The sequence below is a fragment of the Myxine glutinosa genome, chromosome 5, assembly GCF_964187855.1.
Source record: "Myxine glutinosa chromosome 5, kmMyxGlut1.1, whole genome shotgun sequence".
NCBI lineage: Eukaryota > Metazoa > Chordata > Myxini > Myxiniformes > Myxinidae > Myxine > Myxine glutinosa.
In genome coordinates, this window is record NC_136265.1 from 174,879,437 (window position 1) to 175,023,615 (window position 144,179).

General features: G+C 46.2%; 2 protein-coding genes across 4 annotated transcripts; both read left to right on the forward strand.

Moving 5' to 3' along the window:
* Nucleotides 1-22,351: 22,351 nt before the first annotated feature.
* On the forward strand, nt 22,352-69,625 carry LOC137426706 (vascular endothelial growth factor A). Of its 3 annotated transcripts, none has more exons than XM_078779107.1 (8): nt 22,352-22,707; nt 29,314-29,446; nt 31,813-32,012; nt 38,401-38,477; nt 54,252-54,275; nt 58,209-58,283; nt 64,847-64,987; nt 69,105-69,625. In XM_078779107.1, the coding sequence occupies exons 1-8, from the start codon at nt 22,639-22,641 to the stop codon at nt 69,124-69,126; spliced, it is 741 nt and encodes a 246-aa protein (XP_078635233.1). In that variant the 5' UTR covers nt 22,352-22,638; the 3' UTR covers nt 69,127-69,625. The 3 variants fall into 3 exon arrangements, with proteins under 3 accessions (XP_078635233.1, XP_067971598.2, XP_067971601.2); XM_068115497.2 differs by having other exon boundaries at nt 22,358-22,707; nt 38,383-38,477; XM_068115500.2 differs by lacking the exon at nt 22,352-22,707 and adding an exon at nt 23,089-23,164 and having other exon boundaries at nt 38,383-38,477.
* A 15,717-nt stretch (nt 69,626-85,342) lies between these two features.
* CIPC (CLOCK interacting pacemaker) lies at nt 85,343-99,733 on the forward strand. Its single transcript, XM_068115496.2, has 4 exons — nt 85,343-85,543; nt 89,464-89,553; nt 90,138-90,346; nt 95,562-99,733. Exons 2-4 carry the CDS (start codon nt 89,466-89,468, stop codon nt 96,513-96,515), a joined length of 1,251 nt encoding a protein of 416 aa, XP_067971597.2. The 5' UTR covers nt 85,343-85,543; nt 89,464-89,465; the 3' UTR covers nt 96,516-99,733.
* The last annotated feature ends 44,446 nt before the right edge of the window (nt 99,734-144,179 follow it).

Below are 144,179 nucleotides of genomic sequence, written 5' to 3' on the forward strand. Positions count from 1 at the left end.
AAGGGTATAAAACAATTTATGGAGTGTTGAAAGTTCCAAAGAGCACAGTGACCTCCATCATTTGGAAATGTAAAGAATATGGAACTACCCAGACTCTTTCTATAGCTGGCCGTCTGACCAAACTGAGCAACCGGGTAAGAAGGATATTGGTCAGGGAGGTGACCAAGAACACAATAACCACTGACAGAACTACAGAGTTCCTTGGCTGAGATGGGAGAACCTGCCGTAAGGACAACAGTCTCTGCAGCACTTCCCAAATCTAGGCTTTATGGGAAAGTGGCCAGATGGAAGCCACTCCTGTGAAAAAGGCACATGACAGCATGCCTAGAGTTTGCAAAAATGCATGTGAAAGACTTTGAGAGCATGAGGCAAAATATTAGATGAAAATTTATCTCTTTGTCCTGAATGCCAAGCCCTACGTTTGGCGGAAACTGAGCACAGCTCATCACACATCTCACACCATCCCTACCGTGGAGTATGTTGGGGATGCTACAGGGATGCTTTTCAGCGGCAGAAACTTGGAGACCTGTAAGAATAGAGGGAACAACAAATGGTGCCAAATACAGGCAAATCATTGAGGAGAACCTGCTTCAGAATCCAAAAGAACTTAGACTGCGGCAACATTTTACGCTCCAACAGGACAATGAACTCAAGCATTCAGGCAAAGCAACACTGGAATGGCTTCAGACCAAGAACGTGAAAGTCCTTCAGTGGCCCAGCCAATGTCCAGACTTGAATCCCATTGAGAATCTGTAGAAAGACTTGAAGATTGCTGTTCACAGACACTCCCCATCCAACTTAACAGAGCTTGATCAAATCTGCAAGGAGGAATGGGAGAAACTCCCCAAATCCAGATGTGCGACGCTGATACAAACATACCCAGGAAGATTCGAAGGTGTAGTCAATATCAAAGGTGCCTTCTATGAAGTATTGATTCAGGGGGCTGAATCTACAATATAAGAGAGCCGTTGGTGTGTGTGTGGCCATTTTTCTTAGATGGCTGAATGAATCTTCGTCAAACTTTCAGAGGTACATCAGTGAGTGCTTGGGAGTGCTTTAGGCCAAAAAAAAATAAAAAGAAATTGAAAAAAAAAGTTCAATCTTTTTCGATTTTTTTTTTAAATCGCTCTGTAGAGCCTAAGACTTTTTGATTAATGACAGTTATATACAAGTACACATTCGCATAAATAAATACAAAACAATCACACAAATAATCAAAAAATTCCAGAAGCGGTCGAAGTTGGTGGTAGGCTTCTTCTTCTTCCTGAAAGTCATCATACTTAACTCAGAAACGTGATGAACGGCACATTCACAGCATATGTTCAACGAAAAGGTAAAATGATGATTTGACATTTGTGATGGATTCTGATTTGGATGTAATTGCTTTTCCATTATATTTGCCCTCATTTCAAATATGTTAATGTTTCTTTTTTGCTTGAGCAACGCTGGGTACTCCAGTTATAAACACTTATATGCTTTACTCAGTGTACAAATACAAATACACTTTTGTCTGGGGGGTAACATAGGCTATGTGGCCGTGGCCTCATTCGGGAGTGTGGGGGACAAGGAGAGGGGCGTACATTCTCTATTTAAATGTGTACCGTGTAGCGCCACCTGGTGATTATGTCAGAGGATATTACAATTTCCTTTTTAACTCAACTGGACTACCGTCCAGTTGAGTTCATAAAATACTGAACCCTCCGGCATCCGTCGTCTGTCGTCGTCGTCTGTCGTCCATTAACTTGTCCAGTCAGTTCAGTTGAGTTCTGCTTCCCTGGAAGCTCTAGTTTACCTGTGCAACACTGAGGTTAAAGCACTCTTTGCATGGGTAAATTTTTCCTCCTTCCCTTCCCCCCCCCCCTCCATCCCCCGAAACGGAGGGGCCTGTCAAAGCCACCACTTCCCACCACCACCCCCCCCAAAACATGTATGTGTCGTATATCTTTCCCCTACCTCTCCCCTCCCCTTCCACTCCCCCCCATTCCCTTCCTCACCCTCCCTCTCCTGCCCACCCCCCGACCCCCCGGTACTCCTGCTAGTACTTTTATAAATTAGATATTTCTGTATTTCATTTTTAGTTGTTTTGTAAAGTTTTTTCTCAAACAAAATTATACTTTGACATTATGGGGTATTATGTGGAGATTAGTGACAAAATTCTCAATTTAATCTATTTTAAATTCAGGCTGTAACACAACAAAATGGGAAAAAATTCAAGGGGTGTGAATACTTTCTGAAGGCCCTGTACGTTGTTGTGCCTTTGGGTATACAGCTGTTCTGATATGCGTTTTTTACATCCCAATTGGAGGTGACTCGTACTTTCTGTTTCTACTTGCAGAACCTACACTTGTCCGATTCACTCAGTCCTGCCATCTTCTGAAAGCCATTCCCATATTCCACAGCTGTATTGGAACACTGGTACTGTTAGTTGGCTATGACTAATTTTGTTCCTTTGGAGAAAGGTATGTTTTCATGAAGGGCTCGTTCTACGCATGTATTCTATGGTAATTGTTTTGCGCATTTGTTTGTCACATATTTGGTGGCCCTCTTCTTGGCATTAGTAAGATGCTTCGTTTTCTGGCTCCTGGATTGTTGTATTGAGGTCGATTTTTGTTTTCCGTTTTTGTTGCTTTACCTTGTATGAATGTGCACTTGGCACATTTGTCTAGGTCAAATTACATTTGAATGTCGTCAGAGTACCGTTGCACTAATTTCAGTTGTTTCATTGTTCGGTGCAAAGAGTTCTAAACCATCCTTGTACAGTAGGTGTGTCACCTTTTTGGTTTCTTTTGGACGACCTTTCGGTCATCTAATCTCGATCTCGAAGAGATGAACTTATGAAATGGGTCGTTATGTCTGGATGTCCGTCCATCTGTTCTTCCGTCTGGTGATCTGTTAACTTTTTGCGAATTTGCTACTCCTCCCTTATCACCCGGCAAATTGTTCTGAAACTTGACACATGAATACAAGACAGGAGCCTCCAAAATCGCTCAGGCTTCGATTTTTCAATTGTGGATCATGGGGGCTACCAGAGGGGGTTACCCCCTGAAACTTTGGATGCATGGCTTTCTCAATCAGCTTGATTATTTGGGGATTTATCATACATTTGCATGCACTTTATCATCCACGAATGTGGGGCACTGCCAAAAGCTTTTTTTTATAGTCTATCCAGGCTGTGGACAGTTTGGTTCTTCTCATTTTTCATTGTTTGAGTTTGGCTTTGTTTAGTAGTAGGTGGTCTATTGATCCGTAACATCCTCTTTTACGTTCCTTATGTTTTGCCTCTTGGCCTTCTTGTTGTGTTAAGGGGTGGTACATCATTTGTGTGATGATTCCTTTTAAAAGTTCGTACATTGTTCAAGGGCATGTTACTGGCTGATATTTCTGAGGTAGTAACATGGTGTTGACTTAGTGGTTAGGGTGCCTGCTTGGGATCCTAGGATCCTGGGTTCGAATCCCGGTCGATCGCTGAATTAACACCAGGGGGGTTGACTCAGCCTGTCATCCCTCCGAGGTCGGAAAATTGAGTACCAGTTCACTAGTAATTCCCTGTGTTGCAAGAGGTGACTAACAGGGTGGGCGACAGGAAGGGCATCCGGCCATAAAACATTGCTTCAAAAAGGGGGCCACGGTGCCCGAAAAAGGCCAACCACTGCTCTGCGGGGAAAAATGGCCTCTAAAGGTGGTTCATTTCTGAGTTCGTTGGGTTTCTCAGGATTTTTGGATGAGGAAAAATGTGTGTTTGTGTCACGCTGGAATAATAAAAATGGTATCATTGGAAAGCTAATATTCGATTTACTTGTAACAAAAATTTGTGTCTGTTTAATCCGAGGCATTCCTGTTTTAAAAGCCTGTTTGCAGATGAGGAAGACAAAGCATGACCTAAAGCTTCAATGTCGCATTTTCTGCTATCATAGAAATATATGAATATTCCCGATGGAAAGCTAATCAGCAATTTACTTGTTTGGAAATGAATAATACCTTGTTTAAAAGCCACTTTTTCCATGAATGAGGAAGACGGCTGGGAATGGGTGCTTCGTGTATCAGTTTCAACGGTAACATTTATTATTCTACGACTGCAGGAACCTTTAGATTTTAGAAAGACACGGGAGTATAACGCAAAAATCATATAAAGTAATACTTGTCAAAGCAAAATATATGTGTTTTTAAGTGTATCGAAGGAGCACTCAAACAACAACCACAGCCACAACAGCAACTACGTGTTATAAAAGATCATATTTAGTGTGTTTTACCTCATTTTACATCGTCATTGATACTCTCAGATAGACATGCAATATTGTTACAGCGCTCCTGTCATCCCAGTGGTCTGGTACAAATCCTGGAAAACTGCGTCAAAGCGGCAGCAACGGCCAATTGATTCAGTCGCCCCGGGCCGGATAATCGGTCTATCCACCCCGATACCATACCGAGTAGTACAACCGATTCAGTCAATGCGCTACACTCATCGGTACCATGTGCCTGATTCCAATTAATGACCGAGCAGAGCCTGTGAGCACACGGCACAGTCTTGTTACGGGTGCTGCTCACCCATATTTAATTTAGTCCTTTAACGGATGTGCCAATTCCAACAGTGATCACAACCACTCGATTCACCCCGAGACCAAGTCAGTTTAATAATGAATGGCACACGGGGGCAGGAATACAAATAAGCAATAACACAATTAATGGTAATAATAAGCCCTTACCCTCTACCGAATACACGCACCCTAGGAAACAATTAACATACAGAGATTGGGTAAATAGCTATGTCTTAACGGGCACACTCATTCCATATGAGATAGACAAGAGCGAGGGATAGAGAAGACAAGAAAATACTTGGCTGTGTCCGGCGAGATGCAACAGGAACCGGTGAAGAGCAACTCAGTCGAACCCTTGCTACAGGTAAATGATCGCTGTGCTGCAGCTCAGAGCAAGAGGAGAAAAGTGGGCATGGCTGGCTGAGTGGGGTGTGTCGCAGCGGGCAGCTTGAGCAGACCCCAAGTGGCTCCACCAGAGATTGGCTGCAGGCATCTGCTCCGTGCCCCTCTCTGCGCTCGCTTTTATAACAATCGGCCACACAGCCGCCGTGATGTACTTTTCCCCTCCCCTCTCTGCCACTATTGGCCAAAAGGCCATGTTTGTTGGCCCAGATGACCCCTTCCCCCTCGACCTGTCACATGAACAGTCCTTTCCCTTTCCTTGGGCAGAATGGATTGCGTCGTTAGTGCCTAAACTAAACGTAAAAGGCAGATTACAAAGGTAAGACCATTAAATAGGTGTTTGAAAGGATGTCGGTTTTTAGACACATGTTGGGAAGGGTGAATTATGTCTATTGTCTATCTATACATAAAACAACGCATATCTAATATCACAATTACATTACCTCATGCTTATTGCATTACATTCACCATGGAAATAACTAAACTATTCCATGCAATACCAATCCTTGGAAGTCATTTCCACAACAATGTATTTGTGAAGTACACCATGTTCTTTTGATTAAACCTGCGAACTAACGGAGGCATGCCCAGTATCGATAGATTGCATGACCATAATAATTAATCTCCCCTCAAATTGATGGCACACATGGATATAAACATAGCAACATTCGTCATCCCAGAGGTCACCAGCCGGAATATTTCTCATGGTTGTTTTGTCAGATGGCCTTGTGGTCAAGGAGAACAGGAGTTGCTTATGAATTGTTGCAAAAGACACATGGTTAGTGATTAAGAAGGCTCGAATCGAGCAGTGTAAAGAACAAAAGGACGAGGAGGGAATGGCAGGAAACTTAATGGAAGTGATGATGGGAAAACACCTGGCCGCCTATGCACCTGTTCAGACATGAATCATACGGCAACAGGAAGCTGACTGCCTGCATTGTTCAGTCGTGAAGGCCAAGGCTGCATAGAGCTGAAGTGGGAATGCCATGTGTAAAGACCAACAGGAAGTTTGTCTCCTGTCGTTGGTGGGACCTTGTGGCAGGCAGACTTCATTGGCAAGTGTTCGTTGAAATGCCAGGGCCTGTTTTTCTGCAGCCTTGGGCTACTCTCATAGCTGCAACGACTCTCAAAGACTGCTCTCACGTGCAGTCTAGTAGTACAAGTAGTAGTAGAAGTACTATTACTATTATCAGTACTATTACTACTGCTACTATAATGTGCTTGTACCAGCACATTATAGTCAGGTACAAGTTGAGGAAAACTAATTTTAAAACACATTGCTATGGATGGTTTAAGGGGAAATCTATTTATTATGTACTGTTACGGATTCGTCACTTCCGTTGTTGTGGTTTTCATCCACTGTAAACATTTTTGATTCCATGTACTATTATTGTTGTCGTTTAAGGGAAATAGATATTACTCATTTCAAAAGGTAAAAAAGTTAATATTTTAAATGAAACCGGAACCGGACGACGACGAAGAAAAAGAGGAAGAGAAGGCGGAGCGAGTGAGTCGGGGAAGAAGCCTAGCTGCTTTGAGGTCTGCAGCGAACGATTGGTGAACGAGAGTCACAAGTGAACTTTGGGTTTCCCAGGAAAGGGATTCCTGCGACAGAGTTGTTATCGCTGTGACAGATCAACCTGCGTGTCAGGTTTTGCGGTTGATTCCGAAGAGAATCATCGTAGTGCCGTTACGCCTCGAGAAGGGCCGTCGGCCATTTTAACTCTCGCGCTTTGCGCTTCGCTCAAGGTTTTTCACTTCGCTTTAACCATTTTCACCGCATTCGGACGTTAATCTGGTGTGTGTGTGTGTGTAACGTGGCTTTTGGAGTGCGAAATCTGCGGTTTGCCGATTGAGAGCCGTCAAACGTCCATACCTAAAGGTGTGATTTCCCCGTCGCTTCTCGAGGACACCTTCGCCCATCTTTGGCAGTGTAACTGTCAACCCAACGGGATTCTGGTCTCGATACGACATCGTACGGACGATCACTGGAGTGGATCGACTTTGGCTTGATGCCGGAATACGACTTTGGCTTGATGCCGGAATACGACTTTGGCTTGATGTGGGAATAGAGACTTTGGGAATGTTCTTCTTTTCGCTCACTTGGAGCACAGTGAGTTTTATTGTACGAACCTGATGGTACCATCATAGGAAATATATATTGGTTGTACAATTGATTACTATTGTTGTTGTACTGTTATTCTTGTGTGATCTTAATACAATATTTGTTTGTTGGTAACAATTGGTGTGGTTTCACCATTGACCTTTGACACAGAATAACACATCTTTCTGCTGTGACTCCTCTCGGGGCTCGGCGGTACACCGTGACCAGGGGGTTTGGGGAGGAGCACGTAACACGTACGCATGGGTTTTGTAAACTGGTAATTAGAAAGGAAATGAAAAGAGGAAAATAAGAGAGAAATGAGGGTAGGAGGGAGTGTGGAGGTTGTGGGGAGAGGAGATAATAGGGATTGGGAGAAATGGGATAAAAGTAAAAGAAGGAAAGGGGCATATTGCAGGGGACAAGGGGTCAAAAATTCAACGTGCTTGCTATTCATTCCAATCTACAGTTTCCTCCATTGTCAGATTGTTGTTGTATGTATAAGTTAATTTCAAACCTGATTGTCTCAGCTTATCGTTTGTTGTGGTGTTGGTGTTTCTCAGGAGAACAAAAGAAGGAGGAGGAGGGGGGGAATGACTAGTTCGGACTAAAATTGGGTCATTTAGCACTCTAAACATCTAATAGGGGAGTAAATGTCGGCATACATCTGACTCAATGTGTTGTGCCTCCACGTCAAGATAATGTCTTGACAAGTACTGTGCCACATCTTGTTCAGAGCAACTAATACCACTACTACTACTACTACTAGTACTACTACTATTACCAGAACTACTTACTACTACTAGTACTACTACAACTACCAGCACTACTTACTACTACTAGTACTACTACTATTACCAGCACTACTTACTACTACTAGTACTACTATTACCAGCACTACTACTACTACTACTATCACTACTTACCACTACTAGTACCACTACCAGCACTACTACTACTACTACCATCACTACTTACTACTACTAGTAGTATTACTACTATCAGCACTACTACTACTACTACCAGCACTACTTACTACTACTACTACAACCAGCACTACTACTATTACCAGCACTACTTACTACTATTATCAGTACTATTACTACTACTGCTAGAACTACTACTATTACCAGCACTTCTACTACTACTCTCTCACTACTACCAGCATTACTACTGCTACTACCACTACTACTATTACCAGCACTACTACTACTACCACCCACTGCTATTAGCACTACTACTAGTACCAGCATTAATACTACTACTGCTCCCACTACTACCACCACTAGTACGATCACTACTACCACTACTGCTACTATTACAACTACCACTGCTACTACCACCACCACTACTATTACCACCACTCGTACTACCAATACTACTGCAGTGACATCATTTTGCCGTGGTTTTTATAATATATAAATATGCTTGCGCCCTGCTTTATCGTGGGATTTCCGGTCCGGGTTTTGGCCAAAAGAATTGGACGAGACGATTGAATGAAATAAATTGACTCAGAATCTGAACGTGTCAGGCGTCTTTTCCGCTACGCTAAACGACTACTTATTTTTCACGTCGTGAGGTAGCGAAGAGCAGGCAGACATTGAGAGGAAGATAAGAACGTGGTGAGGTAGCGATCACGTCGTGAGGTAGCGAAGCGCAGGCAGACATTGAGAGGAAGATAAGCACGTGGTGAGGTAGCGATCACGTGGTGAGGTAGCGAAGAGCAGGCAGACATTGAGAGGAAGATAAGAACGTGGTGAGGTGGGAATCACGTCGTGAGGTAGCGAAGAGCAGGGAGACATTGAGAGGGAGGGAAGCACGTGGTGAGGTGGGGATCACGTCGTGAGGTAGCGAAGAGCAGGGAGACATTGAGAGGGAGGGCAGAACGTGGTGAGGCGGGGCTCACGTCGTGAGGTAGCGAAGAGCAGGGAGACATTGAGAGGAAGAGAAGAACGTGGTGAGGTGGGGATCACGTCGTGAGGTAGCGAAGAGCAGGGAGACATTGAGAGGGAGAGAAGAACGTGGTGAGGTGGGGATCACGTCGTGAGGTAGCGAAGAGCAGGGAGACATTGAGAGGGAGAGAAGAACGTGGTGAGGTGGGGATCACGCCGTGAGGTAGCGAAGAGCAGGGAGACATTGAGAGGAAGAGAAGAACGTGGTGAGGTGGGGATCACGTCGTGAGGTACCGAAGAGCAGGGAGACATTGAGAGGGGGAGAAGAACGTGGTGAGGTAGCGATCACGTGGTGAGGTAGCGAAGCACATGGTGAGCTGGATAAGCACGTGATGATATAGCGAGGCACGTGATGATTTAGAGAAGCACGTGATGATTTAGAGAAGCACGTGGTGATTTAGAGAAGCACGTGGTGAGGTAGCGATCACGTGGGGAGGCAGCGAAGGGCAGTTATTGAGGAAGAGAAGCACGTGGTGAGGTAGAGATCACGTGGTGAGGTAGAAAAGAGCAGATATTGAGGAAGTGAAGGACGTGGTGAGGTAGAGATCACGTGGTGAGGTAGAAAAGAGCAGATATTGAGGAAGAGAAGCACGTGGTGAGGAAGGAGAACCACGTGGTGAGGTAGAGATCACGTGGTGAGGTAGAAAGAGCAGATATTGAGGAAGAGAAGCACGTGGTGAGGAAGGAGAACCACGTGGTGAGGTAGAAAAGAGCAGATATTGAGGAAAAGAAGCACGTGGTGAGGTGGAGATCACGTGATGTGGTAGAAAAGAGCAGATATTGATGAAGAGAAGCACGTGGTGAGGTAGAGATCACGTGGTGAGGTAGAAAAGAGCAGATATTGAGGAAGAAAAGCACGTGGTGAGGTAGAAAAGAGCAGATATTGAGGAAGAAAAGCACGTGGTGAACTGGATAAGCACGTGATGGTATAGCGAAGCACGTGGTGAGCTGGATAAGCACGTGATGGTATAGCGAAGCACGTGGTGAGCTGGATAAGCACGTGATGGTATAGCGAAGCACGTGGTGAGCTGGATAAGCACGTGTTCACTCAAGTCAGGCAGATAAATGAACACGGGAGTCGCCCGGATCACCCTGAGGGTTTGTTTTTGTAAATCCGGGCAGCATGGCGGGTGGGCGCTGGTTCGCGTCCACATATTGTTTGGAGGGTCTGCGCAGGGGGAACGTGCGTTGGGATGAAGACGAGCTCGTCGCTCGTTTAGCAAAGCGGTGGATAATGTCGTAATGAGGCGACTGGAGAGCGGCGTGTGTGGCAAGTGGGCCCTGGGACCGCCCGACGGGTCGCTTTGGTCCTGCCCCATTGACCCGGATCTCTGCACTTTGCGGAGTTTAGGGAGCAGATCCGCAAACTCTTACAGATAAGCCTCCATTGCCGACATCTCTCATTCCACGACCACGAACAGGCGATGTTTATCCGACAGAGCTGGTTATGTTCACGAGAATGTTAAATGATAATAAAATAGCTGCTGTGTAACTAACATGGTGCTGTTCTTGCATCCATTTCGGAAGGTTATTGACTTCAAGCCGAGAAGCTGACGGTCCAGAGAGAGAGGCGAGGGGTGCCGGGGGCGATGCCCTTCAATTCCAGGCAAAGATCAATGGGAGGCGGAGGAGGGCAAGGGTTCAAAGGTGAACAGGCGCAACGCTGACCCCCGTGCAGAGGCAATCCCCATCGTGGTACAAGCCGAACTGCACTCCAAGTGTCCAACCTCCTCCCCTAACCTCACCCATACCCCTCCCCTACTCCTTCCCCTACTCCTTCCCCTACTCCTTCCCCTACTCCTTCCCCTACTCTCTCCCCTCCCCTCTCCTCTCCCCTCTCCCCTCTCAACCCTCTCCCCTCCCCTACTCTCTCCCCTCTCCCGTCTCTTACTCCCTCCTTTACTTCCTCCCCACTCCCCAACCCATAGCAGGAACATGCGACAGGCAGCTGAGTCAATACGTAAGCAAAGGGTTCCATTCCCGCGGGTCCTTTTCATCCGCAGTTGGTCCATGCCACCCATTGTTGGCTCCCTGCTTTGCCATTCATCCGCAGGAGGTTATATGTCCAATCGCCTCAACACTTTTCATTTTAATCTGCAACTTTATCCCTGCGTCTCCACCTTCATTCCCTCTGATGCTCTCAAATCATCATCACTCGACGCCGTCAATGCCCCGTTCCCGTGATCCATGATGCAGTGCAGTACCTACTACTCCCATCCATTAATTCCCATTCCTATCATCCTCTCCTTCGCTCTTAATCTCCTTGTATTCTCCCAATCCACACTCGTCGGAGAATCGGAGCCTCATCTTGCATCGTGTGGCGTCGGCACCGAGATGAGTTCAATTTGTGCGTCGAAATTCGAGAACAGTTGTCGCTCTCCTCGAATACCATACTACAGCATGTTTTACCGAGTGCTAGAAGGACATCTATTTATTCCATATGCATACCGGGGCGGTGGGGTAGTTGGAGGTGCATACAAAACTGTCATTTAAAATTAATACTTAACGCTGTATTTTCTCGAATCATTTTGGGAACCTTAACACCAACACATATTTAAATTTCCTTTAGAACATTAAATACACTAGAGGTACCGTTTCCTACGGAAGCTGCCATGGGGGTCCTGTTATTTTATTATCGCGTTCCTGGTGATTAAAATCTTTCCAAGGAACGGATAGCCGAACAAGCTGTTACTCCAATATTTAAAATGAACAAAAATAACATGTTTATTCAAAGAAATGCCGGTACAAAATAATACACGGCGAAACTAAATTTCCTATATGGAGCGCTCCCGCAACAGACCCAAACACGGACACAGGGGAAGACAACGATGTATAAAATAACGGTGTGTGGTGATTTCGTGCAGTTAGCTCTGAGCACTGGTGGGGGTCTCGTCAAGAATCGTCGGCCCCGAGCACACAGTCCGGACCTGGCTCCGTTCTTGACGGAAAGAAGGCCGCCGTTCGCGCGCTGCTTGTCCTCACCGAGCGTCCTCTCACTCCTGGCCTCACCGAGCGCGACACAAACATGAGTTGTCGCACAGGTCCTCGTTCCCAGCTCTTGGTTCGCAACTCGGCCTCATCACAATCCCCAGCAAGGTCTCGGCACACTGTCGCCCGCACCGAGGTCCAGAACGTGAAGAAAAGGGGAGAATCGTCAGCGCACAAATGTCTCCAGCAAAGTCCGGACCCAAGAGAGAAAATGTCTACCGTGCTAGTATTTTGTCTGAACCGCTCTCACCTCATCCGCCCTCTTCACCAATCAGCCAGTCCCATCTTTTCAATCCTCCCTGTCACTCAATGCCTCGACCAATCACGGCTCTCTAGGGCGTGGCCTTCAGCCTGCCTGTCCTTGCGGTGATGTAGCGGCTTCCGCACCAGCGGTATTGTTCATGCCTGGCTTCCGGTTGTTTTATCATTAATTGGTGCCATTGAATGCGCGATTCTAACAAGTGTCTAATGCGGTACCATGAGACAAAGGGATCATCACAGAGGGACCGACATACAAGGGATAATTTACCTTTATTCCCTAAGCTAGTTAACATGCCCTGCCCCCTCGCGATGGGGACAAATATACAAGCTTAATCCGAACACATGGTCTACACAAGTACTTGTTACATCAAGGTTTCCACACGACATTCGGAGCACCTACCTATACAAAACTACCTGGACTAAAGTATCCCTACCCCCACAAACGTAACAATATCTTTATGATGATTAATATTTAATACCATAGCTGAGTACCCACCATAGTATGGATGATCTTGTTCCAAGCGTAAAACACGCCGCTTTATTTTGGGCGGTGTATAGGCAACAGACCGCTGCCTCGATTACTCCCGAAAATAAAATTAACCCGGATTACTAAGGAAGATAAAACGTGTACTAGTAGAGGAAACGAAAGTGAAAAAGTGGCTTAGAAATTGATTTGAAAATCATTTCATGTTAGAGACAGGCATCCAGTGGGAAGAGTTAGGGCATGGGGTGGTGCATTGGGAAAGGGTGGATGCCAGCTGAGATTTTTCCAAAAAGGGTCATTTTAACCCCTTTTTTGCCAAATTGTTATTTTTCAAATCAAGGAATTTGAAGATGATCTACTGCAAAGGCCTCAGTTCAAATTTTGGGTCAATTACATGGATATGGTCTCCATCTTGCTAAACTTCATACGAGCAGAGAGAGAGGGCAACTGGGAACTACATTTGACGTCATTTTCCAGGATGCTCCCATGGTTTGCTGTGTTCAACCACACAAATTATGCAAGATGGGGCCCAGTCTACTTGGCTGACATGCACTCAGCTCCCTCCAGCAATCCATCATCTCTTTGTTGGGGGAAACTTCACTGTCAAGAGGACGAAGAAGAAGTTTTGCCGGGTTTCAGTTGACCAAGCACTGGAGCATGTCAACAAAGTATCCAAAATTAGCGGTGGAATAATCGGCATCACTAGGAGGAATGCAGCACGTGACAAGTGGTGTCTGACCTATAATGAGAAATCGCGTTTAGCTGAGGCAACGTACAAGATGTTTGGAATAGATGTTGACAGGGACCTGGATGCTGAATGGTGTTATCAGGAGGTTGGGCCCACGAGACTGAGGAGGGATGCAGAGGACCTGCACAAAATCATGAAAGAATTCCAGAGGCTGGACGTCTTCATCGATTCCGAGGACCATGTTGAAGACCTGGTGTGCCTTGGCACAAAGGACGTCGTCCCAGACTCCATCAAAGAAGAAGTCCTCAAGGCTGGTGAAACAGGAGCATCCCTAGTTGAAACATTTGTCTCCACTCGCCTTATTGAGAAGTCAACAGACTTTCATGCTACATTATCTAGGAACAAAACACCATCAATAAGCAGGATGTACAAAGTAAGCATTCAACCAAGTGGAGCTGGCAAACAGAAAGAGATCAAAGCTGACAGGAATCTAATCCAAAGACTGTTTGTGGCAGCACAGGGAGGGAGAGATGTAGACCTGAATAACATCCTGAGGCATGAGCTTTCATCAGTCCCACGTGCGCTAGCAGACACCAATGGGAAACTCCATTCTACCGACAAGTCCCAGCTTCAGGAAATGCTGACCAACGACATAGAAGTGTCAAAAAACCTTCCCAAGAGTACAGCAATAACCTGCTTGATCATTGACGGCCCTGCACCGATACAAGCAATTGGCAAGCCTGAGAAATCAGAGACTTTTGGAGATCTGAGCAATGTATTCTGTACCAGTGTCTTAAACCGCTTTGGTCCCATGTACTCCAGGGTTGATGTTGTGTTCGATCGGTATCAGGAGGTCTCCATCAAGTCTGGCACAAGGGAAAAAAGAGCCGGCAAAACCCGCCCAATCAGACGTGTCATCAGTTCAAAGGATGTGAAGCTCCCCTCCAACTTCAACTCATTCCTCAGGCTCTCTGCCAACAAGGCTGACTTGGCAGCATTTCTTTCCGGATCTCTCATAGAGATGGCGGAGAAGGACCTACAGCCAACATATGAATTAGTTGTTGCCGGCGGGTTTGAGGATTTGATGAGGGTATGGATTTCTACCGGCAGGAGCACCAACTCCATGAACGCAAACCATGAAGAGGCGGACACCAGGATTATCCTGCATGCCAGGGATGCGACACTACAGGGCTACCACAGATGTGTCCTTCAATGCCGAGACACAGACGTCCTGGTTGTGGCACTGGGCCTGCGAGATCACCTATCTCCAGAGGTGTGGTTCAGTTCAGGATTGAAATCCAAACGTCCCTTCATCCCCATCCATCAGATCTCACTACCAGAAGACCAAATTCAGACAATTATTGCATTCCATGCACTAACAGGTTGTGACACATTCAGCCAGTTCGCCGGTATAGGGAAGAAGACTGCGTTGAAAGTGTTCACTGAAGAGTCAGCATGCCTCCAGAAGATGGGGTCTAAAAACATCAGTGACCAATTGATCCAAGACGCTGAGAAGTTTGTGTGCAAACTGTACCTAAAAACCACCCCTCTTACGGCAATTGATCAAGTTCGCCGAGAAATGTTCCTTCAAGGAAAGCGTTCGCTTGATGCTCTTTCCCCCTCCAAGGATGCACTGGAAATGCATATTCGTCGAGCAAACTACCAATGCCTTGTCTGGAAGGAGTCACTAAGCCCAGTGCAAGATCTGCCTGAGCCAACAACCAGTGGATGGAAGAATGATAGTCGTGGAAACCTCGTTCCCAATTTGATGACCCTGAGCCCTCTTCCAAAAGCTTGCAAGGAGCTTGTGAGCTGCTTTTGCACACCTGGTTGTGGAAAAAGATGTGGCTGTTTCCATGCAGGACAAAAGACCTGCATTAGTGCTTGCCCTTGTAGGGGATCATGCACCGATTCACAGGATGATGATGAAGATGTGTAGGTAGTCGGAGCCCCGGTTCAAACTATGTTATCCGTAGGTTGTTGGCAAACAGAATAAAGTCTCAAACAATACTCGGAATCTTGACCATGGTGGTTTGGAGACATTTTCCAATGCATACTGTATGCTATAACATCACACTTAACAATTCCATGTACCGGTAAATACAAAACAGAGGTTTTTTTCACAATTTCTATGTATTTTTGAAGACAAGGTTAATTTTCACCCTTCACTAATTGCCCACAGAGGGGTATTACATCAATCTTCCCTCACTAAAACTGCTCTTCTATGTGAGGATTGATAGATAAAAGCAATTAGAACCAGTAAATTTAGTTTTATATGGCATTTTGCATATCTATTAGAAAGTGTGAGAAAATTACATATTTTTGCCGTAGGTTGACCTTTGACCCCCACTGTAACCATGGTAACCCCTTAGTTATATATTTTTTAAAGAAATACTGAGATGCATTTTGTAGGCAATATCATCAGCAACAAAATGATGTATAAAAACCCCATGTGGAGTAAAATGGCTGAGAAAATAAATGGGATATTGTTACAAACATCTCTTCTCTTTTTCAACACTTCGGAAATACTGATTTAGCAAAAAATGGGTTAAAAATGACCCTTTTCGGGAAAATCTCAGCTGGCATCCACGCTCCCCCGATGCACCACCCCATGCCCTACCTGTTTCCAGTGGATGCCTGCTTTTAACATGAAATGATTTTCAAAATGAATTTTTCAGGCTCATTTCCTCTACTATACTGCTTATGCGAAAACTTGCACATGCACAACTACAAGGTCGTATAACTTGTTTATGTCGTATAAGAATGAATAATAGTTTGTGTCAGTTTTTTCATAGTTTGAGTTTGCTAAATAAAAAATTTTTAAAGCTGAGGGCGAAGGCCCAATTGCCCAGATTGGCAATTATTCTTCTTAAAGCACCTTATAACCTGCATGTTTAAAGGATTACTCTGATATAGTAAAATAAAGGGTATACTCTCACTTATTTCCTTTTCTTTTTTTTTTTAAAGAGAAAGACTTGAACTTTCGCTCGGAAAATGAAAACTCACAATGAAACATTTGCACTATCTTTTCGTTTTGGTAATGTAAAGGTAATTTAAGGTCTTGGGTTCATACCCAAAAAATAAAGTGATAACCTCTCCATTACTATTGAACCTTCCAATAACCCTGTTACGTTTATTTGGGGGGGGGGGGGAGGGGGGAGGGGTTTAGAGATTACCTTAGAAGAGATATAACTGTATTGAATAGTATGGTCCGTGTGCGAGTAGGTAGCCAATCTCGATGTGATAAGCAGGTAATCCCATAGCAATCTGCCCCGTTCTTCTCTGCTTTTAGAACTCTGTCACCTGTGCATCTGGTAGATGTTTACAGGGAGGTTTGTATGCACATTTATTTTACTTAATCCCTCACTATCTTTTACAAAGCATCACCCTCCATTTTGTGCACATTCAAACAGACCATCCTTAAGCTGACGTGTCCCTACTTCCTTGCATTAAGATTTGGTTCTTACTCACACACGGACCATGCTACTCTATACAGTTCTAGCTCTTATAAGGTATTCTCTGACACCCTCCCCTCCCCCGAATAAACATAACAATACATATACATGGAATCAAAGGAAACTTGCACATGCACAATACATATACATGTACATATACATAGTTACATAGACTTGCTCCATTAAATATAGATGTAAATATGGAAACAAATTGGTGTTTAATCTGCGAGCGTTATTCGGGGCACCATAGAGCTATTGTATGTGTATGAAGATGGAACCTGGAGCCTTGGCCGTGCAGGGCATGCCTTTATTATGAGAAGGAGATTGTTTTCACCGGGACAAGGCCATTAGTAGACACCAGCGTACATTTAGATAAATCATTAGGACAGGGGGGGTAATATACACTCTGTTAATTCCCCAAACTGTTGAATTCACTGTTGTACAAGACACAGCACCAATAAGGATCAGGGATGTTTTAGCTCCTGCGGAAGATTGCAACAATTAACATTCCATACAAAATATTGAATACGATGCAAACATCGATATGGACAAAACAAGCAAAGAGAGAAGCGTAGGCAAATGTGTCGATAGCAACCATTGTTGTGATGTGTCTATGATGTCACAGTCAGTGAAGTAACTAAAGCCTTGGATCCTAAGCATGGCTTTATTCAACTGAATGAAACGGTGCTGAAACAACGGAAACTAAAGCATGGAATTACAAAATGAAGGATGAGAGCAAGATGAGTTATAACCTTGAAACCGAGATATGGGATAACAAGCTCTCATTGAATGTCTCGTAAGAGTTCGTATTGCAAATGTACCATATCTACGACAGTCAGGTTTACACAATGACGATGTAACAATTAACAGTTTGGGGAATTTATCAAAAGGAGGCGCAAAGCACCCCTCCCTTTATATAAGGGATCGTTTCTCTGTATGCAGCTTTAACAAGGGGTGGGGGGTGGAGGGAGGGAGGGGGAGAGGGGGGGATGGGGAGGGAGGGGGGATGGGAGTGCAGGGGTGGAGAGGGGGAAGGGGGAGAGGTGGGGTGGGAAGGGGAGGGGGCGGCAGGAGAGGAAGGGGGGTTCATATATATGCTGGTGGGTGAATGTGGCGTTCATCACGTTTCTGAGTTAAGTGTGATGCCGATCAGAAAGAGAAGAAGCCGAACATTGAAAATGACAAGTTCAAATCGCATTTTTACTTTTGGACGGTGGATGACACTTTTGGACCCGACCAACCTGCAACTAACTACCTGCACTTGAGGTAAGCACCTTGAGGCTTCGTACTTTTGTAAGCTTGAGGCTTTGTACTGTCCCAGGGTTTAGTACTTGCTCATTTAAATTGGGACATGAGTAATTTGGAATGGGGGGTGGGTGAGAGTGATGGCATGATCGGTGAAGGGATTGGTGTGTGTGCCACAAAGTGTCTTGTGGGTGGCGTTTGTTTATGTGTAAAAGGTTCTTGTGTTTGTATGTGGTCGTGAGGATGGAAATTGAGTGGTTATTATTGAAATGTGTTTGGAAATTTAAATTGTGAATGGGGACTTCACATGTAAGCTGGCAGCATCTTTTTGTGACATCTTTTTATTGGAAATATGTGGTTGAGAATTGAATGGCAGCGGGGGAGGAAATGTTTTTGTGGATTTTGTAGGTGGGGAAGGTGTGTGTATCCGCAGGTACGGATCAAGCTCTGGAGGAGCTTTGGATCAAGCTTTGCGGCCTTCTCTGCAGTAATTGCCCCTGGCAGCCAGTGGTGTCTGGAAATTGGGTGCCCGTCGGTGGTGGGGTCTGTTTGGGCACCCTGTGGTGTTAGGGTATGTGGAGACCCTTGGCGACGCTTGAGGCTGTGTGAAAGCCTGAGGCGACGGAGCCTGGTGTGGAGACCTCCCTGGCGGGATGACAGCTAGTTTAAGTTAAAGTTAAAAGGGGAAGGGGGCAAGGTGAAAAAATCGTAAGTCGGGCGACTTGTTTTTGGACCGTGGGCACCACAGCCTGAAGCGCCCCCACCATCTTGCTTGTACGGTACCTCCCCACTGCCTAGTAGAAACACACACACACATGTGAAATTACATCTAGGCCATGGTCTTGCAGGGGGGTAAAATTCGTGCTTTGATGATTTTTGAAATGTGTATGAATGGTGGGATTTGTGTGAATGAATGTGGGCGAAATCCACCGAGCCATGTCACTCACCTGTAACACCGGGGCAGGGCCCGTGAAAATTTTGGGTGCATTGGGATGTCTCCGCAGGTAACGTTGGGTAACATGGCATCCACCGGGGGATGTGGTCTGCAGGAAAGGGTTGTATAAATGTTTTATTGAATTTTGTTGCATTTTGGGGTAAGGCTTCATGGTTAAGATAGTTTTTGTGTGCTTTGACATTTTTCTTCCTGCCCCAGGAGTTAGGAGCAAGGACTTCAAGTTTTGTAAATATCTATCTATAATTCCAGTAATCTCTGTACGTTTGTACGTCTGTTTGTCTGTGACCGCTGTTTCTCGACAACCACGGGTCCGATATACTTTTAACTTGCCAGGTATATTGCTGGGGACCCGAGGATGTGCCTTTTCAAGGTTTCATATTAATCGGACAATTACTTACCGAGCTATGTCCAAAAAACGATTCAACCAATCAGAGAGCAGCGAACGATCGCGTGTGCCGAACGTGGAGGACACACTCTGCCTCGGATGGCACATTTGAGAGCGTATTCATTTATTTCACGTTTGCAAACTATGTTGGCGTTAAACTATGTTTTAAAACTAATAAAACCGAATTTGCGATTCATTCGCTTTCCTGCGCGTTTGTGCACGCGATGGCGATTTCTTTACCAAACTCCGGAAGCCGTTCGCTTTGGACCAAACCATTGCATGTAAATAGAGGGGGGGGATTGTCACCGTACTCGCAAGCCGTTCGCTTTGGACCAAACCATTTCATGTAAATAGAGGGGGGGGATATAATTTTAGATATAGATATAGTACGGGCAATGCCCTAGTATTTGAAATGTGAATTGTTGCTTAAGGGGGTAGAACGTTAAGGATAATAGGTAAGTAGCTACGGCTCGCTTCCCATAGCCCTCCTGATTTTTTTCATAGGCTAATTAAGTGTGAGTTGGTATGTGTTAAGACTGGAATGGTAGCGCCTGCAGTGAACCTTGCGGGGGCTACGGTTCCGGGGGTGGGGGGGCTGTGTTACGTTTGTGGGGGGCAGACAATGATTACTTTAGAGCCAGGTAGAGTGTATTGATTCGTGTGTGCTGACTGTCGTGAAGAAGAAACAACCTTGAAGTGTAATAAGTAGGAAATTTGTGTGGACCGTATGTCGTGGAAAACCTTGTATCTTCATCCCCATGAGAGGGGTGGGGTTTGTTAATTATCGAGGGATTATTGGTAAATTAATCCGCTGTATGTAATTGCCTCTGTAAACCTTTCCTGTGTTCCTTATGACACCGCACTATACATCATTTCTGTTTGAAAGAAAATCAAACGGAAGACCAGATACTGCATTGGAGGAACCCGAATAAGCAAAGATGGAGTCATCAGGAGAAACCCGAATAAGCAAAGATGGAGTCATCAGGAGGAACCCGAATAAGGAAAGATGGAGTCACCAGCAGGAACCCGAATAAGTAAAGATGGAGTCATGAGGAGGAACCTGAATAAGCAAAGATGGAGTCGTCAGGAGAAACCTGAATAAGCAAAGATGGAATTATCAGGAGGAACCCGAATAAGCAAAGAAGGAGTCATGAGGAAGAACCCAAATAAGCAAAGTTGGAGTCATCAGGAGGAACCCGAATAAGCAAATATGGAGTCATCAGGAGGAACCCAAATAAGCAAATATGGAGTTATCAGGAGGAACCAGAATAAGCAACGATGGAGTCATGGGGAGCAACCAGAATAAGCAAGATTTGGAGAGATGAGGAAGAACCTGAATAAGCAAAGATGGAGTCATCAGGAGGAGCCCGAATAAGCAGAGATGGAGTCTTTAGGAGGAACCCGAATAAGCAAAGATGGAGTCATCAGGAGGAGCCCGAATAAGCAATGATGGAGTCATGAGGAAGAACCAGAATATGTAAAGATGGAGTCATCAGGAGGAACCCGAATAAGCAAAGATGAGGTCATCAGGAGGAACCTGAATAAGCAAAGATAGAACAATCAAGAGGAACCCGAATGAGTAAAGATTGAGTTATCAGGAGGAATCCGAAAAAGCAAATATGGAGTCACCAGGAGGAACCCAAATAAGCAAAGATGGAGTTATCAGGAGGAACCAGAGTAAGCAACGATGGAGTCATGAGGAGGAACCAGAATAAGCAAGATTGGAGTCATGAGGAAGAACCTGAATGAGGAAAGATTGAGTCATCAGGAGGAACCCGAATAAGCAAAGATTGAGTCATCAGGAGGAACCCGAATAAGTAAAGATGGAGTCATCAGGAGTAACCCGAATAAGCAAAGATGAAGTAATCAGGAGGAACCCGAATAAGTAAAGATTGAGTTATCAGGAGGAATCCGAATAAGTAAAGATGGAGTTATCAGGAGGAACCCGAATAAGTAAAGATGGAGTCATCAGGAGGAACCCGAATAAGTAAAGATGGAGTCATCAGGAGGAACCCGAATAAGTAAGATAACCTGAATAGGATTCGGGTTACGTGGGTCTCCACGGTTCAGCTCTTTCATGGTCTCTGAATTCCATATAAATATCATGGCCTAATGGTTAGGGCGACGGGCTTGGGATCCTAAGGTCCTGAGTTTGAATCCCGTTCAGCAGTTGAATTAATACCAGGTAGGGTTGACCCAGCCTGTCATCCTTCCGAGGTCGGGGAAATGACTACCACGGTGCTGGGTCCTCTCTCAAGGAGGTTGGTGGCAGGATTTGCACTCCGGCTGCAGTAAAAACACCTCATTCTGTAGCACATACGTTGGTGTGTGCGGGATGGTGCTAACAGTGCTGAGGAGTCGTCCAAGGACGCAGTGACGTGCTGATCCAGCGTACGCTCCCACATGTATATGTACATATACATGTATATGTATATCCCACATGTATATCATCCCGCAGCCATTGGTGGTCTAACAATGGAATTCACTCTTACTACTCTCTCCTATACACCACGTTGTTAACGGTCCCAATAATTCCCACCTCGTGAGGATGACCATTGACCAGTGAAAGTCTTTGGCCCAAGTGGGATCGGCTGAGTTTGTTAAGGGTTCCAGTGATAGGTCGCCTACTCTTTGCGAAAGACCCCCAACAAATATCCCAATTTTTGTAACTGCGGCGGCCACGCTTCCCAGTCCGGGGGTCCTCATCAGGGAGGTTGACACGCGCAAGGGGCCACCAAATGAGAGCATACATGGATGGCGTGTATGGAAGAGCGAGAGATCCAGGAGGCGGTCCGGCTCGGGTCAGGCCCAATGCACGGCTAGGTGCTTCTGACGTGCCCGCGGCCGGACGCGCTCCGGGGGCTGAGCCAATAGCCCCGCCGTGCGCCACCAGGGACCTACGGGCGCTTTAAGGCCCGCGAGGCGCTCCGATCGACCCACAAGCAAAACGTGCGGCACGTTCGGCGGAGGAGAAGCTGCGACGAGGGTCGCCATCGAGGACAAAGGAATTGCGCGTGAGCCGCGACTCCCGCCCGCAGGGCGCCCTGTGCACGGCGTGACGACCCGAGCGGTGGATCATTTCCCGACATGCGAAGCTGCGCGAGGAAGCGGCTCTTTTTGCGGTAGTGGAGGCTGCTGGGTGCTGCGGGGAAGCCGGACGGCGCGGGAGGCTCGGCCGTTGGGCGCGATGCGCTGCCCCCACGCCGCGCTGTGCGCATTGAGCGCGATTCGCCTTCTGCTCGCCGCCGCCACCGAGGTAGGCGACCAACTTTTCGGGATTGGAGGGAAGAGCAGCATCGGGGGTCGCAGGGGGGACTGTCTTCCAAATGCTCAATTTCACATCGGCTCCAGCCTCCAGCTGCGCCCGTGATGATCCGGCTTTTCTGCGTCTTCCGAGCTCAGCGCTCGTCCTCTGTTTTAGCGCCAAACCGCAAAGTCAAATGGAAAGTCGAGCGAGTGATCGCAGCACGTGCTTTATTTTCCCACGCGCGCGGACCTGGCATCGCCTGTCGTGGTGTTCCTTGTGACGCTTGTGCTGCGCCCGGGGGTCACCTCGATGTCGGTGTGCTTTGCGTGGGGTGGTGAGGGTCGCGAGGGGTACGAGTAGAGGGCCTGGGGAGCGAGTCGCCGGATGCCGCTGCGGTCTGCAGGCGGCGCCGCGTGTCTGAGCTCAGGCACCCCACCTCGTCGCCTCGTTCTCCTCCACTGCCATGGTAACGGCGAACGCCGTTCGCTGCGAGGAAAGTTAAAACGCGCGGGTTTTTCTTGTAACTCCATGTTAAACACATGTCGAGCTCCGGGAATGCGCGTGCGTGTGACGTTCGTCCACCAAACTACCTTTTAGAGTGTTTCCTTGCACGCGTATCTGCACTTTCGTGTCAAATCTTCGACGTCACACTTTAAAAGTGACGCAATTTTTGAAGTGTCATAACCTTTGAGACAATTGCACTGTTTCTTTCGGACGCAAAAATCGCTATCAAAATGCTTTACCTGTATGTACGTGACGTGTGTAGGAGTATATCGGCAGGTAACATGGAGCTGTCGAGCCTGGGTTCGATTCCCGTATGGCTAAACCAACTGTCAGGTATTGGTGTTTCACAGGGAGGGCGTGGCATCAGGAGGTGTGTCGTCCCTCGGATGGAGGTTAACCCGGGTATCCCCAATTCCCACTCTCGCCTGTCAGCATTATAGTTGATGGACGTTCATCTCATGGTGCATTCCTGAAGGAGTATGCGAGTAATCGCCGGCAACCTCTCTGCTTCCCCAGCATCCTGCCCCTCTCTGCTTCCCCCAGCATCCTGCCCCTCTCTGCTTCCCCCAGCGTCCTGCCCCTCTCTGCTTCCCCAGCATCCTGCCCCTCTCTGCTTCCCCAGCATCCTTCCCCTCTCTGCTTCCCCAGCATCTTGCCCCTCTCTGCTTCCCCAGCATCCTGCTCCTCTCTGCTTCCCCAGCATCCTGCTCCTCTCTGCTTCCCCAGCATCCTGCCCCTCTATCCTTCCCCAGCGTCCTGCCCCTCTATGCTTCCCAGCGTCCTGCCCCTCTATGCTTCCCCAGCGTCCTGCCCCTCTATCCTTCCCCAGCGTCCTGCCCCTCTATGCTTCCCAGCGTCCTGCCCCTCTATGCTTCCCCAGCGTCCTGCCCCTCTATGCTTCCCCAGCGTCCTGCCCCTCTATGCTTCCCCAGCGTCCTGCCCCTATATGCTTCCCCAGCGTCCTGCCCCTCTATGCTTCCCCAGCGTCCTGCCCCTCTATGCTTCCCCAGCGTCCTGCTCCTCTATGCTTCCCCAGCGCCCTGCCCCTCTATGCTTCCCCAGCGTCCTGCCCCTCTATGCTTCCCCAGCGTCCTGCCCCTCTCTGCTTCCCCAGCGTCCTGCCCCTCTATTCTTCCCCAGCGTCCTGCTCCTCTATGCTTCCCCAGCGTCCTGCTCCTCTCTGCTTCCACAGCGTCCTTCCCCTCTATGCTTCCCCAGCGTCCTGCCCCTATATGCTTCCCCAGCGTCCTGCCCCTCTATGCTTCCCCAGCGTCCTGCTCCTCTATGCTTCCCCAGCGCCCTGCCCCTCTATGCTTCCCCAGCGTCCTGCCCCTCTCTGCTTCCCCAGCGTCCTGCCCCTCTATTCTTCCCCAGCGTCCTGCTCCTCTATGCTTCCCCAGCGTCCTGCTCCTCTCTGCTTCCACAGCATCCTGCCCCTCTCTGCTCCCCCAGCGTCCTGCCCCTCTATGCTTCCCCCAGCGTCCTGCCCCTCTATGCTTCCCAGCGTCCTGCCCCTCTATGCTTCCCCAGCGTCCTGCCCCTCTATGCTTCCCCAGCGTCCTGCCCCTCTCTGCCTCCCCAGCATCCTGCCCCCTCTATCATTCCCCAGCGTCCTGCTCCTCTATCCTTCCCCAGCATCCTGCTCCGCTATGCTTCCCCAGCGTCCTGCTTCTCTCTGCTTCCACAGCATCCTGCCCCTCTATGCTTCCCCAGCGTCCTGCCCCTTTATGCTTCCAAGCGTCCTGCTCCTCTATGTTTCCACAGCGTCCTGCCCCTCCATGCTTCCCCAGCATCCTGCCCCCTCTATCATTCCCCAGCGGCCTGCTCCTCTCTGCCTCCCCGGCGTCCTGCCCCTCTATGCTTCCCCAGTGTCCTACCCCGTCTCTGGTGCCCCAGTGTCCCACCCCGTCTCTGGTTCCCCAGTGTCCCACCCCGTCTCTGGTTCCCCAGTGTCCCACCCCGTCTCTGGTACCCCAGTGTCCCACCCGGTCTCTGGTTCCCCAGTGTCCCACCCCGTCTCTGGTTCCCCAGTGTCCCACCCCGTCTCTGGTTCCCCAGTGTCCCACCTCCTCTCTGTTTCCCCAGTGTCCCGCCTCCTTTCTGTTTCCCCAGTGTCCCACCCCGTCTCTGGTTCCCCAGTGTCCCACCCCATCTCTGGTTCCCCAGTGTCCCACCCGGTCTCTGGTTCCCCAGTGTCCCACCCTGTCTCTGGTTCCCCAGTGTTCCACCCTGTCTCTGGTTCCCCAGGGTCCCACCCCGTCTCTGGTTCCCCAGTGTCCCACCCCGTCTCTGGTTCCCCAGTGTCCCACCTCCTCTCTGGTTCCCCAGTGTCCCACCTCCTCTCTGGTTCCCCAGTGTCCCACCTCCTCTCTGTTTCCCCAGTGTCCCACCTCCTCTCTGTTTCCCCAGTGTCCCACCTCCTCTCTGGTTCCCCAGTGTCCCACCTCCTCTCTGTTTCCCCAGTATCCCACCTCCTCTCTGTTTCCCCAGTGTCCCACCTCCTCTCTGTTTCCCCAGTGTCCCACCTCCTCTCTGTTTCCCCAGTGTCCCACCTCCTCTCTGTTTCCCCAGTGTCCCACCTCCTCTCTGTTTCCCCAGTGTCCCACCTCCTCTCTGTTTCCCCAGTGTCCCACCTCCTCTCTGTTTCCCCAGTGTCCCACCTCCTCTCTGTTTCCCCAGTGTTCCACCTCCTCTCTTTTGCCCCAGTGTCCCACCTCCTCTCTGTTTCCCCAGTGTCCCACCTCCTCTCTGTTTCCCCAGTGTCCCACCTCCTCTCTGTTTCCCCAGTGTCCCACCTCCTCTCTGTTTCCCCAGTGTCCCACCTCCTCTCTGTTTCCCCAGTATCCCACCTCTCTCTGCTTCCCCATTGTCCTGCCCCTCCATGTTCACTCCATGCCCCATTCCGCATCCTCTCGCCTCCCCCTCCCCATGCTCCCCATATCCTCCTTTCTTTCCCTCTCCCTGCCAAAAATGCCTCATCCCCATCCCCAAGTCAATGGACCTCCAACATCTGAGGTCTTTGTTCCATATTTGACAGACCTCACAATCCAAGCTGCCACTGGTAAACCTGATATTCCTGTATCTGCCGAACAAAATGCTTCCTCCCACAGGATGACCCCGATTCCTCTGTCTCTTTTCCGGTTCTGGTTCAACAGGTCTGCACCCTGTTCAAGTGGCGCAGTTGTAGTTTATGTCGAGAACTCCATTTCCCACTGTCCATGTACTCCCCTTCCCCCTCTTAACCCCCATGAGTACATTTGACTGCGTGTGTGCTGTGCCGTCCTCCTAACAGGGACGACTCTATTCACATCTCATTCTCTACCAATATGGACCATCTTATAACCACCAATCCCAACTCTCCCTTCCTCATATGTGGTGATTTCAACTGTCCCCATGCAAGTTCTTCAACCAGCCTTGGCATTGCAGCAAAGGATTTCTGTGGCTCTATGGGCCTGACCCAATCAGTGAACTTACTGACCCGTATTTCTCCCAATGGCATGTCCCTTCTCTTCTGGACTTGGTAATTTTTCTACTAATGTCCCCAGTTCCTCTTGTGCTCTAATAGGTTCATCCGATCATGTGCTTGTGAGAGTCAACATCTCTCTGGCTATTGGCAGAGAGCTGCCGCAACTCCATAGAGTTTGGCAGTTCACTCAAGTGATTGATTGTCAGAGAGCAAGGGGCTGCAAGCTGCCCTCTCATGTCAAGACTGGTCCTTCATTCCCACCTCTCCTGATATCAATACTGCCTGGGAATCCTTCCACCCAAGATTGCTTTCCCTTATGTACAGATTTGTACTATCTCATCTGAAGATATCATGCCTATCTTCTTGCCCCAGGTACACTGGATCCTGTGATGAGACAGTTGCCTTCAAGCAACTTACCTTCTCTTCCTGGAAGGCAAATCCTCAGATCATTCCATAAATCCTGGAACAAGTGTGTATATACCCTCAAGAAAGCCAGAAAACAACATCTGGCCGATCTCAAGGCTGAACTCTCATACCTATCTCCCTCAAAGACCTGGTGGCACCTTGTAAAGTCGGTCTCTGGTGTGCGCTCCCCTGCCATCCCTTCCGTCAACTCAAATGGCACCACAGCTGACTCCTCTCGTGAGAAGGCCAAATGTCTCAATTCTGTGTTTGCTTCCAAATATTGTTTCCCCAACCCCTCACTCTTGGTACCACCCTACCCTCTCATACCCCAACTACTCATGGATACTGTGTCTTTCCCACTTGAGAATGTGGAGAGGTTTTTGGCAAACGTCGACTCCAATTCTGCAACTTGCTCTGCGACCGATGTGTTCTTAAAACCTGCTCTTCTGCTCTTGCTCATCTTCTTTCTGCTCTGTTCGCCCAATCATTCTCTGTGGGTCAGTTTCCATCTGCCTGGAAGTTATTTTGAGCATTTGATACAGTCTGGCATCTCGCCTCTTAAAACCTGCTCTGCTGCTCTTGCTCATCCTCTTTCTGCTCTTGCTCGTCCTCTTTCTGCTCTGTTCGCCCAATCATTCTCTGTGGGTCAGTTTCCATCTGCCTGGAAGTCATTTTGAGCATTTGATACAGTCTGGCATCTCGCCTTGATATCCAAACTCTGTTTATGGCATCCAAGGCCAACTCCACACATGGGTCACTGACCTCCTCCACTCCCGTGTTCAGTGTGTAGCTCTTAACGAGATCTTCTCATCTCCTCTCCCTGTCAAGGCTGGAGTTCCTCAAGGCAGTGTCTGGGGTCCAGTCTTGCACCTGATCTTCATCAATGACCTTTCTGATTCCTTGGAAAATCCTGCTTATCTCTTTGCTGATGATTCCACCCTGTGCAATATGATCTCTCGTCTTTTAGACAGGCAGGCAGCAGACTCTTCCCTCTGCAGTCTGGCAAACCCTTGCATCTACTTCCTAAACAAACCATTTGAAGAGGCTAAGTCACGCAAATGTTTGGGCCTCACTGAAACACATGATCTATCCTTTGGCATATTTTCAAGATGGCCTCCAATGCCGGCCTCCGACTGCACATCCTTTACCGTGCAAGGTCTTTCTTTGTCCAATCTGAACTTTTCACAACCTACAAGACCTTCATTTGTAGCTCGATTGAGTACTGCTCTCCCTTTTGGGTTGGTTCCCCTGCCTCACACCTCGCCCTTATTGATGGCTTAAAAAGCGAGGCTCTCAAAATCATTGAGATCGTCCGCGACGAAGCTGAGTGTCTCGGCCTGTGACTCGTACATCGTAGACAGACAGGTTGGTGGCCTCCGTATTCTACCGCCTCCTTTTTGGTCTTGCACCCTCTGTCCTCTCTTCGCCCTCCCATGTTTCTGCAGGGCACACATGGTCTGCTAGTAACCCTCTTCTTCCCAAAATTTAAACTCCCAAAATCTAGGCTCACTGCTCACTTCCACTAACTTATTCCTCTTTTCTCTCACCTGTGGAAACAACTTCCTCAGTCTGTCTCGTCCCATTCTTCTCCTTTCCCTAAGCTCTTTTTGTTTGTTAGTTGTCGATTGGTTTGTTCCTTTTCTGTTTCATCCCTTCTTTCCACTTCCTCTTCTTGCTGTTTCATTCATCAGCTTGCATGCAGCTTGTTCACCTCCATGTGTTCTCCAAACCCCCTTCCATACACCTCACTCTCAGAAATAGCCAACGCACTATCAACTCGACTCTGCTGTTGGTGTTCCCCCCTTTCCATTTTGTTTCATTCCATTCTGCTGTAGCTCTTCCACGAGCCTCGACCATGTAGACAAAAAAGAAAAACATGGAATAAATTACAAATTCCTGGCCAAATTACCTTCAGTCGAACATCACACCTGGCCGGCCGGTTCGTGAAAGGCTCGGGCGAAAAACCTTCCCCACCGATTCTTCAAGAAGGTTGACATAATTATGCTCGAAATATACGAGTCTGAACCAAAATCGTATAGGTCTCATTAAATAATGGATGAAATTAACAAGACGTTGGTTCAGGTTTGTTAACCGTCGTGGGAAGGAAGGGGATGCTGACGTTTCGGGCAATAACCCCCTTCTCTTTTCAACCGGCCGTCATCCTATTTGTCTGTGTTCCACTTGTCTCTCGGTGCTTGAGCTTGTTCCGCCGCTCTCTGTGCTCATCGTGCAAACGGCAGGTGGGAAGCAGCACGGAAGGAACGCCACGCCTAGGGGAGAGAACGCCACGCCCAGGGGAGAGAACGCCACGCCCAGGGGAGAGAACGCCACGCCCAGGGGAGGGAACGCCACGCCCTGGAAGCGGCCACACAGGTGAGCGCGTGAAGCACATAGACTCATGAACAGCAGGACATACAATAGTGGGAAAACGAGTTCCATTTTTGCAGGTGACATGATTTTCGTACGATTCTCACAGGTGTGCTTTAACATTTCGAAAGTTAACAAATTGCAACTGTGGATGAAGTTGAGTTTTCGATATAAATAAGTTGGTGAAAGATCTATTATTATGGGAGAAGGTGAACGTAAGGTGGAGGTGACCCCTCCATCCGTAGGTAATTATTATTGACCACCATCGAAAGGTTGTTGTTGTTGTTTGTGCATTCATTGGTCTCTGACATCGCTGTGGTTGCACTTGGAGGAAGCGGATGGCACCGCCCGCTCGCACCCTTTTGTTCACCCTATAAATACACAATTAGCTCACCCTTTTGGGTTTATATGTACGTGTGGGTGAGGGGGGTCGACCTCCTCCCGTGCGATTGCGACTGAAGGTCTTTGACGGTTGTTTGGAGTACTGTCGGCTCAGCAGGTGCTGTCCTAATTCATTCTTTTGATCATTCATGTCCGGTTCTGTGACCACGTGGAGCAAGTCACGGATGAAGTACAAACTATAATCGAGGCGACGTTGAAGGTTTCCCGATGGGACGTAATGGGACCTCTTGCGGGGGTTACAGACCAAGGACGGCCGCCACCTTTGATTTTTATTATTATTATTATTATTATTATTATTATTATTATTATTGATGAGATGAAAATTCCGAGTTCAATCGCTTAACCGAGTTATCGTCCCATTCCCACCCACAACTTGTCTTACGGGTTCTTGCTATAATTGGCGAACACTCAATATTAGGGTGAATCGTTCACATTGCGATACAACAGGGAAATTTGGCATTTATCATCTGATATAGATACTCTTTACATTCACTCGATTAGCCAAGTAGAAAATACTGCTCCGGTTCTCCCAGATTTGAAGGGTGCCTTCTCCCAACTGCTGTTTTCAGATCTCCCCACAGGTGTTCAATGGGATTTAGATCTGGACACATTGCTGGCCTCCTCAGAACAGTCCAGCGTTTTCTCTTGAACCATTCCTGGGCGCTTTTTGAAGTGTGTTTGGGGTCATTGTCCTGCTGCAAGACCCATGATATTTGATGGAGATCCAGCTTTCTGACACTGGGTTGAACATTGCGCTCCAAAATGCCTTGGTAATCTCCTGATTTCATGATGCCATGCACACAATCAAGGCACACAGAACCAGAGGCAGCACAGCAACCCAAAAACATCACTGAACCTCCTCCATGTTGACTGTAGGGAAGGTGTTCTTTTCTTTGAAGGCTTCATTTTGTTTTCTGTAAACATAGAGATGATGTGCTTCACCAAAAAGCGTGAAGTTGGTCTCATCTGTCCACAGGACATTCTCCCAGAAGGAGTTTGGCTTGTTCAGGTGTGTTTTGGCAAACTTCAGTCAGGCTTTCTTATGTCTCCCTCTCAGCAGTGGGGTCCTCCTGGGTCTCCTACCATAGAACCCCCTTTCATTGAGTCGGCGATGGATGGTGCGGGTTGAAACTGTCGTACCTTGTGTCTGAAGGTCAGCTTGAATCTTTTTGGCAGTTGATCGAGGTGGTTTCTCCACAATTCGAACAATCCTTCGCTGCAATCTTCGATCAAGTTTTCTCTTGTAGCCACGTCCAGGGAGGTTGGCTAGTGCCATGGGCCTGAAACTTCCTGATAACATTGCGTATGGTGTACACAGGAACATCAAGGTCTCTGGAGATGGACTTGTAGCCTTGAGATTGTCCATGCTTGGCGACAATCTTGTGTCTGACCTCCTCAGACAATTCTCTGGTTTTCTTTATTTTTTCCATTCTCATTGTGGTACACACAGTGACACAAAACTGCAGAATGAGTCCTCTTCTCTATTCAAACTGGTTGAATGAGTGATTTTTATATTGAAGGCACCTGCAACTCACCATAGGTGAGTTCATTTCCAAAGTAAAGGAGAATCACCTGCTTGATATCTAATTATTTCTCGCAACTTCTAAAAGGTGCCAATAATATTGTCCGGGCCATTTTAGGATTTCTGTGTGGAATAAGCTAAGATTTAGTATTTTTTTCAGCTTTTTTGTTTTGTTCCACTGAAAACCAAAGAAATACAAATGTGGATACCATTTTTTTTTCCAAACATTTTCTGTAAGAAATGGTGCATTATTTGAAAAAAGTGCAAGGGTGCCAATATTTTTGGCCACGACTGTATACTGACTATTTAATACAGCAATTACAATGCTTAAGTTCATAGGTCCCTACGAGGTAGTCAACGAGAACATGACACTGACAAAGCGCTGACAAAAAAGACCCAATTTGGAACTTGAGCAAATGTCTTCACGTTGACCAATATTCTCTTGCAGCCATACCATTTCAAGAAGTCTGGAAACGAAGCTACTGTCGCACCCTCGAGGTGCTGGTGCGGGTGTCACGTGAGGTGCCGAATGCTGCAAGAAAGGTCACCTTCCGACCATCTTGTGTTCCTCTCCTACGCTGCGCCGGTTGCTGCAATGACCAGACCTACGAGTGTGTTCCTACGTCATTCTTCAATACCACCATGCAGGTACTCATTGGTCACCCTAAAGCGTTTACAATGCACTAGGCAGGTCATACATATGAAGTATTCAGAAATTGAGAGGTTTTGGCCAATCCTCAGCACCTGTATGTTCCATACATTCCCTTTTCATTCCCCCCTCCTCCCGAACTTACCCTCACCCTCCTTTCTCTCCCATCCTCCCTTCTGTACTCCATTTTCAACCATATCCTACCCTTCTCCGATGCCAGAAATGGGTGATGCATCACAAAGCACGCTGTCATTAATTATACATTAATATGGCTGTCATGTCACTTAACCAACTGGTCCACCAAGTTTTGTCATAATTAATCGGTGCACAACTTTTTGAGATATAGTGCTCTATCTCTCAATGGTGAAGAATCACTTTTAAAAATTCTAGTATCTGGATCTGGATCTTCACCAACATCGAATCAATTAGTCGTTGGCACCCACCCAACCTGCCCACCAAGGTTCGCCTGAATCCGTCCATAACTTGTGGAGATATCCTGCACACAGACAGACAGACAGACAAAACATAAATCTCAGATAAAGATCCTGGGTAGAGATGGGGGGTGACATCAGACGGTGGTGCACCACTTGATTGAAGCTCTGTAGGGAAGAGTGCAATTTAACTATCTTTAGAATGTAGGTCCACTTATGGGATAAAAGAGGAACAAAGGAGTGGAGGTTCAGAATCGGCCTGGATTTTAGGAGTTTAACCAGGACGGAGTTACTCGAAGAACGCGGGCACTCTCGACGAGCTGGGGAGGGTCGGAGAACTGAGAGAGGTAGAACAACAAATCAGACCATTGACCTGTGTGACACATTAGAGTAACAAGCCTTCTGCTACGGCCTCATCTTGGGAGATTCCAATAATGTCGAAAGTTTTAAATTCCACAGAATCCAGAGAGAGACAGATGTGATCCCGGAGTGCCGGCCAATCGGGGAGAGCCGTTCTCCATTGAGATAAAGCCAAAGGCCTTGCAGGATGTGAGTTCTGAATGTTTCAAGCAATGACTTGGAACAACAAAGGACGTCCATTCTACGGTTGGATTTGGAGGTTAGCTTTGCTATATGGTCGGCCCCAGGAGAGGACCATAATTGATAGGATTGGGAATTAAGCTTACTGGTTGATGGGATCTGTTTTTGCACCCATTTTTGTGCATGTCTGAGGTTTGCTGACTTCATATGGGAGGCAGCCAATGAGGAGGGGATTGAGAGTAAGCAACGTGGCATCATGACTTTGAGGAACGAGTCTGATTTGAGATTTCAGCATTGCCAGTTGCAAAATAATGTTTTCTGCCTTTCATACTTGATGCACTTCTTGCGTACCGTTACCTTAGAGTAACCTGAGGTTGCCCTTAGTGTGGATAACCTTCCATGTGAAGAAAACAAGTTGCTTAAATGCAACTGCCTCACCATGGGATTCAGTGTACTAGAGGATGGATATGATAGCTGAAGTTGTGATAAACTGGAGAGAGATTGGGAGGGACGGGGAGGGACGGGGAGGGACTGGGACGGACTGGGACGGAGACAGAGAGAGAGAGAGAGAGAGAATCGGCTTTTGTGGAAGTATTCCCAAGAGGAATCAATATCAGATGCTGTGGAAATGTTAGCCCAATCCTTTTTTGAGACATCAGATTATCGTCCCTGCCAGTTGGCCTGTGCAAACAACCATATTCTGTTTGCACTGTTCTTAAGTTTACCCGCGTACACTAAATACCCAGAGACTTATGGGCTTTAACAATAACGTGCTGAGGGCAGAGGAGGGACGGGATTGGTTGGATGGAAAGTTGGTCATTGCCAGGCCAACAGGGGAGGAGGTACCAGCTGCAAACATCTGGGTGGGGAGTTTTTCAGCTTAGGCCAGAGCCACAGAATCGCAGAAGGCCTTTGCTGCAATTCCATGACTAGTTGTTGCAGAGCGAACACCCTGCCAACTGGCATGGTTACAGTTGAAGCCGCCGCCGCCGATGAGGAGATGTACAGATGAGGAAAATCTAGTTGGGATGGATGCTTACCGGTTGATCCATGTTAGCAGAAGTTGATTGTATATTGAGTCATCGTTGGGAGAACAGTTCACCACACATACAAATATTAGGTGGGCGTGGAGAGGTATACATAGCTAAAGGTATTCCAGTTGCCTCGGAGGTTTTTAGTGGGGACAGTGGATTGTGGACAATGGATTCATTTTTCATAGATGGAACCTATGAAAGAGCGAACATTAATCACACAAAAAGTCAAACCGTCACATAAAACATATAATGAAGGGAGCGGTAGACAAGATGGGGAGAGAGGGGGAAGGACACAAACACAACATTTGAGAGCAGAGACATCGAGAGATCTGTGGGAGGGAGAGGGCTTGGGGGGAGGTGGGAGAGGTATAAAGCACAAGGACACTGCTAGAACTTCCAGGAAAGAAGTTGGTATTTCAAAAAAGTGGATCTGGGGTGAATTAGCGGGGGTAGAAAAGATCAAGGTTTTGGATGGGGGAAGATAAGAGATGGTGGTGAACAGCTGTTTTAAAGACCTGGAGGGAGGAGTGGGATTGAAGGGAGTGGGGGAGTTTGTTCCAGAGGCGGGAGAAAAGAGGAATGAAAGTGAGCAGAGTGTCTTGATTTTGGCAGTTTAACCATAAGAGGGTTGCTGACAGATCTTGTGCGACCTGTAGGAATATATGGGAGACAGAGCACAGAGAGAGCTGGGGGAGCAAGGCCGGAGAGGAGTCAGTAGAAGACAGAAAAACCACCCACCTGCCTGCGGTGAGTGAGTGAAAGGCCCTTGGAGTTAGCTTCATCACGGGAGATTCCAATGATTCTTCATCACGGGAAAGCTTTGGTTTCAACAGCGTGAAGCCGAGCTAGGTGCGAGGCAGGAGCACCGGCCCATAGGGGAGAACAGTATTCCATTGAGCTGCGGATGAAAGCCTTGTATGTGGTGAGGAGCTCAGGTGTGCCAAGGAAGGACTTCGCACGATGGAGGATGCCCAGTCGGCGACTGGCTTTGGAGGTCAGTTTGGAAATGTGGTTTTCTCAGGAAAGATCATGGCAGATAGTGAGACCCAAAAGCTTGAGCGACAGAACTTCTTGGAGAGGATTGTGGAGTTATGATTAGGGAGTATGGTGGGGTGGAAGAGAGGTTTAGGGGGCGTCAGGGCTTGTGGGGGATGGAGATGGTGTGAGATACTGAAACGAACGGTGTAATGGCCATGAGCTGGCACTTGCCTCAGCCCAGTTGTCTCTGTCTGGATATCAAGTTCTACCAAACAAAGACTGGTATCATGACCACAGTGAAGGGCTGGGATATTGAAAGAACACAGGAAAACAGCACGACAGCATCGCACCGCAACAGATGTTTTCCTTTGTTCATGGGGCACGAGGCCTGGCTTTGCGAGCCAAACAGAAAGGGTCGTTATTTGCACGTACACATGCACAGTTATGGTTTACACACATGGTTGGCTTTGGTTTTACTTTGGCACGTTTATTTTGTTTTGCATGCTTGTGGGACCATCATTTGCTGTGTATTTTATGCACCCATGTTATTTTTATGTGTGTGTTACATATTGTGCACATGTTGTACTGTATATACACATGTTATGCGTGACATGTTGTACAGTGGTATGTTTGCACACGCGTCTTGTGCGTGACATATTGCACATATTTTGTGCGTGCGCGCGTGCACACAGACACACACACACAGACACACACACAGACACACACACAGACACACACACACACACACAGACAAACACACACAGACACACACACACACACAGACACACACACACAAACACACACACAGACACAGACACAGACACACACACACACACACACACAGACACACACACAGACACACACACAGACACACAGACACACACAGACACACAAACAGACACACACACAGACACACACAGACACGCACACAGACACACACAGACACACACACACACCCACAGACACACACACACAGACACAGACACAGACACAGACACACACACAGACACACAAATAGACACACACAGAGACACAGACACACACAGACACACACAGACACACACACAGACACACACACAGACACACACAGACACACACAGACACACACACACGCACACACACACAGACACACACACACAGACACACACACAGACACACACAGAGACAAACACACACACACACACACATACACACACAAAGACACACACAGACACACACAGACACACACACAGACACACACACAGACACACACAGACACACACACAGACACACACACACACACAGACACACACACACAGACACACACACACAGACACACACACACAGACACACACACAGACACACACACAGACACACAGACACACACACAGACACACACAAACACACACAGACAAACACACACAGACACACACACACAGACACACACACAGACACACACACAGACACAGGCACACACACAGATGCACACACACACACACACAGACACACACACAGACACACACACACAGACACACACACACACAGAGACACTCACAGACACACACACAGACACACACACAGACACACACACAGACACACACAGACACACACAGACACACACATACACACACTCAAAGGCACACAGACACACACACACAGACACCCACACACACACACACACACACACACACACACACAGACACACACAGAGACACACACACAGACACACACACAGACACACACACACACACACACACACACTCACAGGCACACACACACACACACACACACACATAGACACACACACAGACACACACACACACACACAGACACACACACACACACAGACACACACACACACACACACACACACATATAGACACACACAGACACACACACACACACAGACACACACACACACACACACAGACACACACATAGACACATGCTTGCATCCTCATTCTGAAATATCCAATCCTTATCTGGAAAATGTTTTTCTGGTATCACTTGGTCTTGCAATGGAATGAGAGGACATAAACCGTATACCAGCTAGCTGGACTTTACTTATGGGAAATGGGATTTCGTTGTACTGAATATTTCTCTTCCATTAGTTTGGATTCTAATCCATATGTGTCAGAGTTGCAGACATGCCAATTGGCGGATTTCAGCTTCTTTGGTCTTAAAATTGATTGATCTGGATAGTTTAATGATGCAACTCCTTTCCCCTAGCTGTTGTTATCATGACATCACCCAGATCTTTATAGGGTTGGCTTAACATGAATGGTCATTTTAACAATGACAATTCATGTGAAGCCAACCCTATAAACATTTTGTAACCCCATTCTGAGTAATATGTAATCTCTTAATATTTTATCGTTTTATTCTGAAAATGCGCACATGTTGATGTACTTTAATGTTTTCTGTTTTTTCCTTCTCATCCCAGTGGCATCTCTGCCAGTGTTGGTGTTCACATGACCAGTGTCGGAGATTTTAAGTTGTTCGAATGCAGGGGCGATCCACCTTTATCGCTTGGCCACCTTTCTCCAGCAAACATTCTAGAATGACACTCAGTTGAGCGCACACCTCCGCCAGGCTGAACAGTTTAGGTTTTTAGTATCCCACCGATAGGCCGGATCAGGATTCGGACCTGAAGCAAAATTGAATTGGCTTGTCCATGTCGCCGAACCAAATCATCCACCAAGTTTTGTCCGAATCCCTCCACAACGTTTTGAAATATTGTGCTATATATCGTTTTTGGCCCATCTCTCAATGGTGAAGAATCACTTTCCATTTTCTGGTATCCCGATCCGGATCTCCACCAACATCTAAATGTTTGCACCACCTTGTCACATACCCAACCTCTCCGCCAAATTCCGTACGGATCCGACCGCAACCTTTTGAGATATCTTGTTCACAGACAAACAGAGAGGGGGTGAAAACATAACCTCCATCCACCTTCATCGGCAGAGGTAATAATAAGTTGCATGAAGCTTCGCTTCTGTCCTCGTACAAAAAGTTTCAGGGTCTCGTCATCCAACGATGAATGACCATTTTATGAAGTACTTTGTCTCATTGTTTTTCATTGTTATACCTCTCTCTACTCTCCATCTATTCTGGGTTTTTTAACTTATTATTTCGCTTTTGCTACTTGTTTACTTCCCCTATATTTATTCCAATTGCTGCTTCTGAGAAGCACATAACCAGCTGATCTAGGCAAATAAAAAGGCCAAACTTGTAACAATCGAATTACTTTGGAGCAAAGGATGGGCTGTCATTGAACTTGGTGCTGAAAGAAGAGGTATCGAGATATTACATCTGCTTTGTCGTCGTTTTTGTGACCGAGCTTTCGTTGAACACGAGACAAAGAGCTCGGCACGTTAGCTTGACGTTTGCGCACATTTGTGCAGGTGTCCATCCTCCCACAGGTGATGCGGATCAGGCCCTTGCACGAGCATCACCTTCAGGAAATGACGTTTGTACAACATGGGATGTGCGAGTGCAGGTGAGGAAACACGTTACCTTGAAATCGACCGGTTACGGTTCTCGACGATAGATTATTTAAATAAACGTCGCCCTTTTGGCCTATGATTGCTGGTATTTGAGTTTTCCATCTGCCGTACACTTCCTGGTTTTTGTCCCCCGTCGCACCGCGGAGCGAAAGGGGGATTATGGTTTTCCCCTCCGTCCGTGTGTCCGTCCGTCCGTCCATGCGTGCGTGCGGGCGTGCGTACGTGCGTGTGCGTGCGTAAGCGAAGGACCGCATTCGAATTTGGTGTGTGGGTGCAACCCACGTCAAAATCCAAGATGGCCGCCGCCATGTATGTCTGATGCCATGTATGTCTGAATGTTGTGAGCGGAATATCTTGAAAAATAAGCGAAGTACCAACTTCTAATCTGGTGTGTGGGTGTATCTAGGCATAAGGAAGAACGCTATTGAAAATGCCACGTCAAAATCCAAGATGGCCGCCTCCATGTATGTCTGAACCTTGTGAGCGAAATATCATATCATAGCATGTTTTCTGCGTCTTTCACTTTGTCAACTCACATCACTTCCCCGACGGGGGACCTAGGCGTAACGCTTGTCTACGAGAATTCTTGCCACACAATAATTATTATTGTTCAAAAACAAAACAAAATAAACCTGTAAGTCCCTTGGTCGGCCATCCCCACTGTGCAATGCAAGGTTTTATTTTGAGTCGGATTGTGCTTCCATGTGTGATTCGAGGGAATGCAGAAGGGATGGCGAAAGAAGGAAAACAAAATTCTGCAATGTATGAGCAACGCCTGTTATCGACAATCTTACAAAAGAAGTTACCGCCACTGGACACATTTCTGGCCATCTTCACGCATTTTTCATGTCTGTACAGCCCGTTTGCAGCTTAGACATTGCATCATGGCCTGTTCATAGCAAACTATGGTTTAGAAGGAAAAAACAAAAATTGAAAACACTTGCTGGGTTTTGTGTTCTATTTATTTATTTATTAAATAACCAGGCTGAACAAAAACAAATACAGCTGGTTTTATTGAAATTTAGCAATAACGCATTTGAGGTTGAAATCCTGATATATCCTCCGTATGGTAGCCTATAGTAGGTATTTATTACATACATAGATTTTCCAGAAATTTTGAACCGGTTCAAAACCTCCTTCCCCTTTCGTACATAAAATGGACGGTCCCTTGTCGGGCTCTCCGCATTCCAAATGTACGTTGTATATCTACATGTGCAAGAATGTCAATTAGCGTCGGCGAAGTTTGTAAATGCCACAAGTTATCCCAATTATTTAGGTACTCGACTGCGAGGCGCCATCGTGCGCCAGTACTTTCTGCCGTTCCCTCAATGCAACGGGCAGCTACAGCATAGCGTGTCAAAGATCACGAGAGTGTAAACAAGAAGATAAGATATATGTGGACTGGTTTACTGCCAAAGGAATGCGAGGCCGGGATGCTTCAAGAGGCGCGGACAGGCCAGAGAATCCCAGCACAGCAAGCAGTCGGAAAGTGGTGGGAGGGCTCGTTGGGAGAGCCCTGAGAGCACATGGTGAAGTCTATCACCAAACTGAGAATTTTTGACCTTGTTTTTTTTTTTTTTAAGTTTTACTTCAGAAAAATGGTGGACCTTGCAGCAGCTTTTATTGTCTACAAATATTCTAATGTGCAGACGGACATCAAATCTCCACGCATGGTGGCGCTACGAGTAGCCTATTCTGTAGATCGGTGTTCTGAATACTTGGGTTGATGGTTTTAATTCTTGTTGACAGAAATTCTTGTCATGTGACCCTTCTAACCAACCTTTTTGGGATAAATCTCATAATTCATAAATCTCCAAATTATCCCTTTTGAATCCACCCAGCCGGACTGTATACCGAGACAAGAATGACAACACGCTTCATATCAAGGGATTTGTAAAATTTCCCAATTTCTCTTTTTTTTCCATAGTTTCTCATTTTCTTTTTCCTTTTCTTCTGTTGTGTCCTGATCCGTTCTGTGTTCCAGATCTTCCATGAGCTTTGACTTTGTATACAAAATAAATAAATAAATAAATAAAGAAAAGCCGATGTATCGATGCCTTGCAAAGAGGTTTCAGTTCAAAAATTTCAGTTGCCAACCTTCAAACAAATCGTTAATAATTAATTAACGTTATTCACCCTGTAACTCAATGTAAATATCCATCACGTGGGCCTTGTCCAGTCTGGTTTGTATTTTGATTGTATTTCTAGTCGTATTTCATTGCATTCACTAGATTTGAGATTTTTGACAACTCAAAGTTGGTTACTTCTGCTGTACTAGTACCTTTGCGATTTTTAATATATACTAGCCGAAAGCACCCGACGTTGCCCGGGTTCTTTTTGAATGAATGTATTACTATAATTCAGCTTTTACTCACGGCCGCAGAAGATTGACTACTATAATTCAGCTCCGCTTTTAATTGCAAAATGGGCCAGCCCAGCCGAACCTAGCCTATAACCTTCCCGGGATCTGTCCCGAAATTTTTAGTTATTTTTGAATGTATTTACTACTATAGTTCAGCTCAGCTTTTAATTGCAAAATGGGCCCAGCCTGGCCGAAGCGGCCTCGACCGGCCTTGCCACCTTGCCTGTAACCTTCCCGGGGCACGTCCCGACATTTTAAGTTTTTTTTGAAGGAATTTACTACTATAATTCAGCTTTTACCCACGGCCGTAGAAGATTGACTACTATAATTCAGCTCAGCTTTTAATTGCGAAATAGGCCCGGGCCGGCCGAAGGTTGCCACCTTGCCTGTAACCTTCCCGGGGCACGTCCTGACATTTTAAGGTTTTTTTTGAGTGAATTTACTACTATAATTCAGCTTTTACTCGCAGCCGTAGAAGATTGACTACTATAATTCAGCTCAGCTTTTAATTGCGAAATGGGCCCAGCCCGGCCGAAGCAGCCTCGACCTGCCTCGCCACCTAGCCTATAACCTTCCCGGGGGCCCGTCCCGACATTTTTAGTTCTTTTTGAATGAATTTACTACTATAATTCAGCTTTTACTCACGGCCGTAGAAGATTGACTACTATAGTTCAGCTCAGCTTTTAAATACGAAATGGGCCCAGCCCAGCTGAAGCGGCCTCGACCGGACTCGCCACCTAGCCTATAACCTTCCCGGGGCCCGTCCCGGCATTTTTTGTATTGCAGGTTTCCTCCTCTTTTTCACCGTCCAGGAGATTAGCGCGTGCAGACAAACAAACAAACAAAAACTATATAGATTAGTCTGGATGTTAAAAAAAAAATTTATGGAGAGGTGTGGGTGGCATTAGGTAAATAGGCAGCATTTTTAGCACCCATGCTTGATTGTCTGCACATGTACAATGCTTAGATCCCGACTCCAGTTACTAGATCCCGACTGCCTTCTCCTTGTCTCATTGTGCGAGATCTGTATCTGTGCGCTCGTTTTAATGAGGGTAAACACCATTGATACATATCACTGAGTGTACATTTCCTGTCTTGAACTTTCAACAAATTTATCCTCTAAAACATCATCTAATCGCTTCTCAAAATATGCTTTTGCTAACTCTTTGATGTCCTTTTGATTTTATAATTGAATACAGAAAATCTAAAGAAGAGAAAGTACAAATTGAGGATTTTGTGGTGCACCTTAAAATTATATACAAACATCTGTCTAACCACTCACTGACTCACTGATATAAAGGTTTTGTGCTATATATGTGAGTTTGAAGGCTGAAATTTGACAAACTGATGCAACTCGAAGCCACACAGTTCCAGAAAATTAAAAATTAAAACTTTTGAGGCTGGTAGTTTTTGTTTGAGGAATGTACATTAAAATGCTTATACATATTCCGGTTAAAGAAGAACATCACATTGATCTGTGCATTGTACAAACAAACATGATGTCGGTGGAAGTCAAAGTTAAGTTGTTATGCAAATATAACATTGCTGTGAAACGAGTGGACAAATTGGCAACAACGCTCGTCTGCAAATAAATACAGACAAGTTGACATTGGCACAACCATAAATGGTTGACCACCAGTGGCCTCGATATATGCTTGTGCACGTCTTCTCATTGGCCAAATCAGACGATCCATCTCTCATTGTTGGGTGTTCTGCCATTCCTCGACCAGTACCGCTTTCAGTTGATCCAGAGACTGCAGTACATGGACTTGTCGACCATAAAGATGCCTTTCGAGGATGTCCTCCAAACATGTTCATTCCAGAGATTGTGCAGGCCAGTTCTTATGAATGATGTTGTGGTGCGAAAGTGTAGCATTGACATGTACATCCGTTGGGCTAGAGTGGTGACTATTGACATAAGGATCCCTTCTGTAACTGACACCTGTTAAAGCACCCCTATGAATGATGACAAGATTACTTATTCAGCCATCTTGAATGCCATACTATCAGACTGCCCCAATCAAACCGATTGTGCTGCCTAATGGCAAAACTAGAACTGCACTCAGTAGAGCGCATACCTCCGCCAACCTGAACAGTTTTTGTTATGTATCCACTGGTAGGCCGGGTCTAGATCCGGACCTGAACCAAAGTCTAATCGGCTTATTCTTGTCACCTAACCAACTCTTCCATCATGTTTTTCATAACTCGTCCACACTTTTTGAGAAATTGTGCTAAAAAAAAATATATATCGTTTTTTGCCATATCTCTCAATGATGAAGAATCACTTACAATTATAGCATCCGGATATGGATTTGGATTTTCACCAAAATCTCGTCAATTCGTCCTGGTAACACACCCTACCTCTCCTCTAAATCCACCCACAACGTCTTCAGATAACCTGCTGACAGACAGAAAGACCGACAGACAGTTGTGAAAACACCACCTCTGTCCACCTTTGGTGGTGGAGGTCATTGGCAAATCGTTTCCCACCTCGCCTCTTTTATCCTGATTGTCCATGTTGAAGCCAGAATTTTCTAGACTTGTCTGTAAAATGATCATGGTTGCAACGGTTCACCCCCCAGTGATGTTGGCTTGCCCATCGGATGGGGTGCTGTAAATGGTGCTGTATGGGAGGCACTGCAGTGATCTTTTAGATGTCGTACCACTGGCAACTGTCTGAGTTCATACTTGATGGTCGTTCGATCTTTCCTGGTCATTCTGTGAGGAACGCCTTTTAATTTCAACCTGATATTGAAATTAAAATGCGTTCCTTTCAGCAAGGCTGACAATATAAAGATCCTCACAAGGAGTTGTAGCTCTTCTGTGACCTGAACAAAGTCTCTCCGTGAACCATCTAGTCTTGCGGTACCTTGTCACTACCCTATAAATGACGTGTCTGAGATGATCATTGTACGGGGAAGCTACAACAGTCAGAGTTGTACCCCTTCAAATCATCCCAGTCGCTTGTGCCAACTCATTTTGTATTAACGACACCTATCCATTCCTAAAATTACTTGGACATCATGAGTGGTCAATTTATCGAGGGTTATCGACCTAAGTTGTGTGCATACATGTATGCAGAGGAGGCGTGATTTACACATGGATTTTCAGGAACCTCGGTTCTACATGTTGTAGAACATTAAATGTTGCAATTCAATTATCTTGATTGAGTTTCTTTCTTCTGTAGCCATGCTTTGCCTAAACATTCAGTAATAAATTTCTGAACTGTGAAGCCACAGTTTATAAAGTTAGTATTTAATTGTTTTTTTTTGTGAAGAATATACATATACTACATGACCAAAAGTATGCAGACACCCCTTAGTGGATTCGGCTATTTCAGCCACACTCATTGCTGACAGGTATATATAATCAAGCACACAGCCATGCGATCTCCATAGACAAACATTGGCAGTAGAATGGGCCGTACTGAAGAGCTCAGTGACTTTCAACATGGCACCATCATAGGATTCCACCTTTCCAACAAGTCAGTTCGTCAAATTTCTGCCCCACTAGAGCTGCCCCAGTCAACTGTAAGTGCGGGTATTGTGAAGTGGAAACGTCTAGGAGCAACAACAGCTCAGCCACGAAGTGGTTGGCCACACAAGCTCACAGAATGGGACCGCCGAGTGCTGAAGTGTGTTGTGCATAAAAATCGTCTGTCCTCAGTTGCAATGCTCACTACCGAGTTCCAAACTGCCTCTGGAAGCAACGTCAGCACAACAACTATTTGTTGGGAGCTTCATGAAATGGGTTTCCATTGCCGAGCAGCCGCACACAAGCCTAAGATCACCATGCACAATGCCAAGCTTCGGCTGGAGTGGTGTAAAGCTCGCCGCCATTGGACTCTGGAGCAGTGGAAACGCTTTCTCTGGAGTGATGAATCATGCTTCACCATCTGGCAGTCCGACGGACGAATCTGGGTTTGGCGGATATCAGGAGAACTCTACCTGCCCAAATGCATAGTGCCAAATGTAAAGTTTGGTGGAGGAGGAATAATGGTCTGGGGCTGTTTTTCATGGCTTGGGCTGGGCCCCTTAGTTCCAGTGAAGGGAAATCTTAACGCTACAGCATACAATGACATTCTAGACGATTGTGTGCTTCCAACTTTGTGGCAACGGTTTGGGGAAGGCCCTTTCCTGTTTCAGCATGACATTTCTCCCATGCACAACGTGAGGTCCATGCAGAAATGGTTTGTCGAGATCAGTGTGGAAGAACTTGACTGGCCTGCACAGAGCCCTGACCTCAACCCCATCGAACACCTTTGGGATGAATTGGAACACCGACTGCGAGCCAGGCCCAATCGCCCAACATCAGTGCCCAGCCTCACTCATGCTCTTGTGGCTGAATGGAAGGAAATCCCCACAGAAATGTTCCAACATCTAGAGGAAAGCTTTCCCAGAAGAGCGGAGGCTGTGATAGCAGCAAATGGGACAACAACTCCATATTAATGCCGATGATTTTGGAATGAGATGTGCGATGTTCGGGTGTCCACATACATTTGATCATGTGGTGTACTTAAAATGAAATAAAAGAATGATTTAAAAGCTCGTTTAAAAAAAATCCAGAAGTTTAGTGCGTTTGAAGCCGTTTAGCGCTTTATCTTCAGAGATAAACCGTTCCTGGGTGCTTTTTGAAGTGTGTTTGGGGTCATTATTTCAGATGTCCAAGTCGTGCAAAACTGGTGGTTCTTGTAAGTGCAAAGAAGGTAATTTGTGTTCTGCAGTATTCAAGCATTTAATTAAATTTTAATAAAATAAGGATTTTAAACTTGTATAAAAAAAAAATACTTCTGGAAGTTTACCACTGTTTTACTGTCGTTGACGCAGTGTCTACTACACCGCCCTATCTATCACGTTACATCAGTCCTTGGTGCCTGTTGTTTGTGTCCTATAACATCCTTAAAAACAGTAAGTTTCCTGTTTGGAATGGTTTTCAATTTTGTTTGACTGCCAGACAGGCAGAGAGTAGAAATATTATCTCACTTCTCTCTGCACATGTGCGATCTGACGACTTCAGAGATAAAGTACTGTTAAACAGCAGGTTTGTTTTCCAATGCATATTCCGATTTGTGTTCAAAATATAACATTAAATTTAAATAAGTTGTTATTCCTGTATCATAAACTGATGTCTGTGGATAGACGGACAGAAATGAACCAATTCTGTCACCGCGTTTCCGCTTTGCGTGCGTGGGGTAATGATGAGATATATGGGTGGTTCAAATGTTTTGTCTGTATTTTCCTTTGTACTAGAAACATGTATGCTCTGGATTGGCCTGTTTTCTGTTCCCATCTGGCTCGTGATGCAGGGAACCTGTAGTTCAATTCCCATATACAAATTGTATTTGTCCATTGTCGACTGATGTTCTTGTAATTCGTGTTGATGTACTCCAATGTCTACTAATGCCTTTCTCCTTGTGATTTATGTACAAGCCTCTCCATGAGCCTTACATCAATGTTAGAAAATAAATAGAAAAAAGGCCAGGCCAAATTTGGATCACACTCATACAGTTGTGGCCAAAAACAATGGCACCCTTGCACTTTTTTCAAATAACTCACAATTTTCTCGAAAAATAAGTTGAAATTGACAAAAGTATTTGGTATCCACAATTCTTTATTTCACTGTTAATATTACAGAACCGTTGTTTTTGATTCAGAACTTAATATATCCTTTTAAATCAGAAAATAAAAAGAAATGGCATTGACAAAGTTATTGACACCCTCGACGTAATATTTGGTAGCACAGACTTTTGACAAAATAACTGCAGTCAAGCGCTTCCTCTAGCCATGAATGAGTTACCTACACCTCTCTACTGGCAGTTTGGCCCACTCTTGTGCGAACTGCTCCAGTTCTCCCAGATTTGAAGGGTGCCTTCTCCCTGCTGTTTTCAGATCTCCCCACAGGTGTTCAATGGGATTTAGATCTGGACTCATTGCTGGCCTCTTCAGAACAGTCCAGGGTTTTCTCTAGAACCATTCCTGGGTTATTTTTGAAGTGTTTGGGGTCATTGTCCTGCTGCAAGACCCATGACCTTCGACGGAGACCCAACTTTCTGACACTGGGTTCAACATTGCACTCCAAAATTCCTTGGTAATCTCCTGATTTCATGATGCCATGCACACATTCAAGGCACCCAGTGCCAAAGGCAGCACAGCAACCCCAAAATATCACTGAACCTCCTCCATGTTTGACTGTAGGGAAGGTGTTCTTTTCTTTGAAGGTTTCATTTTGTTTTCTGTAAACATAGAGATGATGTGCTTTACTAAAAAGCTCTAAGTTGGTCTCATCTGTCCACAGGACATTCTCCCAGAAGGATTTTGGCTTGTTCAGGTGTGTTTTGGAAAACTCCATCAGGCTTTCTCAGCAGTGGGGTCCTCCTGGGTCTCTTACCATAGAACCCCCTTTCATTGAGTCGGCGATGGATGGTGCGGGTTGAAACTGTCGTACCTTGTGTCGGTTTGTCAGTTGATCGAGGCACTTTCTCCACAATCCTTTGCTGCAATCTTCGATCAAGTTTTCTCTTGCGGCCATGTCCAGGGAGGTTGGATACAGGGCCATGGGCCTTAAATTTCCTGATAACATTGCGTACGGTGGACAGAGGAACATCAAGGTCTCTGTAGATGGACTTGTAGCATTGAGATTGTCCATGCTTGGCTACAATCTTGTGTCTGACCTCCTCAGACAATTCTCTGGTTTTCTTTATTTTCTCCATTCTCATTGTGGTACACACAGTGACACAAAACAGCAGAATGAGTCCTTTTCTCCATTCAAACTGGTTAAAAAAAAAAAACCACCTTTAGAGGCCATTTTTCCCCGCAAAGCGGGGGTTGGCCTTTTTCGGGAACCGTGGTTGTTGTTGTTTTTTGGTCCCCTTTTTGAAGCGATGTTTTACGGCCGGATGCCCTTCCTGACGCCAACCATTTTTGCCACCTTTTAACGACAAACAGGGAATTACCAGTGAACTGGTACTCAATTAGCCGACCTCGGAAGGATGACAGGCTGAGTCAACCCCCCTGGCGTTAATTCAGCGATCGACCGGGATTCGAACCCAGGATCCTAGGATCCTAAGCCGGCACCCTAGCCGCTAGCCCAACACCATTCAAACTGGTTGAATGAGTGATTTTTATATTGCAGGCACCTGTAACTCACCATAGGTGAGTTCATTTTCAAAGTAAAGGAGAATCACCTGCTTGAAATCTAATTATTTATAACCACTTCTAAAAGGTGCCAATAATATTGTCCAGGCCATTTTAGGATTTCTCTGTGGAATAACCTAAGATTTAGTATTTTTTCATCTTTTTTGTTTTGTTCCACTGCAAACCAAAGATATACATTTGTGGATACCAAAATATGTTTTTAATTTGAACAATTTTCTGTAAGAAATGGTGCATTATTTGAAAAAAGTGCAAGGGTGCCAATATTTTTGGCCACGACTGTATATGGTGTTTATCATTGATGTATATATTCATGAATTTCGGAGTGGTTCCAAAATACTGTTTTGTGAGAAACTGGCCTCCACAGGGGAAAGGGGACGATGCTATCAAGATTGGTCGAAGCTATTTGTGTGTAAACAAATTATAACAAGGAATAACAAGGAACCGAGATGCAAGAGGAGGCCATTCGGTCCATCATGCCTGCGCCACACCAATACCAGACCAAATATATCGGTCAAAACGATGTAATTTTATTGGGGGAATAAAGAGAGGAATAGGGCACACTCAAGGATATCCCAAGGGTGCTAAGATAAAAATGGGGAAATATATTTACTTTCATTTTAAACGTTTTTAGGTCATCTCATCTCGATTTCGAAGAGATGACCTTATAAAATGGGTCGTGATGTCCGTCTGTCTGTCTGGTCGTCTGTTAACTTTTTGCCTTCGATTTTTCGATTTCAAATCATGGTGGCTCCCAGGGAGGGTTACCCTTCCCCCTCCCCCCCCCCCCCAAACGTCGGATCCCTAATCGTCCCTTATTTACAACCGATTGCTCTGAAACTCGATGCAGGCCTTCTACTTGATGGTCCGCAGGATTGCTCCATATTGAAAGTTTCAATTTCGGATCAGGCGGCTTCCCAGGGGATCAGGGGTCTCCCAGTGGGGTCCCCCCAAATTAGCAGAGATCTGAACTATAACATCAAGAGATGATTTTTTTTTTGTATACAAGATCGAGGCTCGTTTAAGAGCCAGCATTAATCACACAAAAAAAAAACGGACACACAAAACATACAATAAAGGGAGCGGGAGATAAGATGGGGAGAGAGAGGGAAGCACACAAGTAAACAGCAGAGAACAGGGACATCGGGAGATCTGTGGGAGGGAAAGGGCTTGGGGGGAGGAGGCATGGGAAGGGGGTGAGGGTGGGTGAGGTATAAAACACATGGACACTGCTAGGACTTCCAGGAAAGAAGTCGGTATTTCAAAAAAGTTGATCTGTGGTGAATTACCGGTGAATTTGAACCTTTAACCGATTCAAACGTTTACCGGATTCGATTTTATTTTACCCGATTCAGTCCATTATTCGAACCATTGCCCTATTCGCTTCTTACATTATGTTTCTCAGGCCTTTACAGGATTCGAACCATTATCGGATTACCATCGTCCATAATTTACCCTATTTACGCATTCGCATCCGCCTTTTGTACAAAGAAATCCACAACACCACCCCTCCCTCCATTTTTGTAATGGTACAACCAACAACCCTAACTTTGAATCGGGTAAAAGGTAGAAGGTAGAGGGTGCTAACTTCACGGACATCTGTGCGAGGTGATAGAAATAGGAATTACGAAAAAAGTGAATTCGGATGGAAAGGAGTTTGTAAACATCAACCTGACACATTGTTTGTAAACATCAACGAGTTTAAACTGTAAAACGTGGTTCTGAAAGTTGCTCTCGTGATCTCACGAGTTTGTTGTACAATAATTTATATACAATACAACCAAATGGAGCATGAAAACGGTTCGTTGAAGGTGCAAAAGTGCAATGGCAACAATCCACTGCACGACTGGTCCTGGTACGGTTGCCCCCTCCGCCCCCCTCTACCCCCCATCACTACGCCACTGTTCACAGACATCACACTCCGCACCGATGTACACAACCACCCTGATCTATGCTAAAGCTACTTAAAAGTCCCACCAATATTCCAATACCCTTCTATCTTCAATGCTTCGAGATACCTGTCTAATTACAATTTAAACTCATCTCCTGTTTCCGCTGCCACGACCTTTCCAGGGATTACTCTGAGTGCATTAATTACTCTGAGTAAAAGACCCCGCCTGACTACCATCTTAACTCTTATCTTCTTTATTGTCTTCTCTTCTTTACTATGGCGCCTGGTCCTATCACTGTCTATTCTGATGAAGAACTCGTTTGCACTTATTTTGTCTCTACCCTTCATTATGTTAAACATCTCGACCAGATCACCTCGTAACCACATCATTTGTAATGTATTAGCAGGAGTACCCGGTATTGCCGGGTGAGGGAGGGAGGGTTGAGGAAGGGAGTGGGGTGAGTGAAAGGGCGTGGGGTGGGGAAGGGAGTGGGAGGGAAAAGACATACTACATATACATCTTTTTGGGGGGGAAGGGGAGGGGTCTTTGACACGGTTCCTCTGTTTTGGGAGAGGGGCGAAGGGAAGGAGGAAAAATTAACCCGTGCAAAGAGTGCTTTAACCTCAGTGTTGCCCAGGTAAAAAAGGAAGTTGTAATACCCTCTGCCACCATCACCAGGTGGCGCTACACCGTACATATTTACATAGAGAATTTACGCTCCTCTCCTGGTCCCCCACATCCCAGAATGAGGCCATGGCCACATAGCCTATGTTACCCCCCAGGCAAAGTTGTATTTGTATTTGTACACTGAGTAAAGTATATAAGCATTTATAACTGGAGTACCCAGCGTTGCTCAAGCAAAAAAGAAACATTAACATATTTGAAATTAGGGCAAATATAATGGAAAAGCAATTACATCCAAATCAGAATCCATCACAAATGTCAAATCATCATTTCACCTTTTTGTTGAATATATGCTCTGAATGTGCCGTTCATCACGTTTCTGAGAGTATGATGACTTTCAGGAAGAAGAAGAAGCTTTGATACCAACTTCGTACACTTCCAGAATTGTTTGATTTTTTGTGTTCAAATGTTTGTGTTTTGTATTTATATATGTGAATGTGTACTTGTATATAATTATAAGTGTCATTAATCAAAAAGGCTTCGGCACTATAGAGAGATTTTTTTTAAATCCAAAAAAAGAACTTTGTTTTTTTTTTCAAATATATATATATATTTTTTTAACCTAAAGCACTCCCAGGCACTCACTGATGAACCTCTGAAAGTTTGACGTAGATCTGTTCAGCCATCTCTTAGAAAAATGGCGATGCACACAGACAGACAGACAGACAGACCAACGGCTCTCTTATATAGTAGAAGATAAAGCCCTGTCTCCTGCAGCCGCTCCTCATAGCTGATTCTAGGTCGGCCCGGAATCAATCTAGTATCCCTTGACTAGCTAGGCCTGGAATCAATCTCGTAGCCATGCATTGAACCTTCTCTATGGCAGCTATGTCCTTCCTGAATTGTGGTGACTAAAACTGAACACAATATGCCAGATGGGCTTCACTAAATTCCGATACAGTGTTAAAGCACCTCTTTTGATTTCTAATGTATCCCCTTTATTTATAATAACCACCTGTTTTTTAAATTTATGCATTTATGTAATTTATTATATTAAACAGATGTGGAGAGGCCATTGAATGGCACAGACAGAGAGGTGAGCAATCAGGAATAGGTGGGAGAATGTGTCAATACCACCACAAGATACACTACTCACAATAAGTTAGGGATATTGTGGGAGTGAGTTTATTTGTTTTTATAGGGGTTAGGGTTATGGTATTGAAATCAAGAATGCTGTGTTTTTTCACACTCATTAATAACCATAGAATTAGGACCAACAACTTTTTTCAAAATAATTAATACACAAAATCAACCACACCGAAGAACCTGCCAATATCCCTAACTTATTGTGAGTAGTGTATGTCAAAACAGATCACTTTGATTATTGTCTGAAGTCTGGGTCCTCAACCTATGTTGCTATGAAGATAGAGGAGGAAAGTGTGACGATGAAAGCAACTGAGATGCCTTCCTGAAAACGATCAGACAACTGTAATGATTTGACTTTGATTATGGATTCATTCAACCTCTGATCATCAATCTGGTCTCCTTGTCTAATCCTATTGGCATTTTGAAGAAATCAGATTTTGTTGGGGCGAAAACACTTCACAACACCTACTAAGGAATGGGATCATTTAATAATACTGTTACGTTTGTGGGGGGTAGGTAAAAAGATCCCATAGGAAAGGTAGAACTGTATTGGATGTAGCTTGGGCCATGTGACGTATATGAGAAATCTCGATGTACTTAAGTATGGAAACTGTAACTTAAGGTAGTTTAAATGTTTTCATATGGGGGGTGAAGCAGTGCTAATTAGTTGCAGGGATTAAGGAACAATTTCCCCAGTGCGTGCTTTCCCTCTGTAATTTTCCCCTCACGTTTTTGCTGACAAGGCCGGCCATGCAAAATCTCTTTTAATCAACAACAATGGCCAACTGCAAGCAAACAGGTTCCTGGACTAAGCCCCACCCAAAGGACCTATTGGGCGAAAGCCCGCCTACGAGAGGCGGAGAAATGGGCGGTCAAGAAGGGCCCATGAGGCCACGCCCCGTGGGACGTGATTCGACTGTGGGACGTGGGCGGTGCAAAATAAGAGGCGAACGATACAATTGACTCTCAGGAGTGAAGAGGAGGAGTCTCTCGATCTTGCTCGGGCATTTTTTCTTGGTTGTGTTGGTGCGATTTCAGTGAAAACGTTGGGGGCTTTTTGCCTTTTGAGTTCACGGTGTCCTTCAAGGAGCAGCTACCTGTTTTTATGCATTTGTCGGTTTTGACTGCATTGCCACAACTGGAGAGGGATATCGTCTTCGGGACTCGCCTCCTGCATGTGGAGCCGAAAGTGCGAGTCGCTTTCAGGCCGTCGCCATTTTTGGAGCGCTCCCCGCGCGATTGGCTACATTGAGCTTCAACAGCCGCCAAGCTCCTAAAAGGACCTATTAGGACCAGCTATGTCCTGAAAGGGGATTTCTTTTTATTTCCATTAACTTTTCCCTGTGTGCGTGTTCGAGACCGTTGAGGTACCTCAGTTAGGAAATAAATTTACCTCAGCCTTTATTTCGATATTTTCATTCCTTCATTTTTTACATTAAAATCATTATTGTTGAATTTTCTTGGTCGTGTTTGCATGTTTTGTGGGTTCGGGAATAAGCCTGTGTGTTTTGTAAGATAAATGTTTCACATCCCGTCATTCCTGCACATGTAAAAATAACCACCATACATTCGGCTGCTTGCCTCAGGAGTAATAAAGCTGGTTCGGCTATTCATCCAAGGCTGATTTTAATCGCTATGGACAGGACAATGCCTTTCACATAGCTACAGAAGCTTAGGCACTATAGAGTGATTATAAAATTAAAATAAAGAATCCAACTTTTTTTAGCAAAATTTTCAGAAAAGGTTTTGCCTAAATTTTAGGCAAGTTTATTTATTTATTTATTTATTTATTTTTTTTTTTTTTTTTTCATTGGGGGAAAAAAAAGAAGAAAACAAGAAGGTTCATCCGTGAGCGCCCTAAAGTGTTTTAGGCCCACACAAAAAATGGGGGAAAAATCAATTTGTCAACATACATTGTCAATGTTCAGTTGATAGTCTCTAAAACACTCCCCGGCACTCATTGATGAACCTCCGGAAGTTTGATAAACATGTGTTCGGACATGTCTGAAAGAATGCCAACATACAGAGATGCACAGACAAATCTATTAGTGTGTGTGTGTGTGTGTGTGTGTGTGTGTGTGTGTGTGTGTGTGTGTGTGTTTGTGTGTGTGTGTGTGTGTGTGTGTGTGTGTGTGTGTGTGTGGGTGTATGTGTTCTTCCTCTCTTGCTCTGCCAATTGGCCAGATAATGCCTAAATATTAGCTTCCCTTGGCAGGTAACATACCTTGTCAACTGTCATTTGGTAAAACCTATCGTCCCAATAAATAACTCGTTTGAAAGACAAAGGGGAAACGCTGATTCAGCAGAGCAGGATTTGAGGTGTGGTACTTTGCTATGGAGTAATACCACGATGAGAGTAGAGTGAATCTGTCACAGGTGTGGTACTAGAGTGAATCTGTCAAAACATGATTAAAACCACCTGTTTAACAATGTGTCTCATGTTTCATTTTGTTTCATCTTCTTTTTTTAAATCCGGTAAAACGTTGCTGTGCGGACTTTTTGGATGCATTGTTTGTTCTGTAAGGGTGTTGTTGGTGGATTACTGCATTGCTTCTTGTTTAATAATTCCTCCCCAAACCCTTGTCATTACAGACAAAAGGCGATTGCAAACAAAACGTAAGAACACCTCCCACCCTCTCTATTGAAATTTGTTTAAAGTAATAGTACTGCTGTGTATTCTGAAAACCTCTCGTGGAAGCACATACACCTTACCAAAGGATGAAGTGGACTAAAAAGAAATCGAGCTTCAGGGTGGATGCAGAAAGAAAGTAGCACGGCACTCGGTAGAGCGCACACCTCCGCCAGGCTGAACAGTTTACGTTTTATATTCCACCGATGGGCCAGATCTGGATTCGGGCCTGAACCAAAATCGAATCGGCTTGTTCTTGTGACCAAACCAACTCATCCACCAAGTTTAGTTATAAATCCTTTCACAACTTTTTGAAATATCGTGCTCTGTATTGTTTTTGGCCCTTTCACTCAGTGGCGAAGAATCACTTTAAAATTCTCGTTTCCGGATCTGGATTCGAATCTTCACCAAAATTGAATCGATTCTTCCTGATCACACACCCAACCTGTCCACCAAGTTTCATCTGAATCCATTCACATCTTTTTCAGATATGCTGTTCACAATCACACACACAAGGGGGAAAACATAACCTCTGCCCACCTTCTGTGGCAGAGGTTATTTTTACCTTTTTTTGTATACAGAATCGAGGCTCGTGTAAGAGGTAACACATTGAACATGAAAACATGCACAGACACATACAACATGCAATGAAGGGAGTAGGAGACAAGAGGGGGAGAGAGGGAAGCACACAAGCACAAAAACAGAAGAGCACAGGGACGTCGGTAGATCTGTGGAAGGGGGAGGGCTGGGGGAGGAGGGAGGGGTACATGGTATAAAACAAATGAACACTTCTAGGAATTTCAAGAAAGAAGTTGGGGATTTAAAGAGGCGGATTTGGGGTGTTTTAACGGGGGTAGAAAAGATCAAGGTTTTGGATGGGGGAAGATAAAAGATGGTGGTGATCAGCTGTTTTAAAGACCTGGAGGGAGGAGTGGGATTGAAGGGAGTGGGGGAGTTTGTTCGAGAGGCGGGAGAAAAGAGGGATGAAGGAGTGAAGGTGAGCAGAGAGTCTAGATTTTGGCAGTTTAACCATAAGAGGGTTGCAGGCAGATCTTGTGCGACCTTCAGGAATATTTGGGGGACAGAGCACAGAGAGAGCTGGGGGGGGGGGCAAGGTCGGAGAGGAGTCGGTAGAAGACAGAGACCACCAACCTGCCTGCGGTGAGTGAGTGAAAGGCCCTCGGAGTTAGCTTCATCACGGGAGATTCCAATGATTCTGAAAGCTTTGGTTTCAACAGCGTGAAGACGAGCTAGGTGTGAGGCAGGAGCACCAGCCCAGAGGGGAGAGCAGTATTCCATTGAGCTGTGGATGAAAGCCTTGTATGTGGTGAGGAGCTCAGGGGTGCCTAGGAAGGACTTCGCACGACGGAGGATGCCCAGTCGGCGACTGGCTTTGGAGGCCAGCTTGGAAATGTGGTTTTCCCAAGAAAGATCATGGCAGATGGTGAGACCCAAAAGCTTGAGCGACAGAACTTCTTGGAGAGGATTATTCAGAAAGTAGATGGGAGGGTTGTCCAGTCGGTCTTTTCGGAGAGACATAGTAAGAGTGTGAGATTTGTCAGGATTGAAAGACCTGTTCCACTTGACCAGTTTGTGATATTGTCCAGGTCTGCAGAGAGAGGAGGCTGCAGGCTACCGATCTGAGGGTTGGGATATGGAGCAGCAGAAAGTGGAGTCATCAGCAAAGTGATAGAGAGGATTTTCCAGAGAGTAATGAATTAATTAATTGATGAAGTAATGAATGAGGTAATGAATGAATTGCCAAAAAACTGCTTTGGTAGCACCAATCATGTGATGAAGAGTTTGGTAAATTTGATGATGACGATATCTATATAGCTATCGATATAAACTATTTTATACCACAAGAATATTATTTTATAATGTTTAAAAAAAAATTCAAACATGGTTGGAAAATGGATTTTTTTTTCCTACGTAGCTGTAAATAACTTGACCTCATGTTCTTGAACTGTTGTACCTGTTCTTGAACTGTTATACCTGTTCTTGAACTGTTATACCTGTTCTTGAACTGTTGTACCTGTTCTTGAACTGTTATACCTGTTCTTGAACTGTTGTACCTGTTCTTGAACTGTTATACCTGTTCTTGAACTGTTGTACCTGTTCTTGAACTGTTATACCTGTTCTTGAACTGTTGTACCTGTTCTTGAACTGTTGTACCTGTTCTTGAACTGTTGTACCTGTTCTTGATCTGTTGTACCTATTATTGAACTGTTTTCCCTTTTCTTGAACTGTTATACATGTTCTTGATCTGTTATACCTGTTCTTGAACTGTTATACCTGTTCTTGAACTGTTGTACCTGTTCTTGAACTGTTATACCTGTTCTTGAACTGTTGTACCTGTTCGTGAACTGTTATACCTGTTCTTGAACTGTTGTACCTGTTCTTGAACTGTTGTACCTGTTCTTGAACTGTTGTACCTGTTCTTGAACTGTTATACCTGTTCTTGAACTGTTGTACCTGTTCTTGAACTGTTGTACCTGTTCTTGAACTGTTGTACCTGTTCTTGATCTGTTGTACCTATTATTGAACTGTTTTCCCTTTTCTTGAACTGTTGTACCTGTTCGTGAACTGTTGTACCTGTTCTTGAACTGTTATACCTGTTCTTGGTCTGTTGTACCTATTATTGAACTGTTTTCCCTTTTCTTGAACTGTTATACATGTTCTTGAACTGTTGTACCTGTTCTTGAACTGTTATACCTGTTCTTGAACTGTTATACCTGTTCTTGAACTGTTATACATGTTCTTGATCTGTTGTACCTATTATTGAACTGTTTTCCCTTTTCTTGAACTGTTATACATGTTCTTGAACTGTTATACCTGTTCTTGAACTGTTATACATGTTCTTGAACTGTTATACCTGTTCTTGAACTGTTGTACCTATTATTGAACTGTTTTCCCTTTTCTTGAACTGTTATACATGTTCTTGATCTGTTATACCTGTTCTTGATCTGTTGTACCTATTATTGAACTGTTTTCCCTTTTCTTGAACTGTTATACATGTTCTTGAACTGTTATACCTGTTCTTGAACTGTTATACATGTTCTTGATCTGTTATACCTGTTCTTGATCTGTTGTACCTATTATTGAACTGTTTTCCCTTTTCTTGAACTGTTATACATGTTCTTGAACTGTTATACCTGTTCTTGAACTGTTGTACCTGTTCTTGAACTGTTATACCTGTTCTTGATCTGTTGTACCTATTATTGAACTGTTTTCCCTTTTCTTGAACTGTTATACATGTTCTTGAACTGTTATACCTGTTCTTGAACTGTTATACATGTTCTTGAACTGTTATACCTGTTCTTGAACTGTTATACCTGTTCTTGATCTGTTGTACCTATTATTGAACTGTTATACCTGTTCTTGAACTGTTATACATGTTCTTGAACTGTTATACCTGTTCTTGAACTGTTGTACCTGTTCTTGAACTGTTATACCTGTTCTTGATCTGTTGTACCTATTATTGAACTGTTTTCCCTTTTCTTGAACTGTTATACATGTTCTTGAACTGTTGTACCTGTTCTTGAACTGTTATACCTGTTCTTGATCTGTTGTACCTATTATTGAACTGTTTTCCCTTTTCTTGAACTGTTATACATGTTCTTGAACTGTTGTACCTGTTCTTGAACTGTTATACCTGTTCTTGATCTGTTGTACCTATTATTGAACTGTTTTCCCTTTTCTTGAACTGTTATACATGTTCTTGAACTGTTGCACATGTTCTTGAACTGTTATACCTGTTCTTGATCTGTTGTAATGAGCTGGGTTTCACATACCATCGGCCCAACAACCATGCTGTTCTATCTCTCATTATCTCTTCCTTCCAAACTCTCCTTATCTCCATTGCTTCTCCCTGAAGAAATCAACACCGAGCTGTCTGGTCATTTTATCTTTCCCTGCAGGCCTGAAAAGAGACCGAGAAGAAGGAAAGGAGAGAAACGAATCGGGGACAAAGTCAAAAGTGAAGCGGTGAAGTCGTAAGTTTTGCACAATTCAAGATCATAAAGAAGTCACCATGTGTTTAAGATCCCGCTCGCAATTTACATTCATCTGTTGCGTTCGCAAACACTGCTCATAGAAGTCAAGCTCTAGTTGGCTTCTTATCATGTGGGGTGTGCAAAAACGTTACGTAAACCTCTACGGGCATAATTTGTGCATGACGTCACCGTCGTCATCATTTCGCATTTCGGGTTGGAGTTGCTCCTTCTGTTTCGTTGATCCTTCCTGACTGCATCTTCCTAACTGGTGATCAGCAGGGCAGACACAATGCGTTTGTGAGGCAGACGACGCTTGTTGCTAACAAGTTGTGCAGCATTTGCTGTTATGGGACTCGATTTGCACGTTGCGCTGCCTCATCAAGTTAAGGGGTTTCATTTACATACCATCACGTTATAATTTGGACAACTTGGTGTTGTTGTACCTCTTCAAGCATGGAAGTTTGACGTTTTTGCAAAACGTCAGTTACCTTTTGGGGGTTGGGTGGGGGTTCACTCTCTGCATGTATTTGCAGGAGTTACCGTTCAATTCTTTGCTCCAAATAAGAATTGTTTTTTTTGCGATGTGCACTATTTATTATTTTCTTGTCTCTACCAAGTAGAGCCTTTTGATGTCCATGTTTGTGTAATAGAGTGGAGCTCAGTTTACACCCCTGCATCTGTCAAACATTACAAGATGCCATGTTGTCTCATTTCTTGAGGAGGTTCACCCAATGGTCTGTTCGTTAAGACACCTTGAGCCTCAAGTTCACCTTGTAGTCAATTTTATCGTAAAGACAGGAAACAGACTGCAGGCCTGATTAACTTTTGCTGTTGTGGTACTTAAGCTCCCATTCAATAACGTGGTTCAGGCTTGGTCTCGTTAGGCCTCACCATCTAGAAAGATTGCCTGTTTTCCAGACGGGTTGCAGTTTCTCGAATCCTTTCAGTGTTGAATGCAAAATTAAATAATCCCCTTGCTTTTAATGAGTGTCACTTGCATGCGTGACCATGGGATTTGCCACGCAATATTACTTGATAATTTGCACTGGTGTTGGCTTAGCGGTTAGGGTGCCGGCTTGGGATCTTAGGATCCTGAGTTTGAATCCCGGTCGATCGCTGAATTAACGACCAGGGGGGTTGACTCAGCCTGTCATCCTTCCGAGGTCGGCAAATTGAGTACCAGCTTGCTGGGATGAATGATCCCGGTGTATACCCCGATTTAGAATAGGTACACCGTATCCCTGCGCATCGTAAGAGGCGACTAAGGGTTGGCGTCAGGAAGGGCATCCGGCCATAAAAACACTGCCTCAAACAGGGAACCATGATTGTCATGGAGCCCGCAAGGCTAACCCACGCTATAGCGGGGAAAAATGGCCTTAAAACGATTATTCATTCATTCATTCATTCATTGCACATTTTTGGAGCAAGAGTGTGCTATTTTGCTCAAGGCGGAATATCCCCTTCCATTCCGTCTTTGAAATATGGAATATTTTGCGATTAATCTTTTTGAACGAGTTCAAACCAATTGCATTTTTTTCCCCACGAGGGGAGAAAGGGATGGTTGTTGGTGGTGAGGGGGGAGTTGAAGTTGAAGTTGGAAGAGGGAAGCCCTTTCACCAGTTCAGACAAACACTATTGATCATGCGAACAGGGAAGATTCATAACTGCATTCCAAGCAAGCGACATGTCGGTACTCGCCACACTTCGCATGGGAACAAAAAGCCGGCTGTCCATGTGCATTTGGTATGTGGACAGTAGAATTCCGATGGGGACTTTTGAAAAGAGCAGGCTATTGTGCGCTGGTACCTTAGTACAATTCACTGCTTGTGGTTAGCTGTCAAATTGGAACTGTGTGCAGTGTTTGGAGGTCTTGGAACGTGAATGGGAGAAGATTCAGAATTTGTGAAATTGATTTCACTTATTTCTTAAATGCGTTGCGATTGTGATATTTATAGCAAAGTTGAAACACCCAAAAGCCCTTTACATTGCTGCTCATTAAATGCAGCACATGTTCAAGTTGGCTTTCAAAAGCAGACACTATTAAAAAAGATAATCCCGGCTGACAAAGGAGCAAAATGATGGAGGATAAGGGCAACCTAACCTTCCGAAAACGGCAGAAGGGAACAGGTGGATATTTGACGGACGTGCAAACGTGACCTGCAAGAAAAGGTAAGGTACAGAAGGTTAGGCAGCGGTGTTAAAGGTCATGAATAATGGGAGACATGAGTTGGTGTTAAACTTCAAACTTGAAGCTGTGGATGGAGGTACATAGTTGGGCACAGATTCAATGGAGTTGTGGAAATTGAAAAACTCTGTCCCGAATCTTCGTCCTGGAATCCTCAAAATCCTTCTTCCTGAAAGCCTGCAATCCTCAAAGCTTTGGCACGTCACAATTTGATGCTGTTCTTTATACCCCCCCAGAATCCCAGCGATCTTCTCACCGCTGATGGAACACATTTGTCGATACACATGTCTCACGTTCAGCCATATTCCCATCTTAAGCCATTACATCTGACCATGTGACGTTTAGAATGGTAGTTTGGTGACGGATTTGATTCAACTTTTCACGTGATCCAGACAGGAAGTCGGTCAGTTATGATCGAAGGTCTATTGCTTGACATTCAAATTATATCCCAAAAAATTGCTTTTTGTTTTCGATCTTTCGGCCATGCAAATGTGATTTGGCAAGATGGCTCATGGGGCACGGCCAACATTTGTGAACACTTACAAACCACTATAATTTCCAAGTGGAAACCCGAATGCCAAGTACTTTTGACCAGGACGTTCAACCAGGATGCAATTACTTGCTTTATTCAGGATAGCCTGGTGTTGGCTTAGCAGTTAGGGTGCGGCTTGGGATCCTAGGATCCTGGGTTCGAATCCCGGGCGATCGCTGAATTAACACCAGGGGGGTTGACTCGGCCTGTCATCCTTCCGAGGTCGGCAAATTGAGGACCAGTTCACTGGTAATAATTCCCTGTGTGTCGCCAGAGGCGACTAACAGGGTTGGGGGCAGGAAGGGCATCCGGCTGTAAAACATTGCTTCAAAAAGGTGACCATGGTGCCCTCTGCAGGGAAAAATGGCCTCTAAAGGTGGCTCTATTCAGGTGAGATAAGGACAGGTTAAAGTGACTCAGTCTCGAAGATCAATTGCATTCCTTTATCTCGGTTAATATAGTTATCCATTCACCAATATGCGTAGTGCTTGCATTATGTGGACATCGCACGGTAACGATTGCTGACAATAAGGCAGCACTAAGAACGCGTAATCGACTCATTCACCACTTGGTTTCCTCGGAACTCGCAAATATAAACGTTTATTCTTACTAAACGATCTAATCGAGTGGTTAGACCAATCTTTAGTTATATCGTACTGTTTTAGTTTATCTTAGACTCGTGTCTCAATTTACTATCACATTACGACTCGGTTGAGGGACATTCATACATCTTCATTCCATTTGATAATTCTTTCCCAGATTGCACTATCCTGGTTTTGATGACACGGTGCCGGATAACTCTGTCTTGTATCCGAGTTCCAAACATTTTTCAGGGTTTTTTTTTTTTTTTTAACTATTCTTCTCTAGTTAACTTTTCCTCTTTTTCCTTGATGCTATAAGTCTTAAAAGTTTATTTTCACCGTGCGCATGTGAAGCGAAAACCGGGGTTAAGCAATTGGGCCATGTCTGTCCGTCTCTCTGTTCATCCATCCACGTCACTTTATGATCGACCAACGACTTATTTCAATTGAACGTTGTATTTTGAACTGAATCGGAAAGCAAACCTGCAGTTTAGCAGTACTTTGGCTCTGAAGTCGTCCCAATCACACATATGCGGAGAGTAGTGAGAATTTTTATTTTTTTTAGTCTGTCTGCCTGTCTGCCAATTACAGTATTGAAATAATTCCGAACAGGGAACTTACTGTTTTAAAGGACACAAACGGGCACAAATAACGAATGTAACGTGTTATGTAGGGTGTGTAATAGATATGGTGCAAAATGGCTGTAAACTTTTGGAGTTCATTTTTTACATGATGTTTACAATATTTATTATCCCCATGCTTTATGAAAAACATGATTGGATATTGTAATCGGCTCCGTCTGTCTGTCTGTCCATCACGCTATCTCCTAAACGGATGGGCAGAAATTTACCAAACTCGGTCGTTATGATCACTACATGGCAATATGATGCGAGAGCAGTGTCATTTTGGCCCTGACACCTGGGGCAGGGTCTGAAGGTCAAAAACCAAAATATTACGGGCACATTTTAAAATATTTTTATACCTCCGCCGACATTATGTTTTTGGGTTGTCCGTCCGTACATCCGCATGGGCTAAACCTCGTTTTTCTCAACAACCATATGTCTGATTGAGACAAAACTTTCAGAGTAGGAGTGACACCCATGCAGAATGTCTTGATGATAATTGACGTCATAGGTCACATGGTATGGCAACCATCTTGGATTAAAAGCAGATAATTAAAAAATTCTTTCTTGGGAACCACTGAATGGAAAAATTAGAAACTTGGCACATGGTCAAGTACTCCAAAAGCATGATAATGATGACATCATAGGTGAAGTCGTATACCAGCCAAAAATGTTTTAATTGAATTCCTTATCCTAAAAATGAAGCCTGTTGTTGGCTTAGCGGTTAGGGTGCTGGCTTGGGATCCTAGGATCCTGGGTTCGAATCCCGGTCGATCGCTGAATTAACGCCAGGGGGGTTGACTCAGTCTGTCATCCTTCCAAGGTCGGCAAATTGAGTACCAGCTCACTGGTAATTCCCTGTGTGTTGCAAGAGGCGACTGACAGGGTTGGTGGCTTGAAGGGCATCCGGCCATAAAACATTGCTTCAAAAAGGGGACCACTGAGCCCCAAAAAAGGCCAACCCCTGCTCTGTGGGGAAAAATGGCCTCTAAAGGTGGTTCTTCCTTATCCTAAAAATCTGAAATTGCATGCACATGATCTATGACCCATTTGTATTGAAATATTAAATTTATGACATGGTAGGTCACATGGTTTGGCAGCCATATTGGATTGAAGGAAAATATTAAATAATTATATCTCTGAAACCGTTCACCCTATCGATGCGAAATTTTACAAATAGCTAACAGCACTGTTGCATATAGTTTGAAAATGATGATGTCATAGGTCACGTGATTTGGCAGCCATCTTTGATAGAAAAACGAACCTGATTCGATCAACACAAAACTTCACAAACGTGATCCCCTACCCATACATATGCAGAGTGATGGCATCTACCCATTGTGGGACTGTGCGAGGCATATTGGTGACACAGTCACATTGTTCTAGTTTTCCTATGAAACTTTGTATCATCATTGGGGGACGCATTAAATATGTAACAATTTTTTGGATTTGTCCTCCGATTTATGCCCCAAGGGGTGGAGACCTGATGTGACAGGCGTCAAAGCAGGAAACAAGTAAACAAAAAAACATGTTTTAGGGCTACACACTTTTATTTTATTTCTTTAAGTTTTAAACCAATTTTTTTTTTGTTTGTTTTGTTTTTAATTACATTTTGATAGATGAAAATGTACCAAAAAAAGAGTTCCGTGGGCCAAATTTCAGCTCTATAGGACGTATGGAATCTAGAAAACGAACGGCTCAAAGATTTTAAATGGGACAAACAAACAAAGTTCAGATTAAGTTAAATAAGTGTGTGTAAAAAAAAAAAAAAAAAAAAAAATTTTCATTTCATAGTGGGTCATTCCTTGTGGAACTGTATGCCATCTTTGAACTTTGCTTTCAGTCGAAAGTGTCGGTATTTGTGATGGCGCACCATCGGTTGCGCTCTAGTTTTATTTAAATTGAATTAGTGTATGTACGGTACGTGAACACTGTAGAACACAAAGAACCTCTTCTTGTCACATTCAAAAACCTCCAGTTTAGCTGTACTTGGACATGCTCAATAATGTGGTGTATAAGATTGCTTCAATAGCGCTAAATTTGCAGAATTTTTAAAAACGAACTGAAAAATCATTTTATTTCAATTTAAGTATATACCTGAACACTGTGTGGGGTAACCTGTTCTATGAACTCTCTAGTTATTACGTTATGAATTCAAATACACCTGTTTTTTTTTCTTTTAAATTAGTTTAACAAGATGTACATGAAGAGACATTGATATCGGTGCCTTCATCAATAAGATGAAATGTATGACATTAATATGGCTGATGTTGAAATCTGATGATAACTTCCCCATTAACTGCTAGTGGTACTGCAGTTAATAGGTTGAAACCCCGATAATGGAGTGGTGTTTACTTGATGAATTGTTCACTTTTAATGAGGTTTTATATTGCGTTGGCATATCCATTGCCAACTAATGCCTTTTTAATTCATGTAAAGTACACCGCTATCTCCAAATGTCATCATCCTGATCCTGCGTGTGGCATATGTAGAAGGGCCTCCATGAGCAAATTGTTCTAAAAAAAATCTACAACAAAAGACAAAGTTGGACAGTTTACAAGGACGGAGACAACTAGTCGGACTCCTGCTGTAGTTGATGCTCTCTGACATTGCTGTAAAGTTGAAAATGCCTGTGTGCATAGGACGACTAGGACGTGTGCACCTTGCACCCAACGGAAGAGACATCTCTTCAGGCAAGACCCTCACACGTGCCGTTGCTGGTGTCGCCTGTCAGAGGAGCGCTGCTTGCTTCGCAGTCAGATCCTCAACAGTCATACCTGCAGGTGGGTTTTTTTTTTTTTTTTTTTTTTTTTTTTTTGTATACAAGATCGAGGCTCGTGAAAGAGCGAACATTAATCACACAGAAAGACAAACAGACACATAAAACAAATAACATCGGGAGCGGTAGACAAGATGGGGAGAGAGGGGGAAGGACACAAACACAACATTTGAGAGCAGGGACCGAGAGACATGGAGACATGGAGAGATCTGTGGGAGGGAGAGGGCTTTGGGGGGGAGGCATGTGAAGGGGTGGAGGCATGTGAAGGGGGGGAGGCATGTGAAGGGGGGGGGGGGGGGGTGGGAGAGGTATAAACATATGGACACTGCCAGGATTTCCAGGAAATAAGTTGGAATTTCAAACAAGGTGGATCTGGGGTGAATTAGTGGGGGTAGAAAAGATCAAGGTTATGGATGGGGGAAGATAAGAGATGGTGGTGAACAGCTGTTTTAAAGACCTGGAGGGAGGAGAGGGATTGAAGGGAGTGTGGGAGTTTGTTCCACAGGCGGGAGAAAAGAGGAATGAAAGAGTGAAGGTGAGCAGAGAGCCGAGATTTCGGCAGTTTAACCATCAGAGGGTTGCTGGCAGATCTTGTGCGACCTGTAGGAATATTTGGGGGACAGAGCACAGAGAGAGCTGGGGGAGCAAGGCCGGAGAGGAGTCGGTAGAAGACAGAAAGACCACCTATCTGCCTGCGGTGAGTGAGTGAAAAGCCCTCAGAGATAGCTTCATCGCGGGAGATTCCAATGATTTTGAAAGCTTTGGATTCAACAGCGTGAAGCCGAGCCAGGTGTGAGGCAGGAGCACCAGCCCATAGGGGAGAACAGTATTCCATTGAGCTGCGGATGAAAGCCTTGTAAGTGGTGAGGAGCTCAGGTGTGCCGAGGAAGGACTTCGCACGACGGAGGATGCCCAGTCGGCGACTGGCTTTGGAGGCCAGCTTGGAAATGTGGTTTTCCCAAGAAAGATCATGGCAGATAGTGAGACCCAAAAGCTTGAGTGACAGAACTTCTTGGAGAGGATTGTTGAGAAAGTAGATGGGAGGGTTGTCCAGTCGATCTTTTCGGAGAGACATAGTAAGAGAGTGAGATTTGGCAGGATTGAAAGACATGTTCCACTTGTTTGACCAGTCTGTGATTTTGTCCAGGTCTTCAGAGAGTGAGGAGGCTGCAGACTGCCGATCTGAGGGAAGAGGAATGGAGCGGCAGAGAGTGGAGTCATCAGCAAAGAGATAGAGAGGATTTTCCAGAGAGTCAGAGAGATCATTGATAAAGACCAGAAAAAGCACAGGGCCCAGCACACTTCCTTAGGGAACTCCAGCCTGAACAGGAAGGGGAGATGAGAGAAATCCATTCAGGGCCACACGTTGACTACGACCAGAGAGGAAGTCCACAAGCCATGCATGGAGATTTCCATGGATACCATAGGAGGAGAGTTTGGTGAGCAGAGCTGGGTGCCAGACCGTATCAAAGGCCCTTGATATGTCAAGGGAGACAGCTCTGATTTCCTGTTTGGCATTGAGGACCTCCATCCATTGTTGAGACAGCAGAAGCAGCATGTCCAGAGTAGAGTGACCTGGTCTGAAACCAAATTGATGATCAGAGATCAAGCCATTGGAGAAGAGGAAAGATTTCATATCTGAAGCAATGATGGATTCCATGACTTTGCTGATAATTGGGAGCAGGCTGATTGGTCTGTAGTTGCAAGGATCTGTTTTTGCACCTTTTTTGTGTAAAGCGGTAATGTTAGCTGATTTCCAGGATGCTGGCAGATGACCTTGAGCAAAAGATAGGGTGAAAAGACCAGAGAGAGGGTGAGATAGAGCGGCAGAGCAGGATTTTAAGACCCGTGGGCTGATGCCGTCTGGTCCAGTTGCAGAATCAGAGTCGAGGTTTGACAAAAACTCCTCCACCTTGTCAGGAGAGAAGGACACAGAGTCCAGGAGCAGTTGGGTTCGACTGGGAAAGGTGGGAACAGAGAGAGATGGGTTTGGGACTAAGGATTTCGAGGCGAACACAGAGTTGAGGCATTCGGCTTTGTCACGTGCGATGTCAACTGTGTGGCCATTTGAGGTAAGGGAGGGGATGGAGGGGGAACAAACACCAGAAATGGATTTGACCAGACGCCACCAGGATTTGGAGGAAGGAGACAGGTTTGAGAGTTCATTCTTGAGTGAGGAGAGATAGTGCTTCCTGGCACTCCTGAGGGTAGACACACACTTGTTCCGAGCTTGGTGGAAGGAACTGAGATTTCCTTCAGTTGGATTAGCCTTCCAAGAGGCAAAGGCAAGTTGTTTCAGGGCAACTGCCTCACCACAAGATTCAGTGTACCATGGACGGGAGGAAGGGTAAGACAATTGAAGGCGAGATGGGATAAATCTGTGCATGAGAGAGATCAGTTTGCTTTGGAAGAATTCCCAGGAAGAATTGATGTCAGAGGCAGTGGAGATGGGAGACCAATCCAGACGATTGATGGCTGCTTGAAGACCGTCCCAGTCGGCCTGAGTGAAATGCCAGACTCGTCGACGCTGAGGAGGCTCTCTGAGAATGGCCAGAGAGATGTCCACTTTGACAAGCACATGATCAGAAGAACCGATTGGAGCAGAAGAAGAGCAGCAGACATTAGCAGGGAAGTTTGTCATAACCAAGTCTAGAAGAGAAGATACTCCATTGGCTGAGATCCGGGTCGGGAAATTGACAGATTGTGTCAATCCCAGTGAGTCACAGAAGTCCTTTGCTGAGGTGCCATGACTAGTGAGAGAGGAACCCACACCCAACCAGGTGGCATGATGACAGTTGAAGTCACCACATATGAGGAAGAGAGAGTTGGGATGAGTGGATAGAAGTTGGTCCATGTTGTCAGACATTGAAATGTAGATGGAGTCATCACTGTTTGGGGGACGGTACAGAACACATATGAACAAAAGGTGGGAGCGGAGAGGAAGCCGAGAGGAAGGGTTCACAGAGACATCCTGAACATACACATCACACATCAGCCTCTCAGATAAACAAATGTATCTGATCATTGGATGGTATTGGAAGAAGAGGTGGATATAAATGGATGATGTCTGTGAGCCAGGTATGAGGCATAATCTTCAGAGCAATGTTCAAGATGATCCAGAATGATAATTAAATACAAGAGGAGCACAATATGGTTACCTTTGAGTTATCTAGTCTGGGTTCGATTCCCACTCTGGCTAGCTTAGCAGGCAAGGTGTTTTATCACAACTTACACCGTCCCTCGGTGTCCCATCTGCCCACATTCATTTGTGAACATTAAAGATCCCATGGTGTCCTTCGTGAAGAATAGGGGAGTTGTCGCCGACACCCTGAACACATTCAAGAAATTCCTGCCCCTTCAGTTGTTGGTCAAGTCTGCCCAGTTGGTCCATAAAAGACTTGGGCCAAACCCTTTGCCCGGCAGACCCTCCAGCAGACCTTATTCCTGTATTTTTCCACCTGTGGAACCATGTTCACACTCCCTTCGATCTCATTCTTCCCTCCGAGTCCCCCCATCCAAAAACCATCATCTTTTCTACACCCGTTAATCCACCCCACCCCTCCCAAAATTTTGCTTACGTATCCATCTTGTCCATCCCCTGCGTTCTCCCCTACCCCTCATCTACCTGCATCCCTTGTTTGTCTGTCTCCATCGACTTTCTCCCTCCTCCCTGCTGTTGGCGTTTCCTCTTTCTCCGCCTGTTCCCCTTTGTTATGTTGTGTCCTGATTTGTTCTGTGTCCTCGCTCTTCCATGAGCCTAGGCAAGTATTCAAAAACAACAACATAGATCAACCAAAGCATCATAATCGGTTTCCCCTCCATCTGGATCATTAATGAGCCATCTGGGTTTTCGATCAACATTCCAATTGTGACGTCATAATTTACCTGGCTCTTGAAAAGTTCAGAATCGACACCTACTGCCTTCAGGCAGGCTTGAACCGACTACCTTGTGGGTTGCAAGTTGAGCATCGTCACCACGAGGACATCAATGGCTAAAGGTCGAGCAGAGAATTGTTAATTCCTCTTTTTCTGAAATCCATTTGCTTGAATTCTACACTTATGAATATGTTCGTTATATTGTGAATGTATTACAGCTGAGGTCTCTTTGTCCTTCCTAACAGGTGTGAAAGGCCGAGAAGGTAAAAAAGAGGACGTATGCACGTTGAAGGAGTTGGAACGTTGACAGGTGGCGAGACAAAACCGCCTCTTAAACCCTGCATGGTTGGACTCGTGGTATCGAGAAAAGGAGACCACTAGTTATTTGGGAAAAAGAAAAAAACACAAATGAGGGACCAATGGATCATTCCTTTTCCCAAGCTGGGACTGAAATGCAGATTGATGGTGCTTCTGCGACTTCACCACGGGAGTTTCTCCAATGAGGACTACGCAAATTGAAGTGGACATCATGGAAACCCAAGAGCAACCGAGAAACACAACATACAGGGAATATACTCTTTTTGAACATTAAAGAAACTTACTTGATAACTATGGAGTGCTTGGCACGGAAAGGCAGAAGGTTTGTTCTCGTTTGTCTTTAGTTTGAAGAGAGCATCCGAACACCATCGACATTAACTTTTGTAAAAAGAAAATAGTTTTTTTGATCTTTTTAATACATGTTTGGAATAAAAAGACAACATTTGCACTTACAGACTTCACATCGTTCTGTGCGTTTCTCAACAGAATGGTTGTAGCCCAGACCGTGTTCCGCCACGCCATGCGGCTGGTCCTGGTCTCTTGCGGTGACGAGAAACTGCGCTTTACGTCACTGGTTTATAATAACAGGGAATTACAGGTTACGTAAAGTTGTCAATGACATGCTCCCACCCATAATCAACGAAGGGTAATCTTACGTTATGGGATTATGAAGACCGTTGTGTTGGCATTGGATCAGCACTATGCAGGTGAAGCCTGAAGAGTTTCTTGGCGTTGCAGTCGTCATGATGACGTCATTTATAGTGAGAAGTACGTCAGAGGGACGCAATTATGTGGACCTTTTTATGAAACATCGCGCATTGCAATAGAGAAAAAAGGAGGAAAAATAACCTGATTTATATAAAATTCCCCAGGAATGTCATATATACTGTACACAAATATACATATATATATATATATATACATATATATATAGCATAAACAGTATATATATTTTTATTCTGATGTACCATACTCTTTACACAACGTTGCGGTGCTAGCAAAGCAGTTTCTTGGCAAGGGTTATACTGGGTGGTTTGCCATTGTCTTCCCAGCAATAGTTAGGGCAAGAATATGGCTCCATATCTATATATACATACAGACTTGGCATTTCATATGGAATATATTTTTTGTGGGGGTGAACTTACTTTTCAAGATGTCTTAGAACCAAAAGTTCATTGGAATTATGTTGAAATTATTCTAGATTTTGTTAATGTGACCTTTAAAAGAAATAAACACCACATTTGACATTTCGAAACAAATAAATTGATCCTTGAAAGTGATGTAAACTGATATCGAACTCAATTCATGGACAGTACTGTGTTAAACTTCTGTACGTTTTCGAGAAGTATCTCTTTATTTTGCACATTAGCCAAAAATTTTTTTTAACAAAAACAAAAGTGAAATTACGACTGGGATTAAGGACAGTAAAATTACAGTTCAGTACTTCGTGTAACCCCCACGAGCATTCAGGAGAGCACGTACACGTTGAGGCATGCTGTTCACGAGATTTGCCAAGGTTTGGACAGGAATCGCTTGCCATGCAGTGACAATAGCCTGCTGCAATTCACGCACAGAGGTCGGCTGCTTGTCCAAGTGGTCGATTTGACGTGTTAATTCTGCCCAAAAGTTCTCTATCGGATTCATATCCGGGGACATGGCAGGCCACTCCATATGCTCTACACCACGGTCAGCAAGAAAGTGTTGGATCATGCGAGCACGATGAGGCCGTGCATTGTCGTCTTGGAAGCCAAAGTTTCCTCGAAAGGCTGCACAAGCAAATGGAAGCAATGTTTCTTCCAGAATGGCCCTGTACTTGAACTGGTTCAGGTTTCCATTCAGAACAACCAGGTCAGTTTTGCCCCCTGCGGCCTGCATGAAAAGCAACCCAAACAGTCACCCCACCACCTCCAGCTTGGACTCTTGGCACTATACAATCTTTGTTGTAGGCTTCATGGACTTGTCTGCGCACTCGGACGTGGCCATCTTGACGATAGACCAGAAATCTAGACTCGTCACTGAAGATCACGTGATTCCAGTGTCCTGGCTGCCATTGACGGTGCTCTCTGGCCCACTGCAATCGGCGCTGGCGGTGTTGTCTGGTCAGGCGTGGCTTTCTCAGGGGACGCCTGGCACGATAGCCTGCTTGAACCAGTCGTTGGTCGACTAGCCTTCTGGATACAGGCACATTTGTCAGTTGCTGCCACTCAGCCCTAAGCTGATTAGCTGACTTGGTACGGCCATTGCGGACTAACCGGTGCAGCTGGCGATCATCTCTCCTTGTGGTTCTGCGGGGACGTCCTGGCTTCGGTATTGGAGTAGGGACACCCCTCTGAGCATTTCGTTTCAGGATATTTGACACCTGACCTTGAGTGATTCCATACTGCCGAGCAATAGCACGCTGTTTCATGCCGTAATTTCCTAAAGCCACCACTCCATGACAAACAGCATTGTCGAGTTGACGGACCATCTCCAGAGGAAGCGGCAATAACTTTTGGAGACGTGCAGCAGTTGTTTTCCACTAATACAGAACGCAACAACCCTTGTGTACCCGACTGTGAAGCCAATCATCAAATGCACCTGTCCGTACATTTTGCCACGCCACCTGTGATATAATCTGTTGTTGACTTCTTGCTGGGACAGACAATCAGTGACATGGTTCTTTTAACAAATAAATCACCAAAGTGTAAAAGAAACTCACCAGATTGATATACTGAGTTAAGAAAGTAAACCCAAGTCAAGAAAAAAAAAATATTCCATATTAAATGCCAAGTCTGTATATATATATAATATATATCTTTTTTTTCTTCTTTTTTTAAAAAATAAATAATAAAAATGGAGAAGGGCAAAATAGAAATAGGGCAAAAATGGAGAAGGTTGTCATGGGGCCCGAAAGGCTAACCCCTGCTCCAGCAGGGAAAATGGCCTTAAAATGCCTGTTGTTGTATGTATAAGTATATATTTATTTATTTATTTATTTATTTATATGTACAGTGCATTCAGAAAGTATTCAGACCCCTTCACCTTTTTCACATTTTGTTATGTTGCAGCCTTATGCTGAAATAGTTTAAATTAATTTTTTCCCTCATCAATCTACACTCCATACCCCATAATGACAAAGAGAAAACAGGATTTTAGGAAGTTTTGCAAATTTATGAAAAATAAAAAACTGAAATATCACATTGACATAAGTATTCATACCCTTTGCTATGACACTTTAAATTTAGCTCAGGTGCCTCCCATTTCTCTTGATCATCTTTGAGATGTTTCTGCACCTTGATTGGAGTCCACCTGTGGTAAATTCAATTGATTGGACATGATTTGGAAAGGCACACACCTGTCTATATAAGGTCTCGCAGCTGACAATGCATATCAGAGCAAAAACCAAGCCATGAGGTCGAAGGAACTGCCTGCAGAGCTCAGAGACAGGGTTGTGTCGAGGCACAGATCTGGGGAAGCCTACAAAAAAATCTCTGCTGCATTGAAGGTTCCCAAGAGCACAGTGGCTTCCATAATTCTTAAATGGAAGAAGTTTGGACCAACCAGGACTCTTCCTAGAGCTGGCCGCCCGGCCAAACTGAGCAATCGGGGGAGAAGGGCCTTGGTAAGAGAGGTGACCAAGAACCCGATGGTCACTCTGGCTGAGCTCCAGAGATCCTGTGGAGATGGGAGAAACTTCCAGAAGGACAACCATCACTGCAACACTCTACTGATCTGGGCTTTATGGCAGAGTGGCCAGACGGAAGCCTCTCCTCAGTGAAAGACACATGAAAGCCCGCCTGGAGTTTGCAAAAAAGCACCGAAAGGACTCTCAGACTGTGAGAAACAAGATTCTGTGGTCTGATGAAACCAAGATTGAACTGTTTGGCCTCAATTCTAAGCGTCATGTCTGGAGGAAACCAGGCACCGCTCATCACGTGCCCAATACCATCCCAACGGTGAAGCATGGTGGTGGCAGCATCATGCTGTGGGGGTGTTTTTCAGCAGCAGGGACTGGGGGACTGGTCAGGGTTGAGGGAACAATGAACGGAGCAAAGTACAGAGATATCCTTAATGAAAACCTGAAACAGAGCACTCAGGACCTCAGACTGGGCCGAAGGTTCACCTTCCAACAGGACAATGACCCTAAGCACACAGCCAAGACAACGCAGGAGTGGCTTCGGGACAACTCTGTGAAAGTCCTTGAGTGGCCCAGCCAGAGCCCTGACTTGAACCCAATCGAACATCTCTGGAGAGACCTGAAAATGGCTGTCCACCGACGGTCCCCATCCAACCTGACAGAGCTTGAGAGGATCTGCAGAGAAGAATGGCAGAAAATCCCCAAATCCAGGTGTGCAAAGCTTGTCGCGTCATACCCAAGAAGACTCGAGGCTGTAATCGCTGCCAAAGGTGCTTCAACTAAGTACTGAGTTAAGGGTCTGAATACTTATGTCAATGTGATATTTCAGTTTTTTCTTTTTAATAAATTTGCAAAACTTTCTAAAATACTGTTTTCTCTTTGTCATTATGGGGTATTGAGTGCAGATTGATGAGGGAAAAAATGAATTTAAACGATTTCAGCATAAGGCTGCAACATAACAAAATGTGAAAAAAGTGAAGGGGTCTGAATACTTTCTGAATGCACTGTATATATATATATATATATATATATAAAACTGATGAAACTGCTGCACCAACACAAATGCTTTGCAACACGAAGTATGGTGCATCACAATGAGAATATATATATATAATATACACACCGTTTTAAGTTTCCTTTTCAGTGTCCGTTGATAAAGTCTCCTTAACCATCGACCTTCTCCTCTCATGGTTATTGACCACATGATTTACTTAAAGCAGATTCCAGAACAGAGTGTTTGATGTAACATTTTAGTTTGAGCAAAGAGATTTGAAAACTACAACCTCAGGAAGAAGAACACCTTTGGAGAAAAACGACAAACTGTTAAGTTTTGTACGCTTGCCTCTTTTCACATCTTGAATTGGAGTGTACTGTATACAGCACGGTATGCAAATGAGGAAGTTTAGCGTCTTGTGTTGAAAAGTCATGACATGCAGGATGAAGACACGAGAGCACATCAGTGTACCTTAATAAAAGAGAGCAGCAAGAGAGCACAGTGGATATAAAACAAAACAAACACACACATACTCTCCTTTTAGCAGTACATGCAAAAATCTAGTGTAATTTATTTTTTGGCCACAGAACCATACAAACAATATATTATAACAGCTCTCACAGCTGCCACAGCTCCAACCCTCCCAACATGATTAATAATAAATATAATCATTTTAAACTTATGCTGTACATTTACAAGCCCCAGGAATGTCAGAATAACCTAATCCCGACACGGTGTCTTTCCCAGGGAGTCTGCCCGATACATCCAGCTCCCAAGTGAATAATAGCTGGCACAAGCTTTGTGTACTTTTACATCGCAAAGATGTCCTTTGCCGAAGAGGTGGTTACTGATACTTGTTAATGACGCACGCACATCATCATATTTCCGATTGTAGATGTCCGTTAAATAATTCACCAAGCCTGCCATGTTCACAGGAGGCACTCACACAAGGTTCAAAGTCCATTCACTGGTAGTGATCTGTCGGGGGTTTGTGTAGCACACGCTCGTCCACTCGGGCCTTGCACTAGCCCACATGGTCTGAAGTTTGCAGTATTGGCAGCTGCTCATTCGGCAAGCTGAGAAAATTCTTCAAGACACCTCCCTTTCTCTCAAGTACTTTTCGAAGTATTTTCAGCTTGTTTTAGAAGCTTTATGAGCTATTTTAGGTAACAATCCTTATCTTACATACACAATATACTGTTACGTTTGTGGGGGTAGGTGAAGAAATACCTTGGGAAAGTCAGGAATATGTAGGTTTTAGTACGGACCGTGTGACGCGAAGAGGAAGAAGAAGCCATCTCTCTGTACATAAGCAGCGTCAATGTTCATGTTAGGAGTGTTTGCATGTCGCCATAAGGAGGGTGGTTTTGTGCTAATTCATTATCGGGCTTGTGGTTAATAATCCCCAGTATGTATTGCCTCCCAGTAAATTTTTCCCTAATGTTCTGATAAAACTCAGCCGGTCAGGCGATGGGCTCCATTAGAAACAGTATTTGCCGATCGGCAAGTAAATCCCGATGTCATCCAAGCATTTCCGAACAGAGATTAGACTCTGCCCCCCCCCTCCACCCCCAAGAACTCGTCACGGGGAGGCCACACCCCGAGCTACGTGACTGGTTAAGAGGCCATGGAGTGATGAACCAAGCTCGGTGATTGGACAGAGTGGAACGTCAGCGGTGGAACATTCGAGAGTTGGAGAGCAAAAATAAGCCTTCTCGCCATATTGGGCTCTTCTGGTGTTGACATTCGTAGAAGGTGGGCACATGTTCTGATCCTGGGATTCATTGCGGACAGCCGTGTTTGCCGCTCTCTCCTTTGTTCTGGATTGGTCACGGGGGGTGGCACATCTTTGGCTCGTGGGCGCTTGTGGGGAAGAGAATGAACAAGGGAGGTTCGGGGCAGTCGGCATTGTGAGAAGTACCTCACGTTGGGACGTTGAGGAGTGCGACCCCGCACCATTTTGTGCGCTTCCCGCGCGGTAGTTTGGGGGCGACGAACGTCTACAAGCCCTCGGTTGAACTGCAAACCTGAGTGCCGCCGAATACCAAACCATTTCACTTTCTTTTATTTCTCCCTGTGTCTGTAATTGGGTTCCCTCACCTTAGCCTATTACTATTAGTTTTTACCTCAACATTTTAATTATCTTTGAATTTATTTTCATTAAATCATTATTTGTTGAATTTTGCTTTTCTTGTCTGTTTCGTTTCTTTGTTTGTGGGTTCGGATTAACCCAGTGTCGCCCGTCCGATCAGATAAGGCTTCGAGCAATCCCGCCAAGGTTCAAAGTACGCCTCGGAGTTAAAGCTTGTTTCGGTCATCCGTCTCCCAGGGGTCTTAACCCCGGGGACACGACAATACTTCATGATGCTCTAAACGCTGCTGTTTCTAGGGGTTGCTGCACAAGCACAGCAGCGAGTATTCTGGGGGTATATTACATCATTTTGAAAGTCTTGTATTTTCCAACAGTTACCAGAATCAGTCCCATAACAGTTAGAGCATCCGCTCTGACTGGGTGGTCAGCAGTTTGAAACCCATCTGAGACATACCAAAGACTTTCAAACTCGTACACTACCAGTCAAAAGTTTTAGAACACCTCAATTTTTCCAGTTTTTATTGAAATTTAAGCAATTCAAGTCCAGTGAATAACCTGAAATGGTACAAAGGTAAGCAGTAAACTGCTCGAGGTTAAAAAAAAAGTTTAGGTTCGCAAAAACGGGAAAATAATGTAAATTGCACAGTTATATTGTAAGAAAAAAAAAAAGGCCTTCTTCAGGGAACAAGCAATGAGTTAACAACTTACAGTTGTTCTGCAGCAATGTAAGTAAATTAAGCCTTGAAGGTTGATGCAAACAATTCCTACAGGTGTCCCAACCTCTGCTGATTACTTGATTACAAACACCCTGTCTGTATAAAAGAAGTATTGGAACAGACTGTTATTACACCCTCTGAAGCATTATTTGGACAATATTGCACTGCAGGAAGTCGTATATTGGAAACTGGATGAAACTCTGACAGGAAGAGGTCTGGCAGACCAAAGCCACAACAAAATCAGAAGACAAGTTTCTGAGAGTCAACAGCTTGCGTGATAGGCGGCTCACAGGACAACAGCTTCAAGCACAGCTTAACACTGGTCGAAGTAAACAAGTCTTAGTTTCAACTGTGAAGAGAAGACTTCGAGCTGCAGGTTTGACAGGTCCAGTGGCAGTAAGAAAGCCATTACTAAAATGGCAAAATAAGAAAAAGAGGCTTGAAGCACCGCCAGTGGACTACTGAAGATTGGAAGAAGGTCTTATGGACCGATGAATCAAAATTTGAAATCTTTGGTTCATCACGCAGGGTTTTTGTATGCCGTCGAGTAGGCGAAAGGATGGTTCCTCAGTGTGTGACACCAACTGTCAAACATGGAGGAGGAAGCATGATGATCTGGGGCTCTTTTGCTGGATCCAGAGTCGACGACTTGCACAGAGTGACTGGCACCCTGAACCAAAAGGGCTACCGCAGCATTTTGCAGTGCCATGCAATACCCTCTGGTATATGCCTCGTTGGTCAGGGGTTCATTCTACAGCAAGATAATGACCCTAAACACACCTCCAGGCTATGTGAAAACTACCTTCGAGGAAAAGAACAAGACGGTAGGCTTCAAATCATGGAATGACCAGCACAGTCTCCAGACTTAAACCCCATCGAGTTGGTTTGGGATGAACTGGACAGAAGGGTGAAAGTAAAGCAACCTGCAAGTGCAACACATTTGTGGGAACTTCTGCAACAGTGTTGGGAAGAACTTCCCGAACAATATTTTTTTTCCATTGTAGAAAGAATGCCACGAGTGTGTTCGGTGGTTATATCTGCAAAAGGTGGCTACTTTGCCGAGTCAAAAATTTAAATTACATTTTGTTAAACAAAATGATTCTATGATTTCTTTTTTATCTCCAGTTGTTTATTTGTTCTATGCTTAATTTCAGAGTACATTGAGACATTAAACTGTGTAAATTTCAATAAAAACTGGCAAAAAATGGAGGTGTTCTAAAACTTTTGACTAGTAGTGTGCATGCTGCTTCCTTGTTTAATGCTCAGCATTTAAAAATGAAAGAACATGGACAAACAACTATAAGTTGTTTTGCAAAAATCTTCAGCATTGAAGGTGACAGACAATCCAGAAGAAGAAGAAGTTGTGCGCTCACTGTTGGTCAGGTTTGAAATTGTTTTATTTGCAGCTTCTTCTTCTTCATCATCTTCTTCTTCTTCTTCTTCAAAGCACCACCCTTAATTTTGGGATTGTGTACGGGGCATTGCATTTTTTATGCCGGTACAATGGCTCGACGATGTTGTAAGTACCGTATAACATACTGACAACGGAATTGCATAACACAGCAAGGAATATAGCCAAGTTTATGCCAATCGTCCACTTTCATCTTCCATCAACACAGTCCATTACCAGGAGTGAAAATGTCACCAAAGAGGATCACACGAGCCTGAGAGTTCAACACTAAGCAAAGGGTGCATCATTCCATTCTTAACAGTTTCCATGAAACGCTTTTCTCTCCTACTGATTCCTACATATGCAAACAGTTTATTCTCTTCGGCCAATATCACACGTGTCTGCAGTGAAACATTTCCCCAAAAATGTTGTAACTCATCATTGTGAATGGCTCTATAATTGCCGTCACCTATACAGTTATTTGGGACACCTGAGACATTTAAACCCAAAAGGAAAAACATCGGAAACCTCATGCCATGGTATATCATGCCTGCAAACAATTGGCTTGCACATAATCGATTACATTTCCCCAGAGATACCTTTATGCGGGCTCTGTTTGCGTAGTATTTTGGTTTGAAAGATACACCTGTTTTAAATCAGTGTCTTCCACCCCGGCCGAGGAACTTCCATCTCGACTATCAATTGCTGCGACACTTTTCCTGAATTACTGTTTCTTTCCAGCTCCAAGGAGTAAACGTGCATCCTTTTTGAGCCGTTGGGGTATGTTTTGGAATGGGGGTGGACAGGTGGCCCTCATTCTCTGGCAGATGGCTGGCATTATCCAATGGTTGGTGTGGCAGTGTGTGAGAGATATTGTTTTGGTAAAACTAGCCGCAGAAACGTTTCCTTCCGTTTTGAAACGTTTTTCATATTTGAAAGGTTTATATGGCTGATAGGTCGTAGCAGCAGAAAGAGCACATGGAGTTAAATAGGAATTGGGAACCCAAATGTATTGGATATAGTGTGTCCAGGCAGGGGGCAACCAGGATTTTCCTTAAGGGTGATGAGGGGCTAAGGTTACCTGCTAAATGAGTAAGTGGCAGAGGTCATAGCTGTACTTTGACTTCTCTATTTGGGGTTACAGGGGGCTTAATATTAAAAATAGGAACAATACCCCTGGGCACTCACCTGGTAGAATGAAGCAGTATACTACACTGACTAAAGGTATTTTAAACCGATTTCAATTGTTTCTAGAAGACAGGGATCAGCACGTAGAATCATACTAACGTAATCACAAGACTTAAAACAAACAAAAAAATACCTATTTGGGGGGGGGGGGGGATCCCCCCGCCCTTGTAGACCCCTTCGACTTTGATTTTCTTAATGCCGTGAACAAACGTTGGTACATCATTGGTGATGAAGGTTGTGGTCAAGTTTAATCAAAATTGTGTGTGTAGTTTCAGAGAAGAAAGGAAATACCTATTTTAGGGGGTTGGACATACTTTCCCCCTGGTGACTCACTCAGACCCGGATTTTTTTTTAAAGCAGTGAACAAACTTGAGTTGCAACATACCAAATATAATTTGTGCCAAGTTTGGTCACAATCCCGTCAGCAGTTTCGGAGAAGATTATCTTTGTAAAATGAGTCACATGTGGTTGATTAGGCCCAATGCTTTTTTTTCTCCAGGATCTGTAGGAATGTTTACGCATCTCACATCGTCTTCTGTTGCACATTATGTTGAGAGAACCCATACTGACTGCATCCAAAGATTCGAGATAGTCTTGCTGTACTTGCGATGATACCGCGTCGAAAGCCGAGGTAGGCGGGGGTGGCTAGGCCCGACCTGGGCAGTTATAAAATCCTGCTGTGAATCATCCGCCGGAAGTTCAACAGTCGCTTTCACAAAAAACTTCCATAAGTCCATTTTAGCTTTTCTTTAGATAGGTTTTTAGCGTGGAGGAAAAGATGTCCGAGTCTCCGAGACATTCGGATTCTGAGTCAATTCTCATATTTACCTGCTAAGGTCACCTGTCCTTCTTCCAGGAAACCCAGTACGGTACCGGAAATCCCCCGATAATCCAGAAGACAAGCATAATTACCATGTAAACATAAAAGTCACAGCAAAGAAAAATGGCCGACAAGCAAAATGTACTGTCATAAATATCATGCTGGGAAGTCGACATGACACTCAGAGCAAATCGTGTACAATGGTAAGGGTATTGTTGTGGTAGGTGTGGACCCGTTGGTCAGCGGGAGGGTCGGCTCTGGTGTGTATCAAGAAAAGTTGGTTTCAAGCGATCTATGGAGACTGCATCACGACCACAGTTAATATCGAGTATGAAGGTGTTCTCGGAGCGTTGTAGAACTTCATTAGGTCCGTCATATGTTTGCTGCAAGGGTTTCCAGACAGCATCACCCCGTACGGATACCTGGGTGCACAAGGAAAATTCCTGGGGAATAAAACTGGGCGTGACGAAGGCGCACATGTTGGTGTTGCCCAGAGGCCCTGCATGGTCGCACAAAGTTGGTTGGCATAGTTGGTGGCGTCGGTCAAGGTTTCATCTGATGCTGAGAAGAATTCTCCTGCGAGACGAAGCAATACACCATATACTAGCTCTGCATGGAGCATCCAAGATTGTTATGTCATCTTTTAGAGCAACGTACCAAGCAGAATCAGAGGTATGACGTCCGTCCAGTACGTGGACTTGTCATGTGCTTTCAGGAAAGACTTGAGTTGGTGGTGGAAATGCTCCACCATACCATTCGCTGCTGGATGACAAGCAATGGTCTGCACACAGTCGGTACTCAGGAGTTGAGTCAGCTCGTGCAATAGAGCCGAATCGAAATCGCTAACACGATCTGTAGTGCTGGTGGAAGGAACATCAAAAAGTGTGATTCAGGTGTGGACAAAGGCCCTGGCAATGGTAGGAGGGACAATGTCAGCAATCGGTGTAGCCTCTGACCAACGGGTGAAATGGTCAACACAAGTCAGTAAATAACGGTGCCTGTTTGAAGGTGGTAGGGGACCGACAAGATACACGTGGACCCTGTTGAAATGCCTACCTGGTGTCGAAAATCTACCGAATGGTGCGACAGTATGACATTGGATCTTGGCGTGTCGACATTGAAGACATTGCTTGGCCCAATGGCACACATCAGCATTGATGCATGGCCAGACATAGCGTGTGGTGATGAGTTGCTGGGAATCTCGAATACCCAGGTATGCACAGTGAGAGTCCGAATGGGTGGATAGAGCGAAAGTTAACGGTTTGTGATCAATCAGGACAGAGAATTATCTGGCTTCTAAGAAGTGGTGGAAGTGCTTGATGGCGAGGTATACAGCGAGTAGTTCCTGATGGAAGGCTCTGTACTTGCACTCTGTTGGATGCCAGTTGGCATCGATGAACTGGTGAAGGGCCGCACCCACCTTGACCTCAGACGAGTCCACCATCAGAAATGTTGGCTCCTCTGGCTTCGGATGAATCAGGAGTGAGGTGTTGGCCAGAGCGTCTTTAATGGTATTTGCTGACAAGGTTGGCTCCGACCATCAGAACACTTCAAGGTGATTACCAGTTGCGAGTAACTCGTTCAGCGGCTGCAGTGTTGTTGGCTGCGTTTGGAGTAAATCGGTGGTAAAAGTTGACGAGGTCCAAGAACTCACACAGTTTGCTTTGAGATGACGGTTAGAGGAAATCTCAAATAAAATCTGCCCCTTCACTTCGAGCGGATGGATACTCAGGCGGTTCACGCAATGGCCGAGGAAATTCAACTCTGAAATGTGAAATATGCACTTTGTGGGATTGAAGCCGATGCCGAAGTCCTGTAAACGGGTGAAGAGTAGACATAGGTGTTCCTGATGTTGTTTCTGCATTTGCTCTGGTGATTATAACATCAGCTGCATACACATAGCAGAAGTGTAATCCCCAGAGCACCTGATCGATTAGACATTGAAAGGTTTGTGCGGCATTGCATAGGTCAAACGGCATGCGAAGCAATTTGAACAGGCCGAAAGGCGTGGTGACAGCTATCTTCGGGATGTCCACTGGATCCATGGGAATCTGATGGTATGCATGAGCAACATCGACCTTGGAGAAGATTGTAGCGCCATGAAGTGTAGCGGTAAAATCCTGAATATGTGGAATGGGGTAATGGTCTGGAATAGTCGCAGTGTTCAAGGAGCAGTAATTCCCGTGAGGACGCCAATCCGCAGGTGTCTTTTTGGGTATCATGTGGAGCGGTGAGGTCCAACTGTTGGACGATGGTCTGACGATCCCACGTTGTAACTTATTGTCAAACTCCGAGTGGACAACACATAATTTATCGGGTGCTAGTCGGCGAGCATGTGCGGAAACAGGGGGTCCCCTGGAGTTGATGTGATGTGTGGTCTGGTGTTTGAGCGGGTGGATTGTCACCGATGGGCACGTTATGGACCGGAAGTCATAGAGTACTTTCTGAAAAGGATAGAAAACACGGTTAATCAGCGACGAAATGGTGTATGCTCTACCGAGAACACTAAGCTGTGTTTAGTCATGCAATAGATGGTGATATTTGACACCTATGAGCAGATTGAAATGATGCAAAAAATCCGCACCTACGCTATAGTGTCGGCAACAGTAAACATCCACGGAAATGAGTGACCTAAACCCAAATCAAGCTGGAGGAGAAGTTCTCCAAAAGTAGCAATAGCACTGTTTTTGGCGGAATGTAATCAATAGTCCTGTCGCAGCACAATGCTCACCTCTGCCCCTGTATCCATAAGAAAATGACGTCCGCTAGTACAATCTACATTCTACAAGGAAAGGAAGGTGACTGACGTATGGGCCAGGTGAACTCGTGGCCATTATTTGTGAGTCTCGTCGATTCCCTGCAGCCAGTACGAACATGGTGCTCTACACTGACGGGCATTAGTACTGAAGCTCACGTGGTACCAATACCAATCTGGAGTGTTCACGGAAGGTGACGGTGAACAGAAGCTTGAGGTAGGTACGGTATTTCTCCCCCTACAAGGGCTACGCAAAGATGGGCACGAAGGGCGTTGCACAGCATGGAGCTCCAGGATGCGCTCCAGGATCCTCGGCTGTAAGAAGTTGAAAGTGGCAGTGCTCATAGGGGGTCGTGCGACCTCTGAGCACGATCTTCAAAAAATCTTGTACAGGTTCTTCGTTGGAGATTGCAGTAAAATATCTGTCACCTACATCACATATTCTGGTGACAAGGAGCAAACAATGTATTTGAAGCGCATCAACTTGGTAGTAATGTTCAAATTGGGCTTCGACTTGTGTGAACCACAGCTGCGGGTCATTAGGCCAAAACGACGGCAGCTTTATCAACAACCGCTGCCACAGATGAAGATGTTGAGCGTCCGGGAACAGCACGGCTGCTTGGTCGTTCCCACTTGCATCTCCTTGTACGTCTATTTGGATCACGTCGTCAGCCTCAAAGGCTTGAGTACCACACGGATGCCTCCTAGTTTGGAGGTGAAGTGTTGGCATAATTTATGTGCGTGACGTCAGCATCATGTCATAGGGCCAGTGTACTTCTTTGGTTGATTTTAATATACCTATACCTACCTCAAGCCCGTCTACTCACCCATTCCCGGACCCGTGACCACATCACCCCCGTCCTTTACAAGCTTCACTGGCTCCCCATCCCCCAGAGAATCCAGTACAAAATCCTCCTCTTGACATACAAAGCCCTCCATAACCTGGCCCCATCCTACCTGGCTGACCTCCTCTCCAGACACACTCCCACCCGCAACCTCCACTCTGCTGGTACCAACCTCCTGACCCCCTCCATCCGGACCAAATTCAGATCCTGGGGGGACAGGGCCTTCTCCATCGCTGCTCCCACCCTCTGGAACTCACTACCTCACACTATCAGAGACTCCTCCTCACTCACCACATTCAAAACATCACTAAAGACCCACCTGTTCAACACTGCATTCAACATTCAACCCACAGCATTTAACCCCTGACTATCTCTTCTCCTTCTCCCTCCTTTTGCTTTAAATATTTCCCTATTGATTCTTGTCTTTTTGCAATTGTTGTTTTCATGTATTGTTATGCATTATGTTTTCCACTCTGTCAAAGCGCCTTTGGGCTTCTGGAAAAGCGCTATACAAAATAAATGAATTATTATTATTATTATTATACCTGGCTACAAACCTCCTGACTGTTGATCAGCAGGGCAGAGGCAATGTGCCAGCACGGCAGGTAACACTTGTTGTTGCCATGTCCTGCAGCAAGCGCTGTGATGGGACCTAATTTGTGTCCTGCTGCCTCATCAAGTTATGGGGTTCGATTTGATATATATATATATATTGCATGTGTTGTCATTTTATTATTCCGTCATTTACAAGGAGATTGGGGGGGGGGGGAGGTTGTGATCAGTTCTGTCTGTCCTGGCCTTAACTCTTTTTACCATTCAAGCTATTGTCATCAAATTTTCAACAAAACTTAATTTTGATAATATGGAGAAGGCAAATTAACAATTATGTCAAAGGTCAGCGTCACATAAAATAAAATCAGCGTCACATAGGTCAGCGTCACATAAAATTTTCATCCAATTGATCTGAAATTGCGATTTACCACTTGAGTTTTGTCATCAAATTTTGAACAAAGCGTTATTATGAGAATACGGAGAAACCAAATTAATAATCTGGTTAAAAGGTCGAAGGTCAGCGTCACATAAAATTGTCACTTTTCATCCTATTGACCTGAAATGTTAGGAATTTGCATATTGGGTCACTGAATCGGTTCACCAATCAAAAGCTAGAAGCTGATTCTTTTTTTTTTAGATCAAAAGGTTAAAGGTCAAGGTTGCATAAAATCGTCAATTTGCGTCAAATTGACCTCAAATTAAAAAAATCTGCGCATCGCGTCATTGAATTGGTTAATTTCACTAATCAAAAGGTAGGAGTCGATTGTTTTTTTTTTTTAGATCAAAAGGTCAAAGGTCAAGGTTGCATAAAAGCGTCAATTTTCGTCCAATTGACCTGAAATTTTAAGCATTTGCATATTGGGTCACAAATTTGGCTCAACAATCGAAAGCGAGAAGCTGATTCTTTTTCTTAGATCTAAAGCTCAAAGGGCAAGACTGCATAAAATCATCAATTTTCATTTTGTATTTTGTTAGTCTTCGCTATTTTGAGTATTTGTTAGAAGAAGAAGAAGAAGAAGAAGAAGAAGACGTCTGAATATAAACGGAAGCGTACGGGTTTTGCCTTTTCAGACGCTTTCTCGTTTTATTTTTTCGTTTTAATCTCGCGCTCGTCATTGGACGTCGTGTTATTTCATTTTATTCTGTTTTCCAATCCCCGCCCCCTCACCTCTTTCCCCGCCTCCATCTCCATGACGTAATGCCCGTGACGTGTGTTTGAGGTGGTGGTTTGAAGCAGAGAGCAGCGAAGCGGTGAAGGTCTCGTCTTCTGATCCCCATCCCGATGTTGATCCCGATCCTGAGCTGGTGTTTGTTTCCCGCTCTCTTTACTTGACGCCGAAGCCCGAACGAGAGAGAGAGAGGTGTCCGCGTCGAGGTTGGGCAGGTGTTGCGTCAGAGGTGAGTGGAGCAGCCTCATCTCCACGTCTTTCTGTCTGGTTAAACGTTGCTTCGTTCATATGGTTAATGGCGCAGTTTGTCCGTCGGGTCAAGCATCTACTGTACATGACTGTACTCCTTGTGTAACGATGTGCGCCATGCACTGCCCCTTAATACACCTGTAAAAGGTGCTGATTGAAGAGACTGCTGTACCTGTACATTATTCTTATTGTATACCTTTAAAATTGGTCCAATTACCTTGACATGCATTGTCATCATTTTAAACAAGTGTTTGGAACTTAAACAAAATTACCGTAAACATTCAAACTAAATTCACTTCAATACATTTACCTGATTTGGCCAGGTTCCAGGTGTGCTGCGGATCTAAAGCATTGTACACGTGTTTATTGTCATGTATGGTAAATGAAACTGTACGTACCTGCACTGCACGTTGTATTTACTAAATGATACAGTGTCATCCTGAATTGCAGTTTGATATTAAACAATGGTTCTTTGTTTCATTGATGAAAATGTGATGTACTTTTTGCAGATTGAATACTGTACTGTACAGTGTGTACATTGCAGTCTGCTTCATGCACTCTACATAATACATGCTAATGATGTGTACAGTATAAACGTTTATTTTTTTTTGGGGGGGGGGGGGGGGGGGGGGTTGTATACAAGATCGAGGCTTGTGTAAGAGCTAACATTAATCACAAAAAGACAAACTGACACATAACATAAAACATATGATAAAGGGAGCGGGAGAACAAGATGGAGACCAGGAACATTGGGAGATCTGTGGGAGGGAGAGGACTCGGGGGAGGAGGCATGGGGAGTGGGGGGGGGGGGCGGGGGGGGGGTTGGAGAGGCTAAAAAAACAACACGTGGACACTGCTAGGACTTCCAGGAAAGAAGTCGGATTTTTCAAACAAGGTGTATCTGGGGTGAATTAATGGGGGTAGAAAAGATCAAGGTTTTGGATGGGGGAAGATAAGAGATGGTGGTGAACAGCTGTTTTAAAGACCTGGAGGGAGGAGTGGGATTGAAGGGAGTGGGGGAGTTTGTTCCAGAGGCGGGAGAAAAGAGGAATAAAAGAGTGAAGGTGAAGAGAGAGTCTTGATTTTGGCAGTTTAACCAAAAGAGGGTTGCAGGCAGATCTTGTGCGACCTGTAGGAATATTTGGGGGACAGAGCACAGACAGAGCTGGGGGAGCAAGGCCGGAGAGGAGTCGGTAGAAGACAGAAAGGCCACCTACCTGCCTGCGGTGAGCGAGTGAAAAGCCCTCAGAATCAGCTTCATCGCGGGAGATTCCAATGATTCTGAAAGCTTTGGTTTGAACAGCGTGAAGCCGAGCTAGGTGTGAGGCAGGTGCACCAGCCCCGAGGGGAGAGCAGTATTCCATTGAGCTGCGGATGATAGCCTTGTATGTTTTGAGGAGCTCAGGTGTGCCAAGGAAGGACTTCGCACGACGGAGGATGCCCAGTCGGCGACTGGCTTTGGAGGCCAGCTTGGAAATGTGCTTTTCCCAGGAAAGATCATGGAAGATTGTGAGACCCCAAAGCTTGAGTGACAGTACGTTGTCCTCCAAAGACTCCAATTATGCCCACCTGGTGGGGTCTGGAGGTAGGGGAGGGGGTAGCAGGTAGTAAATACTCCCCTAACCCCACCTGCAATCTTTAGTGATGCTGCATGAATGAGGTTAATTTTTATTATGACGTTGGTTATCAAACACACGTGACTGCTGTCTGCCGCTTAAATATATTAAAATATTTTTGACAAATTATTTATTCTGCATCAATGTACAGCCAAGATTTTTTAAATAAAATGCATAACTTACGGTACTTTATAAAGCTTCACATTTTCAACAAGACGCAGCATCTAATAATTCAGAGTCTCGCCGTGGTATATAGATTGCAGTAGATCTTAGAATTAATGATCATATATTAAAGTAGATCTGTATGCAGACACTGGCTGACAGACTGATTACAATAACCTCTACTCACCTCCTCCCCCCTTTGGAAATGGGCAGGGCTATTAAGCATAGACAAAAGGTCTTTTTTAAGGGAAAAAAAAAACGTTTTTTAAAAAAATAGGGGCATATTGTAATTGGCTCCGTCTGTCTGTCTGTGTCCGTCTGTCATGCTATCTCCTAAATGGTTGTGCAGAAACTCACCAGACTTGGTAGTTTTGATCGCCACATGGCAAGGCGGTGCATATCATGATATCATGTAAGTGATATCATGATACCCCCCTGTGGTGGGGTAAAAGGACCAAATACCAAAAAATGCAATTACGAGTGCGTCTTAAAAAAAATTTTCAACGCAACTTTGTATATGCGATCAACATTGGGGGACGCATGGAATATATAACGAGTTTTAAAAATTTGACTCGTGCTTTATGCCTCGGGGAGTAAGGGGGTTGATAAAAAATATTAATTTTTTTTGAAATTTGGTGGGCAGGTTTCGTGTTGTGACAAGGATGAATCGATTAGAGTTTGGTGAAGATCGGATGCGGATCCGAGGGTTGTTTTTTACCATCAAGAGATGGGGCCAAAAACTATATATAGCACAATATCTGAAAAAGGTGTGGACAGATTAGGACGAAACTTTGTGGACAGATTGTGTGTTTTTCAAGGACTAATAGATTCGCTTTTTGGTAAAGATCCGGATCCGGATATGAATACGAGAGTTTTTAATTTTAAGGTGATTCTTCACCATTGAGAGATAGGGCCAAAACTACGTGTAACAGCCCAAGTGTAGGACTGTATTCGACTCCTATATCTAAAATGTAATGGGATTACTGCTCTCCCCTCTGGGCTGGTGCTCCTGCCTCACACCTAGCTCGTCTTCACGCTGTTGAAAGCAAAGCATTCAGAATCATTGGAATCTTCCGTGATGAAGCTAACTCCAAGGGCCTCTCACTCACTCACCGCAGGCAGGTTGGTGGTCTTTCCGTCTTCTACCGACTCCTCTCCGGCCTTGCTCCCCCAGCTCTCTCTGTGCTCTGTCCCCCAAATATTCCTACAGGTCGCACAAGATCTGCCAGCAAGCCTCTGATGGTTAAACTGCCGAAATCTCGGCTCTCTGCTCACCTTCACTCCTTCATTCCTCTTTTCTCCCGCCTCTGGAACAAACTCCCACACTCCCTTCAATCCCACTCCTCCCTCCAGGTCTTTAAAACAGCTGTTCACCACCATCTCTTATCTTCCCCCATCCAAAACCTTGATCTTTTCTACCCACACTAATTCACCCCAGATCCACCTTGTTTGTAATTCCAACTTCTTTCCTGGTAGTCCTGGCAGTGTCCATATGTTTTATGCCTCTCCCACCCCCTTTCCCATGCCTCCCCCCCAAAGCCCTCTCCCTCCCACAGATCTCTCGATGTCTCCATGTCTCTCGGTTCCTGCTCTAAAATGTTGTGTTTGTGTCCTTCCCCCTCTCTCCCCATCTTGTCTACCGCTCCCGATGTTATTTGTTCTATGTGTCGGTTTGTCGGTTATGTGTCGGTTTGTCTTTCTGTGTGATAAATGTTCGCTCTTTCACGAGCCTCGATCTTGTATACAAAAAAAAAAAAAAAAAAAAAAAAAAAGGTCCCAAGCTTTGAGCAGTGAATGAGGCCTATTCATTGCCTAGAGTGTTCTCTTTTTGGGCACGATATGTTTGACTGGATCGGGAATTGCATGGCGGAGGTGTGAGCTCCACCGAGTGCCCTTCTAGTTTTCATTTCATGCTGCCCTCTTAATGTCCAGTTAATGTATCTTATTTTATTCCTCGATAAAGTAAAGTAAATGAACGGAACGTTTGGCCTTGTGTCTCGACTTCTTGCTGTCCCTCCCAATTTATCATCAGTCTGGTGTTTTGAAGACCTTTGGCGAGGGCACGGCAAGGTGCTGAATTCATTTTGTGCTATATCAACTTGTGCTGCTCCTTCTTTTCTAGCAATGGAGCAAACACTTCGTAAAGGCACAGCGAACAGGCGGCCTAAAAAATCACACTGTGCCGACACCGAGAAGGACTCTGGATTCTCAGGTACACAGTGCACGGGGTTCAGGGTGACAGGTGCTCATTCGGTTTGAATACATTTGTTTCACTCCTTTTGCTGAACTTTTAAAACTGTAAACCCCGCCTGATTGAAAAAAAAATCACCTCCATTTCTTTAATGGTTGTATATTTTATAATTTCCTGTTCAAATTGTGTCCTGCTTGGAAGTAACTGTCATCTCTAACTACCAAGGAGAAGAAGCAAGTTATTGTCATTACCCCGCCACCAAAGGTGGATGGAGGTTGTGTTTTCACCCCTGTCTGTCTTTTTTGTCCGTTTCTGTCTGTCCGTTTGTGAACAAAATATCTCAAAAAGTTGTGGACGGATTTGGATGAAATTTGGCACATATGTAGCGTATGTGACAAGGACGAAATGATTAGATTTTGGTGAAGATCCGGATTCGGATCCGGCTAGTATAATTTTGTAAGTGATTCTTCACCATTGAGAGATATGGCCAACCAGGCAGAGGTATGCTCTCTACAGAGTGCCATTCTAGTTTTATGTTTTATATGCAATCGTTAGTTGTCCAATTTGCCATGTCCACACGCTTTAGCTTCCACCGAATTCTGCAGATACCAGCTCTGACTACTTCAGCTCTGGGCTGGGATTTCATGGGGGCCCTGATCATCGAGCCATGCGAATGACCGATGCTAAGTCAGATGAGCCCACTCGAGTTGGTTCAACTGCTGCTCCAACTCGGGGTTCTTCTTCGGTCCCTATCCAAGTTTCTGCTTCGTTTGCCAGCGTGCTACAGCCAATCTACATTGTGAAGCTTAACCAGGTAGAAGTTTCTCTTAATTGCTCTGTTTTTTTTTTACAACAGCTACAATTTGCTTTCCATTTCATTAAGTAAATGCTAGAGAGTTCATAGAACACAATACCACGCACTGTGTTCAAGTTTATACTTTTAATAAAATTAAGATTTTACTTTGAACTTCAAAGATGTCAAAAAGACCACCAATTATTTAATGAGTCTTGGTTTGCATGGTCATGCTATAATAATTTGCATGTGAGAAAATCTGATGTTTTCATGCACTGAGACAAAGTTGTAGAGACGTTGGATTGGCATGTTTGTGGTTCTGGGCTCATATCCACCTGAAGACAGCGTGACCAGGCTCTGGAAAACCCTCGCTTCCTTTTTGCTGATACCATCTATTTGGCATGCAGTACCCAGTCCCACTGACAGGTGTACAGCAGCTGTGTCACTCTCTCCTGATCTGGAATTGATCAGATGCTGGTCTGATAAATGGAACATGTCTTTTAATTCTGGCAAATCTTATAGTGGAGTACAGGTCTCTCCTATGGGCTGATGGTCCAGCATCATCTCTCTCTCTCTCTCTCTCTCTCTCTCTCTCTCTCTCTCTTTCTCTCTTTCTCTCTTTCTCTCTTTCTCTCTTTCTCTCTTTCTCTCTCTCTCTTGCTTTTCTCTCTCTCGCTTTTCTCTCTCTCGCTTTTCTCTCTCTCGCTTTTCTCTCTCTCGCTTTTCTCTCTCTCGTTTTTCTCTCCCTCGCTTTTCTCTCCCTCGCTTTTCTCTCTCTCGCTTTTCTCTCTCTCGCTTTTCTCTCTCTCGCTTTTCTCTCTCTCGCTTTTCTCTCTCTCGCTTTTCTCTCTCTCGCTTTTCTCTCTCTCGCTTTTCTCTCTCTCGCTTTTCTCTCTCTCGCTTTTCTCTCTCTCGCTTTTCTCTCTCTCGCTTTTCTCTCTCTCGCTTTTCTCTCTCTCGCTTTTCTCTCTCTCGCATTTCTCTCTCTCGCATTTCTCTCTCTCGCTTTTCTCTCTCTCGCTTTTCTCTCTCTCGCTTTTCTCTCTCTCGCTTTTCTCTCTCTCGCTTTTCTCTCTCTCGCTTTTCTCTCTCTCGCTTTTCTCTCTCTCGCTTTTCTCTCTCTCGCTTTTCTCTCTCTCTCGCTTTTCTCTCTCTCTCGCTTTTCTCTCTCTCTCGCTTTTCTCTCTCTCTCGCTTTTCTCTCTCTCTCGCTTTTCTCTCTCTCTCGCTTTTCTCTCTCTCTCGCTTTTCTCTCTCTCTCGCTTTTCTCTCTCTCTCGCTTTTCTCTCTCTCTCGCTTTTCTCTCTCTCTCGCTTTTCTCTCTCTCTCGCTTTTCTCTCTCTCTCGCTTTTCTCTCTCTCTCGCTTTTCTCTCTCTCTCGCTTTTCTCTCTCTCTCGCTTTTCTCTCTCTCTCGCTTTTCTCTCTCTCTCGCTTTTCTCTCTCGCTTGGATTCTGTTTCTGTGGAATCTAAAGATTCCAACATTATTGCCATTTCATGTGATGAGGTGGAAATGCAAGGTCTGGTGCTCTCACATCCAAGCTGTCTGCTCTCCTCAACCCTATGACCCTCCCTGGCATCTCCAGGGTAGGATGCACGTGTTCTTCCAGTAAGCCATTCTGGATTAAACTCCCAAAATCCAAGCTTACTGCACTACTCGACTCTTTTGTTAACCTTTTCTCCCATTTCTTCTTCTTCTTTTTTATGCGGCACAGAGAGTGGCATCATTGGCTGAGAGGGTGCAGCTGTGCCACTGGTGCAACCTCCCTGTACGTTCAAGCAGGAATTTGGAATTTGGTCAGGGTGCCGGCAATAGCTCGCCCACTCTTCACAAAGGACACCATAGGATCTTTAACGTCCAACTAATGTTGGCGGACAGGACGCCCAGTTGAACGTCCATCCCAGGGATGGCGCCAGTGCCGGATTAAGCCTCGACTGGCCCTAAGGCACATTTTGAAATTTTAGAGAATGGCCTGAACAATTTAAATTAGATCTCGGGCTCATGGAAATGGACCCCAGACAAAAGATGAACTGATTCATGAACAAAATATTTAATACAAAAAAAGACAAATATTTAATGTGAAAAGAAACTACTTTCAAACTAGTTTAGTCTCTACAATTTGCAGTGTATGAATATATGCATGACAAAACACGCACAGATTTGGCACTTTGCTTTACAGTTTACTAGACCTTAGATTGTAACCTTGCGCGCGTTTACAACTGCAAACTCTTCAATTACGGAACTGAAGTCCAGTTCTCGGAGCAAATCACTTTCAATGCACAAATGCACATTTTTGTGGCCCGAATTTTTGGCTGGCCCTAAGGCACATGCCTTGTCTGCCTAATGGTTAATCCGGCACTGGATGGCGCACACACTGATGCATCATCCTGCATGTGAAACACCACATTGACAGTTTAATACCTAGGCTGGCTGAGATTCCAACCCAGGCGAAACAGCTCAGTGGCAAGTGAGCGTACATCTAGGCTATCCTGCCAGCCCTTTTTCTCACCGTTATGAAACTGCTTTCCTGAGGCTGGTCAATTTTTATACGTTTTCATTCACAATGAGCTTCAGGCTAATGTATTTCAATGACTCTCACATTGAAGAAAGGCGTCTCTAGTTGCATTGTGGAAGGTGTTTTAGGTAGCTCTCAATTTTGTTGGACTTGCATTGTGTTGCCAGCTTGACTCTGGGATTAATTAATGGTTGAATTACACATTTTTTGATTGCAAGAAACATCTTGTTCTGGGCATGTAGTATAGAATTGGCACAAGAGAAGCCATCATCTTATGCTTCTGCTGGCACCACATGAGCAACCCAGGATACCACCAAATAGAGCCTATCTATATATATAAAGCAGTAAAGTATGTTTGTTTGTTTGTCCTCTTATAACTCTAGAACTACTCATCGCAGCATAAAACCAAAGGTATATTCGGAATCAGTACGTCTCAGAGCAACTACAGCACACCTTAAAATTAAAAAAACTTCGCGTTTTAAAATTATGACGTCATCAGCGTATTTCGTAACGTTAATTTTTCAACTTTGACGACAATGACTTCCGACTTCCGGGTTCGGAATGCGGTACCAATGCCATTTGACAGGGAATAAAAAATAAATGCGACATTCAATTGACGACAATGACTTCCGACTTGACTCCCCCCTCCCCCTCCCCACCCCCCTACCCCTCCCCTCCCCCCTCCCCTCCCCTCCCCCCTCCCCCCTACCCCTTCCCCTTCCCCCTACCCCTTCCCTTTCCCCCCTACCCCCTCCCCCTCCCCCTCCCCTCCCCTCCCCCCTCCACACTACCCCCTCCCCTTCTCCCCTCCCCTTCTCCCCACCCCTCCCCCTCCCCCCTCCCCCTCCCCCCTCCCCCTCCCCCTCCCTCCCCTCCCCCGCCCTCCCCCTCCTCTCCCCTCCCCCCTCTTCCTCCCCTTCCCCCCCCCTCCCCCTCCCCCTCCCTCCCCTCCCCCGCCCTCCCCCTCCTCTCCCCTCCCACCTCTTCCTCCCCTTCCCCTCCCCCTCCCCTCCCTCCTCCCCCCTCCCTCCCCCCTCCCCCCTCCCTCCCCCCCTCCCCCATCCCTCCCCCCTCCCCCCTCCCTCCCTTCCCCCTCCTCTCCCCTCCCCCTCCCCTTCCCCCTCCCCCTCCCCTTCCCCCTCCCCTCTCCCCCTCTCCTCCCCCTCTCCTCCCCTCCCCCTCTCCTCCCCTCCCCCCCGTTCCCCGCCCCTCTCCCCCCGTTTCCCTCCCCTCCCTCACCCGGCAATGCCGGGTACTTCTGCTAGTACTGTATATATCCCACACATGTGAACAGAAAAGCTCTCTACAAACATTTATCTGTCTCTGTCTGTCCGTCTACAAACATCATTTTATGATCGAGGAACAACTTGATTTCAATTGAATGTTATATTTTGAACACTAATCGGAGTACAAACGGCCATTTTACAGTACTTTGCCTCTGAATTTGTTCCGATCGCATGTGCGCAGAGGAGTGAAATAATATTTTTACTCTGTCTGCCTGTGTGGCAATCAAGCAAATTTGAAAATCATTCCAAACAGGAAACATACTGTTTTTAAGGACGTCATAAAGGACACAAACAAAAGGCACAAATAACTAATGTGACATGTTTAATAAGGTGGTGTGAAAGACGCTGCATCAACGGTGGTAAACTTCCAATTTTTTAAAATTTACTACCTAGAAAATGTTTGTTTTATTTCTAATTAATTATATACTTGAACACTGTAGAAAACAAATTGCCTTTTTGTTACTTTCAAAAACCTTCCGTTTGGCAGGACTTGGGGAAAAAAATATTTATGCCTGGAGGGCAGAGTAACTATGAGAAAATCTGAGAAATAGCATTCACACCATCATGCCCTGAGGGCAGAATAACTGTTTGAGATTCTGCATTCTGATAAACATGGCGGTGCATAGCTCTGTGTTGTTACCATCTCGCCTCATATTGAAGCTTCACAAACAAAACAAACGTAGCTCGTGCTCGGAAACGCAAATCGATAGTTTAAAAGGCTCTTTGCATGTCCTTTTTCTTAAGACCGTGCTTGTTACTATGAACTCTCTAGTTTTGAATGTTATCTCTTCAGATGTGTTAACATTTACAGGGTAATTTGATCAACCTTTTACATCAATGTTAACATCAACCTTTCTTTCCTGGAATTCCTTGCAGTGTCCATGTGTTTTATACTTCTCCCACCCCCCGTCCCCCCCACCCTCCCCCCTTCCCACACCTCCTCCCCCCAAGCCCTCTCCCTCCCACAGATCTCCCAATCTCCCAATGTCCCTGCTCTCAAATGTTGTGTGCTTCCCCCTCTCTCCCCATCTTGTCTACCGCTCCCCTTATTATATGTTTTATGTGTCTGTTTGATTTATTTTTGTGTGATTAATGTTAGCTCTTTCACGAGCCTCGATCTTGTATACAAAAAAAAACCCCCCAAAAAAACCTGCTGAGTTGCATTATGATTGCATTTGTTTTTAATGACCATGCATGATTGCTGTTGTACTCTTTTGATATTCTCCTGTTTATAGGTGAACAATCTCCCAATGAGATCTCCAAATGAATCTCCCACAAACAATCTCCCATAAGCACCAAGGCTAACCCCCGTTCTAGCAGGGAACATGGCCTTAAAATGCATGTTGTTGTGTTGTTGTTGTTATAGGTGAACAATCAAAGTACATTTGCTTTTGCTAGTATAATTATATCTATGTATTTTGTACGTCTCTTGACAGGCGGTACCTGGTTTAAGTGCACCACCGGTATATCAGGCCTGTTGGCCACAAAACATTCCGGTTCCGACTCCAGCCCATCACCAGCTGGTACTTTTGCAACCACCGGCTGTGCCTGCTGCAATTGCACAGCAGGGGGTAAACACCCAGGTCGCTCCAAAGCTACGCCAAAAGCCATATCCTCGTATCGCCCCACATCCTGGGAGCAGCTGTGACAGTGCCGGAGATAGAGGCAGTGGCGCCAGTGCCCATGTCCTTGGCAAAATCCGGAGCGGTTCAAAGGATAGCACGGGTCGGAGTTGTAAAAGAAAAAGAAGGGCTGTTGATGCTCGGCGAAATGTGGAACGAGCAAGATCTGCTTCCCACCGTATCCGGACACCAGTCTTGCTCCAAAAAAACCAACAGACATCATCAAATCCTGCTCTTGCCCCCAAATTGGCCTCTCCTTTGTGGTGTCGACCTTCTGTTGACAAATCGCTGCCACCAACAAAGCAGACAGAGCAAGATGTGCAGGTAAATACTTCTGCTTCATTTCAAGACAGTGGAATATTTTCTGTCTGCCTCAGCATGGATCGTGCAGCGACTCTACCCACCGACGATGCATTTCACAAACCAGCGATTCCTGAGGCCAAAACGACACCATCGTATTCCACTGGGCAACAACCTCAAACCTCACAGCAAGAGCTGCGATTTCACAACACTGTAGAAGTTCTTACGCGTTGCGGACTAATGGAGGCAACTCTGCGAATGAAACGACTGCTGCAGATGCATGCTGCCACACAGCGGCAGCTGGAGTCACTTCGAGAGCATACTCGACTCTTCTGTGATGCCGTGAAGCACCAAGATAACCTGGGAATCCTGAATCTTAAGGACACCATGACACGCTCCGGAGCATACCCTGAAATGGGAGCAGGGCTACGGCAATCACCTGCGGCATGTGCGCAATTAGGGACGTGATGTGTGACACCGATGGGTTGAAATGGTTTGGATGATTTCCCGAAAAAACATTACATAATCGAAACAAACGGGGTATCATTGCCTGCTTGGCATGTAGTTATTGACAGAATAATATCACAGGATGACACTTTATAGCTCGACAGATAAGCCTGGATGGACTGCGACACCAAGGGCATAATAGCTGTAGATTGACACTGTTTAAGGCGTTGCGTGATCTACCGAGGGTCGCTGGACTGAACAACCCTACCCCCCGCCCCCGCTCCCCACGTTGTTTCTATGATCCTCTTTTCATTGTGACCTCCTTGACACATAATGTGTTTTCGATCAAAATGCTTCGTCAATTATACAGTCTCGGCAGGTAAAATGATATTATATGCTGATGGAGGTTGGCACACTTGTTTTGGTAGTATCGTGTCTGAGCCCATTTTTACAGAACCATTTCCCTTTCATATAAGATTTTTAAACGTCGGTGAACCTCATGATCCTCACATGTGATGGTGTTTATGTGCTGTATTGGTTTACGAGGTGTTTTTCTACTTACAGTGGTTTACAAAGGCGTGCAAATTCTGGCATGTTCAAAATTATTTGTTCTTTTAGCCAAGGTTGTAAAAGGTAAACAGGTGTAATACTTTAATCGTATCAGGCTGACTTAGGTGCAGTATTGTTAAGGCCTGCGGTTTGGGTCGGCTGAGGACACAGTGCAGTACAATCAAGTGTTCCTTTGCTAAATGCACGTGTTTTCATTGCTGTCATAATCGTTATCTAGACTGTACAAATGTATGGCACCAGATGCTGCTTGCTTTCAACCATGCAGGTATGCAGTACAGGAATCCTACTATTAATTTGCAATTGGACACTGGCTTTAACACCAATACAAATTTTCACTACGGACCCTCAGCACCAAAAAGCTACATATATGGACCAAGCGGTTCCAAATGGAGCACCTCGCCACCATTAGACCATTTAAATTGCATCATACGTGGCAATTAATGTGAATTGTTGCTCCCAGCTTGCCGGTTCGATGGCAGAAGACGCCATTTGCATTTTTGCCCTCTCCATCCCTACCCCGTTTTGAATCCCGTGCAGGCATGGGCAACTTGCTGGTAATTGTCATAAATGACATCAGGAACCATTGTAAATAATAAAAGAAAAAAGAAACGATAGAAATAAGTTATTAATAACGTAGTAATCATTGGTGATGCTTTGCAGCTCAAAATGCCAGGACTTCACTGGTATTTTTCCACCATGTTGCATTTCATTACAAATGCAAATAATCATTGGATATGGTATTTTTTTTTAGGGCAGGCTCTTATGTACAGGTCCTCAGCCAATGTGATGTCATAAGTCATACAGAGTTAATTATACATGTGCGTAAATATACCTCTTGGTTTGCCCGAAACTTAATATGAAGATGTTGCTATTGTTGTAATATTTAAAAGGTGAATGAGAAACCGAGGTTATGGCAGATCGAAACATTTTCATTCATAGCCAAATTGTGAGCCCCTTTATGCGATATTAAAGCGCGAGGTGATGGAGGGTGAAACGGCAATAAATTGGCAAGTGGTGCAACAGTTGGACGCAATAAGGAAGCAAATGAACAAAGACAGAGACATACCGAATAGGAGGGGAGAGGAGACTCAGTAACTGCAGGAAGTGGCTTGGGTTAGGTGGTATGGTAGAAGCATTTGGGTTAGGTGGTGTGGAATAGGGGTGGAAGCATTGCAGCTTGGCATGGGGATGTAATTGCACTACCTGCTTGAATTGAAGCCCTGGAGGGCACAGTGAAATTGAGTAGGCATAGGAAGATGTTTCTACAAATGGGGGGAATGAGACAAAAAATAGTGGAAGTGTGTGCAGTGAGGCCTGGATTTTGGGAGTCTAACCAGAAGGGAGTTATTGGAACAAATGCAAAGGGCTAAGAGACCTGAGGAGAGGCAGTTGGATGTATAGAGACCAGCCCTCTTATCTGTGATGTAACGGTATCAGGTTTTGTGCTTTGGCCTCATTGTGGGAGATGCCAATAATCTTGAGTTTTAGATACCACAGATTCCAGGAGAAACATCTGATGGTGGAGTGCTAGCCCATAGGGGAAAACAGAACTGCATTAAGCTATGGATAATGGTCTTTTGGACTGTGTAGTTCAGATTTTTCAAGGAATGACTGAGGATACTCAGTCTGCAACTGGCTTTGAAGGTCAGCTTTGCGATGCAGTCGGCCCAGGAGAGGTCATGGCTCATGATGAGGCTGGGAATTTTGAGACACAAACTTCTTCCAGCGACCGACCATGGAAATAGAAAAGTGGGTTAATTTTACGGTCCTTCTGGAGCGACAGTGTGAGACAAAGACAGACCAGCATCTAATTAACCCCAGATCAGCAGAGCGATGCAGCTGTTACCCGCCTGTTAGTGGATTGAGTACTGTACGGCAAGGTGTGGAATCGTATGTAAAAAGGAAGAGGGTTTCCAGATAATCGGAGAGGTCTTTTATGTGGATGAGGAACAAGACTGGGCCCAACACACTGCCTCGAGGCCACTGCAGCCTTCACTGAGAGAAAGCCTCAATTGAAAAGCAAGTGTTGACCGCGCGAGTCGAGGATGTCATAAAGCCGCGGCTGAAGACTGCCTTGTGTGCCACAGGCAACAAGCTTGGCAAGTGGAACAATATGCCAGACGAGATGTCAAATAAATTTCCATTCGTAGGAATTTTTGACATTTTAAAGTGCTGCCGTGAATTATGGTAAAGCTTTTCTAGTTTCTTTGCATTACAGTATTGCAGATATTGATACAACGTGAAGTTTCCTGCTGTTTAACCTGCTTGAAGACGAACGTTGTGCTCCTTGGTTTTTGTCTTAGTTTGCAAAGCATCGCTGATCATTTCGATTCGGATCCAAAAGAAGCCTGTTTGTTTTATCTCCGTTGACACAAGACGCTACTTGGAAAGCACACACACTCTTTGGATGTAAGTCACCTCACTGAATACGTGTTGCACCTCCCTGAAAGTCAATGTGAAAAAAACCGATAATGATTCCTCGATTGTGTAGTTTCTTCAAAATTTATTTATTGTGCTGATGTAAAGAACATTTTACATGCTATATATATATATATATATATATATATATATGTTTGCTTGTTTTTGGTCTTTTCATTTGTCGCCGCTTTTTCTCTTTTTTTTACTGTTCTGTGTCTTGTTTGTGGTTATTAAAGCTGTATTTTTTCTTATGTTAAGGGTACTCTCTCTTTTTGTTTTCTCTATTTTAGAGTCATTCAAAGGCACAGAAAGATCTTTACTGTTTACTTTTAATGTTGTGGATCGAGTAAGCATAATGATTCTTCTTCTTTCTTATGCAGTACATGGATGGCTGTGGGTAGCAAAATTTGTTGGGTGCATGGCTGTGTTGCTGATGCAGTTCCCCCTGTAGGTTAGAGCAGGGATTTTTTTATTTGCCCAGGGTGTTGGCGGAGGGCTCACCAACTCTCTTCGGGAAAACGCCAAAAAAAAAAACTATTGCCGGCAGGCAGGACGCCCAGTTGAACATCCTTCCGAGGGACGGCACACACATTGATGAATCGCCCTGCCTGTGAAGTGCCGGTGACAGTTTAAGTTTATCACTGGGTCGCGATTCAAACCCAGGTTCTGGCTCACAGGTGAGTGTGCGCACCACTACTCCTCTCAGAGATCATGCCAGCCTTTGCAAATGATTAGGTTATTACAAGGTAAAGTAGTACTTTTTCTTTTGAAGACTTTAAATACATTTATCTCTTGTGAATAAAACAATTTTAAACTGTCCCAGCCCCCTCCGCTCTACCCTCCCATCCCTCACCTCGCATCGCTCGCAAGGAGTAGCTAACTAATATAATAACTTGGTAGCCAATTCCTGGCTTTGTTTCTGAGTGATACGAATTATAATGGGATAAACATTTTGCACTTCCTCTCTCTTTCCAACACTCCTTAAACATTATTTTTAAAAGTCAATGATAATATTTAACAGCTGTAAACCCCATGACATCAGCGGTATGTTCCAACCTTGTATTTCCTTGAAAATACAAATAATTGTTTGATATTTTTCACTCCGGCAGGCCATTACGTGCAGGTGCTCTGGTTATGTTTTAAGTTGAGCCAAGCCAAGTTCAAATCCGATGCTGATTATTATAAATTAAACGTACTCGGTTCATTCATATTCTGGGCTGGTTAGACCGGGAGTCATTTAAGAGTTTGAGAGGTAGAGGGAGGGGACATTTACAAGGCTGCCCCATATTACGTCACTCTGGTTAAAGTTCCGCTTTAATGTCCTTGATCAAGTACAGAATAAAGATTTGCTATGTCATGACTTTCCGCTTTCAGGTCACGGCGTTGCGACGTTCGATGTTGAGTCCTGTATGAAGCGAACTACTTTGAGTTGCGGGTGTAAAAGGTTTCGCTTTGTCTGTTTCACTCTGTGTAGTGTCTTCCTGCCTCAAGTCTCTCTCCACCCCAACAAACATGAGTTTAAAAACGCCCAACAAGTTATGAGAGGCTGATGCTATTAACTGTTACAAAGACCTTTATCAGCAGAAGAAAATAAAGACAGTCCAACAGACTTTGGATACATTCCAAATGAAACAAATCGAATAAGTCAAACTGAAGAAGGAAGAGAAATGCCACACGACTATACAAACAGTTTCACCTCCGGTTTTTTTACCCTTCGCCCCATAATTGCACCACACTATAAGCAAACTTTGCAATCCTCTCTGCTGAGTGTACATGTTATTTATACTTTATCTATATTAATATAACATTTAAATATGTATATGTATATCAACTTGTATTGTCTTTTATTATCGAAAATATTCCCGAGTTAGTTCCCAATGAACTTAACTACCCTCTATACATGGGGTCCTATGGGAAGATGGATTTGTTTTAAGTCGTTTCACTTAAAGTCACATTTTCCAGGAACACAACCCGGACGATAACTGAGGCCGAATGGGATACCACTAATACAGTGCCCTCTGTAGGTTAAGGGTGTAGTACTGGTGAACAGGTTTTTTTTTTTTTTTTTTTTTTTTTTTTTTTTGTTATAGCTGAACAGTTTCCTTATAGTCTTATAAACAAGAATCATGCTATTAGAGGTCATAGAAGTACCCCTAATTATTGAAAAATTTCCAAATTTTCTAACATCATACATGCCCCTCAATAACCGGAAGTATAATTATTTGTTATAACTTTAATTTGCATCATTCTTTTGGGCTGAAATTTGGACAGGATATTCAGAATATCACTTCCTTTAAAATGATGAAGGCTTTTGTTTATAGGAGTAGCCATTGTGGATTTATTGAAGGACAACCCAGTTTTATCTGGTAATTGGCATAATTAGCTAATTAGTGAACATTTGACATAATTTCACAAAATCCTCTCATCAGGTAGTAGAGTAACACATGTATAATACATGTACCAAGTTTTGTGTGAAAAGAATGATAGGTGACATAGAAGATAGAAGTAGAAATGTGTTCTTTGTTTTTCCTTGTTTTTTATTGACAGTCTAATTTATGCAAATTATATGCATGTAATATGACAAAGAAGCGTTGAAACTGGTCTGAGAGCCAAGATTATATCTTTCAAGAAAAACTGAAAATTAGATACCTCTCAAAGGTACCTATGTAGTTTTCTCAATTTTTCACCAGTACTACACCCTTAAAGCTGTAATTTAGCCTCAGTACCGGTAATACCTCGACTATGCTTTGTCAAAAGAACACCGTAGGATCTTTAACATCCAACTAATGCCAGCATATGGGACACCGAGCTTGGCCTCCATCCGAGGGACGCAGCACTCTGTGAATAAACACCCACATGACAGTTTATAGTCAAGTCAGGAATTTAAGGCAGTCAATACAGTTCAAAGATAAAAGCCTCTTCACCATCACGTCTGTCCAGAAAAGTTACTAATCTGGCATGAATACAGTAACCCATTTATCCCTCATTAATAAAAACACTCGGCAAAATATTAAGTGCTAAGGTTGCGTTTCATTAGATGACGTAATCCAAGTAGAGTTGAGACGATGCAACCAAATTCGGTTTGAGCTCACCTGGAGTTTGGTACGTTGAGGTTATGCGAACGAGCAGTGTCCGTAGATCAGTCAGTCAGTGAGTGAGTGAGTGAGTCTGTACATACTTCAGTCATTATCGCTTGAACCAAAAACACGATTTTGATTAAACTTGGCCACAAGCTTCATATGTGATGCCTAACGTAGGTGTATTGACCGCATCAAAATCTGTGCTCATTAACGGGTTGAAATCGAGCCAAAAACGCTAAAAACTTCCTGCCGTAACCTACAGGGGGGTGCTAAAAACATTACCTGTATGCATGCATCACTGTTATCGGCACAGAGAGGGCTTCCATTCAACCAATCGTGTGACCAGATTCTGCACATGAACAAAATTTCGATATTTTATGATGTTGCTCCTGATCCAGGTGAGCTTCAGGACCCACCGTCCTATTTTTATTGTGTCACTTTATGAACATAAACTCGAAATTCTCAATCTACACTCGCTCTATTACCGTCAACGCAGGGGTGACATGATCAATGTGTTCAAAATATTGCATGGAGATCTTCGAGTTCCAGCTGGTCACTTATTTGTACCTGCAAGTAATCTGATCATGAGAGGACATCATTGGAAGCTGTTCCAGACTGGACATAAGAAAAACATTTTTCAGCCTAAGGGTTGTTGATTATTGGAATTGTCTTACACAGGAAATTGTTGAGGCTAAGAAAGGCAATACATTCAAAAATAGTGTCGTGTCCCCGGGGTTAAGACCCCAAGAGGACGGATGACCGAAACGAGCTTAAACTCAGAGGCATACTCCTAACCGTGGCGAGATTGTCTTTGGCACGCGTGCAGGAAGGCCCGAGCCTTATCTAATCGGGAACACACGCAGGGGTTATCTGAACCCACAAACATAAAGAGGGGACAGCAAAATCCACAATACAAGAAAAGTAAGATTCGACCAATTTTTTTTTTTTGGGGGGGGATACAAGACCGAGGCTCGTGTAAGAGCTAACATTAATCACAAAAAAACATACAATAAAGGGTACGGGAGACAAGATAGGGAGAGAGAGGGAAGCACACAAGTACAACAGCAGAGAACAGGGACATCGGGAGATCTGTGGGAGGGAGAGGGCTTGGGGGTAGGATGCATGGGAAGGCGGAGGGGGGGTGTGGGGGGAGGGGTGGGGAGGTATAAAACACATGGACACTGCTAAGACTTCCAGGAAAGAGGTAGGAATTTCAAAAAAGTGGATCTGGGGTGAATTAATGGGGGTAGAAAAGATCAAGGATTTGGATGGGGGAAGATAAGAGATTGTGGTGAACAGCTGTTTTAAAGACCTGGAGGGAGGAGTGGGATTGAAGAGAGTGAGGGAGTTTGTTCCAGAGGCGTGAGTAAAGAGGAATGAATTTAAATGAAATTAATTTAAAGAAATTTAATGAAATTAAAAATTGAAAAATTAAGGTAAAAATTAAAAATGAAATTTAATGTACAGCCAAATAATGATTCATGAAAATAAATGCAAATAACAATGAAAGGTGAGGTAAAAACGAAAATTCCTAATTGAGACATCTCCCCTCAGACTCGTATACAAACAAGGGGATGAGATAATGAAAGAAAATGAATAATGTTTTGATAATCGGCCGGCATTCAGCTTTGCGTCCCCAAATGGCTGTTAAGGATTGCTGGTCGTCGCCTCGAACCACCACGCGGGAAACGCACAAGATGGCGCGGAATCGCTCTGCAGCCAGCCGCCGGCGTGAGGCTAGCAGGCAGGATCCTTCTTTGCTAATACGGCTCTGATGATCTCCCTGGCGCACATAGAGGAGCGCCCATCGTCCCCCCATGCAAAACAACCAAGCGACCGCCGCTATCAAGACCAGGACCAGAGGAGAAGATTGCGACCGCCCACAACAAAACCCAGGACAAGAGAGACCAAGATGGCGAGACCGCGTTCTCTTCCTCCAGCTCTCGAATGTTCGACGGCTGATGTCACACTCTGTCCAATCACCGAGCTCTACTCAATCATCCCATCATGCCTCCACCAATCACGAAGGTGGGGGCGGATTCTAGTCGCTGTTCGGGAATGTTCGGATGACGTCGGCAGTTGTGAGGTGGGATTTACGTTCCAATCGGCAAATGTGCTGGGTGTTGGTTAGCTCTGGCGGCATTGTGAGCGAATGATCTAATTTACAGTGTGATCGTTGTTTTACTGAAACTTTAATTTCCTGGCTGGCCAAATGTAATAAGAACATTAGGGAAAAATACCACAGGGAGCCAATCATGTACAGGGGAATTTAACCTTACAGTCCCTATAATTAATTAGCACAAAACTACCCTCCTTATGGCGACATGCAAACGCTCTTACCCGGACAGATGGCATACCTATATACATCGAGATGGGTTCTTCGCGGCATAATCTACACGATTCTATCTCGACTAAGGTGTTTCATTGTTTGCCCCCACAAACTTAACAATAGGTTGGATAGCATTGGTGGAGCCAAAGGTTCTTGATCAAGTCTTTGATGATGGAGCAGGACTAGTTTTTAAATGTTAAGTTGTACTCAACCATGATGAGCAGACTGGGATAATTACAGGATACTATGTACAATCCCATTCCTGATGTGATGTGATGTGATTGGCTGAAATAAAATTTAGTTTGTGTATGCACATCCGTTGCATATCAAACCTGGAGAAGAATCCTTGAGTTAAATTTTCGAACATTCTCGCATCATCAGAAATTTCACTCACCTGCTCTTTGTTCTTTAACAGGATTTTGAACGATAATCGTTCCACAGTGCCTCGAAGACGACATTTAAATGAACAGGAGTGTGCTTGTGATTGGTATGCTGGTGTGTGTGACTCTTGGAGTGAGGCATAGTGATGTCAGAAGGGTAAGGGCACGACATTAAAGAGAGAACATTACATCATCTAAAATACATAAAGCAAGTGCAGGTGACGTTATTTTGATTCCAAAAAACGATTTTGAAAATGTCATCTGAACACTGGCTGTAAACACAATTGTCGGACACCACCCACATGCGTATTGAATGAAAGGCTAAGAGAACAAAAGGGACGTGTTTGTTTAGATTTGTTATCCGGTATAAATGCCTACATGTCTTAACAGAAGCGAAATTCGAATGAAAACGGAGATTTTATTGTACATTCCTGAAATGGGTGGGAGTGAAAACCACCTCCACAGGGGATGATCTCCTCCCAGAAATTGGACAGTGAGCAAGGTCACATGGATTTTCAAACGTGTGCATCATAGCCGTAAGCTTTGTAGCAACACGACACACTTGTACGACAACCAGCAATACGAGAAGATAAGTGGACAAGTCTGTGCAACGTTTTGTCCCTGACTTGCAGACTCAAAATCGAGGGAACCGTTTCGATGTTCACAACAGCAATGACAGGTCTCCAGGTAATCCTCATGAAACATTCCCTTTCTTCTACGCTATTCCTTCCCACCATTCACTGGCTTCATGTATGCCCTGCGACGTCGGATTTTGGCAAACGTTTCAGCCATTTACAAGGACCTTTGACACTGGAGGAAATCATTTGGCCCATCATGCTTGTCCTTCAATACCACATTCATTCATTCAATGAATCAGTTTATTGACCAAATTTCCCTGGAGGAGTGGGGAGGAGAACAGTGGAGTAGGTAAAGGAATATCACCAAAGTATATTTTAATTTTTTTATTCTGAACTTTTTTGGTGGGTGCGATTGATCAGGGTGAGTGAAAAAAACACAGAGCACATTCCATTTTGATGAGACACTTTCATGGACATCACAATCACCTGTCCATGGCTAAATTACCATCCAGTCCAGTCAATATGTACATGCTAAGCCATAAATCCCAGCACCCGGTTTTAGCTGCTTATACAAGATTTGTTTATACCATCTACCAGGGCACAAGCCCCAGGAGTAATAACATATTGCAGTAATAACAGTAATGTATAATAGCAGGAATAACTAGAACGGCACTCGGTAGAGCACATACCTCCACCAGGGTGAACAGTTTATGTTTTGTATCCCACTGATAGGCCGGACCAAAATCTAATCGGCTTGTTCTTGTCACCGAACCAACTCATCCCCCAAGTTTAGTCATAACTCGCCCACAACTTTTTTAAATATCAGTTTTCGCCCAATCTCCCAATGGTGAAGAATCACTTAAAAAAATTAAATAATTCTCGTATCCGAATCCATATCCAGATCTTCACCAAAATTGAATGAACTCTTTCTTGCCACACGCCCAATCTGTCCACCAAGATTCGTCCAAATCCGTCTATAACTTTTTGAGATATCTTGTTCACAGACAGACGTGAAAACATAACCTCCATTCACCTTCGGTGGCGGAGGTAATAATAACATTATAGTAATACAACAATTACAATATCTCCTTAGACATCGAGTGCATCTGTATGACGTCTGTTGTCACAAAGTGTCAACCTGTTTTCATGATCTGCATCTGACAATTCGCAGTTGGTTTACACGGTTTAATGTGAAGGTCTTCTTTCCTTGTGTGACGTAAAGATGAATATGAAACACCCAACTCTGCAGAACGTTTCTGTAATGATTTTCTTCGGAGATCTGAGAAGGGGTGTTTTGTTTCAATGTTTTGAATTTCCAAATTACAAATTTTTGTCATCCGCTGCACTTTCTGCCGAGTACCCTTCTAGTCTGAAATTCCTTTTTTCCCCAAATATGAAGATTTGATTTTGACGGTGCTAGCTTTCCAAAATGCTCCTCGAAGTCTTCTTGCACCTGTTTCATCATCTTGTTTGTGTTTCTCCTCTCATGTTACCATACCAGTGCTACCAGCCTCTCGTCCACTATAAATGGGCAGGTGTCTGTCATCTTCGTTTAAAGTATTATTTGTATTATCTGAAAAAAAAAAAAAACAGTATGAATAAATTTTGCTGAAGACAGCAGCTAAAGTCTTTATAAAACAGCTAAAGACAAACAGAAAAACGGTGTCCTGGGGCTTATGACCCATTGACCCACCCTGGACTTACCATTTATCTGCAATGCTTCAAGATACCCATCTCATTCCACCTTAAACCTATCGATTATTTCTGCTGCCACTACCTTTCCAGGGAGACAATTCGATGCATTGACTACTGTCTAACTTAAAGACCCCTGCCTTATTACTGTCCTAACTTTCCTCTTTACTTTCAGGCTATGGTTCGTGGTCCTACCACTTTCTATTCTGCTAAAGAACTCTTCCACACTTATTTTGTCTGTATCTTTCATTATCTTAAATATCGATATCAAATCACCTCGCACTCGCCTCCTGATGTATAAACACCTGTCTCCTTCAGCTGTTCCTCAGAACTAAGTCAAGCGAGCCCCTGAATAAATCTGGTAGCCCTATGCTGTGTCCTCTCAAGCTATACCCTTTCTGAGATGTGGTGACCAAAACTGAACTCAATATTATAGATGAGACATCACTAAATACCGTCCCCAGTGATGAGAAACGTTTCACTTAATCTATCAATTTAAATTATTTCATGGACTTTAAAAAGGTTAATTGTATTGCATTCTTGGTTTCACTCAGAGCTACTTATACCTCCCACCACAGAATGGTGGAGGTGGAGGTGGAGGTTGATTTTGTCTAAAAAGAGGGTAAAATATCCTGCTTGTGAAATAAAATTTTGCATCAACACTATGCATGCCTGTTCTGTCATTTCAAAAGTGAATGTTGAGCTTTTCAAACGCAGCGTGGGAAGTGGCCGCCGTAAACGGGAGACAGACAGCACGGCTCACAAAAATATAATAGACGACTTCCCTTTCAAGGAAGGTCAACACAGAAAGAGACCATTCAACCCATCAAGACTGCACAATGGTTGTCAACATATAACAGCTTTTTGTGCACAGAATCATGGAACAGCTAGAACACCGAATGTATCAGGACGCAACAAGCAAAATTAGCAGTAGAGAGGGGGACACTAACAGTGGTAATGAAGGCCAAAATGGAGGGAAACTTGGACAAACAATGGTTGTGGGGAGGAATGGGGTGGACAGGATGGATACGAAAGGAAACTTCTCCCTCTCCCCCATCTCTCTTTCTCCCTGTCTATTCCCTCTCGCTCTCCTCTTTCTCCCACATCTCTCTATCCCCTCTCCCTCGCCTCTTTCTCCCCCTCCCCCCCCATCTCTCTCCCCTCTATCTTTCTCCCTCTCTATCCCCTCTCCCTCTCCTCTTTCTCCCCCATCTCTCTCCCCTCTCTCTTTCTCCCTCTCTATCCCCTTTCCCTCTCCTCTTTCTCCCCTTCTCCCTCCTCCCTCTCTATCCCATTTCCCTCTCCTCTTTCTCCCCCATCTCTCTCCCCTCTCTTTTTCTCCATCCCCTCTCGTTTTCACCCTCCCCTCTCTCTTTCTCCCTCTCTATCCCCTCTCCCTCTCCTCTTTCTCCCACATCTCTCTATCCCCTCTCCCTCACCTCTTTCTCCCCCTCTCCTCTTTCTCCCCCTCTCCCCCCCCCCCCCATATCTCTCCCCTCTATCTTTCTCCCTCTCTATCCCCTTTCCCTCTCCTCTTTCTCCCCTTCTCCCTCCCCTCTCTTTTTCTCCATCCCCTCTCGTTTTCTCCCTCCCCTCTCTCTTTCTCCCTCTCTATCCCCACTCCCTCTCCTCTTTCTCCCACATCTCTCTTTTTTTTTTTTTTTGTATACAAGATCGAGGCTCGTGAAAGAGCTAACATTAATCACACAAAAAGACAAACCGACACACAAAACACAAAAAACAAGGGGAGCGGCAGACAAGATGGGGAGAGAGGGGGAAGGACACAAAAGAGAGGGGGAAGGACACAAACACAACATTTGAGAGCAGGGACATCGGGAGGACTTGGGGGGGAGGTGGGAGAGGAATAAAACATATGAACACTGCAAGGACTCTGGGGTGAATTACCGGGGGTAGAAAAGATCAAGGTTTTCGATGGGGGAAGATAAGAGATGGTGGTGAACAGCTGTTTTAAAGACCTGGAGGGAGGAGTGGGATTGAAGGGAGTGGGGGAGTTTGTTCCAGAGGCGGGAGAAAAGGGGAATGAAAGAGTGAAGGTGAGCAGAGTTGACCGGCAGAGTTGACTCTCCCCTCTCTCTTTCTCCCTCTCTATCCCCTTTCCCTCTCCTCTTTCTCCCCTTCTCCCTCCCCTCTCTTTTTCTCCATCCCCTCTCGTTTTCTCCCTCCCCTCTCTCTTTCTCCCTCTCTATCCCCACTCCCTCTCCTCTTTCTCCCACATCTCTCTCCCCTCTCTTTCTCCCTCTCCTCTTTCTCCCCCTCTCCATCCCCTCTCTCTTTCTCACTCTCTATCCCCACTCCCTCTCCTCTTTCTCCCACATCTCTCCCATCTCTATCCCCTTTCCCTCTCCTCTTTCTCCACCTCTCCCTCCCCTCTCTCTTTCTCCCTCTCTATCCCCACTCCCTCTCCTCTTTCTCCCACATCTCTCCCATCTCTATCCCCTTTCCCTCTCCTCTTTCTCCACCTCTCCATCCCCTCTCTCGTTCTCCCTCTATCTCCTCTCCCTCTCCTCTTTCGCCACCCCCTTTCTTTTCTCTCTCTCTTACTCTCTCTCTATCACCTCTCCCTCTCCTCTTTCTCCTCTATCCCTTCTCGCTCTCCTCTTTCTCCCTCTCTATCCCCTCTCCCTCTCCTCTTTCTCCCTCGCCTCTTTCTCCCTCTCTATACCTTCTCCCTCTCCTCTTTCTCCCTCTCCTCTTTCTCCCTCTCCTCTTTCTCCCTCTCTTTCTCCCTCTCTATCCCCTCTCCCTCTCTTTTTTCTCCCCCCTCTTTCTCCCTCTCTATCCCCTCTTCTTCACTTTCGCCCCCTCTCCCTCCCCTATATCTCCCCTCTCTCTTTCTCCCCCTCTATCCCTTCTCGCTCTCCTCTTTCTCCCTCTATTCCCTCTCCCTCTCTATCCCTTCTCCCTCTCCTCTTTCTCCCTCTCTATCCCCTCTTCCTCCTCTTTCTCCCCCTCTCCCTCCCCTATCTCTCTCCTCTCTCTCTCTCTCTCTATGTCCATGCTCTATCTTTTTTAAATGTTGAGAATCGAGCAAGGAAGCAACACATGAAACAATTCCCAATGGGGAATATTTCTCGTTGTCAAGCACATTGTCAAGTACTCCCAATGGGGAACAAAAGCCTGATAATGATGACATCATAGGTGAAGTGGTACACTAGCCAAAAATGTTTTAATCGAATTCCTTATCCGAAAAATCTGAAATTGCATGCACATGATCTATGACCCATTTGTATTGAAATATTACATTTATGACGTCATAGGTCACATGGTTTGGCAGCGATATTGGATTGAAGGAAAATATTAAATAATTATATCTCTGAAACCGCTCACCTTATTGATGTGAAATTTTACAAATATCATCTAACAGCACTGTTGCATATACAGTAGTTTGAAAATGATGATGTCGTAGGTCACGTGGTTTGGTAGCCATCTTGGATAGAAAAACTAACCTTATTCGATCAACACGAAACTTCACAAACGTGATCCCCTACCCATACATATGCAGAGTGTACATTTTTTAAGGTCATATGTGATGTGGTGTGGCAGCCATATTAGCTTGAAAGCCAATATTTAAAAATATCCCTTCTCTGAAATTGCTTCACCGATCGATGTGAAACCTATCACGTCGGGTAAAAATGTGATACTTGAGAACAGCTGAAGGGATTTAAATCAAACTTGTTTAATTTTAGGACAGTGAATTATGGCATCTACCCGTTGTGGGACTATGCGGAGGCATATTGGCGACAGTCGCATTGTTATAGTTCTTGTTGTTATTGTTACAGGATCTAAAGCTGGAAGTGAAGTTCACACACACACACACACACACACACACACACACACACACACACACACACACACACACACACACACACACACACACACATACACACATACACACACATACATACATACATACATACATACATACACACACACACACACACCTCACAAACATGGACAAATAGACGAATACACGAGACATAACAGAGGACTGTCAGATGAAACAAACACCACCACTGAGCTTGGGGGAAGTTCCGTCACTTCACAGGGCACTCTGGGTACCAGTGACCCCACAACAATGGTGCCGTCTTGTCTTTCTCACCGCACTGAGCGGGGCATCTCCTCCTCCCCGCGGATGCCACCCCATGGAGTGTTTAGAGTCGGTTCATTCATTAAACCCATTGTAGACAACTCAAGGGTGAGTGCACTACCTCTGAGCCACCCTGACCTGCCCCTCAACCAACCATGATGTGTTGAACAGTTGGATAAAAATCGATAAACGTGTTATCTTGAATTCTCACCAACGATGTGGGCATCAGCACACAAATAGCTCGTAATGGAATGGTTGGCTGAAAGTAACAGCGGAAGTCTTTTTGACTGACAGACAATACAATCGAAGCTCTAATGAAACGCCATTTCCTCCACGGTTTCATGGACTCCCGTGAATACCCATTGTCTATTTAATAAGATGACACCACGAAGGTCCTCTTTCAAATAATACAATGCGTGTCCAACAATTGACGTCCAAATTGCATCACTGACAAAGTGACCTTTCAGTGAGATAGTTGTAATTGATGGACTTATTGACGAAATAGAAAACAATACAGCGAGCTTTCAGAATTAATTCAGTTTTCTAACAAATAGATCACAAAAAGGGAAGTGTAATAATATGGCATCATGTGTTAGGTGTTTGAGACACTTATCATGTGTTAGCTTTTGAGGTACACCACAAGGTTGTTTTGTTTCTATTTTTTCTGTTTTTATTTTACACAAGTGACTGCAGCAGTTAAATTCCTGACGCAGGATATGTATATATTATACATATCGCATGTGGAAAAAGTAAGTACACCCCTACATTTATCACTACAAATACCTAAAATTTGAATCAGGTGCACCAGCTCAGGTGCAAATGATTAGAACATCGTTAGAGAGGATCTTGGAGGAACCTGTCTTGTTTAAACCTCAGACATTTCGTTTGGTTTGCTCTTTGTTGTTGAAGTGTGCGGCGTCACCATGCCTGGATCAAAAGAGCTCTCTGAGGCCTTCAGAAAGAAGGTTATAGATGCCTACGAGTCTGGGAAGGGATTTAAAAAGATCTCTAAACAATATGAAATCGATCATTCGACTGTCCGGAAGATCATCTACAAGTGGAGAAGATTCCAAACAACTGCCAACTTGTTCAGGCCAGGCCGCCCCAACAAGTTCAGCCCGAGAGCAGACCACAAGATGCTGAAAAAAGTCTAAGAACCCCAGAATGTCATCACGGGACCTACAGGTAGCTCTTGCCACTGTTGATGTCAAAGTGCACGAGTCTACCATTAGAAAGGGGCTGCACAAATTTTCATCTACATGGGACGTGTGCCAGGAGGAAACCTTTGCTGTCCAGAAAGAACATCAGGGCAAGACTAAAGTTTGCCAATGAACACCGAGGCAAAGACCAGCACTTCTGGAACAATTTGCTCTGGACAGATGAGTCAAAGGTAGAGCTATTTGGCCACAGTACCAGAAGACATGTTTGGCGAAAACCAAAGACAGCATTTGACCACAAGAACCTGATACCAACTGTAAAGCATGGTGGTGGAAATATTATGGTTTGGGGCAGCTTTGCTGCATCAGGGCCTGGGCAGCTCACCATCGTAGAATCCACGAAGAATTCTTCATTGTACCAGAGGGTGCTTGAGGATAATGTGAGGCCATCTGTCGGAGAGTTGAAGCTCAACCGAAGGTGGACCTTGCAACATGACAATGACCCTAAACATACCAGTAAATCCACCAAGGAATGGCTGAAAAGAAAGAAATGGAGGGTTCTGGAATGGCCAAGTCAAAGCCCAGATCTAAATCCCATCGAGATGTTGTGGATTTGAAACGAGCTGTGCATGCAAGAAACCCCTCAAACATCCCACAGCTGAAATAATTCTGCATGGAGGAGTGGGCAAAAATTTCTCCCAGTCGATGTCAGAGACTGGTAGAGAGTTATAAGAAACGCCTACTTGAGGTTGTTTCTGCCAAAGGGGGCAATACCACCTATTAGAGCCAAGGGTGTACTTACTTTTTCCATATGCGAAATTTGCATTTATGTTTATTTATATTATACAATGGACTACAAAATGTAAATGTTTCATGATATTTGTTGTATTATATCACCTTTATCAATCAATATTGTTGAAATGAAGATCAAATAGCTGTATGTTGAAATATGTTGAAAAAGTCAAAACTTTACATGGGGTGTACTTACTTTTTCACGTGACTGTATATATATATATATTGTTGTGGATATGAGGATTGTATTTTTTAAATTGTGTGTTTTATTAATATTGCTTGATTCTGGACCCTCCTGCCTCCAGTGTTGTGTAAAGGTCAAAGGGCGTCCCATAATTAGTCCATAAAGCATACACGTCAGCCAATCATAGATTTCCCCCTGGTTGATAGTTATATCTTTATTATGTGTATTAGGGTAAGGCCTTGTCTCCCATTAAGATGACACTCCATTGCACCAAGTGAAATAGATAGATTCCCTTCATTCTTCATTCCCATTCCCAAAACCTCCATTTCCCCTTTCATCATTGCCAAGCCTCGATTGCCAATTACATCCCCTCCAAAACCACCATTGAACATGTGCTCGGGTTGGGGAAGAGGGGCGTGCCCGCCCGTCGTCATCAAGGGCGGAGCCAGAGGGTCGCGCGACCAACCAGGGCCGAGGTGAGCACACCGATGGGCATGTCCTGAAGGCCGGCGGCTTGATTGCCGGAGGCGCTATAAAGGCCCGCGCGCAAGAAGCAAGGTAGTGGTCGGTGGTGAGGAGTGATTGGACCAAGAGAGAGAAAGAGTGGTTGGAACAATAAAAGAGGAGATCCAGGGAAGCACAAAGCCTGCGTAAGATATCCAGGGAAGCAAAAAGCCTGCGTAAGATATCCAGGGAAGCACAACGCCTGCTATTCGTCGCCTTGCTCGCCAAAGTTGGACCAAGCAAGAGAGTTGGGCAAGAAGCAGGCACGTTGTTCAGTTGTGTGGTTGAGTCAGACGAGTCCTGGCAAAGCACGCGACGTCCACCGCAGCAGCAGCAGCAGCGGCGGCCACAGCAGCAACAACACTCGACAGCAGCGTGGGGCCTTGACGGCAGTTCCGGAGCAGGGCCGCGAAGGAACGGCGGCGGTCAAACGCGCCGATCGTGCTGCAGTACCATTGGACCTTCCTCTCCCTCCAGCCATCCACCTCCTGCCTATCCATCCTTTTGTGTACGTGAGTTTGTTCTGTTTGTTTTGTCCCTGGGGATTTAATTAAGCTTGTACAGTGAAACCTTGACTTACGAGTTTAATTCGTTCTGTGACCGAGCTCGTAACTCAATTTGCTCGTTTCTCAAATTAAATTTCCCCATTAAAATGCATTGAAATGCTATTAATCCGTTCCAGCCCGCCAAAAACCACACCAATTTTTTTTAAAATATACAGTATATATAAAAATATCTCGCGCTTTATATTTCACCTGTATGCAGCATACAAGTTGGCAGGATGGCCTGGACTGGAGGTACGCACACTTGACTCTAAACTGTCCAGCCTGGGTTTGAATCCCGACCCAGCTATAACCTGTCATGTCGGTGTTTCACAGGCAGGGTGATTCATCAATGTGTGTACCGCTAAACTGGGCGCCCCGTTTGCGTCCCATTAGTTGTTGGATGTTAAGGATCTGTGTAGTGTTCTGGGCCCTGTGCTATTTCTGGTCTTCATCAAAGACCTCATCGAAATGAGGATCTGTGTAGTGTTCTGGTAGTGTTCTGGGCCCTGTGCTATTTTTGGTCTTCATCAATGACCTCATCGAAATGACCTCATCAATGACCCATCGAAATGACCTCATCAATGACCCATCGAAAACCTTGATATTTTCTACCCCTGGTAATTCACCCCAGAGTCCTTGCAGTGTTCATATGTTTTATTCCTCTCCCACCTCCCCCCAAGTCCTCCCGATGTCCCTGCTCTCAAATGTTGTGTTTCTGTCCTTCCCCCTCTCTCCCCATCTTGTCTGCCGCTCCCCTTGTTTTTTGTGTTTTGTGTGTCGGTTTGTCTTTTTGTGTGATTAATGTTAGCTCTTTCACGAGCCTCGATCTTGTATACAAAAAAAAAAAAAAAAAAAAAAAAAATCACCGTGTCTTCCACAAAGAGAAGGCGAGCTATCGCCGGCACTCTGAACAAGTTGTGGCCTGGCATGCTCTTCTCCTCTGCCGTTATATACGTCCTCCTCGGCATCTTTTTCCAGAAGAGCCCTGTTGAAGTTGAAGTTCACAGTTGAAGATTTGCTGGGGGATGTATCCTTCAGCTTCTATCAGTTTGGCAAAAGTTATAATAAAATCTTCAGCTGCCTTCACATCCGAGCTTGCCGCCTCACCATGCCTGACGACGGAGTGAATGCCGGTCCTCTTCTTAAAATTATCAAACCATCCCCGACTGGCTTTGAATGACTCTTCCGATGCCTCGTCCGTTGATGTTCCCGCCGTCTGCTGCACCAAATCCCCGTAAATGTCTCGGGCCTTCTCACACATGATGCTCTCGGTCACGGTATCTCCTGCGAGCTGCTTCTCCGTCAACCACACAAACAACAACTTCTCCATCTCTTCATGGATAGAGGTCCGGAGCTTTGAAATAATCTTAACGCCCTTGGCTGGCGTTATAGCCTTTATCGACTCCTTCTGCTTCAAAATCGTACATATCGTAGAAGTACTACGATCGTACTGCCTCGCCAAGTCGACAACACGCACACCTCGCTCATGTTGTTCGACGATTGCGTGTTTTATATCCAAGCACATCATCCTCTTCTTCTTCTCAGTACTGCCCTTGGCACTCAATTTCTTACGACCCATGGTTAAAACTAAGAAATTTTCCAAAATAACCAACATGCGAAAACAAAGCAGCAGCGATATACGGCAGAGCTGCTTGCACTGCAAGATAACCACGTGACCTGAACCCACCTGGTGGCGGGTGGCGTAAGCTCGTAACTCAGATCTCGGCTCGCATCTCAAAGCAAAAAACCGCCCGAGCGACGGCTCGTATCTCGGAAAACTCGTAAGTTGGTGCACTCGTAAGTCAAGGTTTCACTGTATAAGGAATTTGCACTGTGTCTCTAATTCTTCTGTATATTATTTTATTATCTTTCCTTCTTCCTTGGTTACTTTGAGCATGTAAATAATAGGAATAAATTTAGTAGTATTGCCAACTTTTTTTGTCTTCTTCTTCTTCACATCCGTGTCGCCTTAGTCTTTTCCCTATTGAATATCTGTGGCGCGATCCGGCCAACGTTCAGGAATCGGGTTAGTCGGGGTAACTGTTAGGGCCGCGGGGCCTCCGCTCGGCAAAACCAACATCTTATCCGCGGTCCGTAACAATTGGTGTCTGGGAGTGAGATACGAGGCCCGAACCAAATTTTTAAAACATCAAGAAAACATTTGGTCAAAATTTGGAGCGGCCGAAATTTGTTTTGTTTTCGAAAAAACCCGAACTTTGAAATCGCGCCATGGCTAGTCAAGGCGATCGGATGCAGGTGGGTGAGCTAGAGGAGGAGTTAGGAGTAACCCAGGATCAGAGGGACGAAGTAAAGGAGAACAATGAGGAGGTGGTTGAGGAGGTTTCAGGCGCGCAAAATGGCGCTCTCGCGCACGTGGTTGAAGGGTCCCAAAATAGCGGCGCCGCGGAGGGCGAGCCCGCGGTGGCGGCTGGGGACGCTGGGCAAACCGGGTTTGACCTCAGATTATTCTTGACCCAACTGAATGCAAAAATGGATAGGATGGGGGGCTAAATGGGGGCAATGAGGGACTAAGCAAGGGGTACCAATGCCCAAATTGGGAAGATAGTAAATTTGAGAAGTTAGACAATAAATTTGAGAGGCTAGGAAGCAAAATGGAGCGAATCGGCAAGATTGGGGACAGAATGGGTGACCGCATGCAAAAATGTGGGGAGACCATGGATCGCATGGTGGGCGAGAGGGTCCCAGGGATGCACGACGAGGTAACCGGGTCGAGAAGCGCTGGTTGAGCGAAGCGGAGGAAAGCGCGGGTACAATGACGGGTGTAGAAATCGCGACACGGGGTTTGGAGCAGCCGGCGACCGCTGAGGTAGAGGAGGGTGTTTTATTAAAGCCAGCGGTCGTCGAGGTGAATAAAGAAAAAGTGCTGGGAATTAAAATTGAAGAGACGACGGAGGTAGCCCGGGAATTGCAGGGAGAAATGGATTATGCTCAAAGTCCCGGCTCACATCACGATGCTGTACTTAATAACCCAAATGAAGATTTGCAGGTGCGCGTGGAGAAGGGAATCCCCCAGGTGCGTCGTGCTGTGTATTGTGCGGGGAGATTTTGCAGGAGGATGTTTGACGACAAGAGAATTGTCGCGCGATTGGGATCGATATGGCACCCGGGCGTTGGTGAAGGGTCCCGTGTAAGTGGAAATGGCACGCGTGTGGAAAAAAAGTGTGCGTCGGCGAGTGGGTGTGTTATAAAGTGTGGGAGTGAAACCGAGTGCGAGCGAGAATGCACGTCGGGGTGTACGGAGTGTGACACGAGGAGTGAGTTGGTGGTGGAGCGGGTGCGAGGATGCACGTATGGGATGAACGGCGAGGGTGTGCGAGAAAGCACACCTGAGTTGGTAGTAGCGCAAGTGCGAGGGAGCACATCGGAGCGCGGTAGTGGGTGGATGCAAGAGTGCACGCCCATGGTGAGTGTTACGGAGGACGTAACGGAGGAGAGGTGTGGACCGAAGTGTGCGAACGGCGAGTGTGCGCAAGAGTGTGCGCGAGAGGTGTGGTGTGTAACAGGGAGTGCGTTGGTGGAATGTACGGACAGCGTTGGAACGCCGGGTTTTGTGAGTGTCAAAAGGGTCGCGTGTGCGTGTGGGCATGCGAGTAAAGCATCGACATTGGACGGGTTAGCGTTTCGGGCGACGGATAGCCGATGCGAGCACTCGGGGCGCGGTGTGCTTTGTTGGATGCCAGGCCCAGCGCGGATCGATGCTGCGTCGCTTCCCTTCGAAGCGTCGTTGCCGATTCGGGCTTGGCCCCGCCCTGCACGGTCGAGTCCGGGCCTTGTCGGGCGAGGCGACCGGTCCGGTTCAAGGGCGAGTGGGAGGAAGCGGCCCGGTGCCCCCTCGTGGGGACGGGGTTCCGCCCGGGCGAGCCTCAGCCATCGGGCCCGGGACCGCAAGGTACCGAGCCGCGATGATGCGTGGAACCTCGGCCCGAGCATGCCTCCTCCCCAGAGTCGTGAATGCCGGACGGATCCAACCAAGGCGACCAAACCACCCGAATTCATTGCTCGGCTTTGCGAAGCCGAGTTTTAATGATGTGACGACGCACCGAGGCTCAGATAAAGCGGACTGTGATGATGATGATGATACGGATAGTGTTTTGGACCCGAAATTAGAAAAACAAAATTTGACGATTGGCAAAGGATTGGCAGAGTGATGATTGGCAGATTGGTAGTGATTGGCAAAATTTTGATTGGCTGAAATTTGGTGAGCAAAATTTATAGTGAGAGATACCCGATGTGATGGGATGGCAACTCTGCCATCCCTCATAGCGGGGGCAAAGGAGCACTAGTTATGGGGTTTATGGCAGTGAAAACTAGCCCGGGAGGGTTAGGATATAATGATAGGGACCTAGAGATTGACCTTAGGTAACGTTAAGATTAGGTAGTGACAATGATACCTGTAGTGGGGACGCAGGTAGATTAGAGTGGATGATAATGACGTGGTATCTGCTTAGTTTAAAGGGAAGACGGGGAGCACTAAGTTAGCAGGGCACCAGGTAGATTAGATGATGCCGTGTGTATGGTGAACAGGTGTGATTGCACAGGTGTGCAACTGAACAGGTGTATGGAGCAGTGTTTGAGTGAGTGATGGTGATGAGTGTTGTGCTGACCAAATGGTCCAGGAAGGAAGGAGGGTGCAGGTGGCACCAGGTGTGATTGCACAGGTGTGCAACAACAGGTGTATGGAGAATGGTTGTGTGAAATACATGGAGTGTGGAATACATGGAGTGTGGAATACATGGAGTGTGGAATATATGGAGTATTGGAATGGATGGTCGTGGAGTGAGTATGGTGGAAACTATGGAGTGGAGTGGATGGTGCGAAGGTGTGAATGGGGGAAGGATGGACCCCCATCACGAATACCCGGGGAGGGTTGTGTAAGTGTTAGGTAGAGGGTATAGGTAAATTGTGGTTGGATATTGGCATCTGTGGTGCGGGTGAAAGAATGGTATTTGGATGGGTGCATTAGTGTTGTGGAAATGGCTGGGCGTGTAGCCTGTTAGTGTGTGTAGTTGGTTTGGGCACTCCACCACTGTGAGGATGTCGGCCAGGTGAGGCCGCAGGTGGGCTCTGGGAGCCGGTAGAGTTGTTGTGGATGGGGCCCGAGGATCCGGAGGACGGACCCGGGTAGCCCAGTGCCAGAGGGCACCAAGGGGTGACAGAGCCAGGAGGGGCCTTCCCCAATTAGATAGGTTAGGGTGAGGAGCTAGGTAAGCTCGGGTGGCAACTGCAGTGGTGGAGGTGTGCAGGTGGGTAGACCTGCTGGGAGAGCTACACGACCCAGCCCGGAAATTGTGCAAGGGCACCGGGAGATGAATCGGGGGAGTGAGACCCCAAATTGAGAAGCACCACAGTTTGGTCAATGGGAATTGGTTTTTAGAACCCATAGTGTAAGTTGGCCAATGGATTGGCAGGGAAAGACCCTGGGTAGTGTAAAGTGTGTTAATGACATTTAGAAAGTAGTTAGGATGAAAATCTCCTCGCACCATCTACATCCACTCACCTGGGATGACGTACCTCCACACCATGCCATGTTTTATTATTTTTATGATGCAAATGTTTGGAATGTGAGACGCATCATGACGTGGGTGTGACATTGTGCTTGATGTTCCATCTCTGCCTCCTTATGAGGATTGATGATGATTTGGGTGATGGCAAATTTTGGATAGAGGGATTGTGGGAACGAATTTGGAATAGAAGAAATATGGGGAAGACGTGACAGTAGTGACGAATTTGTAAATGTGTAGATTTTTGTAAATATGGGGTAAGGGCAAGGGTAGAGTAGGTGACAGGGGGGGTGACGTACGGTAGGGACGAGCTTTCTCACTTCGCTCTCCGTACTCACTTCGCCTTGCATTGCCTTGATTGATGTGTACCCTTGTGACCTTACCCCTCGCTCATCTGTCTTCCCCCCCTTTGTCTCCCACATGAGGACCTGTGCGCCACTGGGCGCCGAGGGAAGCGTGCGTGAGTCCGCCATTGTGCGCCCGGAACTCCCAGAACCAGCTGTCTGCATCGATGCACCACATTATGGACCACATGTCTGTGGCCGAGCACCACTTATGGACCCCATGGGTTGGGGCATGGCCCCTCTGCTGGCACCGGCCATGAAGGCCCGAGATCTTGCTGTGGACCTTGATCACAGGGCACCGATGCCCCACAGGTGAACCACACTAATCGGCCCTGTGGGCCATAAATAAAATAAATAAACATGGACACGTTGGGTGCATTTGAATAGTGCAAATAGGCCGCCAGCAAAAGAAAATGACAACAACTGGAAGAAAGTAATAGCCAGCAGAGGGAGCCGAAGAGCAAGAGACCACCTGCAGGGTTAGGGGTTGTCGATTTATTTTATTCATGAACAATGATGACTGTGCACCGATTGGTGCTTGAGGGTGTGTTGGTGCGTTTTGGGTGATTTCATGGTGCGTCGATGCAGAGCAGACTGTCTCCCCCCCAGAAAGAACAATCACAGGTCCTGGGTTAGTTTTGTAAATAAAAGCAGAGTCATTGTAAATAATGCTCCCCACCGTCAGTGTATAGTTTGAAGACCATTCCGCAATTCGGTTAGCTGTGGGCGTGAGTCTGTTAGGTAGGGTGCAATGGAGCAGCGGGACATATTTATTTATGTTTTAAAACTGTCGCACTCAGGGTCAGGTTAAAAGTAGAGGGAACTACACCTACGTGTCACACTAAGTTAAAGTTATAGGCCCGGGTCGTGCCTAAGAGGAGGAGGGTGCAGTGTTGTGGATATGAGGATTGTATTTTTTAAATTGTGTGTTTTATTAATATTGCTTGATTCTGGACCCTCCTGCCTCCAGTGTTGTGTAAAGGTCAAAGGGCGTCCCATAATTAGTCCATAAAGCATACACGTCAGCCAATCATAGATTTCCCCCTGGTTGATAGTTATATCTTTATTATGTGTATTAGGGTAAGGCCTTGTCTCCCATTAAGATGACACTCCATTGCACCAAGTGAAATAGATAGATTCCCTTCATTCTTCATTCCCATTCCCAAAACCTCCATTTCCCCTTTCATCATTGCCAAGCCTCGGTTGCCAATTACATCCCCTCCAAAACCACCATTGAACATGTGCTCGGGTCGGGGAAGAGGGGCGTGCCCGCCCGTCATCATCAAGGGCGGAGCCAGAGGGTCGCGCAACCAACCAGGGCCGAGGTGAGCACACCGATGGGCGTGTCCTGAAGGCCGGCGGCTTGATCGCCGGAGGCGCTATAAAGGCGCGCGCGCAAGAAGCAAGGTAGTGGTCGGTGGTGAGGAGTGATTGGACCAAGAGAGAGAAAGAGTGGTTGGAACAATAAAAGAGGAGATCCAGGGAAGCACAAAGCCTGCGTAAGATATCCAGGGAAGCAAAAAGCCTGCGTAAGATATCCAGGGAAGCACAACGCCTGCTATTCGTCGCCTTGCTCGCCAAAGTTGGACCAAGCAAGAGAGTTGGGCAAGAAGCAGGCACGTTGTTCAGTTGTGTGGTTGAGTCGGACGAGTCCTGGCAAAGCGCGCGACGTCCACCGCAGCAGCAGCAGCAGCAGCGGCCACAGCAGCAACAACACTCGACAGCAGCGTGGGGCCTTGACGGCAGTTCCGGAGCAGGGCCGCAAAGGAACGGCGGCGGTCAAACGCGCCGATCGTGCTGCAGTACCATTGGACCTTCCTCTCCCTCCAGCCATCCACCTCCTGCCTATCCATCCTTTTGTGTACGTGAGTTTGTTCTGTTTGTTTTGTCCCTGGGGATTTAATTAAGCTTGTATAAGGAATTTGCACTGTGTCTCTAATTCTTCTGTATATTATTTTATTATCTTTCCTTCTTCCTTGGTTACTTTGAGCATGTAAATAATAGGAATAAATTTAGTAGTATTGCCAACTTTTTTTGTCTTCTTCTTCTTCACATCTGTGTCGCCTTAGTCTTTTCCCTATTGAATATCTGTGGCGCGATCCGGCCAACGTTCAGGAATCGGGTTAGTCGGGGTAACTGTTAGGGCCGCGGGGCCTCCGCTCGGCAAAACCAACATCTTATCCGCGGTCCGTAACAATATATATATATATATATATATTGTTACAGACACGACTTTGATGTTATGGTGGGCCGAGCGGAATGGCCGCCGTGTCCGCACAAGTTACCCGATTATACTCGAACGTTGCCGAGTCGCGCTACGCTAGATCAATGAAGGAAAAGGACACAACGGCTGGGATTAAAATGACACGACACCAGGGATACGGTTCTCAAGACCTCCGGAGGAGGTTATATTAGGGCGGAAGGTCAGATTACAACGACAAGAGGGACAGCATAGAAAGGCAGGCACTTAGACACACTCTTATAATAGCCCCGACAGACGACAGATAAACAGGACAAAACTGACTCACACGGGGATTGATGGCAAGGAAAGGCGGGTTGGTCGATGGCTCAAGGTGCACTCTTGGCTCAGGGACAAATCGACCCGGTCCGGTCCAATAGATGCGGGGAGGTCGCTCAGCGCTCGGAGGTCGCGACTGGTCTGTTCAAGCTGGGGGCGCATCTGACGTCACATCCGGTAAGTCGCTGCGTATATCCGGCGGGGAGTGACACGCCCTCGGCTCGTTAGCTCCGCCCCAGATGGAATCGGTCCGCCCTTCTTATTGGGTGCGGGGGGGGGGGGGGTTACCAGGCTCCGCCCTTGACGAGGAGCTGACAGCCAGCCCCTTCGTGGTAACCCCGTGGAGCGCATGGGTAATGGCGGCTAACCGAGCCGGAGTGAGGACGCACACTCCCCGCGCGCCGTTGTTGTAGTTGTTGTAGTTGTTGTTGTAGTTGTTGTTGTAGTTGTTGTTGTAGTTGTTGTTTGGGGAAGAAGATGGGAGGAGGTATGGGAAGGTCCTAAACTCACTACTGGTGCCATATAATCACATTCTGGTGCAACGAAGAGTCAGAATTAATGGAAACGAGTCCTTAACTGACATAGACTAAGAATAACTAGCAAGATGTCCGAAAGTTGTCTACGTGAGATGCGGTGGACCTGGGCACGACATTTAATGGGGGAAAAAGGGGAAGGTCGGTTCTACAGAGTGTTATTTACAGGCAATGGGACTAGGGAATGGGGGATTGGGGATAGTTGGGGAGTATTGGGGAAATAGGGGAATATTTACAAGCGGATATGGAGGCCAAATGCCATATTCGCAACATTGCACCCTTCTCTACCCTCGGGGCGTCCCGACCCGATAAATTTTTACCTACTTTAGTGTGGCACGCAGATGTCGTTCCCTCTACTATTAACTCTACCCTGAGTGCGACAGTTTTACAGATATTCACAAATGAGTAAATATGTCCCCCTGCGACGTTGCACCCTTCTCCTCACAGAAACACACCCACAGGATAACCGAATCCGGAAAGAATTCGCAAACTAAACATACAGCCGGTAGGGAGCATTATTTACACAAGACTACGCTGATATTTACACTACGATCCAGGACCTGTTTTTGGAGGAACACATGCAGATGTTATGCATAGAGAGAGCACGCATGCCAGCATCGATACACCAACCCACGAGTGCTCTGTGGCCTTACGGCCTTTAATAATGTGCAGAGCACCCCATCCAAGCACCAAAAGCACCACCCCAAGCACCAATCGGTGCAGTCACCATTGTTCATTAAAATAAAAACAACAACCCCTAACCCTGCAGGTGTCTCTTGCTCTTCGTGTGGTGCACTTGGCCTTCTGGCTTCTTTCAAAAATAAAGAAAGGCGCCAACCGCGTCCATTTCTGTATTGTGGCCGTCAGGGGCCAACTATTAGTGGTTCACCTGTATGGCATAGGTGCCACGTTGACCCATAGGTCCATCCACGGGTGGTGCTTGGCCGCAAACGAACTGCGGTCCATTGTGGGTGGCCACCAAAATTGCGGTCCATATGGTGTATCGATCCAGGCAGCAAGCAGCGAAAGTGCAGGCCCACAACTGCGGAGCCAGCACCTCTCTCTCCTCTCTCTCTGCCCCAAAGCCAGATCCTCGGAGGTGGGAGACAAAAGAAAAGACAAGTGAGTAAGGTGGTAAGGGCGCAAAAGTGCACGCAATGTAAGGTAATGCACACTGGGGGCACATGGGAACCAGGTGAGACAGGTACGTTCCTACCGTACGCCCCCCCCCCCACCAGGTAACCTACATGGCCCCTCCCTTACCCCTTACTGTATCCACAAAACACAACACTACCCATAAACATCTACTTTACAAATCAACAAACGTCCCTACTGTCTTCCCCGTTCCTCCCATAAACCAAATTCGTCTTCTCTCCCTCCTAACCAATCAAATTTGCTATTTCCAACTCTCATCAAAATTTGCCATCTCCAACTCAACATCAAAATTTGCCATCACCAATTCATCATCAGTCCCTCCTAAGGAGGGAGAGATGGAATCACCCCAATGTCTCATCCACGTCGTGATGCGTCTCACAAATCCTCACAGCAATTCTCATTTCCTGCACCAAAACAAAGAAAACACAGGTGTGGAGTCATCATCATCACCACAGGCAAGTGGCTGCGTATGGTGCGACAGGTTCATCAATCCTAACTATTTCTTAAATGACTTTAACAACTTTACACTACCCGGGGTCTTTCTCCGGCCAAACCATTGGCCCTCTTACACTATGGGTTCTAAAAAACCAATTCCCATTGGCCAAACTGTGGTGCTTTTCAATTTGGGGTCTCACTCCCCCGATTCATCTCCCGGTGCCCTCGCACAATTTCTGGGCCGCGACGTGTACCTCTCCCAGCGGGTCTACCCACCTGCACACCCCCACCACTGCAGTTGCCTCCGAGCTTACCTGCTCCTTACCCTAACCTAACTACCTGGGGAAGGCCCTCTGGCGCACTCCCCACTCGGTGCCCTCTCTGGCACTGGGCTACCCGGGTCCGTCCTCCGGATCCTCGGGCCCCATCCACAACTCTACCGGCTCCCAGAGCCCACCTGCGGCCTCACCTGGCCGACATCCTCACAGTGGTGGAGTGCCCAACCAACTACACACACTAACAGGCTACACGCCTAGCCATTTCCACGACACTAATGCACCCATTCACAATACCATTCTGCAACCGCACCACAAATGCCAATATCCAACCACAATTTACCTATACCCTCTACCTAACACTTACACTACCCGCCCCGGGTACTCGTGAAAGGGGTCCACTCTTCCCCCATCCACACCTTCGCACCATGCACACCACTCCGTACCACTTACTCCAACTCTCTCCACACACCTGTACTTGCACACCTGTGCTCTCACACCTGGTGCCACCTGCACCCTTCTCTCCCCAAGCGCATTCGCGCTGATCCACACACTCACTACTCATCCATTGCTCCACACACCTGTCCAGTTGCACACTTGTGCAATCACACCTGTTCCATCCTCACACACACGGCATCATCTCAGCTAACTACTCCCTTCTGAAACTTGCGCTTCCCAGTCGTCCCTTTAAACTATTGCGCTCCCTCGTCATTATCATCCACACTAATCTACCTTCGTCCCCACTACAGGTATCAGTCACTAACTAAACTTAACGTCACCTAATGTCAATCTCTTCTAGATCCCTAACAATATAACCTAACCCACCCGGGCTAGTTTTCACTGCCATACACCCCATAATCTATTGCTCCTTTGCCCCCATGGGAAGGGTGGCAGGGATGCCACCCTTACCCACTGGGCCTATCGCTCCTCAATCCCCCAGTCCTCTGGCACTAATAAGCCCCCCTTATTCAGAGGTACTGGGTCCCGCCTCGGCATCTAAAGCCGAGGCAATCCACGGGGGCGCCTGCTCGCCGGTGTAAGGTCTTATCCGGTCGGCGTGGACGATCCGAGGGAGGGCTCGTGGCCCCATTTTGATCTTAATGACCACGTCACAGATTTGCGACAGGACGACTCCTGGGCCTTGCCAGGGGGAGGTGAGCTTTGGGCACCTTCCCTTCCGCCTCCGGGGATTAAAGAACCAAATCTTCATCCCCGGAGCGTATTGACTCCCCTGGCTCCGGTCGTCGTACCTGCGCTTCATCTTTTCCCCCGCCAGATGGAGTTGGCGGCGGGCGAAGGCATGGACTAGCTCCATGCCTTCCTCTAGGTGACGTGCGTACCCCTCCCTCGGCGGGTTAACCACTGTGTCTGGCACGGGACCGCATAGCAAGTCGGCGGGAGCCCGTAACTCCCGCCCATACATAAGCAACGCTGGACTGCATGCGGTGGCCCCGTGCTGGCTGGTTCGGTAGGCCATAAGCAAATAAGGGAGATGTTCGTCCCAGTCATCCTGACGGGTGGCGGTGAACAGTGCCAGTTGTTGGATTAGAGTTCGGTTAAATCTTTCCACCATCCCGTCAGATTGAGGTCTTAAAGGCGTTGTTCTGGTTTTCCGAATTGACAGGAGACTGCACACATCCTTTAGCAATTTGCTCAAAATTTCATCCCTGGTCGGTGTGCAACTCCTGTGGAATCCCATGCCGGCACACAAATCCTTCCACGAAGGCCTGCGCTACCACCCCTGCTTCTTGGTTGGGGAGGGCGTAGGCCTCCGGCCACTTGGTGAAATAGTCCATTACAACGAGGATATACTTATTACCTTGGCGGGTGCGGGGCAGCGGTCCTAGAATATCCATAGCCACCCGCTCAAGGGGGGCCCCCACCTGATGTAATTGAAGGGGGGCCCTCATCCTCCGTGCTGGTCCCTTTTTGGCAGAACAGGCGTCGCATCTCCGACACCAGTCCTGTATGTCGCGCCCCATATTCACCCAATAGAACCTCCGGCGGACCCGAGATATTGTCTTTGTCCTGCCCAAATGGCCGCCGGAGCGGGTACCATGCACCTGTTGCAATATGACGTTCTTGAATTTGTCAGGGACTATCACCAGCCAGGAAGTTCTATCAGAGGGAACCTCCACCCACTTGCGATACAAGATGTTGCCTTTCAATTCCAGGGTCTGCCACTGAGCCCAATATGCCTTTGTTTGTGCCCCGAGGGGGGTGACCTCTTCCCCCTTTGGTCTTTGCCCCAATTTGACCCATTGGAACACCGGCCCCAGAACAGGATCCTCCTGCTGGGCCGTGCTCCAAGCCAACTCTCCAAATTCTTCGTCCGCGGTTAGTGGCAAAATTGGCCCTCTCACCCGGGTTGCCCGGACAACGAGGGTCGGGTCCGAATTGCCCAATTGTTCCCTCTCCTCGTGTCTCGCACAAAATTTGCAGTTTTCCCCCAGACAAGGACGCCGAGAGAGTGCGTCCGCATTACCATGGGCCTTCCCGGCCCTATGGGCCACATCAAAATCGTACTGCTGCAACTTTTCCAACCACCTTGCAATTTGGCCCTCCGGTTCCTTGAACCGAAGGAGCCATTGCAAGGAGGAATGGTCAGTTCTAACCAAAAATTTCCGCCCGTACAGGTACGGGTGAAAATGGTTCATGGCAGCCAGCATGGCCAATAACTCTTTGCGAGTGACGCAATAATTTCGCTCGGGCCTACTTAAGGCCCGACTATAATAACCAATCACTCTCTCCACGCCCTCCTGTGTCTGAGACAAAACTGCGCCCAATCCTTCCTGGCTCGCATCCGTGTCCAGGGTAAATGCCCCGTTGCTAGTGGGGTACGCTAGAAGGGGTGCGGATGTTAGACACCCCTTCAATTTTTGGAAGGCCTCGTGGCACTCCCGTGTCCAATTAAATTGCGTCCCCTTCTCCGTAAGCCGGTGGAGGGGACGGGCCAACTCCGCAAATTTCGCCACAAAGCACCGGTAGTAGGAGCAGAGTCCCAAAAATCCCCGCACCTCTTTGATGGTACGTGGTGCGGGCCACTCCTCTACCGCTTTAATTTTGTCTGGGTCCGTTTTTACCCCCTCGCGGCCGATCACGTGACCTAGATAGGCCACCTCTCTTGCAAACAAAGTGCACTTACTCGGGTTCAGCTTCAACCCTGCCTGTCTGAGGCACCCGAACACCTGGTCCAAATTAGCTACTGCCTGGGGGAACGTTTGGGCATGTACCAGGACGTCATCCAGGTACACCAGGCATGACTGCCATGGCATGCCGCCTAGTACATGCTCCATCAATCTTTCAAAGGTGGCGGGGGCGTTACACAAACCAAACGGCATCACAGTAAACTGATACAGTCCCTTACCTGTGGAAAATGCCGTTTTCTCCTTCCCTGCCCTATCCATTTCCACCTGCCAATACCCACTCTTGAGGTCCAAAGTTGAAAACCAATTTGAGCCCGCAACGGCATCGAGGGTGTCATCAATCCTTGGCAGGGGATATGAGTCCTTGAGTGTCACGTTGTTTAGCTGGCGATAGTCCACGCAGAACCGCGTGGTCCCATCCTTCTTTTTGACCAGCACAACAGGTGACATCCAAGGACTTCCCGAGGGCTCGATCACGCCTGCGTCGAGCATTTTTTCAACCTGCTCGTCAGCTTCCGCCCTCTTGCTCCAAGGGAGCCGTCGGGCGGCCTGACGAATAGGCCGGGCCTCACCGGTGTGGATCTGATGTTTCACCAGGCCCGTACGTCCAATATCCTCGGTGGACAGGGAGAAGAGGTCCAAATGGGACCCAACCAGTTTGTGTAAGGCCTCCCTCTGGGTACCTCCCAACTCTACGCTACTACGATTTACCATCTCGCAAATGGGATCGGGCCAATTCCTACTTGTTATTGAAGGCTCCCCCCGGGGTCGGCTCGGCTGGACGTTCTCGCCCCTCACTGTCGCGACTTCCTCAACTGGGGTGCAGCCAGCTACCCTCGTGCCCCTTACTATAGTGCGTGGTTCTGTACTCATATTTATTACTCGGACGGCCACTACCGGTCCGTCCGTTTTTACAAGGGTGCGGCCCACGATTAAACCCGGTATGGACTGCGCTGCCACCGGTTCGACCAGGCCGCAGGACTCCTGCCATGTTGGGCGAGCTGCCCACCGGGCCGGCACTATCGCCTCGGCCCTTGGGGGGATGGTCACGGCCTCGGAAGCCTCCAGCTCCGCTCTCTCGGCCGTGCTCACTCCCCCTAACGGCAGCTCTTCTACTCCCACCTGCAGGATCCCCCGGCACAAGTCGATTTTACAGCCGCTGGCAGTCAACAGGTCCAACCCTATTAAACATGGGTCGCACACCTCCGCCACCCAAACATCTATCTCCCTCCTTACCGACCCTAACTTGAGGGTCACAGAACCACGCCCTATGATCGGGGCCGTTACCCCGGTCGCAAGCTGCAAACTATAATTTTGCAGGCGCTGGATCTTATCCCAGCCACCTGCGCTCGAATCAAGGACCACAGGGCTGATGATAGTGGCGCTAGCTCCTGTGTCCACTACGGCGTCTACCCCCACGCCGGCAATTTTGCATCTAATTGTCAGGCTACCGGTTCCAATTTGGCCACAATAAATGACCTGTCGCGTCAATGAGGGCTCTCCTCCATCCTCTGCTGCCGAACACCGCCCTACGTGCCCGACACCTTCTAGTTTCCCGGGGTCTGGCGGGGGGGTGTCTGGGGTCGGCTAACCCGCTCCCCCCTGGGCGGAGTTGAGGACCTCAACCGCCGGGGATCATCCCGGCGCACGGCTCGACAGTGCCGCGCCAGGTGACCCAGACGGTTGCAGGTATAGCACCTCACCTGATAAGGTGCTTGCCTCCGGAATTCCAAATTTCCCCCCCTGTAGGTCCGAATTGGATTACCCGCTCGTGGTCCACCGCGGGCCACCTCCGGGGCCGCCTGCCATGGTCCAGGTCCTGCCAGGCGCTGGTCCACCAGCCTCCGGACCATGCCCGCCAGGTCAGGACCCACGTCGTGGGCGGGCCCCCTAAGGGGTCCGCCCTCCATCGGGGGTCCCACCTGGCGGACCGCCATTGCGAGACGCTCGCCCCCCCGGGCCAGGGGCCTCGCTGCTTCCCAACGGGCCGCAGCGTCAGCCGCCTGGCTCAGAGTCTGCGGGCGCCACATGGCGAGCTGTTGCCGGAGCTCAATGTCCGGGAGGGCCTGGATAAAATGGTCCAGCGCCAGGCTTTCCCGGGAATCCGCTGCCATGCTAGCATGTGCGATCCCCACTGCGCGGCGAATGTCGTGGGCAAGTTCCCCGATGGCTTCCTGGGGCTTGCGCTTTCGCAGCGCGAGCTGAGCTTTAACAAGCTCGCTCTGCTGTTCTATGCCGAATCGATTAATTAGGGCGTCGCGGAGGGCTGGCAGGGTGAGAGCACCCGCTGGTAATGCCGTCAGCACCTCCGCCGCCGCGCCGCGCAATGCGGCCACCAGGTGTACTCCACCTTCGTCCTCACCCCAACCGTTGCCCTTACACACACAGTCGAACTGCGCCAGGTACGCACGTAGATCACTCTTGCCGTCATACGGCGCGAGTGGGACCTTGTGGGACCATCTCGTATGCGAGTCGTTGCCCGCCTGCCGGACCCCGTGCGTCGCCCCTTGCGGGGTCAGCGCGGGGCCGAACCGGCCGGGCGCCCACAGTACATTACCCCCAAGGGGCTCTCGTGCCTCCCCGGTCCCTCCAACAACTACCCCTGTTGGTGTCGATGCATGGGTCACACCTCCGCAACCCGCTACCCATTCCATACCACCACAACCTTGCTCACCCACACCTCGCACCTCTCGTTCCATACCCTCCGGACCAGCCATACACCTCACTCGTGGCCTCTCACGAACATCCGGGTCTATCTCGACCCCCAAGCTTATTAAATCACCTGGCGCATCATACGCACGACCATATTGGTCACCACTTACACCGGGTCCTCTTTCTCTTCGCTTCTCCTCCATCACCTGCGAATCCCTCATCCGGTTAATGAGCACATCATCACGATCCGAACACAGACTTTGGACCAATTCTTTTACTTCCTCCTTTATCTCTTTCTTATCCTCTCTCCGTCGCTTCTTAATTTCGCTCACCCCTTCTTCCACTTCTTCTAATTTTTGCTTCACCTCCTTCATCTCTTCGTGCGCCCCTTTAAGTTCTTCCTCTAACTCCACTTTATTTTTTTCTATGTGCTCCCGCACCTCCCGCTCTTTAACCTCCATCACCTCTACCACCTTGTCCATTTTCCTCGTCAGGTCCTCATGTACCGTCTGACACTCTTTTTTAATTACCCCTACGTCCTTTTTCATCTCCTTCTGTGTCGATTTTAAACCCTCTATTACCGCTGTGTTCTTCTTTACCTGGTCCCCCAACTCCTTTTGTCCCACTGTCAGTTGTTCTACTCCCAGCGTCAACTCCTCTATACCCCCTTGCAATTTTACAGTCCCCTTTCTCACCTCCTTCTCCATGCGCTCCTTACAGTGCCTCACCTCCTCGCGCACTCCTCCGACCTCCTCACTCACTCCTCTTCTGATCTCCTCTCCCATCACTTGCATCTCCTGCCCAGATGCCACCCTCATCTGCTCCATTTCCTCCCTGTGAGCATCCAGTTTGGTTTCTACCCCCATTCTGACCCCCTCTATCTGCTGCCCCATTTGGTTAACTTCCCTTTCCGCTTGGTCCCTCATGTCCCTCAATTTGCCTTCCATCCTGTTTTCTAACCCCTCTAACCCCTTTTGCATCCCTTCCATTTGATTCTCTTGAGCGGCCATTCTGTTTTCTACCCCCATTAACCCATTTCTCACCTCTTTTATCCCGTTGTCTAACCCCTCAAAATTATTGTCTAACTTCTCACCGGTACCCCTCGCTTCGTCCCTCATTACCCCCATTTGGCCCTCTAATCGCTCACCCTGAGCATCCATCCGGTTCCCCATTACCCCCATTTGGCCCTCCAATCGCTCACCCTGAGCCCTCATTCCCACAATTTGGTCTCCCATTCGTTCCATAAGGGCCCTCATTTGCAACATAAAAAGGTTCGGATCCACCAGGGGCGCTGCCACGGTCGCGGGCGCGGTGACCAGCGAGGCGCCATTTTGCGCGTCTGCTACCCTCGCTGCTTCGCTCTCCTCACGTCCCTCAATTTGGTCCTGGACCGACCCTGCCTCACTCTCCTCTACCGGACCCCAGCTGTCTTGGTCTGCCATAGCGCGACTTTCAAAATTCGGGTTTTTATATTTTGTAAAACACAATCAAATTTCGCCTTTATAATTTCGAGCGCGTAAACGCGCTCCGGATCGAATTCTACTTCCCAAAATTTGGGCCTAACAAATTTAGTCCCAGGTCCGAATCCGACACTCCTGACACCAATTGTTACAGACACGACTTTGATGTTATGGTGGGCCGAGCGGAATGGCCGCCGTGTCCGCACAAGTTACCCGATTATACTCGAACGTTGCCGAGTCGCGCTACGCTAGATCAATGAAGGAAAAGGACACAACGGCTGGGATTAAAATGACACGACACCAGGGATACGGTTCTCAAGACCTCCGGAGCAGGTTATATTAGGGCGGAAGGTCAGATTACAACGACAAGAGGGACAGCATAGAAAGGCAGGCACTTAGACACACTCTTATAATAGCCCCGACAGACGACAGATAAACAGGACAAAACTGACTCACACGGGGATTGATGGCAAGGAAAGGCGGGTTGGTCGATGGCTCAAGGTGCACTCTTGGCTCAGGGACAAATCGACCCGGTCCGGTCCAATAGATGCGGGGAGGTCGCTCAGCGCTCGGAGGTCGCGACTGGTCTGTTCAAGCTGGGGGCGCATCTGACGTCACATCCTGTAAGTCGCTGCGTATATCCGGCGGGGAGTGACACGCCCTCGGCTCGTTAGCTCCGCCCCAGATGGAATCGGTCCGCCCTTCTTATTGGGTGCGGGGGGGGGGTTACCAGGCTCCGCCCTTGACGAGGAGCTGACAGCCAGCCCCTTCGTGGTAACCCCGTGGAGCGCATGGGTAATGGCGGCTAACCGAGCCGGAGTGAGGACGCACACTCCCCGCGCGCCGTTGTTGTAGTTGTTGTAGTTGTTGTTGTAGTTGTTGTTGTAGTTGTTGTTTGGGGAAGAAGATGGGAGGAGGTATGGGAAGGTCCTAAACTCACTACTGGTGCCATATAATCACATTCTGGTGCAACGAAGAGTCAGAATTAATGGAAACGAGTCCTTAACTGACATAGACTAAGAATAACTAGCAAGATGTCCGAAAGTTGTCTACGTGAGATGCGGTGGACCTGGGCACGACATTTAATGGGGGAAAAAGGGGAAGGTCGGTTCTACAGAGTGTTATTTACAGGCAATGGGACTAGGGAATGGGGGATTGGGGATAGTTGGGGAGTATTGGGGAAATAGGGGAATATTTACAAGCGGATATGGAGGCCAAATGCCATATTCGCAACAATATATATATATATATATATATATATATATATATATATATATATATATATATATATATATATATATATATAGTAATAAAAAGGTGTATTTCAAAACAAATTCTTACAAGAAAGTGAAATGCATAACATGGCATTTATTTGTGGAAAAGACCATCAAGGAGATGCGCACCATTTCGTCTGTCACATTCCTCCAATCGTGGACGCCAATTATTCATGACATTCTGCAACATGGCCAATCATTCCTTCACAAAAATTATTGCGGGCAATCTCATCATCTTGGCTTAATTCCTGGAAAGTTTGAATTTGATCGGGATAAAAGTTTAAATCCTAATGCAATATGCGGCGTAGTGACGTGTGAGAAATTCTTAATGCTGATGCATGCTTTCAGCTGGAGCGATGCGGACTTCTCAAAACTGACTCCCTTACACGCTCATTGTTTTGTTCCGTTCTTAATGATTTGGGTGCTCCTGGCAGTTTCTCTTTTAAATTGAACTGGTCCTCTCACTGGTGGTGGTGGTGGTGTGTGTGTGTGTGTGTGTGTGTGTGTGTGTGTGTGTGTGTGTGTGTGTGTGTGTGTGTGTGTGTGTGTGTGTGTGTGTGTGTGTGTGTGTGTGTGTGTGTGTGTGTGTGTACACAATGCATTCAGAAAGTATTCAGACCCCTTCACTTTTTCACATTTTGTTATGTTGCAGCCTTGTGCTGAAATCGTTTAAATTCATTTTTACCCTCATCAATCTACACTCAATACCCCATAATGACAAAGAAATGGATGAATGAATGAATGAATGATCGTTTTAAGGCCATTTTCCCCGCTAGAGCGGGGTTTAGCCTTGCGGGCCCCATGGCAATCATGGTTCCCTGTTTGAGGCAATGTTTTTATGGCCGGATGCCCTTCCTGACGCCAACCCTTGGTCATGCTCTTACGATGCGCAGGGATACGGTGTACCTATTCTGAATCCGGGTACACACTGTGATCATTCATCCCAGCAAGCTGGTACTCAATTTGCCGACCTCGGAAGGATGACAGGCTGAGTCAACCCCCCTGGCGTTAATTCAGCGATCGACTGGGATTCGAACCCAGGATCCTGGGATCCCAAGCCGGCACCCTAACCGCTAAGCCAACACCAGGTTGCTTTCAACAACCAACCAAGAACCAGCCAACAACAAAGAGAAAACAGGATTTTAGAAAGTTTTGCAAATTTATTTCAAAGAAAAAACTGAAATATCACATTGACTTAAGTATTCATACCCTTTGCTATGACACTTGAAATTTAGCTCAGGTGCCTCCCATTTCTCTTGATCATCTTTGAGATGTTTCTCTACCTTGTGTTATGGATTCGTCACTTCCGTTGTTGTGGTTTTCATCCACTGTAAACATTTTTGATTCCATGTACTATTATTGTTGTCGTTTAAGGGAGATAGAGATTACTATTTTCCAAACGTAAAAAAGTTAATGTTTTAAATGAAATCGGAACCGGACGATGACGAAGAGGAAGATGAGGAAGAGGAGGAAGAGGAGGAAGAGAAGGCGGAGCGAGTGAGTCGGACAAGAAGCCGAGCTGCTTCGAGGTCTGGAGCGAACAATTGGCAAACGAGGGTCACGAGTGAACTTTGGGTTTCCCGGTAAAGGGATTCCTGCGACAGAGTTGTCATCGCTGTGACAGATAAACCTGCGTGACAGGTTTTGCGGTTGATTCCGGAGAGAATCATCAGAGTGCCGTTACGCCATGAGAACGGGCCGTCGGCCATTTTTTACCTCGCGCAGGATTTGCGCTTCGCTCAAGGTTTTTCACTTCGCTTCAACCATTTTCATCGTATTCAGACGTTAATCTGGTGTGTGTGTGCAACGTGGCTTTTGAGTGGGAAATCTGCGGTTCGCCGAGTGGGAGCCGTGGAACGTCCATACCCGAGGGTGTGATTTCCCAGTCGTCTTGAGGACACTTTTGCCTATCTTTGGCAGTGTGACTGTCAACCGAGCAGGATTCTGGTCTCGATACAACATCGTTCTGACGATCCCTTCAACATCGACTTTGGCTTGATGCCGGAATAGAGACATTGGGAATGTTCTTGTTTCACTCACTTTGAGCACAGTGAGTTATATTGTACGAACCTGATGGTACCATCATAGGAAATATATATTGGTTGTACAATTGATTACTATTGTTGTTGTACTGTTATTCTTGTGTGATCTTAATACAATACCTGTTTGTTGGTAACAATTGGTGTGATTTCACCATTGATCTTTGACATACAGAATAACACATCTTTCTGCCGTGACTCCTCTCGGGGCTTGGAGGTACACCGTGACCGGGGTTTGGGGAGGAGCACGTAACACTTGATTGGAGTCCACCTGTGGTAAATTCAATTGATTGGACATTATTTGGAAAGGCACACACCTGTCTATATAAGGTTTCACAGCTGACAATGCATATCAGAGCAAAAACCAAGCCATGAGGTCAAAGGAACGAACTGCCTGCAGAGCTTAGATACAGGATTGTGCCACTGTGCTCTTGGGAACCCTCAATGCAGCAGAATTTTTTTGTAGGTTTCCCCAAATCTGTGCCTCGACACAATGCTGTCTCTGAGCTCTGCAGGCAGTTCCTTCGACCTCATGGCTTTGTTTTTGCTCTGGTATGCATTGTCACCTGTGTGACCTTATATAGACAGGTGTGTGCCTTTCCAAATCATGTCCAATCAATTTAATTTACCACAGGTGGACTCCAATCAAGGTGTAGAAACATTTCAAAAATGATCAAGAGAAATGGGAGGCACCTGAGCTAAATTTAAAGTGTCATAGCAAAGGGTATGAATACTTATGTAAATGTGATATTTCAGTTTTTTCTTTTTAATAAATTTGCAAAACTTTCTAAAATCCTCTTTTCTCTTTGTCATTATGGGGTATTGAGTGTAGATTGATGAGGGAAAAAATGAATTTAAACGATTTCAGCACAGGGCTGCAACATAACAAAATGTGAAAAAAGTGAAGGGGTCTGAATACTTTCTGAATGCACTATGTATGTATGTATGTATGTATGTATGTATGTATATATATATATATATTGTTACAGACGTGGCTTAGATGTTAGTTTACCGAGCGGTTTTGGTATGACCACGTCTGCACAAATTACCCGACTATACTCGACGTTGACGAAGTCGCGCCACGCTGGCTCAATAAGAAAAAGAAGACACCCGGCTGGGTTATAAAATGACGACACCAGGGATACGGTTCTCAAGACCTCCGGAGGAGATTATATTCGTTACGGAAGGTCAGATTACAGGGGCGAGAGGTACAACATAGAAAGACAAGCACTTAGACACAATCTTATATTATTCCCCAACAGACGACAGGCAAACGGGACAACGGCTGACTCACACGGGGGTTGATGGAAAGGACAGGCGGGTAGCGATGGCTCCAGGTGCACCTGTGCTCAAAGGTTAGAATCGACCCGGTCCGGTCCAGAGATGCGGGAGGTTTCACAGCGCTCGGAGGGGACGTTCTTTCACAGGCGGGCCTTTCTCTCTCAGCGCTCGCAGGTCCTTCTTTCTCCAGCTCGGGGCGCATCTCTTCTCAGCCTCAAAGGTTACTCGTGACTCCAAGCTGGGGGCGCATCTCTCGTCACATGTGGCCGCGTATATCCGGCGGGGAGTCACACGCCCTCGGCTCGCTATCGCCGCCCCAGATGGAATCGGTCCGCCCTTCTGATTGGGTGCGGGGGGTTACCAGGCTCCGCCCTTGAGGAGGAGCTGACAGCCAGCCCCTCCGTGGTAACCCCGTGGAGCGCGTGGTCAATGGCGCTAATCGAGCCGGTGTGAGGACGCATCCTCCCCCGCTCCGCCGCCATCTCCTCTGTTGTTGTTGTAATTGTTGGGGAAGAAGATGGAAGGAGGTATGGGAAAGGTCCTAAACTCACTACTGATGCCATATAATCACATTCTGGTGCAATGAAGAGTCATAATTAATGGAGACGAGGCCTTAACTGACATAGACTAAGAATAACTAGGAAGATGTCCGAAAGTTGTCTACGTGTGGTGCGGTGGACCTGGGCACGACATTTAATGGGGGAATAAGGGGAAGGTCGGCTCTACTGATTGTTATTTACATGCAATGGGACTAGGGAATGGGGGATTGGGGAAAGTTGGGGAGTATTGGAGAAAATAGGGGAATATTTACAAGCGGATATGGAGGCCAAATTCCATATTCGCAACATTGCACCCTTCTCTACCCTCGGGGCGTCCCGACCCGATAAATTTTTACCTACTTTAGTGTGGCACGCAATGTAGTTCCCTCTACTATTAACTCTACCCTGAGTGCGACAGTTTTACAGATATTCACAAATGAGTAAATATGTCCCCCTGCGACGTTGCACCCTTCTCCTCACAGAAACACACCCACAGGATAACCGAATCCGGAAAGAATTCGCAAACTACACATACAGCCGGTAGGGAGCATTATTTACAAGATTACGCTGATATCTACACTACGATCCAGGACCTGTCTTTGGAGGAACACATGCAGATGTTATGCATAGAGAGAGCGCGCTTGCCAGCATCGATACACCAACCCACGAGTGCTCTGTGGCCGACGGCCTTTAATAACGTGCAGAGCACCCTTTCCCAGCATCAAAAGCACCACCCCACCACCAATCGGTGCAGTCACCATTGTTCATTGGAATAAAAATAAATTCGACAACCCCTAACCCTGCAGGTGTCTCTTGCTCTTCTTGTGGTGCACTTGGTGTTAACTAACAGTGGTTCACCTTTATGGCATAGGTGCCACGTTGACCCATAGGTCCATCAACGGGTGGTGCTTGGCCGCAAACGAACTGCGGTCCATTGTGGGTGGCCACAAACATTGCGGTCCATATGGTGTACCGATCCAGGCAGCGAACAGCGAAAGTGCAGGCCCACAACTGCGCAGCCAGCACCTCTCTCTCCTCTCTCTCTACCCCAAAGCCAGATCCTCGGAGGTGGGAGACAAAAGAAGCAGACAAGTGAGTAAGGTGGTAAGGGCGCAAAAGTGCACGCAATGTAAGGTGATGCACACTGGGGGCACATGGGAACCAGGTGAGACAGGTACGTTCCTATCGTACGCCCCCCCCCCCCCCACCAGGTAACCTACATGGCCCCTCCCTTACCCCTTACTGTATCCACAAAACACAACACTACCCATAAACATCTACTTTACACATCAACAAACATCCCTACTGTCTTCCCCGTTCCTCCCATAAACCAAATTCGTCTTCTCTCCCTCCTAACCAATCAAATTTGCCATTTTCAACTCTCATCAAAATTTGCCATCTCCAACTGCACATCAAAATTTGCCATTACCAATTCATCATCAGTCCCTCCTAGGGAGGGAGAGATGGAATCACCCCAATGTCTCATCCACGTCGTGATGCGTCTCACAAATCCTCACAATCTCATTTCCTGCAACAAAACAAAGAAAACACAGGTGTGGAGTCATCATCACCACAGGTAAGTGGCTGCGTATGGTGCGACAGGTTCATCAATCCTAACTATCTCCTAAATGACTTTAACAACTTTACACTACCCGGGGTCTTTCTCCGGCCAAACCATTGGCCCTCTTACACTATGGGTTCTAAAAACCAATTCCCATTGGCCAAACTGTGGTGCTCTTCAATTTGGGGTCTCACTCCCCCGATTCTTCTCCCGGTGCCCTCGCACAATTTCTGGGCTGTGGCGTGTACCTCTCCCAGTGGGTCTACCCACCTGCACACCTCCACCACTGCAGTTGCCTCCGAGCTTACCTGCTCCTTACCCTAACCTAACTACCTGGGGAAGGCCCTTTGGCTCTCTCCCCACTCGGTGCCCTCTCTGGCACTGGGCTACCCGATCCACACCCGGGATCCTCAGGCACCCACTCACAACTACCGGCTCCCAGAGCCCACCTGCGGCCTCACCTGGCCGACATCCTCACAGTGGTGGAGTGCCCAACCAACTACACACACTAACAGGCTACACGCCCAGCCATTTCCACGACACTAATGCACCCATCCACAACACCATTCTGCAACCGCACCACAAATGCCAATATCCAACCACAATTTACCTGTACCCTCTACCTAACACTTACACTACCCGCCCCGGGTACTCGTGAAAGGGGTCCACTCTTCCCCCATCCACACCTTCGCACCATGCACACCACTCCGTACCACTTACTCCAACTCTCTCCACACACCTGTACCTGCACACCTGTGCTCTCACACCTGGTGCCACCTGCACCCTTCTCTCCCCAAGCGCATTCGCGCTGATCCACACACTCACTACTCATACACTGCTCCACACACCTGTCCAGTTGCACACCTGTGCAATCACACCTGTTCAATTCTCACACACACAGCATCATCTCAGCTAACTACTCCCTTCTGAAACTTGCGCTTCCCAGTCGTCCCTTTAAACTATTGCGCTCCCTCGTCATTATCATCCACACTAATCTACCTGCGTCCCCACTACAGGTATCAGTCACTAACTAAACTTAACGTTACCTAATGTCAATCTCTTCTAGATCCCTACAATATAACCTAACCCACCCGGGCTAGTTTTCACTGCCATACACCCCATAAGCTATTGCGCATTTGCCCCCATATGGGAAAGGTGGCAGGGATGCCATCCCACCCCATCGGGGGTCTCTCACTACCAATTTTGCACATCAAATTGCAACAAATTAAAAATTTGCCAATCACTACCCATCATCTGCCAATCACTACTGCCAATCCCTTGCCAATCATCAAATTTTGTTTTTCTCTAATTTTGGGTCCAATACACTAACCTCATCACCCAGTCGACTCACTAATACCTCTCGGTGCGCCAATCCCTGTCCAAAGCCCGGCTTCGTAAAGCCAAGCAATGGATGCTGGTTGTTTTGTGCCAGCGGCTGGATGCGTCCGGCATTCGGGGCAGGGACGGGGGCTTACCCGGGCCGAGATCCCACGCACCACCTCGGCGTGGAGCCATCCAATGTCCCGATCTCGACCTGCCGGCACGTCTCAACAAAACGTGGTCGCCATAACGACCCTTCCTTTCGGGCTGCCAGCTCCGCCTAGTGGAGCCTGGACGCGGCCGTTCAAAGCGAGGCCCGGCACGCACCGAGGGCCCGATTCGGCTAAAAGTCGCTCTAACCTCTAACCCGTGTAACGTCGATGCTTCACCTGGACGCTTACACCCCGCAGCCCGTTCCTTGCTCACACATCCAGCTGTGCCCATGCTCCTCGTACCCTTCCTTACACACCCAGGTACACCCATTCCACTCACAGCCTTGGTCACACACCTGACCACCGAACACTTTGGCACACATTCGTTGGTCGCACACCTCACCAATACACCTCTTCGCGCCCCCTCCTCTGTCACCTCCTCTGTGACAATCACAGGTGTGCTCTCATTCGCACACCCACTCACGTGCCTCACTACCAACTTCAGCGTGCATTCCCACTCACGCTCTACCATTCCAGGTGTGCATCCTTCCATCCCAGGTGTACATCCTCGCTCACCTGTCACAACCAACTCACTCTCCTTGTCACTCTCAATACTCTCACCACCACTCTTGACAACGCACTCACCCTTACTCTTGACAGCGCACTCTTTCCTCGTGCACCTGTCCGTCACACACCTTTCCCGCGCACACTCTCCCGTTACACCCTCTGTAACACTCACCACAGGTGTGCATTCTTCCTTGCCTTTGACAGCGCACTCTTTCCTCATGCACCTGTCCGTCACACACCTTTCTCGCGCACACTCTTGCGCACACTCTCCCGTCACACCCTCTGTAACACTCACCACACCATGCTTCCATGTGCTCCCTCGCACACGCGCTACGACCGACTCACTCTCGCCAGCACACTCACTCCTTGGCACGCACTTTTTCCTCACACACCCCAGAGTCGGACTTCCTCGCACACCTCCATTTTCGCACACCAGACCTGTCGCACACTTCACCAACGGCCTCTCACGAACACCCGGGTCTATCTCGACCCCCAAGCCTCTTAAATCACCTGGCGCATCATACGCACGACCATATTGGTCACCACTTACACCAGGTCCTCTTCCTCTTCGCTTCTCCTCCATCACCTGCGAATCCCTCATCCGGTTAATGAGCACATCATCACGATCCAAACACAGACTTCGGACCAATTCTTTTATCTCCTCTTTTATCTCTTTCTTATCCCCTCTCCGTCGCTTCTTAATTTCGCTCATCCCTTCTTCCACTTCTTCTAATTTGTGCTTCACCTCTTTTATTCCCTGGTATGTCTCCTCAAGCTCGTCCTCCAAGGCTACCTTGACCGTTTCCATGTGCGTCCTTACCTGTCGGTCCTTCGTCTCCATTACCTCTACCACCTCGTCCAACCTCGTTGTCAGTCCCTCACGTACCATCTGACATTCCCTCTTCGTCGCTATCAAGTCGTCTTTTATGTCGTTTTGTGTCGCTTTTAAACCTCCTAATACCGCAGTGTTCCTTTGAACCTGCTCCACTAACTCCGTTTGTCCCACCGTCAGCTGCTCCACCTCCTGCGTCAGGTCCTCTATGCCCCCTTGTAACTTTACAGTCCCCTTTCTCACCTCCTTTTCCATGTGCTCCTCACAGTGCCTCACCTCCTCGCGCACTCCTCCGACCTCCTCACTCACTCCTCTTCTGATCTCCTCCCCCATCACTTGCATCTCCTGCCCAGATGCCACCCTCATCTGCTCCATTTCCTCCCTGTGAGCATCCAGTTTGGCTTCTACCCCCATTCTGACCCCCTCTATCTGCTGCTCCATTTGTTTAACTTCCCTTTCCGCTTGGTCCCTCATGTCCCTCAATTTGCCTTCCATACTGTTTTCTAACCCCTCTAACCCATTTTTCACTCCCTCTATCTGATTCTCCTGGGCAGCCATTCTATTTTCTACCCCCATTAACCCATTTTTCACTTCTTTTATCCCGTTGTCTAACCCCTCAAAATTATTGTCTAACTTCCCAAATTTCTTGTCTAACTCCTCAAAATTATTGTCTAACTTCCCAAATTTCTTGTCTAACTCCTCAAAATTATTGTCTAACTTCCCAAATTTCTTGTCTAACTCCTCAAAATTATTGTCTAACTTCCCAAATTTCTTGTCTAACTCCTCAAAATTATTGTCTAACCCCTCACTGGTACCCCTCGCTTCGTCCCTCATTACCCCCATTTGGTTTCCCATTACCCCCATTTGGCCCTCCAATCGCTCACCCTGAGCATCCATCCGGTTCCCCAACCGCTCACCCAATCGCTCAATTTGGCTCCCCATACTCATCTGTACAGCTGCCTGTAGCTGCGCCATGAGGGCCTGTATGTCAATCGGCTGCATGTTAAAGCCCGTTGATACAGCGGGCTCGGCTACCGCGCGCTCTTGCGAGGCGCCATTTTGCGTGCCTGCTACCCTCGCTGTTTCGCTCTCCTCATGTCCCTCATGTCCCTCAATTTGGTCCTGGACCGACCCTGCTTCACTCTCCCCTACCGGACCCCAGCCGTCTTGATCCGCCATGGCGCGACTTTCAAAATTCGAGTTTCGTAACACAAATTCGAAATTTCGCCGTTATAATTTCGTCGAGCGCAGTAACCGCGGGACCGCGCTCCGGATCGATTTGGTCGAGCGCCGTACGCGCTCCGGCTCGATTTTCCCTCCCAAAATTTGGGCCTAACTAATTTAGTCCCGGGTCCGAATCTCACTCCTCGACACCAATTGTTACCGTACTAACACAATTGGTGTCCAAAATTTGGGCTAAATAAATTTAGTCCCAGGTTCGAATCCAACTCCTGACAACCAATTGTTACAGACGTGGCTTAGATGTTAGTTTACCGAGCGGTTTTGGTATGACCACGTCTGCACAAATTACCCGACTATACTCGACGTTGACGAAGCCGCGCCACGCTGGCTCAATAAGAAAAAGAAGACACCCGGCTGGGTTATAAAATGACGACACCAGGGATACGGTTCTCAAGACCTCCGGAGGAGATTATATTCGTTACGGAAGGTCAGATTACAGGGGCGAGAGGTACAACATAGAAAGACAAGCACTTAGACACAATCTTATATTATTCCCCAACA

Coding starts and splice junctions, on each gene's coding strand:
- CIPC (XM_068115496.2), top strand. CDS start 89,466: ATGGAGCAAACACTTCGTAAAGGCACAGCGAACAGGCGGCCTAAAAAA. Junction 89,554..90,137: donor GAAGGACTCTGGATTCTCAG/GTACACAGTGCA, acceptor CGAATTCTGCAG/ATACCAGCTCTGACTACTTC. Junction 90,347..95,561: donor ACATTGTGAAGCTTAACCAG/GTAGAAGTTTCT, acceptor GTCTCTTGACAG/GCGGTACCTGGTTTAAGTGC.
- LOC137426706 (XM_068115497.2), top strand. CDS start 22,639: ATGCGCTGCCCCCACGCCGCGCTGTGCGCATTGAGCGCGATTCGCCTT. Junction 32,013..38,382: donor TCTTCAATACCACCATGCAG/GTACTCATTGGT, acceptor ACATTTGTGCAG/GTGTCCATCCTCCCACAGGT. Junction 54,276..58,208: donor AAGGCGATTGCAAACAAAAC/GTAAGAACACCT, acceptor CTTTCCCTGCAG/GCCTGAAAAGAGACCGAGAA.